This window comes from Falco cherrug, chromosome 13 (genome assembly GCF_023634085.1).
Source record: "Falco cherrug isolate bFalChe1 chromosome 13, bFalChe1.pri, whole genome shotgun sequence".
Classification (NCBI taxonomy): Eukaryota; Metazoa; Chordata; class Aves; order Falconiformes; family Falconidae; genus Falco; species Falco cherrug.
The window spans coordinates 27,154,723-27,298,901 of NC_073709.1; the positions used below are offsets into that span (position 1 = coordinate 27,154,723).

General features: G+C 40.0%; 1 protein-coding gene and 1 long non-coding RNA gene across 2 annotated transcripts; both read left to right on the plus strand.

The window, feature by feature from the left end:
• Nucleotides 1-24,714: 24,714 nt before the first annotated feature.
• On the plus strand, nucleotides 24,715-53,781 carry LYPLAL1 (lysophospholipase like 1). Its single transcript, XM_055725474.1, has 5 exons — nucleotides 24,715-24,871; nucleotides 29,532-29,631; nucleotides 40,599-40,768; nucleotides 52,791-52,906; nucleotides 53,521-53,781. Exons 1-5 carry the CDS (start codon nucleotides 24,787-24,789, stop codon nucleotides 53,758-53,760), a joined length of 711 nt encoding a protein of 236 aa, XP_055581449.1. The 5' UTR covers nucleotides 24,715-24,786; the 3' UTR covers nucleotides 53,761-53,781.
• A 38,950-nt stretch (nucleotides 53,782-92,731) lies between these two features.
• On the plus strand, nucleotides 92,732-97,459 carry LOC114014385 (uncharacterized). Its single transcript, XR_003557838.1, has 2 exons — nucleotides 92,732-93,630; nucleotides 96,970-97,459. It is a non-coding gene; the product is annotated as an uncharacterized LOC114014385 (long non-coding RNA).
• The last annotated feature ends 46,720 nt before the right edge of the window (nucleotides 97,460-144,179 follow it).

Here is a 144,179-nt window from a genome sequence, read left to right on the forward strand (position 1 = left end):
GTCAAGCATCAGCTCTCTGAAAGCCTTCTTCCCAGGACAGCCTTCTGAGAATTAAAATACAGGACAGGGAAAAGAAAAGAGATTCAGGATGGACACTGTGAACCTTGAAAGAAACATTTCTGTCAGGATGGCAGGCAATGGAAAAGCTGAATTCCCAAACCTGTGGCAAAGCCATCACATGCAGGTGGTACAACTTGCACTGAGCCCACACACCAGAGGAGCCCAGGGGTTAACTGTGATGGGCAAGTGCCGATGGCAAACTGGACCCAGGGCTCGTGCCAACCAGCCCAGATGATTGTTAAGGGCCGAGGAGTCATAATACCACCTGTTAAAATGTAGCAGGCGATATTCTCTATGTATTTACAGGTAACTCCATGTAAAGGGGGAAGGGGTACTTTGGCATTTTACATACTAACAGGTAACAACAGATCAGAATCCTTCATCCTCAATGTTCCAGAGCCTCAGGTCACCTTCCAGGGTGATTATTAGACTTATACCAATTTAATACTTACAGAGCAACCAGTTGCTGTATACGTTACCAGTTTTCTCTAAATCTAAACTGTATGTGAACTATGGGAGTGAAAAGTGTCAGACATTGAAAGGGATGAACCCAGTTCATACGCAAACAGCTATCCATCACATCTTGCAATAACATGTACAAAAAGTATCAAGTACCCTGCCTGGGCTGAGATTTTTTCTTTTTAGATGTGCCTTAGTGTTTGCTTTATTTCTGAAGCAGCATTAGCCAAGAAAATCCTGACAATGGCCAACTACCATTGCTGTGTAGCCAAACTGAGGATTAATAACATATTTAGCCAAAAGCAGAAGCTTTAAGGATATCTCCCAGCTGAAATATTTTTCAGGTATAAAATACTGCTACAGATCTTCTCACACAGAAGGATTCTGCATCATTTACCAGGAAAAATCCCATCACCAAGAAGATTCCTTGGAGAAGACTGAAAACTAAATAGCCTGGCCAATTACTCAGCTCTACCTACTAGTAAAAAGCTGCTTAAGATGCAGAGGTGGTTTGTGGAGCTTTGCACTGGACAATGCATCCCCGGTTCAGGTTTTTGAGCTCAAGACTACTGGAATCACTGGTTATCTGAAAAATCGTAGATACTGACCACGACTCCAGATGTGAGCCCTTTGGGAGACTGTGGGAGAAATGAATGCTCCACATGTGAGCGCTCCACCACAGGGTACACCATGACCTCCTGGAATGAGTGGATTTTTTCACCAGGTAAGGCTATCCATTTCTCACGACAGAAGCCAGCTCAGAACCCAAAGCCATTGCTAGCTAGCACTGAGGTAGCCCACTATTTACTTACAGGCACGCATTAAAAAACATGCTAAGAGACTTATCTTGAGTTCACAGGTTTGTAAAGCATTGTAAAATAAAGACTTGCCTTTAAAATGCAGCCTAATGTCGACCACAGAAAACTAAGGTGGCCTTGTTTTGCTGTACATAGGCAGCAAACATCTTCCGACTCTGGGTCTAGTTTAATACACACCCTTGCAAAAAAATAATTAGGTTGTTAATTGTGAGGCAAATGTCACTTACATTACGAATAGTGCATGTCTGTGTGATGTGGAAATGCTGACTACGTATGAGTTCAGCCTCTTAACTAAATTTTCAGCCCAAACTGCTAGAAGTTACTTAATATGTGTGAGCAACATAAACTGTAAACAAAACTAAAGAGGAAAATTTGGTCCCTGAAATACACCCTTTTAGGTCCCAGAGATTATTAAATCAACAAGTTAGCTCTGTCATTAATCTCTCTTGAAGGAAAGTGGTCTATTTGTGTCCAAGTATATGTGACAAATAATGTGGAATAATGTTGTCATAAGGTTGTAGGGTTGCAGGCAACACTGTAAAGGTGTGGATGAAGGCGCATTGCACATTGCTGTTCTTTAGCTCTTCTCAAGAAACATCAAGCATCTTTAAAAAAGATTTATTTGGGAAATGTTGTGTGAGATATTTACTAAAATGGAAAGCTAATTGAGGTGAAATCAAAAAGATGGTACGAGACAAGATGAAACATCTTCATTTATCCGATTCCTTATAAATTCCCATAAATCATGTTAATTTGCCTTCAGAAATTCAGAAATGTGCCACCGTACTTAGAAACTATGACAGTGCACAGACCAGGAAAGAAGTGACTGTCCTGTAAGCACCCTTCTGAAAGCACACCCATGCTTCTCTTCCAAATTCTCATCTGGGATGACATCTCACTGCAAGGTAGGTGTCATGATCTTCCTGCTCCCCCTCAATTTTCAAAAGAGAAGGTAAAGATAATTCTACCTAAGCTGACAAGTCTACTTTATGATAACTGCTGACAAACTACTAGTAAGTAACTTTTGCAAGCACTTAATCTTGATTGCCAAAATCATTATTCTGATCATCTGGAAACACGGCTCACCATTAGAAAGACTAAAATGAACCTGATTGCAATTAATATGTTGTCATTATTTTGGTCATGTGAATATTCTGTTGCAATGTGTGTTCTCTTCTAAGCACATCAACCTATCAACTTAATTGGGTTGCTTCTACTGTAACTCCAAGCATCTCACTGAAATTCATACAACCCACATTACATCTCTATAATAGATAAAATCTGCTATTGTAATGGCATATACAAAACAAAACTCAAAATCCCATTTATGCTTAAAGTGATAACAAAAAACATGACTATTGATGCCTCCAGGATAATTAGAAGTGGAAGAACTTTTCGCTTGTTAAAATTACCTTATCAGGAGCCTTATACTTCCTTGTACATTTAAAAATATGAGCTTACTGTCTTTCCTTCCTATTCTTACAGCTTATAGCCAAAATTCTAGGATGGCAGCATCATGAGTTGTACTGTAAAGCATATTTAAGAACAGAAATCCCGTGTATAATATATATATATATGATATATATATATATTTTTATATATATCCAACAATAATGTAAAAAACAGACCCCTTTCAGGCAATAAAAAGCTATTTGTGATCCCTATTTAACTCTCCAAAATAAAGTGAAAAATCCAACTTACTCTCCCTAGAAAAATGCAGTGACAAGCCCTATATAGGGAGATCACTTCAGCATAAACTCTGAGATCCTGCATGACATAAGGAATAACTATAAATAAGCATGTATTCAGTACTTAGTGCTACCTTTTGATGCTGCTTTGAAATGTCAGATACGTCCAATACAAACAAAATGGAAAACCAAAGTTGCATCTAGTGGGTTAGAGGCAATAATTTTCTTAAACACCACAATCCACATGCTGAAACACTCAGCATTTCTAACTTGCCTTCTCTGTTGAAACACTGAAATACCTCACAAATATATAATGTAATGTATTAGCAACACCAAGGTATATGCACAACAGCATTTGCATTGACATGGTATCTGGAAGTGCCCATCAAAGTCAGACCCCATACGAGACACTATTCAGGGAAGAGAGAAAAAAATGTTATCAAACTAAGACAAGATGCCATAAGAGCATGAAGAGAATGGTGCAGCCAAGACGAGAGAAGCAGTATGAGAATCTGCTTTTATGGAATCACTGAATGTCTGCAGGTAAAGAGGGGCAATCTATACCATCCTCTGCTGCTACCTCTTTGTACAGGAGCCTTCTATCTAGAAAGGGGGATAGAAAGGTTTTTTTAAGGAAGTGACTTTTTTAGGGGAAAAGCAGTTACTTCTGTATACCCTTATGTTAATTTTCTGTTTTTGACAAAATAAGGTATATCAACGACGCAAAAATTCTGTGGGCTTTTATATCACGCATCGGAATGGTAGAGAATATTTTCAGGCAGTCTAAGGAACACAGTAGTGCCCTACAGCCCTTTAAGAAACAGTCTTGAACTTAAATCACTGATTATCTCTTGCGTAACTTATCTATCCCATAGAACTGGAATTACTCCATAGAATTATGCCCTGCAGTCTCAACGAGAAGCCATATGCAGACTTTATCCAAACATGTACAAAGGGCCCATTTTTCCTTTAGTTTCTGTTGTACTCTCCAGCCTTCTTTAATGTAAGAGTATCACGATCCATCCTATTACTAAGACAAGGCAACCGTCTTTGTGCTACCTTAATACGACTAGTGGCTACTCCATCCCTAAAATGGTTATTTTACGTAATTAAGAACTGACCAAGACCATACTGTTCAGAGCTCATGGAAACTTCTTCCCTGAGGTCACACCCCAGTTCATATCTAGTCCATGCAGATCCTGGCTGACATTTGAAAGCATAATACCAACAGAAGGTCTGATATATGGTCTTCAAAGAACTGATAATGGCACTACTGATCACAAATGTAACATTGGCTTCTTCAGCAGATCTGTTCCCACGTATCAGATTCAGCTTGCTCAAACACAGGACACAGTGTTTATCAGCAATGCTAAAATTTGCGTCTCTGCTATGTTCCCCTGCATCAAGTGGGGACGTCAGAGTTGTTTGGCCACGTCAGGCAAATATCCCATGCCAGGCAACATGGAATGATTTTGTAAGTTTTGTAATGTAAAGTGAATACAGTTTTGCTAATCATTCCTCTCTATCTGGCTTTCTTGAGGGTGCATTTGGAGCATTATGTCTAATTTTGTCCCTTCCTCCGTTCAAGAAAGACATTGGCAAACTGGAATGAGTGCAATGGAGAGCCAACAAGACGGTCAGACTGGAGCATGTGAAGTAGAAGGAGAAACAGAGCGGGTCAGGTTTGTTCAGAGTGAAGAAAAAGAAGGTAAGGGTGGGATTTACCTCCTGCCTGCCAGCCCCTTATGAAAGGGTGATCACATAAGAGATAGGCAGATGTCTCAAGGCACACAGCAAAAGGAAAAGAGGCAACAGTCACAGGTCATAGGAGACAAAATTCTGTCTGGACATAAGAAAAAAAAAAATCCCAGTGAAGGTAGTGCAGCACTGGAAGAGTCCACAGGTGTAAAATTAGACACCCTCACTGCTGTGAGAAGAGCCCAGCCATGGTTCACCAGCAGAGATTCTGGTCTGCATGGTCTGATTTTCTCAGGAGGAGTAAAGATCAGCTGTTTCCACTGACATTTGCAATATATGCCAACCTTTATTACTTTAAGGAAATTAAAGGTAGGTCACTGAAGATTCAAGGACCGGATTTTTAAAACTCCTTTATAGAAGGTACTGAGCTTTGAGGACAATTGCAGACACATCTATTTGCTTAGGTACCCTAAAATTGTTGCTAAAACACCATAGAAAATTAGGCCCTCATTTTACATGTCTCTTTTGTTAGTTACACAGGTCAGATCTCTTTTGCTATCCCACAGTGCTATATGCGGTGCCGTGTTTATTTTCCAGGTCAAGTAGTTTCATGCACTGGAAATTTAACTTTGAAGAAATAATACGAGGGAAAAAAAGATAATCTTAAATCTACCAAGTTTAAAGGGAAGAGAAAAAAAGTTCAGTTCACATGATTAACTGTCATAAGCACAGTACATACCATCAGAGGTGCCAAAGCCCAACTTGAAAGGTTTTAAATGTTTCAAGCTGTGCAAGCATGCGTTTCTTCAAACAGGCAGAACTGATTATGATGATCACAGGCAAAACCTTAGTTAAACAGAGGATGTGCAATTTTTGTAAATCGTTATACAGCAATTACCAACTATTGAAATAAATGGCTTGCATGTTTATTAGCATTAGAGTCTTTTTTTCTCCCCTCTTATCCTTGGGAAGAATAAGGAATGTCTCAGGTGATGAAGACAATTTTCACCATCAACAGAGGACAGGCAATGAGCCTGGAGAAAATCAAACTTGATCAAGTGTTCTTTAGATATCAAAAAGTTTGGTAAACTTTGGGATAGTTTTCATTTCTGAATAACTCTTTTCTAACAGTTCAGGTCAAAAGGCCACAGAAATGCTATTTTTTTAGGTGGTTGGTTTTGGTTTGGGTTTTTTGTTGGGTTGTTGTTTTTTTTTTACCCCTTTATCACCTAAAATATATACATTCTGGTTATACCAAGAAGCTGGATGAACATCTGTTCCTCACTGTGTCAGGAGCTGTACACACTCCTGTACACTTAACATTTTAGATGAATGAATGGAAAGAAGCACAGGAAATGTTGAAAATAGGGGTAAAGTCATGAAATCCATACTATATTTTACTGTTCATGTTCCTAACTCTAAATAAAAACTTAGCTGAGCTATATACATTAAAAAAAAACCAAACCAAAAAACCAAACCAAACAAAACAAAAAAAAAAAGCCAAACCAAAAAAAACCCAAGAAAACAAACAACAGAAAAAAAACAACCAAAAAGACCCCAACCAAACAACTTATTTAAACTGGCACAGGTCATTGTTTGGACACTCCTAAATCTTACTTAACTTGCACAAGAGGCTGAACTGTCAAAAAGGTATGAAGCAAGCAAAGAGTTTAAATACGGTGTTGTAAAGGGTCAATTCTGTCAATTCAAAACTGAAGTTAAACTGGCATCGCTTTACGACTGTAAAGGCGCGTATTATTCTAGCCATGGTGTAACTCCAAACCAGTTAAATGCTGACATCCCTCCTCCAAAACACCATCTTCACCATTCACCAGCCGATCAGAGAGATGAAAACATCTGGAGGCAAACAAGGAAAACATCTGAAGATGGAAAACCTCTCTACCTAGAAGAGGTACACCTTCAGTTAAGGTGAGGGCTAGTTCTCCTTGCTGGCCGCCTCCTCCCACCATACGGCCAAATGAATCATTAGTTCCCAGGAACAGGGTCTGCCTCAGTGGATCAGGTTGCAGTCTGAGGCTTAAACATATGCTTGCTGTGTTGTCTATGTCAGAGACAGAAAATTTAGGAACACCATGAACTTCAACCTATCAAAACAACAAATGATTAATAGAACTTGCTTTCCATAGAAAGACAAGATTTTTTCCCAAAGGGTCTTGTTTTATTGTCTTACCACCATTCACTCTCCCAGTTGGAGACACCTGAAAGAGGTCTGATTTTCAAAAAATGGTGAGTACCTGCCCATCTTTTTAAAATGCTGCAGCCAAATTGCAACACAGTGCTCAGGTTGTGAGTCACAGAACTGTCCCTTGTTAGGATGGGCCATGCTTAAGTCCACTGAAATAAAGAGTTGTTCAAACATTATCCTTATTATGATATGTTTAATGTTTTCCTGGCAGGGATTCCTGACCAGTTAGATTCAGAACACCTTGAATAAGCTGGAATTATTTGCTTTATTTTTTGGAACATGAACAAATTTGGTTTGTTCAGGGTGACAAAACATCCTGGCTCCTATGCTTGGCTCTTAGTCAGGGTTTCTCCTTTCTTCCATTTCATGATCTATTATGTGAAACAGGATCTGTAACCAGTAGTAAACCAGGTTTTTTTCTGTAAACTGAGCATCTCATAATGAACTGATGCACCAGTTTGCCAGCATCTCCCCTCCTGTCTAAAAACAGAGACATACACTTCCATCTATATATACTTAGCTCTTTCTCATACAGGTAGTCTTTACAAATGTGTGCCAATTCCTGCATGTGCTGTTCAGAAGAATAATATACAATCTATAGTACATTGAAGTTGTCATTCCACAGTACCCTTAAATTTGTAATGGAAAAAGCCAGATCCAAAGGGAAATCTAAGGAGTTGATTAATACCAGAAAAGGAATAAATAAGATTGGAAACAGAGGGGGTGCCTGAAAATCTTACTTGTTTCTACCTAGGGTCACTAATTTAATTTTCTCCTACCGTCCATGTGGTTTTTGTTTTTTAATTTCCAGGAATTCCTGACTGTTTATTCTATAGCAAACCAATGGGATTCTGAGGCTGTGGTATGTTGTGGGAAACGTCTCAGCAGTATGTGTTCTTTGTTAAAAGTTGCTGAGGAGCTGCGTAGGTGTAACTGAATAAACACTAACTATCCCGCTTTTAAAAGTGAGTGTAATCTGCACTACAATTAAAGGCAAATGTGTGCTTAATGGTTAAGACACTGCTATGTGTCATCCTCCCAACATTCAGCAAAGAAACGCTCCACAAATGCCTTTAAAGCAAATTGCCAGTGTTAAAAAAAAAAATCTTCAAATAGATGTGTGAAGGCAGATGGCTTGTTGATACACCATTTTAATAAGAACAGTGTTTTTCTAATAAAATCTTGTGTGATTCATCCAACATGTAAAGCACAACAAAGGAAAACAAGGAGTGGGCTATACGCACACACATACCAGGTTCTGCGAGTGCTCCAGCGCCTGCCCCGAGCCCGGCCAGCAATGCTCTCCCTCCCTGCCTCCCACCCCAGCACCCGGGCTGCGCGGGTGAGGGTGGGCAGCTGGGGCTTCAGCCTCGCACCTGGTAAGACCACGGCCATCCAACTCAGTTCTCCCCTTGCCGTATCCCTCCCTGCTTCTAACAAAATCTTAACGTTAAATATAGATGTAACCATGATGTAACCAGCAGAGGTGCTGCCACTGGTAGTGGGTAGGTGTCTGTCCCTGATCTAGGTCCAACCTCACTTGCCCTTCCTTGCCTTCTCCCATTGTCAATATTCCTCCAGTACTTCACAGATGTTTTCTTATCGTGCTACTGAGTGGTTATTTTTCAAGTGGCTCCTCAGAGCAGATGTTCTAGAGGCACGTGCTCTTTAGCCTTCTGTTGACATTATTTGTCTTATAAAAGAAGACTGCCGTGCTACTTTTAAACAAAAGGAAAAATAAACCCCAGAACTTCAAATAAACAAACAAATTATTGTGGTTTTAAATACCTGCTGATAATATTCTAAGACAACCCTCATGAGCCTGGGTGCGGTAGTTATTACTGTATATTTCATAAAGTAGTTCTTTCAAACAGCTCTTGCTCAGAAAGCTCTAGTCCCTATCTAGTTGCAGGACACCTTATTTAAGACAGCAATAAAGGCTACATAAGAAATAAAAGGTGGCACACATACATTTACTCTTTAGACATACACTATTTCACCAGCATATTTTATTTGCTTTAACGGAAAAGTCCCAAAATAAAATATGCACCATTTGGGTTTATGCCAGCAGGTGAATTAATTCACACTTCGTGAATCCTGCCTCAGCTTCTTCCACCAAACTCGGACACTGTGGCATGTTCTTTTATTTACTTGGTCCTAGCATCTTTCTATTCCACTTCTAAAACACTGTTGCATTCCAGTCACTAATGCAGATATATCCACTTGCTGCAGTTGTGCTGAGGTTTTCACAGGGTGTTTGGAAGAGCTGCACTTACACCCCGCTAGATCTCAGGTCAACACTTCAAAATGAGCAAGGAACCCATTTCAGAGAAGTATCGTTGGAGGCTGGACTTCAAAGAAAAATGTGCAGCAAAGCAGTCATGTGGAAATAAAACTGGGTTGGAGGCACTCTCTGGGTGGCGAAAATAAACAAATATTACATGAGTTTGGGAGCTACAACCAGTGGCCAGGTTTCCCTCAGCGAGTATAAAACTGGAATTGCTCCATGAATTAAAATCTGGTTTCACAGGAGCTGTGCCAGTTAAAACCGGCTGAAGAGCAAGCCCACAGTCCACAGCTTTTGGCTTTGACCAAGCTGCACATCCCACTACATCTCCTTGATGTGGAAGCACAGCCTTGAAGAATGAGCACAAGAGCAGAAAATCTTGACTCGAGCCACCTCATGCCTTTGCTTCAGTTGGCCTTTCTATACAACCAGTTCATTAAACAATACTTCAAGTGCCTGATTCATCCTTTTTCGTGCCAGTGAAATTGTTGGATTCCAACCAACATAAAACTGGAGCCACACAGGGCTCAATTAAGCCCAAGGATTTTGAAAGGGTTGATTAGCTAATGTTTTTTCAGTTCTTGTTAGTATAAAGCATCAAATGCGTTTCCCTTGCAGAGGCTTTCTCCTGTCCTACATAACACCAAAACATCTGGGGTGGTGGCCTGTGCCAGAATTCACACCAAGTTGTCCAGCTGGTCAAGATGTCCCCAAGGATAGGACAAATGCCTTGTATCAGATGTCTCTCAATCCCACTAATAATTTTGCTACAAGAAGAAAATAATGCAATGGTTTAAAAAAAACCAAACCAAACCAAACCAAACCAAAACAAAACAAAACAAAAAAACACAACACACACAACCATGAGGTACAAGCAGTTTGGAAGCCAAGGCAAGAAGAGAGAGATAAAAAAGGCTAAATAGAGTTGTGTGCATGAGTGCATGCACGTATTTACACACACATACATGCACATGATATATATAACATTCTCTCAAAATATGTAAGATGGGTGAGAAATTTCAAGGGTGAGCACAGACTATTACCAGAAAGCATAAGAGAAATAAAGTAGCTGACTTTGAAAAGAGTGGAAAGTACTTTTGATTGGATTTCTACTAACTGTGGGAAAACTACTAGGCGAAAAGTGGGAAATGTTTAAGCAACTGTTGGAAAGAGTGCCGCTGAAATTCTTCCCACTTCAATCTAAACAGGGAAAAGTGCAACATAGGCCATTGTGGTTAGGTAAGGAATGAAATGCAAAGAGTTTTACAAGCAGCGAGCTGAAAGCTTTTAAAAAAGATAAACAAATCTGGTGCAGAGGATTTGGAGGCACTGTATGTAAAAATAAGCAGAAGTAAGTTAAAGGATCAAATTAAAGGAGCAAATGGAATTACTGAATGCTAAACTACATAAATATTTCAAGTGACAACAATGGGCTCTTTAGACATATTCACATTAAAGAAAAAGGAAAATATAATACCGGTCTAAAAATGCACAAAAAATGAGAAACAGGGACAAAGGAAATGGTCTAATAATAGTATAGAGAAGGAAGGGAAAAAACAAGGATTATATTACTATTCCTGATTTAGAGCCCAGTCCTACAGGAATTGAAATGCATCTCTCTACTCTTTTAGGGGCAGACCTTCATCTGCACCAGGTGGAGGCCAAGACGGAAAAGGCAGGACCAAGTGTGCCACTTTGTCCACCTTTTCTCTCAGCTGTGACTACAGGGCTGTTTCAGGCTGCCCTGCTTGTCAGAGGAGGCACGGAACTCCTGCGGATTTCACCTGGCTGCAGTGATCCTAAAGGCACCTTTCTGGTTATCGGTGAATCACTACGAGTCGGCTGCTTTCTGATCACTCACTAAATTCAGCCCAACTCGATGCCAGATAGCAGGGCACTATAAAGCCATTATAACAATCCTTTACTCCAGAGAAATCCCCAGGCAGCTCAGCAGCACTTAGGTGACTCCCTATCTATTTTGTTTACACCTTGTGTCCATGAAAAGAAAAATGGATGTTAAGGATTAAGACAATTTTAAATCTCCATATAACATAACAGGCTGTGAAGAGCTATGAATGATAATCAGATAGTGAGCGACCTACAGTTCTGGGACCTGGAAGATTTACTTGCTTTACACGGCTCTATTCTGTCACATGGACCTTCAAAGCAAAGCACTTATGCAGAGGAGTATTTACAGCGGGAGTGGGCTAGGAAGGCAATACCCTTGTTTGCATCAATATATGCTCATGCTGTTTGATGGAGAGAGGCACTGCACTCTGGTGAATAAACCAGTATTTTTCTTTCAAGCTCCCTCTCCCCATCTGGCTCCACACCTGTTATGAGTTAAGCTTATTTTCAGTGACAGTGAAAAACATTTAGGATGACCTAATAGATGTGTACAAAATAATGAAGGAAGTGATAATGATGCACATGTTAAAACATCCTCCCAGCCAAGAGGCCCAACAGCCATGAAATGTGGCAGAAGCTTTCTAAACATAAACATGAATAAAATCCAGTATGAACTTTTTTCATGAAGATAAATAAACACCTGGAATAAGTGGTCGCAGTGGGCAATAAAAACAAATTGCAACAGTGATTCAAGTATTTTCGTACTGCAAATAAGAATATAAAACACTGGAAAGCAGGAATGAGATAAATGTAACAAGAAAATAAAAAGAAGACACTTGGACATGTCCATGTGCAGGCTGCATATGAAGTAAAAGCAACTGTAAAAGAGCAACTGTTTATTATTATTAGAGTTATTGTTACTTTATTCATTCTTCCAACACGAAATGTATATGAAGCCAAAGCCAGATACTTACAGCGGAATTATAAGTACATACATGCTCACAAGGTTTGCAAGATCAAATCCTGATTTCTTATTTTGATCTATCACTGTCGAAGATGTTGGCACCAACATATTATCCCTGACCATTCATGAAGGTTGTTAACCTTTCAGAAGTAAGACCACTGTTACCAAGAATATTTCCTGCTTTGAAAAACACACCTGGCCACTCAAACTGATTTGCTCTATTTAAAGTCATCCCAGAACCTCCACCCCAGATCTAAAACCTTAAGGGTATGGTTCTGTCCCTAAATTTGAAACTTAGAGCCTTCTCTGGGCCTGGTTCTCAATTGCTTTATTGATGCCACATTGATTTACACTTTCTGAGTGTGTGGTTCTATATGTTTATTCCCTAAAGACGAGCTGAACAATTACATACACCCTGTGCCTAAAATATGTATTTGACACAGCCCTTGACAGTAGTGTTAAATACTTAATATCATTAAAAATATGGAGGTCCATTCAATGACTTCTTCAATAGCTCAACTCTCTCTGTTCTGCTAGTTTTAGCCCTGAGGCACAATGCTCACATGTTCAGATGCTGCCCAAATACGCTGGACAACAACCCTCTGTTTACACACAGGACAACTCTCGGGCCATGTTTCTCCTCTCAGCCTTCAGAAGATGTTTTGATGTTGTTCTCAACAGACTGTGTCCTGGGGCAAGAAGCAATATGGTTTCATTATTGCTTTGCTTGGATGACTGCTGATTACCGCCCACTATGGATGTGGGGGTTTGTGCCATGTGTTGGCCCAAGTGTGCTGCAGCTCTCTCCCCACGTCCCACAGCCAAACCAGCAGAAGATGGTGACGGCTGTCACTCCCCATTGCCCTCTGCCAGCCTGGAAACCAGCCACTGGGAACCTGCATCTCATTACTGCTGCCGGACAGTGCTGAGCTGTGTTTGCGTACAGTGATTAATTCAATGAATTTGGCATGTAAAAAGAAACATCTCGAAATTGCATTATTCCAGTGAAAACACCTGGATACCCTTAGGAGACAAGTATAACAACACTAGTACTGAGAAAAAAGAATCAGTAGGAATTTTAAAAGGGGGAAATATTTTGAAATCACAGCTTTTATGTATTAGAACCAGCTTGGTAAAACGGATCCTTTTGTAGTGTTATCAAATGCTCTGGTACATGGATGACATGCAAACTGCACGTTTCCTGTTCTGCTATAATATTAGGGCAGGACTTTATCCACTGTGGGTTTTGCCTTAATATTAAAAGCTTTGATAGGTGTTTCCTGTGCCACTACAAAACAAAACCATATCAAATGGGAGTTATACTTGTATGCCCCATAAATTAGATCAAAATCTAGAATTTCGACTCACAGTCAGTAATGTCCCTCTTCTCCTTCCTCCTCCAGCTTTTTGACAAGAGAAGGCACTGGAGAATTTGAGCATCACTCAGATTTCTTGCTTCTCCCTTAATAAAATATAGTAAAACTGGAAGCTTTAGTAAATATACACACCCTAACCTCATGTATCAAAAGGCTGAAAGGTACTGGTAAACCTCAGTAGACAGGGTGTCTAAACCAGTAACTCCTCTACATCATTATCAGAAAAGCTTTAATATTAAACCACTTCAGCTGATTCAAAGGGGTCATAGTGGTCCAGATTTTTGAAGCCCTTCTAAAACTGAAGTTCAGAATTACAAATGGTCATACAATGCAAGAATCAGTTAAAAAGCTTTGCCTAACAGTCCCATTGACTATTTCCAATAGTTACCATACAGAACAGCAGTGTCCAGGACGGAGAGGAGTAGAAAAGAATTTCACCCCAAAACCTACTCAATAGGATTTTATTTGTTGTTTTAATGAAAAAGAATAAAACTGTATTCCTAAGCATTGGCATCAGATACATAACAGTCACACGTACTCTGGGATCCCTAGTGCATATCTTGCAGTTCCCCATTTGAGGACAATGCAATTTAATTTCAGTACTCTGAGCTAATCAAAGCGGGGTGGGAGGTGTGAGTGTTTCCAGTACCTTTCTACGGAAATCTCTTGTGGCCCATTCTATTAAAAAAAGTGAGATTCCTTTTAAGTCTGCAATTTCTCTATTCAGTCAGTAGAACTAAGTTCACATAAGACCTCACGGAACAAAAGAAAGGGAATGTGATGGTGTGACAAATGTGTTTATGTTGCAAGTTCCATTGCTATGAAGTCCTATCTTCTCAAGCTCACTGCCTATAACATCAATTTAAACGAGATACAACAGGACAATACATTCTCATTTTGCAGCTGTTACCTGACTTGCAAAATCCTTTCAGTACTTAAAATTCCTTATTTATTTTTCTGAACTATTTTTTAAATTCACTGATGTGATGAGAAGGGCATCTTCCTCACACCAGTGGTCTCTAGATCATTTCTCTACACTCATAAATTAATTAGAGCAAACCATCTTTGATAAAAAATACAAGGGTTCAAACGCCAGTGTTCCTTTAACTGAAGTACAAGAACAATTTGCGCTTACAGTCACTGTGACAGCACACCCGAAGGTGTTATGTGTACATATAAAATACACTAGAATCTGAGTTGCACCTGTCTTGCCTACACAATTGTACCTATGTGTGTAGGTAGTAAATGCTTGCACCATGTTTCGGACCTCAGGACTTTTTCATTCTCTGTATTTGAACAGCAAAACATGATACAAAAGCCATATCATGACTAGGAACTAAAGCTAAGCTCAAATGCTTACAAACAGTCAAACTGCTGTTTTAGCACTTGTAAATTAGTATTTGCTTGTTCAAGAGCTTACTGCAGTATTTTGGATGAGACTGTTCAGTAAAAAATACTGATTTTATTCATTATAAAGCAAGACCACGACAGAAATCTCTTATCTGATCCTGTACTGAACTTCTGCTTAACTTAAACAAAACTTAGAGACCAGCCACTTTTGCTTCCGCAGTATCCCTAATAAATAAATACATCCGTTTGAAAAAATTCCACCCCAAGTTTGTCTTGGTCCTGTTCTTAAAAACAAAGGTGTATTTTTTCTTCCTGATCTCTTTCCTAGCAAAGACAGATAGATTGTGTGTAGAGTTTATTACGAGATCGATCAAGATAATTGAGGTATAATTTTCTCAGCTATTTCTGTCATCATTTCTAAAGGCAGCAATGATTATGTTTCTCTTTCACCCATCTGGGAAAGCACACTGTGTTCTCATGTAATTTGAATGTTTCAGCAAGGATGTGAGACCATCTTTCTGGATGTAGCTAATAGCTTTGCCATTAGGCCATCCTCTCTTGAGACTTCATTTTTCTTATTAAAAATTGTCAACACTATCTCTTTTTCAGTAACAAGCAACCACATCTTGGTCTCCTCTTCCTCTCTGGCACACCACCATCCTTTATTAAGTCCAAAATGTGGCTATGGTTCTGAAGATCCTTACAGATTCCCTTCTTAGGAAAATCTTCTTAGGCAATCCCCTGTCTATAGCACACTTTTTCTTTGTAAAAATTATTATGGAACACTTATGTAAAAACAAGCAACCCCACCCCACCCCCCCACCCCCTGCCCAAGGCCACCTCAAAATTAAACTCCAAGTCCAATATTTTTTCTGGAGTGACCATACACAAAATTCTCATCTATGCCAATCTTCTAGTGCCACAATTTAAGTGAATTACTCTTAATTGCATCTAACCTTTTAGAGAACAAGATCCTGACTGTCTGCTCTGTTATTTTTCACTGGATCCCTTTTTTTCCCCTCTGTGCTATTCTGTTTCTGGTAACAGTGATATCAGTTAGTACAAGAAGGATTCCTGTTCTGAAACACATTTTTTTTTGATCCAATATTAGATAATTTTCTAGACCTGTGATGACAACGCTCTGTTTCACTGTGAACACTTACATTTCAATCTGTTTCAACAACCTGTTTTCTGCCCAGGAATTCTGTATCAGTCACCTCTAGTCCTTAATGCTTGAAAAGGCTAAGATTTAAGTCAATGTTTTTGCCTGCTTACCGTTAAGGTAAAACCAAGACATCAAATAGGTTAACAACACATGCATGAGTATATATTCTTGTGAACGTTGATTGTATCAGAGGTTTGAACCCTGACTTATTTTTCTAGAATTGATGGTGATAAAACATTCCTACTGGATTTAAAATCAGCGATTTCCAAGTTTGTGACATAAGCGTATCTAAGCTTCAATGTCCACACCATATCTAAGCAGCTCTGTCCACATTAAACATTCTCGTTTATATATACACAGAATCTTCGATGTACCTTGTCCACCAAATCCAGTCATTTTATAAACATAAGCAAATATAGCTGCTTGCTCTGCATTTGACTTAGAGCAATATAAAAATAATATATAATAATAAATTTATCCTTTTCCAGCTTACTCTTTAACAAGTTTTTTTTCTCTGCTACCAAAAATAAGGCATTTAAACTAAATTTTTGTGAAATAATTACTAATAAAAAAATAAAATCAACTTAAATATTAAGCTTTTAAAATCTGGATGACAATGGTGGCTTTTTAGTTAAACAGGACTTTTTTCAGGACTGTCAAAATCTTCTTTAAAATGAACCACAAATTATTCACTATCTATCTGGAAAGTTCAAAGCACTTCAACATTCTACCCAAGAGTTTGCCTGTTCCGACTGGCAGCAAAATAAATATGATGGGTGGTCTGTTTAAGGCACTTGTCCAAGCCCAATCACATTACATTTTTATAGTGTCAACATTTGAAAACACTATAGCTGTTGCATCAACAAAAGTGCATGGGAGTATCTCCAAAGCAGATGGCAACTAGCACATCACAAAAACATGCAGATTCCTGAGCCAATTTATATAGCAAACCAGCATCTACCACAGAGCAAAGGGAAGGATAATTAGCATATTCAAATGTTCAGAACTTCCCAACATCACATGGTTTATGCTAAGGACTATGAAAAATAATTGCTCTCACATTAAGACTGGCTTTCATTTGGACAGGACCAACTTAAAGCAGTTCATTCAGCTGAGTAACTCCCTCTGAATCTGAAAAAAAGCACACAATTTATTTGAAAATATTGGGTTAACTTTGCATAATGGAAAAAGTAAAAATCCGAATAAGGATCTTCTTAATTAAAACACTTAAGTATTTTGTTCTCGGTTCTTTTAAAGCAATATGGTTCTAATGCCATTAATGTATCAAATTTTATTGTAATTCACAGATATCTAATAAAGGCCACATTTCAAGACAAAGGTGAGCAATCTGCACCTATATAATACCTAACACTTCATGCCAGATTTGTTTACGTACTGCATGCTTAGGTGTCTTTGCAATTGTTTCTGAAAACAGTGATTAAGTTACACAAATGTAACTTACATGTTTCACATTGCCTGAAAATCTAATTATTTAATTTTCTGCATAATTCTCTCTGTGTTAATTGACTTGGAATGGAGTCATCCAGTTATCCACAGGTGGCCAGTTTTGCAGTTTTCACGTGTCTGAGAATTCGTTCAGACACGTAATGGAAAAACTGCTCTACAGCTAGGCTTAAAGCAGCCCCAACACCCCGGTGGGTAACCTTTCTACAGTGACCTGTTCATATTTTTCATTCTCTAATTCCATAGTTCCTGTGCGGCAGGGAACAAAACAAATCCTTGTTATTGCTAGCTTGATGGTGCTGATTTTAAAAATGTAGGTACATTTCAGGTATGACAGAACTGGGTCATAGCTATTTTGCTGTCACTCAGCCACCACACTCCAACTGTAAGAGTTTACAGATCCAAACTGGGACCCAGTTAGATTTCTGAGAGATATTATGTTCAGTGGCCTGCTAGGAATGGTGTGGCCATGACCTGAAATCCAACAACACAAAACCAAAGTAGAGACTCAGGATGCACTTAATCTCACCTAACTTGACATGTCCACATTTCAGATGGCTATAGCTGAGCTCATAGCCATAGGCACCCTTTACAGACCATAGAGAAGACCCACTGTCTCTACTGACTACAGAAAAGGACCAGTGTTACCAGTGTTACAGACCCAGAAAAATATACCTGCACCCTTAGAGTCCAATCAAGCAAAATAGTAACAACCAACCATCAATTTCATCCCTAGCACATAGAAAAAACAGTCCACCCAGAACTTATTATCAGACATTCCGGAACTACCCTTTTGGAACATATTTCATTTTAGAAAAAGAAATAAAACATAACAAATGTATGTATGATAGTCACTCCGCATACTGGTTTCATATTTAATCATAAATTTATATGTAGGAAAAATGTTTTGATGTATATTTTGTGTCCTTATGCCATATCTGTGTGATGAAAAAGATACACCATTGTGTTTTATCTTAAGGCATCAAAAATGTTATCTTAAAGCTTTGAGTACAGTATCGCAACATTCAGCTTACCTTAATATTAATACTATATGTATATGTATGTATATACATGTTGGATGCTCTGTTTTGGAAGAATTTGGTGCACTGACACCAAAATAATTTAAAACGTAGCACATTTGATTTAAAGAAATGGGGTTTCCATTAATCCACCGTCTCAAAGTGAATCTATGTATCTTTAGGACATATTCTGATTTCCAGTCTTCCAAAGGTCTTGGTGGTTGATCTTGTCAAATAGTCACAACATTGTACTGGAAATGCGAACAAGATACTCATCTTTCCAAATTAAATGCTATAAATTTAGGCCAATATAAACCTGCCAGAATTATCCCTCTATAAGTTGCACCCCAGGGTGTGGTGCTGCACAGCTGAGGAGCTGAGCTAATAAGTGCTGAAAAATGAAAAATGCTGCTTTATGGCATCATCTAAGTTTGCACCCAAAAAAATGCTTACACCTACGCCCCGGTTTTTGACAAATAAATGCCAAAATGTGGAAGCCATACAAACAAAGTCCCACTGGTAGGAAAGCAGGAGGAAAGCAACAAACAGGTCTGTCAGGGACTTCTGTATTATATGTTTCCAGTGCTGATACAAATTTCTACATTTTACCTGCTCAGGCTCAGACGGGGTAACTTAACCAAAACCAATGTGAACACAGACACTTGCAGATTAGTAAAGTGATTTCTGCCATTTCTGTGTTCTAATGTCATTACAGGGTTGTGAGTCCAAAAGACTTTTTTCTCGGGCTCAACTTATCTTTGGTTCAACCAGAGGGACTTACTCCAGACTGACAGTAATGTAACCAAAACCAGATTTTAGCATTAAGAAAGCAAATTTAGATTTTGTTGTGACTGTGTAAAGTCTTGCCAATATATTTATATGAGCAAAGCCCTCTTTCAGACTTCCAATTTATACTGGCAAAAGTACTCCACACTGACATGAGATACTCTGGTTGGACAGAATATATTTCTATGGAGAAAACGAGAGAGCTCGCTAGCACAGCTATGTTATTTGAGAGTGTGATATGTTTAACACGCCCAATTCACATGAACACAGAATAGGTCAGCACAGATCTGGGCACACTCATTTATGAACTCCAGTGCAGTAATCTCACTAGAGCGCTCCTGTTAATTTTGAGAATTCCTAATTCATAAATCAGAACCTAAATAAATGAGTCAAAATTATGAGCTTTAAAATAGGGATCTTGGGGTTTTTTTCTTGTATGTCTGGATTTTAAGGTTCATGTTTTCACAGCCTTTTCCTCAATTCAGAGTGCTTACGTCCTTTTGAAGCAACAAGAACCTGAGCTTCATACTCAGTAACATATATACAAGAACACTGGTCCTCAAGAGATATACCAAAACACAATGAAATCACAAGGCGTGACAAACTTGCCAGATACACAGTTTAAATCAATGATGGATCCTTCATTCTGAGTCCAGAAAATTTACTGAAGACTGTAATAATATTGTGGTCCCAGCACCAACATCTTCCCACAGGCAAAGCTCCAATGAAGGCAAACCCTCTAGTGGCACTTCAAGTTTCCCTCAAAAGTCCTGAAGTCATCTCCTACAGCCAAGGTGTGTTCACTACCCAGGGTGAGCATCTTGGAAATACCGTCTGGTATGTAGAGCAGCTCTGCCAGCAGCTGTCAACGTAAAACCAGTCATACCAGTTAGCAGCTGTAGCTCTAATCAGCAACGTATTGAACAAAAGGCAGACACCACCAGTCCACTTATTAACAGAAAGCGGCTTTGCTATTTGCTGAGAACACTGTTAATGTGGTTTTGGTAAGCCCCGAGCATGTCTGCAAGATTCCTTGGGGAATTCTGGTTGAGGAACATCCCTCCAGGCTCCAGCAGGCTATAAGCTGAACAAGATGGGCCAAGGAGCTTGCCTGGGAGATGCCTGCAGATGCAGCAGCTGAGTGGACATCCAAAATGACTCAGAAGCAGCAAATCTGCTGCAAAGAACGAGCAAAAGAAACACACAGGCACCAGTACTGTAGCCAAGCCTGGGTTTGTTTTGGCAGGGTCTTGGCTAGCTGCAGGCTCGGATTTCTGAATCTGCCTCCTGTTGTCCCTGGGACTGTGCCCTCATTTGTTTTTGAACAAATTGGATGGCATGCAGTAAATATCTGGCGCCTGCTAGCAAAATTATCTCACAAGACCCTAAACACCATTTATGTCTTGGGCCAAAAAGAACATGATTTGTTTATTTATTACTTGTTTACCTTGCTGTGGTAACTAGAAACATTGGGTCAAGATACCATTGTGCCAGGCAGTATTCAGATGCAGAAGGCAACTTGCTTTTCTCTTTGTGGACTGACTTGCCCCACACAACTCCACAGTGTATCATACATGTGATGCACAATATTAGGCATGGTTCCTAGCTAGGGAGCCTTTTTTTGTAGTACAGAACAGAACTCGGCACCGAAATATACTTCTGACTGGACAGGAAAACAACTTTTCAAAATCCACATATTTTGAATGTTGATCATTTGCTAAAACCTCAACATATTAATTAAAAATTATGAATGAAAATACAGTTTTCATTTGGTTTAGTGAGTGTATGAATAGTTCAGCATGATAAACAGACCACTAGGTTGTATGCCTGAATAGCAAACCCTATAGCACTTCCTACCTCTACTGTGGCAGCTGTGCAGAGAACTTTACAAGAACTTTTTAGAATAAACTATGCCAAGATGTACACTGAAAGGGAGACCTAAAAAAACCCCATGCCATATAAATTCTACATCAAAGTACTGCCAAGGAATGAAACCACCTGCAAATCTGAGGATAGTTTTTTTATTGGATCACAGTAACTGGCATGATGGTCTTAAAAATTGTGGACAGACCCTTCAGCCTGTAAAAAAGGGAGAAGGGTAGGACAGGGAAGGAACGCACACAAAAAAAGTCAAGAAATACAGCATTCAATTTAATGCCTTAATAATGAAGAAAGCAAGTATAGCATAGCTATCACTCAAGTATCTTCTGATACGGTGATGATAATGTCATTATAATGAGAAAGAAATACAGGGGTGTATGTGTGGAAAGATCCAAAACCCTGATATTTTTATTTCTATACCAAAATCCCTGCTTCTGTCAAAATCACCTGAATTTAAATATAATCAACTAGAAATCAGGTATACTTCTTTGTAATCATCGATGAGGCATCTGTGGATTAACTCACGTACTAAACCAAAACCAACAGTAACCATACAATACCTACAAACTGTTTTTCAATGTGGGATGCAAGAGCCTTAGTTCTGTTTCTGGACATAATATATGTACACATGCTGGACATAAAAATTACTCAGCAACATACTGTTTTCAGCTAAAGTTAATTTTAAAGTGCAAAGCCATTTTAAATGAGAAAAATATCAAAATGGTTGCAGGTAAATTAAACTCTTCTGGTTTCTTCTGAATAGTCAGCGTGAGAGAACAAAGTTGGAACAGAGAACACCGTGAGCAAGAGCCTATCCTAAGGAACAAAACACAGCTCACACTAAACTTTTAACTTTCTTTAGAAAACTTAAATATGGCCACATATTTCAATATTTATTTAGCATTTAAGTCAAATTTTAATCAATTTCTTTCATTAACCCTGGAAACAAAATAAAAAGAAAAGCAATTGCAACAGAATATGTTTTTAAGGGTGTGGGAGGACATTTGATTGATGCTGTGAAATATAATAAATTCCTTTTGGATATGTTACATGTCAGCAGCGAAAAGACTTATAAAACACTGTAAGCATCAGAACTCAAGCATATGTTTAACAAAATGTGCAAGGTATTTTCATACTGCCTATAATTATCTACAGTTATTAACAAACCATTAATTCAGGTTAGCTCTTTCGGTTACTAAGGCTAGCTTTTAGCAGCAGTCATGATCTTCATGTTTTTCATGGGTTACATCGCTCTGCTTCATGGGCTTCATAGGTTCAGCCCAGGGAAACAGAACCCTTTTCTAGTTCGTACTCCAAGGATGTTACCTTCTTCGCCTCCTCCTTCAGGTAGGAGGCAAAACTGGCAGGGAAGGGGACTCCACCATCCCTCTAATGACAGCAAACTCCCAGAAGAAACAGAATCATCTTCTGGCCATTTCTGAGCACTTGATTCAGACCTATCACAGTTAGAAGGGGTTTTTTGTTGTGGTTATTTTTTTAAAAATGTAATTAAAATACATTTTTAATATCATTAACTTTCAATATAAATAATATACTTTAAAACACCCCAAGAAAATATTTTTATTACCCAAGGTAATAAATAACAGGGTATTACAGTAAATTTGTAGTCATCAGAATTGTAACTCAGATCTTTTCCATTTAGGTTTGTTCAGAGCTCCTATTAGTGCTCCATTTTGCCTTTAATTTTTTAAAAAATACTAGTCTTTCCCTTGAAGCTCTGGAGTCCTCTCTGCTCAGGGGAAGATAGCCCCTTGCCTGTTTTTTAATGGAGAAGAAAAAATAAATCATATGCCTTGAGGTTTTCCCTTAAAAAAAAAGAAACAACAGACAAAACCCTCCAAACCTGGAGTACTAGTTCGCATGGTCTGATATTTTATCCTTTGTTTTGTTCCTGGCATCAAGATTTATTTGTTGGCATAAAAAAAATCTTGTACCTCCAAGCTTGTAACTCAGAGGCAGGGAATGACAAACAATAAGCTTTAAAAAGGTTTGATCATGGTTTGTTGCCGTAACTGTGCAGAAGAGTTTGTCCAAAGCCACACGTCACTGTTGTACCTTTGTTCAGTCACCCTTCACATATAATAGCCCTCAAAAATTACAATGCTTATGAAAGCTGGCAAGATAAATTAAAATACTACAAGTAAGTGTAGTTAACTGAGTGAATATACCCTATAATCATGATTAAACTTCCCTGCTAAGGTAATTTTTATTTATTTTTTTTTAAAAAAAGCCTTGATGTCTCAAATACCACAATTATTTTTGTGTACTGCAAGTCAAATGGAAACTAAGGTATGTCTCAGCTATTAGGCACCAGCAATACTGACTTGTTCATGGTGGCACTACTTTGCTGAGATTTTGTATGCTTGTATCGAGCAACTGACACTGTAGAAAATTTTACATACGTCTTTCATCCCTCCCGGCCATGCAATTTTCTCACTTCTGCATCTATCAGGGTGGGGTTTTTTTTCTCTTTATTTGCTTCTCAGACCCGCTGCAGAATGCTTCTAGATACATTAAAAAGACAGCTGCGTACATTCTGAAGGGGCATCATAACATGCTGTTTGACAGTCTACGTTTAACTGGTGCCCTAAGATTTCATGGACTAAATATAAAGGAAAATAGTAGTCAGGACAGTAATCTGAACAGAAATACAAGCACAGCATGCTCTTCATATTACATACATGCTGATGTTTCATCTACTTAACCCACAGGCCATTCTGAAGGTAATAACATGCTACCTCAAGAGGCTAAGGTTTCATTACATTTTTAAGGACTAACAGGTGTGCCCCTATGGCTTGCCAAAAAACTTCCATGATGAACTGCAAAACTAATCTGTAAACTGGCTGCTCACCCCCTGGGTCGTGCTGCACCTGGCTAGTGAAATGGCAACAGCGGCGTTTATGTCTGGTCATCCTTGTTCCACCGCCGCAGACCTCAAAGCACCAAGGCAGGTGGTTAATCTAGACTTCACTAGGATTAAAAAAAAAAAAGGTCTTATGGCCTTGAATGTGTGTAGGTCATCTAAAAGGGTGAAAGAAAGTTCCTATTCCTCGTTCCCCTACAGCAGTTCAGTAGAAACTACCGGGATCATCAGAGTAGCTGTGCTCAGACGTGGATTACGGTCAGACAAGCTCTTGCAAGTCTGTTGGACCTTTTTTGTGTTGGACTTTTTTTATATCCACCCTTACAGGCCCTGCACTTTCCTAAGAGCCTTGAAGGAGCCATCCGAGCCCCCACCACCTGCCTCCCCTCAGTTCTCTCACCAGCCAGGTCTTTATTCTCCAAGGCCTGCACCTGGCGAGGCTGCAGCCTCATCGGCTTTCCAAACACCTATGAGAAGATGAGAGGGTCGACCCCCCCCTTTTACGGTTTGATCCGCGGTTTGCCCACCATACGGCATTTCTACATATGGGGTCTGTAGAGAGACAGTGTTTTCTATAAATAGGCTTTGGAGACAGGGCACGGCACTGAGCGTGAGCAGCTTGCTGGGTTGGGGCTGGGAGCCGCTCCTGAGGGCAGCGGCGCCTGAGCAGAGCGGGCCCAGGGGACCGGGCCGCGGGGCGAGGCGCGGGAGGCGGCCCCGGGGTCCCTCCCGGCCCGGCGGCGGGGCGCTGCGGGCGGCGGGCCGCTCTGCGCCGGCGCGGCGGGCCGCGCTACCGGCAGGGCCGGGCCCGGAGGAGGAGGAGAGCGCTGGGTATGGCGGCGCCGGGCGCGCTGCAGAGGAGCGTAGTGTCCCCCGCGGGCAGGCACACCGCCTCCCTCATCTTCCTGCACGGCTCAGGTGGCTTCTCTCCCCTCCTACCACGCGGCGGGGCCGGGGCTCGGGGCTTGGCGCCGGGGAAGGGCGCAGGGCGCCGCCCGGGGCAGGCCGGCGGGGCCGGGGTGCCTGCCGCTGCCGCCGCCCCCGCCGGTGCGCAGAGGGGAGGCCGGGGCGACCCCTCGGTGCGCGGCGCTGCGTGAGGCGGTCAGCGGGACGGGCCGGCCGCCACGGCGGCTGTCGGGCTCGGCGCGGCTGCGAGGCGAGGGGAAGGGACGTGAGGGGTCCCTGTCCCTGCGGCTGCAGCCGGCCCGGGGGACGGCGCGGCGCTGGCCGTGAGAAGGAGCCCTCCTTGGGCAGGGGGTGTGCGGCGCTCGGGGCCCTGGGCCCCGGGAGGGTCTGTGGGGCGTGTTTGAGGGCGGTGCCGTTAGACACCAGCCTGGCTTGATCTGCCGGGAGCACGGCCCTGTTCCAGAAGACCCCTTTTAATTCCTCCCCTCTAAGGGCGGCCACAAGCGAAGAGTGATTTTCACGCTTAAAATTGCTCCTGGCGTGTTTAGGATCAGACTGAGAGCACTGTTGTCACCTTTTGAGAGCCGGTGTTGGGCTGGCTGCTCTCAGGAGTGGCCACCACCTGCAGAAGGGGACTGGTCTGAGGGCAGGAGGGGCCTGTGTGCTGTGTTTGTTTGTTTTTCTTAAAAGGTTATTTCTAACTTGCTACATAACAACAACAAAGCCCACACGACTTAAAGAACAACAGTAATACTTGGTCTTTATCAGATCAAGGCCTTGGGAATCAGTTTTGTTGAGCTGTTCACGTGTGTGCGGCAAATGCTCAGCTCTTCCAGTGCATTTCTCCTAAGCTGATGCTTCTGTTTAGTTTAACAAAGATGGATATGTTTATTAGTTTCATTTTTATAATTTGCTTTTCTCAAATTCTGTGACTTAAAGAATGAAAGTGAAAGAGTTCCTAAGATGTGTTCAGCCTTCTTGTTAATGCTAATGCTTTAATGCTTGAGGAAATGATTTTCTCTCATGTTGGAGGAGTAAGGGAAGATTATGGTTAGAGGTTGATTCCACATGTGGTTAAAGTAGTCTACAATTTTTCGTTTTTGATACAATTTCATTCATAATGTTTGCAGTGGGGAAGTACAAGGATGCTTTTATTTGGTTTTGTTTAGCAGTTCCGCAGAACAAAATTTAAAACAGAAATAGCCACAGTGCTGTTGCTGTGGGCTGGCCTGTAAACCTGAATTGTAAACCTTCTGTAGAGCGCTTATGATGGAAAGTGGCAGTCAAATGGCATGGATCCATTTTGTTCATAATGCTTGCTCCAGACAAATTATAACAAGTGGAGAATGTGAATGCAAAACGGTATAGAAAAATATTAGAAGATTTCTGGTACTGTACATCAAATTTAGTTAGAGGATCCACTTGGTAGCTCAGCAGGGAAGGCAGATGGACATAACAAATGTATAATAATTTTTTAGACTTAAGTTTACAACTTTTCATGTTGCATAGAAGTGTTTAGGTTGGAAAATACCTTCTAAGATCATCAAGTCCAACCATTACCCTAGCACTGCCAAGTCTACCACTAAACCATGTCCTGAAGCACCACATCTACATGTCTGTTAAATACCTCGAGGGATGGTGACTCAAGCACTTCCCTGGGCAGCCTGTTCCAGTGCTTGACAGCCTCTTCCACCTTTTGTTGAAGAAACTTTTCCTAATATCCAATCAACGTGTTACATGTTAAGTTTAAATTTTGTATAGAAATAAATTCAAGCTATATTTGAAAGGAAAATAATTCATATTTTACTTGAGGAAGGGGAAAAGATAATTCTGTCATCAGTCTGTTTCAGGTTTGTAAGCAGACTAAGCAGAACTGTCTGTGCATTGTTTGACATTCTTTAGTAGAGTCCAGGAAAGCATATGATGCCAGAATCTTAAGAACAAACTGAAAGACAAACCTTTCAGAAAGTTGTTTGGTCTTCTTTGGTGTCAAAGTTGCCTCTCATTTCTTCCTCGCTTCCAAATTCTATTCTTACCAAATCAAAATGCATTACCTCTGTATGCAAGTGCTCACAGCGGCTGCAGAACATTTGGACCGTGGGACCTTCTTGACACACAGAAGGTCATAGTTAAATTTTCTCTTTCTTAATGAGTTTTCTATGAACTTTTCATGGACTAAGTAGCTTCCTTAACTGTAAATGTTTCTGCTGATACTGGCAAAGCTTAGGAATTGTGAGTAATAAAAGATGTGATATCAGAATTAATTTAAAAAGAAAGAAAAACAAAAAAGTAAACATCTATAATGAAAAGAAAGAATTTGAAAAAAAAGAGGATAATATTTAAATCCTTACAAACAGTTAACAAAACATGGCCTTGGGAGAAGGAACAGACACCATAAATATGTCAAGCTGGGGCACAACAAGAAAAGCTCAAGGACAACCAAATGGTTAATGTGACTAAACAGAAAATTACTGGAACTATGTGTAAGCTGTTCTAATTGGCATACTAAAGATCCACCCTTGAGAGCCCACTACTAACAAAGCCCCCTCATTACAGAAGTGCAGGGTTAAAAAAAAACCCACTGTACTTTTAATGGAGATGAGACTTAGGAGAATCAATGAGAATTAAGTGTGTCTAAACATGATTGTAAACAATTTTTTGAAGTGTATGAAAAGTTATGCTGTGTGTTAAGAGGTGTGTTAACTTTGTGGATTACCACCTATAACCCATCTCTGCACAAACATGCAATAAACGAATATTTCTTCTCTGTGTGTGGATCGGCTCTTGCATACTGGGTGAAAAACCTAGATTTGGGATAACAGATGTATCCTGCACCATTAAGGAGTTTGTAAAGACCAAAGTCCCAGCATTCAGATAGTTGCTTAGGTTGACCTACCTGAGGGTTGGTCCTGTGCAAGTATTTGCAAAGTCTAGACTTCTGTATTCTAACTGTAAAAAGAGGTGTGTATACAAAAAAAAAATGTTTATTCAAGTCTCCTTAAGATGCATCATTCGTAAATTTGGTGAAGGAACCATGAAGAAACCCTTCCAGATGAAAAGTGTCTACTAAGAATCAGAAGTTTATTTGGACTTCAGACCATACTACTCACATAAACAAAGTGGTTATGGGAATGTGTTCTGAAGCATCCAGTTAAAGATGTAACTTTGGTTTTACTGCTTAACGTAGCACAGAATAAGATTTGTGTCAGTTTTGCAACCCTGTTGCTTATTTGTCACGGAGTATTTGTCAAGCAGAACTTAATTGTTATGCCATTTGGGCTCAAAAGGAAAAAAATGCTGCGTTTGTTGCCTTCTATTTTAATTCTGAAGATTCATTAAATGTATGTGTAAATAAAGATAGCTGAATTTTGTTTGAGTGCTAAAGCAAAGACTCATCTTCTCTGTTGGGGAATTACAATCATAACAGTAAATCATGTTTATGTGATATTGTTCAGATGAACCCATGTGATGTGGCAGTAAGCCTGGTGTAGGGCAGTGACATTTAATTCTTGTGGTTCAGTGATTTTGTTGAAAAAAATAGGGTGAGTTCTAAAGTCAAACTGATCAACTTGAGAACAAGTAACAGAGAATACTTTTAACTCGGATTAGCACATGAGTTGATAATATGTGGGAGCCCCAACTTCAAACAAGACTAAAGCCCTATGGTAAGAGTTGCAGGAGTGAAGCTCCTGTTTGCTGAATCCCTACCAAATGTTTAGGTTGAACATTACTACATGTTGTATTACTGCCAACTATAAACCATGTTCCTTGATGGTCCAGTTTCTTCAAGCTTAAAGCATTGTTTAACTCTTACTGGAGACTTGTGTGTGCATGCTGTTCAAGCAGGGTGGCAAGTTACGGTTGAGGATACAGTGATGCAGAGGTGAGTTCTGGTGTACATATGTGTGCGTGTGTTTGAAAGAAACATGTAGTGTCTGCATAAGAATTCATCCTGTATATCCACGCATAGCACTTCAGGCTGCAGGGATTTGGCTATAATCTGACTTGGTCTAGGCTATAATCTGACTAGGAAAAAATACACAGTCAGATCACAACAAGCTTTCAAACAGAACTGTGGGACTAAGGTTTTGGAGGAGCCTGCCAGATACTTTTAACCCAAACTCATCTCTTGATCACTTTCACAAAACATTGGGAGTGTTTGATGCTTCTCTTAAGCCTGTGTGTAATGTCAGCATAATTACAATAATGTGAAGATCCTTTGTCTTGCTCTTGACTAGGTTTTGAAGTGGGTTAAAATAAAATTCTGTGTTAAAAGTAACTTATCTTTTCTAATGGGAGCAGCAGGTTTTATCTTCCTTCTTAAGATGTTCATCAGTATTTTATATCACTGTTACCAGCAAATAAGGTGAGCTACAAGTAAGAGGTAAGGCCTTGTGCCTGATTAGGATGTGCTTAAGCCATTGGATGTAGTAAAGCATTTATTAAACTTAATGCTGTGGGACCTTTAAAGTAGTCTGTTTCTAGGAAGTTTTGAGTCCATCTTCATTGGGAAGGGTGTTAAGGTTTTCTAGAAAGTTCTCTTCTAGCATTTTGGAGGATTTACACTGTGATTTGGAAATCAGGTCAGTCTCATGTAAATATATTTGACATTGTCTAGTTTTCTTGCTAAATGCACAGAATAATTCTTGTTGTACTCTTTTCTGTGATACAGGTGATACTGGCCAAGGAGCAAGAGCATGGATAAAACAAATTTTGAATCAAGACATGGCTTTCCAACATATAAAAGTAATTTACCCAACGGCTCCTGCCAGGTATTGTTTAATATATTTTAACTGTAGGATTAAATTTCTCTATTCCAGTACTGTAAAATATGCTTGTGAGTATTGGTACAGACTGTTGTAACACTTCCTTCTTCTTTTTCATGTGTGTGCTTTTTGGCAAAACTGAAGCTCAGCAGTGCATTGCTGCCCAGGTGCTATGATTTTAGGTCGTTAAGATTCTAAATGGTTAAGATTTTGTAGAAGTCACAGTCTCTAACTCAATTTCAGGTATTGTCCTCATAGTGTCTTTCCATCTCCTTGATATAAATAGAAGAAGATACTCCAATGTGTGTTGTAATGGCATTACAGAGCCATGTTCTGGATCACAGTCTGACTTACATTAACATCCATAAATTATTAACCACTAAACTATTCTTTTGTATTTAATGCCAGGTTTCAGTTCTGAAGGTGGTAGGTCTTTTTGGCAAGTGGGATGTGAAAGATCTTCAGCTGCTGGAGAAAGGACCGGGAGTTTAAAATTACACATTTCTTCTACTTTTAATCCTGACCCAACTGTTTCAAAGAGAATTTAGTTCAACTTTTGCTGTAGGAACAGTTCTTATTAAATGGCACTTGTATGTCCAGTGGTAGACTGGAAATACAGATAAAAATGCTTACCCCTGGGAATCGGAAAGTTAATGAGGTCAAATGTAAAGGCTAAAAATTGGACACCTGCCTCCATATTAGCTGTTAAAGACATGGACTTATATTTCAGAGATGTTTGATTTTTCTTACTATAAATTCATTTTTAAGGTGTCTGTGGCTCTATGTTAGGAAAATGTTTCCTTGAAAGGTAATGGGGCTTAAGTTTCTCTCTGAATTTGTGCGTAAGTGTGGATGCATGCTGAAAGGAGAAGGAAATTGTGACATTCTACACAGACTTTCGAGGTACAGAGGTTTGAAAGTCAGAAGAAATTTCTTGGAGGGTATAAACGAGTATAATAGCAGATTTTGTCTGGCACTCACTACACTTTCCTTGACCATGTATTTTTATGATCTACTTAGGCAGGAAAAGCAATTGAGAGATTGCAGTGTGAATGTAGTCACTGTGTTCCAGAAAAATCAAGCCTGTGAGTGGAAGTCTTTGAAGCAGTGTGGTTTGTGTTAGGTAGGGAATGTGATTTTCTGTAAATAACGTGATCGTTACTTTATTGATGACAGGCTAAAGTAATGCTAGAGTTATCAGTGGCACATGACATATAGTGATGGGCCCCATTTCTTTCCTGTCAATACAGCAGGTACTGGAGAAATGCAGGAAGTTTTGTTTCCCTATGAAATGATTTTTCTTCATGTTACCAGAACACCTCAGACCACATCTGTTAGGCCAGTGCTTTGCTTTTCCATTTCACTGCATTTCTGGGGTCCAGTCCTTCTCTTATTTATTTTGGTTTCTTTGGATAACTACAGATGTAAACTATGTATAAATGATTAACCAGGAAGATCTCCTGACTCAAGTGAGTGGCTTTTGTGGGTAATTTGTTTATATCTTAAGACTTTGGATTTAAATACTTTGGTAAACAAATGGGAAGAAAGGTAGTGTTGTACTTAAAAGATGTGAATAAACAGTTCCATACTCTTTCTTTTTTAAGTTGGGGTTGCTCTTGTTCTTCACTAGAGCAGATAGAGGTCATGTATGAGGTGATTCTGAAGTGATTTTTAGCAAAACTGTGAAAAGCTGTATATTCGAGGAACAAAAAATACCCACACTGTTTGTCTTTGACTGGCAATATGAAGTACGTTGGGAGTATTAGTGTACAGCCCTCTGCTGATAAGCACCATTAGCTGACATAATGAAATAAAACAGATGCCCTTAACTACAGTAATGTGCCACTGTTTGCAGCGATGTTGGAGTGAAGTTTGTGAAGATATGTGTTATTGATTGAAACAGAAATAACAAGCCTTTACAGATCCATTTCATGTTGTTTTGGTATTCAAGTCCAAAACACGCTATGCTTTTTGACACATTTGTAATGGTTGCTCTCCTTTCTTCCACAGAAAGGAAAAACGGGGCCTAGAACATCCAGGCTTGAATGGCAGACATTAAAATAGCTGTATCTGCATTAGGAACTTGAATATATGGTCTGATTTTGTGTGTGTGTATGTTTTGATAAGAATTCCAAATGCTTCTGGCACCAGCAGGGAAATTCAGAGTCCTTGATAATGAGACCTATAGATACACAGTTATGAGTGTGCAGATATGATGAAGAAGTTTCTGATCCAGTCTTTAATTGCGCAGAGACAGAGCGATATGCTGGTGGAAAGCTACACTGATGTGAGTGAGAGACTCTGTGGGTGGCACAACCTGCCACTGCATTGTCAATTATAGGAGCAGAGTGCAAAAGCTTGCCAGCAGGTTTTTACACTGATGATGAAATCAAAGAAAAGCCTGAAGTTAGGCAAGACCATACTAGGATTGCTTGGCTAATGTGCTCTTCTGGCATAATACTGTTCATGTGGATGTAGTTCATACTTTATAAACTCCTGTCTTTTCCAGCATAACTTACCACATACACATTGAATGCTTTCTGTCAAAGTAGTTATGCCAGTAAAAGCAGGTTTGATGCTATAACTGCAACACTAGAGGCTCTGGCAGGATAAACTGCAGGTCAGGAATACCTCTTCACTTTTTTGATGGATATAATTCTGCTGATAGATCTATAGATTTGGTCTTGTACATTCTTCACCTGTCTTGGAGTTCTGTAAAGCAGTGGGATTCACATTTTTCAACAAATTAAACATTTTTTTTTTTTTTTTTTTTTTTTTTTGTGGAGGATGCTTGGGGTTTCTCTTTATGTTTTGTTTAGATTTTATCCCAGGCACTGAAGCATACATATTTTTCGTTTACTACAACATCAGGGGTTCAGACATGTTTTGATTGAAGAGTCAATATGTTTGAAAATTATTTTGGAAAATCAGCCTAGCATATAACCTAGAAGAATGTTCAAACATATTCACTGACTTCGTTAGCATTGATTTTGGCAAACACTTGAGAGGATACTTCCATTTTAAAGGTAAAAGCATTAGAACACTACTGGACTACTTTTATAAAACTATTTTTTACTGTTCTCTAGGTTTCTGTAAAAAGTTACACTTTTTTTTTTTAAAAAAAGACTTATTTTCTTTAATCATTTTTGTAATGTGCAGGGTCTGTGTAGAGAATGATCACCAGATGTCCCCTGGACAGGTAAAATATTTGCAACACTTTCTCACACTTGCCCCCATCACTTTGGAAGGTCCTGTGAGTCTCATGTTTGGTTTTCCTGAGCAAAAATAACAGAATGTAGATAGTACGATTTACTATTTAAAAAAAAGGAAAAACTTGCAAACTTTCTCATTAAAATGCTTATGGTAAAAAGCATGTTTAGATGAAAAAGGAAAAAATATGTGGATTTGAAGTCTCAGCGTGATGTAGTCAGAGTAGTGAACACTGAATTTGGAATATGTTTGGAAGTTCATGTAGCTGGGGCATGCACATTTTTTTACAAGTAAAACTTTTTGACATTTCTTAGGGAGGTTTTGTTTTTTCTCTGTAATGTAGGCAACTGGAATACTAAAAAATGAGTAGAGAACTTGTTTTAATAGGTTGTTCTTTTAACTTCACCTTTCTTTTAAGATCGGTGCTTCTGTACATCGATTAAACTTGTTAAACACAGCAGAATTCTATTTCCTCTCCCTTTTAATGCTGATGTATATCTTTAATTAAAAATAAGAAGCTCAAATTGTAGCCCTAGCAGCTGATGCAATCCCTAAAGCCACGTCTACAGTAATAGTTTTAAAGGAAAGGGTTTCCTTTTTCCTTTTTTATTTGGGTCAGGATGGCTGCAGCTTTAAATACTGTTTCAGCTGCTACAACTGTGACTTAAACATTAGGTTTCTATTGAGTGTCTAAATCAGAACTGAATACCACCCAATTTAACCTCCTTTTTTTTTTTTTTTTTTTAATAGAAAGTGATAGTTTAAATTGGCATTGCAGGAGCTAACGTGGTAAAGTTAAAACCATTTAGGCTCCACTTATTTTAATAAGTATACCTTACCTTCTATAATTCCCTCAAAAAATCTAGGTCAAAGATTCTTTGCGTTGTCTAGCATTCCATTCTGACAGTCTTCCTCTTCTGCAAGTCAGAAAGTAAACTATAAATACTTCTTGGGCTATTTTGTGGATCTTTTTGACATTCACTCAACACATCTTTCTGTGGCCAATAAGTCTCTATGCAGAGTTTGTTGTCTAGTTGGGGTTTTTTCCCAATTTACTCTAATTTCCCTTGTCTCTAAGTAAGTGGCTGGTAAGGACTGCTCAGCATTATATGGCCTGGTACTCCATCCTTTCACCTAAGTTCACATCTTTGCTCAGCATATGGGTGGAAATGAGTTTCATCTCATCGTAGTCCCCATTTGGCTATATTGCAAAACCACCAGACAGTTTGGCACCATGCAGCTACATTGGCAGTCTCTACTTGTGAGAGGCCCAGGACGGGAAAAGCAGCAGGGGTACTGCAGGTCAGACTGGAGATGGATTGGTGGAGCTGTGTAGGGGAGCGTGCATGGTGCCTATCATACTATTTTTGGCTCAAGCGAATGTTATTAATCCTTCACATTTGTAAGCCCTAACCTCATTCATAAATTTCACACAAAGAAGTCTTTTTAGAGGTGGACGTTTGAAGGACAAATCGAAAGGGTTTTGGTTGGTGTCATGGGGTGGTTCTTTCATCTCCTTTTGTAAGTAGAAATTTAACATATTTGCATAATAATGATGGAAGCATGCTTGAATGAACTTCATATTTTCCTTTTACTTTTCCTCTTGCATTAGGTGAGGAAAACATGAATATGCATACATGTAAGGGTTACATCATATTCTAAATAACATGTGGAATGCAATAAACAGTTGTCAGAGATCCTTCAGTCATGCTTGGGGAAAACAAAGTAGAACATAATAGCAATAATCTTGGATTTCTGATCCCATTAACTACATCATGCTCTTAGACATCTTTCCTCTTGTTTTTCTTCTCTCAACTGTTTTCCAGGACAGAATTGGAGACAGTGGTTTTTATATGGCTATTCCAGCAAGCAGTTGGGTGTTCTGAGTTGTGTCATTCTGTGCTCTCGCTTTGCTGTCTTTTTTTTTTTTTGGGGGGGGGGTGGTGTTTACCTACTGTCATTCATCCATCCTCAGTGTTGTTTGCCATCACTGTGTGAAAGATACCACTTTGAATCCCAGAGTGTCTTACAAACCCCATAATGGAGAACTGATTCACATTGGACCCTGGTTTGCCTCTTGCCACTTACCTTCAGTGAATTCATAAAGCAGCCGCTATTTGCTGGTTGCTGAGGAACTGGAAGTGTGCAGAAAAGGTCATTTATGGTCTTCTCAACCATAACAATAGTGCTATTTCAATGATTAGTACAAATCCCCACAATTTACATTCACGCACACCCCCAAAAAAACCCCAATACCAACCCAACAAAGAAACGGGAGCAAACGCAGAATTTGTCCTGCTGAGTCTTGTTTTGGCTTCTATTGCGCTTCCTTGTCCCAAGTAACAGAAACTATCAACTTAGTATTTCTTCAGGTAACCATTCTGCACCAGCTCAGTTAGCTGTCATTTCACACAATATACATCCAGAACAACTATCAAAAGCATTTTTATGTGGTTGTGTGAACAGGCACAGCCTTTTCTCCAGAACAGCCAAAATTGCTCCTCATGGAAATGACTCTTGCCTTCATTTTTTTTAATTTTAAGTGTACTTCCAATTTTAAGCTGTTTGAATTTGCATCTTATGTTCTGTTACCATATTGCAAAACTTCATTGTTAAGGTACGTTGAACATCAGTTTTAACATAAGATATAACTTGCACTAGAGCTTTGAATTACACTTCTGATTTGAGTAGATGGATTCTCTGCCTTCCCTCCTTTTTCTTTTAACATTTTCTGGTTCAAGCAGACAGTGAGAATTAAAAAGCAGAATTATGAACTAGATTTTCTGTTGCAGTGTACTAGTATCAGCAGTGAGAATATGCTAGGAGAGAATTTGTCACAGGGGAGTAACTTTGCTTTCATTGGAAAAACCTCCCATCAGCTGTAAGGGAGTCAAGCTTTGCTTCTAGAATCGTAGAACGGTTTGGGTTGGAAGGGACCCTTAAAAGCCATCTAGTCCACCCCCCCTGCAGTAAGCAGGGACGTCTTCAGCTAGGTCAGGTTGCTCAGAGCCTCCATCCAATGTGACCTTGAATGTTCCCAGGAATGGGGCATCTACTACTTCTCTGGGCAACCTTCCAACTGTTCCAGTGTTTCACTACCCTCATTGGAAAAAATGTCTGCCTTATATCTAGTCTAAGTCTACCCTCTTTTAGTTTAAAATCATTGCCTCTTGTCCTATCGCAACAGGGCGTGATAAAAAGTTTGTCCCCATGTTATAGTCCCCCTGTAAATAGTGAAAGGCTGTGATAACGTCTCCGCAGAGTCTTTTCTCCTCCAGTGTGAACAAGCCCAACTCTCTCAGCCTGTCTTCATAGGAGAGGTGTTCCATCCCTCTGATCGTTTTCGTGGCCCTCCTCTGGACTTGCTTGAACAGGTCCATGTCCTTCCAGCGCTGAGGGTTCCAGAGCTGAACGCAGCACTCCAGGTGGGGTCTGACCAGAGTGGAGTAAAGCAGAGCTTAAGCAGTCCAGCAGCGTGCTCTGTAGATTTCCTCAAAGGGATACGTAGTCTTCCAAAAGATGATGTTACACTGTCTCATGCGACTTTGTGCCTCCTGAGAGGAGATGGGTTTGGGAAGGAAGCAAAAGTGAGAATTTAAAAAAATGTGATCTTTCTTTCTTTGAATTTTGAAGCCTAACTTCACTATAAATTCTGAGTTCTGTCTGACATCTCAGGAAGTTCTGTCTGGAACTTAAAGAAAGCTGTAAGCCAGCTCCAGTGGTCTGGGGTTTATGCGACTGCGTTAGCAGGGTGATCACAGTGCTGAATGTGAAGGCAGTGATACCATTGTGCATCAGGAGAAATTGCTGGGGGAAGAATATTTACTATTTATCAATGTGCTGTCTGCTACTCTTATGTTTCTTATTTAAAGCAGCTAGCAATGCTCACTTGTCTTTTAACTTAAAACGTTGCACAAGGACAGTGATTTATTGGATAATGAACAAAAACACCTGTAGTTTTATGTGAATTGCTATGCTAATAGCATCATTCTGGAGGCAGAATTTGGTGCGGCTTTAGATCTGAATTTGAACCTTGTGTAGCATCATTTGTTTGCTCTCCACTTCTGTTACGAGAATGTCAAACTATTTAGCACAATTCTAAATGTGATTAAGGTCTAGAGTATTTAATATGTGCTCAAGGAAAGTGGACGAAGATAGTGTTGTTGCTTCCTGCTTTCATGATATTTTCATCATTAGTACATAACTCACATTGGCAGAAGCTACCCTATCTTGAGTTTGTGAAAACTTGTGTGATCCATATTACTTTGAGACTTTGCAGTGAAATCAAGAGTGAAAATTATTTCTACTTGAACATGTTTAAAAGACTGAAAGATTGATAAAAACTGACAAGAGATATTACAGGATATATTTTCCTTTTAAGACATTCAAATATTAAGTGTGTAGGATCTTCTTGAAACTGCTGTCTCATGCAAGAAGTGTATGTGTGAGAAAACAATTGTAGATCAATGCACACCCTTAAAAAATAAAACCTGTAATCAGAAAACATGATCTAGAGTGATTTGAGGATGTTGGGAAGCATTTTAAAGATTCTTTTCCTCAGGGTGCTTGCAGTTTCTTAAACGGTCTGTGATTTTAGCCATGTCTCCATTATGTTATCTTTTCTCTCTATTTTCGTATGTTAAGATTTAGTTGAATTGTTAGGAAATAGTGTTTCAAATGTCTATTAAAAATGTGTTCAAGTTTGAAAGTCAGGTGTACCCAGAAGAGAGGGTTCTTGGTTCTTGTTTTCTTACATAGATTTGAATCTTGTGTGCTCCAAAGCAAGCAAAACATACACGCTCCCACCATTAAACGAGCAACAAGAACAAAAAACAAAAAAAAACCCCCACGCAACTTGAGCGGCTATGTATTTTCATTCCAAGTTTCAACCACACGTGTTTTAGAGACACAGAGCTTTATTTTTTTATTTATTTTTTTTAATCACTTAAAAAAGAATATAAAGAAAGCAAGATACAGAGGAAGAAAACATCAGGACTAATGTTACAAATTTTGATTAAACATGGGAAAGCAAAAAATCCAAATTTAAAGCTGACCGTTTGGTCTGATGCTGTCCTTAACTGACCGTGCTGGTCTTACTGGATGGGGTTTTCACTCCACTTTGTACTTCTTGCTTTTGTGTATTTCAGTCCAGCCTCTCATGTCACTGTAATATAGGGATTTTTCTATTATTTTTTTTCTTTTGTGGTTTAATTGTATGAAAAAATTTTGTGCTGTATTCTTGGATCTGTACAGATGGTTCTATGCCAAACATATTTGTTTACCATGGTAATGTCTGAGTTGTAGTGTGCCAGCTAACAAAGGGATTTATTTAAGGAACAAGGTGAATGACTAAAACAGATGTGCCAGTTGGGTGAACCATTAAAAGAATCTTACTTCTCAGCTTTATGTAAAGGTTATTTTTAATGAATTTCTGAGAAATTAAGAGTGGTTGCAAAGATGTTTTTGAGACAGCTAAAAGCATCTTGTCTATTTGCTTGAGGATCTTTTCCTGTGGGCTATTGACACATTAGTCTTTCATCTGTCTTATTGAAGAATTTGCAAAGACAAAAGTTAAAAGTCCTGATTTTCATCATCTGATCAAGTATTACAATCTCATAATGGATTTCTTCCTTTTTATCAATTGTTTGATTCTGACTTTTGGTTGTGGGAAAATCTGTTTTTATATTTCTGTAATGTAAATGCAAATTTCTGTGATGTAATACAAATATGTATCTTCATTCCATGGAAATCCCGGGTGAACCTGTTGTAATAATACTAAGACCTTATGCATGTTTTCTCACACAAATGTAAGTTACTCTGGTTTTACTAGAAAATTAAGCACTCTGGCTGCTAAGCATTTTAACCAGGATTGATGTGAAAGTGTTTGAGAGAGAAGCTAAAACTGAATTAAATGCTGTTTGCCCCAGCGCTTAGTCTGTTGTACATCACATTGTCCAAGTGACTTCCAAAAACTCCACTGATTCTGCTGTTGTTGATATTTTTGACTGGAACATCTCCTCTTAAAAAATTACTTTTGTGAATTGGAGATCTGTAATTTTGTTTCTTAGGTATTGATCAATTCACTTGGGAAGAATCCTGGAGACAGTGGTAATACTAAAGAGAAGTTAAAAAAAAAGAAGGCATTTTAATGACATTTTTAAAATTTGGCTTCTTGCATGTACAACATATTTCTACTGAATTTCCTTTAATTTAGGAGTTACCTTTTTCTGTTTTAAAGACAAGGGCTAACTTGAAAGAAACCTGTTAATTCGGGTGCTTAAGTATATGGTTTGTTTGGAATTAAGCAAATCAGGGGCTACTTAAGGCACACACTGTATACACTGACATATTTGTATGTCATTTTGAGTAACAGTAGATTTTAGGTGCTCCTTCCATCAAAAAGATGAAGCAGTGTAGTCTGCCTATAACCATCTGTTGCTGTTTGCTGCCTCGTTCTTCAGATTTGGCTTGCCAGCTTTTCAGTCATGGACTTTATTTCATGTTCATGGCACCAGGCAGAAGAAATTCTGTGTTCTTTCATATGTGACTCGTGTCTGAGCAATGCAAATAGTATACTGCCTTTTGTATGTGTGTAGTGGTGGCGGTATTTCTGCTTTAGAAATAGCCATTTACATATGTGAAGCCTCTCTGGTATTAATAATGGCAGAATTTGTTCCTTCATTAAGAACAATTAAAATAGCGGCTTTCTCTTTTTAGGCTAGTTGTGGTTTTGTTTAATCCTAGTACTGAAAAAAATCCAGAGAGAGCACAGAAGTCAATGTTAGTGTTTTCAGTGGGTTCCCATCCAGACAAATTTATCAAGGGCTGTCTGTAGGCAGTGATTGTCATCTGATCTGAGCTCATCTGAGTTTAAGTAAAAATGAAAAATTTTCTCCCTGATTAAACATTGCAATTAAGGATTTTAGGGGGCTTGGTTCTGAGGTGAAGCATTGATCTCATAGCAGTATGTTTGGTATTAAATTTTAGAGCCATTGTAAGGCAATTAGATCACCTTTCTTGGGATTTCAGGGCTCTGTTCATCATATTTATTTAAAAACAAAGAAAAGGCTCCTTTGAATTGTAGCTTCCTTGATTATCTGAGGTTTGGGCAACATGTTATTAAAGCCCTTAAAATACTAATCTGACAACACAGTGTTATGGTGGAGTATCATGTTTCTGATCTGTGCACCAATCCAATAAGCACGTGGCATTTCTTCATGTTATTTTTATGAAGATACCTGCCCTATTAAGGTGAGGATGGCTGTATTTATTTAAGAAAAAGAAAAATCAAGAGAAGGAAGGAGTTTTTGTAAACACCTAGTGGTTCATAATACCTATCTCCTGTCAATTTTGACAACAAGACAACTGAATCGCATAAAGCTAGCTCCAACAAAGGTGTCTTGTTTAGCAGCTAATTCAGTTTGTCCTATTCCAAGGTGGATTACAACTTTACCTTTGTTTGGGATTAGGAACTTCTTCACAGGGTTAAGAATTAAAAAAAGTTTAGCTGAGCTGACCAACCTTGACACTGACTGAAACTTGCATTTTACATAGCTTAAAAATGCTGTCTTAGTTCTTGAAGGACCACATTTTGAATGCAAAGAAGTGCAATGTGACTGGATGTAAATTGAGTTAGATCTGAAGGAGGTTCCTTCTCTCCATTGCTGGAGAGACACTGAATTGTCTTTATGTATCACGTACACTGAAGGCTTGTGATGTTATGCTTGGTTAATCATTTGTTTTCTTTTCTTCCACCATTCCAGGCCGTATACACCTATGAAAGGAGCCTTTTCCACTGTGTGGTTTGACAGATATAAGATCTCAAATGACTGTCCAGAGCACATCGAAAGTATTGATTCTATGTGCCGGGGACTTACAGACTTGATCAACGATGAGATTAGAAATGGCATTGCAAAGAACAGGATACTAATAGGTAAGAGAGATTTGGTTTTAATGTGTTTCTTTTAATGGGTTTTAATTGTTAAGAGATCATCTACTTTGAATTTACTTCATCCTGAAAGCTCATGAGCATGTCTTGCAACTTCTGAACAGCCTCTTCAGCAGCCAATTCTCAAGAATATTGAATCATTATTTAAACCTGTAACAAGTGGGGAATGTGGCTAACTGTAAGCAGTGTCCTCAAAAATGTAACTTAAAACTGGTGTTATTGTAAATAGTCATTTGTACCTTACCCGTTATTTAAAATACGGAGTGGGCAGTGATTTATTTGAAATGGTAAAAATATGTACTACTTACTTTTAGCCCTCTCCAAGGATGGAAGCGTATACTTTCCCAAAATTACTTGTATTTTGGAGAGAGGAGGTAGAGCATCTAAACAACCATGTGCTTTTCCTTTCTGCTCTGGTCATTTTGGTTTAAGTTAATTTGTGGGGAAAAAATCTGCATGTTGCACATCACTACAGATTAACACCTGATAACAAATGAAGTATTAGCCATCATAGTTCATATGTGTCCATCTTTCTGTTCCTCTTAATTTCCACAAATTTCCAGTAATTTTCACAGTACTACTGTGGAATAGATAGTGGGGATATTGAGGCATGGGAGTCGAGGGCAATGGAGTAGCCTGGAGAGGCTACAGAGAATTTACAAGTCCTTGGCTCCCTGTCCCGTCCCTAGACCACAAACTGTTTCAGGTTGGGGAAAAAAACTCTTTAACGTGGGAACTTACAAATTTATGGCCAACTGAGTCATGCCATCAAAATCCTGCATGGTGGAGCCACTACCATTCAGCCCACATTTTTTCTTGGTCCAGCTCCATGTTGCTCTTTGAAGGCCTCTGTTTACTTTCTCTTTTTGGCTCATTGCCCTGGCTGCAGAATGCATTGTTTTGGATGGCTGTCAGCATAGTCTCTTTGATTTTTCTTTCCTGTGTTATACCTGCTGGCTTGGAACAGCTGAAGAAGCGCAGGTGCTTTTCTGTAGAGTGAGCTGGGAGATGTTCTGTGTACAAATCCACTTTACTACTAGGCTTTTTTCCTTTCTCTGGAGCCTTTAAAATTAAAAATAGTGAGACTGCAGAGTATGAAAGTTGTTTTACAAGTCATAAGCAGAGTAAGGAAGTTGGTATGCGCCGATTGTTTCAGCCTGTAGATTCTTTGGAAGTCCCCATCTGTGTGTTTGCATTCCTCATCTGTAAATCAGAAATAATTGCACTTATTTTCTCACTCTTGGGAGATTTGATTTCAGGCTTCTAGAGTGAGGCACTGTTTCCTTGCCTCTGTGACAGAGACTCGATGTATACATCTTCACAGTTCAATCTGATATTGGTGCAACAATCAAAATAAAGCAGGCCTGAATTGACTCCATCCAAAGTTCAGACGGGGACCCATGTGGATGCATAAGAAATTCACTAGTGGAAAAAGAATAGTGTCATTTATGGCTGCACGAGATTGTGTTCTTCCATGTGAACTCTGTACCTTCTCTGCAGTGGTTTTTATGATTAACCAGTGTTGATGCAGTGGAGAATGAAGCTTAGAGATCCTGTAAGGTTTGTGTGCATAAAGGGGAGATTTAGTATCATTCTGAGTCAGCCCAGTGTGACATTCTTAGTTGTTTTAGATGGGACTTTGTGCAAATAATTGCCTGTCTTCTGGCATTGTTTCTTAAGGAAATTAGGCATTTTGTAAAGGCACCTGACAGCTTTATAGCATTTTCGATCAAAAGAGAATACGAGGCCTAGGTTTGGTTATGAAGGTATAGTCAGTATGTCTGCACCAAACTGTAACGTCAAGTGGAAAAGGAGAAACGGATGGCCTGAAATTTTCCGCGTTTGGGCAAGATTGGTGTACAGGAGATAATGGAAGATATGGTCACTTGCTTAGAATGCCAAAGAACTAAGTCCTGTCAGATCTTTCTAGATTTCTCTTTGAAAAAGTCAGAAATATCCATTCGGTACAAGAAGAGGAGGCTCGAGGTAACAGGTGGGGAGCAGACAGTGGATTTGTGGCTGCTGGTACCGTACAGGTGGAGGCGGCAGCCTTCTTGAGGTGAAGAGAAAAATAAGACAATTATAGCAGAAGATATGAAGGTGAAATTTTGCTATGGATATTTTGTCAGTGCATTCAGTGATGTTGAGTCATATTGAAGATCCAGAATGGGAATGCTGGTATGTGTCTTATTATGGAAAGTAGAGACAAAATAGTTGAGAGAAGAGACTGGAGGGCTTGGGGTTCTGTGAAGAGCAGTGGGGGCCTTTTCGAGTAGGTCACAGAAGCCAAGAGAGCAAAGCAGTTGCACGAAGAGGTAGTTACAAGGAATGAAACGGTTGTTAAAGGGTTAAGGAGAACTGGGTTATGGGACTGTCTGTTTTGTAATGAGTGGGAGTTTTAATGAGTGGAAAGAAAACAAAATGAGTATGAGGAGGGTAACAAGGTTGAAGGTTATGGTTTTTTATGGAAGAGCGGACTAGAAATTACAGGCTGAGGATGAGTGTCAGATATTGTTAGATGAGGGTGAGCAAGGTGTTAGGCAAGCAGGAAGGTGGGCAGCTGCTGACAGCTCAGAGGTGTGGGGCAAGAAGGCAGGGTCTGAGGGAGCACTATGCAAAGGAGAGCGAGTGGGAAGAGAGGGGAAGCAGAAGCAGGCTCTCAGCAGTGGAAAATGAGGCCAGCACCTGGTGTTCTGGGGGATGATTCTCCCGGAGCCATTCAAAATTTCCACAAGGCTCAAGATTGTGGGTACAGTAAGATCATTTGTTCTGAAATAAATTATAGCCTGTGCTGTTTGTTTCGGTAGCACAGTTTGCTCTGAAATCCGCAAGTGGCTGCTTGTAGGGCAGAACTCTAAAGCTGAGGACGGAGTCCACATTGTGCAATGCCACTTCTCTTTTTCCATATCAAGGAAAATACTGGTGCAGCTTTGTTTTTAACAGCTGCTCAACGTATCTACTTCTAAAGAATTAAATTACTTAATTTACTCAAGGTAAATAGTGTCTTATTATTAAAACCTCCGTATCAATTTAGTGTAACAAGCAGTACACAGTAGTACATGGCTCACCTACCCATTCCTATTTCCTGACAATTTCATGAGTTGCTTTCCATTTAATACAGAAGTTGTTTGAAAGAAGTAAACTTCTGGTTCATTAAGGTTTATTTCCCCTGACCTTGGAAGAGGAAGGAAGGGAAAGTGACTGCAGTATATAATTATTCAAAAATAATTATATCATCCCCAGAATTTGATAATGGAAGTCACTTTTTAGCCAAACATTCTTTTTGAGTTACTCTTGCTGGTCTTCCTGGCAAAAGCACTTGCAAATAATCCTGTAAAGAGCTGTATATTGACTTTGGAGGTAAAAGAGGATGATAAAATTAGTCACATTCTGACACTTGGAGCCTTGATAGTATCCCTCCTTAAAAACTAGATGTATTCTTTCTTTTTAAATGCTTGAATTCATTGCTAAATTAGCTAAGCAAGCAAATAACCAGAGTTTGAAATGTGGGACAATCAGTTCTTTTTCTATTTAAAGCTGGAGTTGGTTTTTCAGGTGGTGGTGGTTTTGCTTTGTTTTGTTTTCTCGGGTTTGTTTGGGTTTGTTTGTTTTTTTTAAACTGCTTCCATAGCGATAGTGCATTATAAAATAACTTCCCTTCGGTGGAAAATGTCAAAGATTTCAACAGTCCTATTCAATAATATGTTAGAAGCTCTTGAAAGAAATGGCCACTCTCACATTTGGAGCATTCTGATAGTGCTTGCTTTATGTCCTGGTTTTGGCTGGGATAGAGTTAATTTTCTTCTTAGTAGCTGGTGCAGTGCTGTGTTTTGGATTTGATGTGACAGCAATGTTGATAACACACTGATGTTTTTAGTTGTTGACAGGTAATGTTTATTCTAAGTCAAGGACTTTTTAGTTTCTCAGGCCTTGGCAGCAAAAGGGTTGGAGGGGATGCAGCTAGGACAGCTGAGCTGAACTTCCCAAAGAGATGTTCCGTACCATGGGACATCACGCTGGGTATAGACACCGGGGGCATTGGCCAGGGCCTGCCGATCCTTGCTCAGGGACTGGCTGGGCATCGGGCAGCAGGTGTGAGCAATTGTATTGTGCATCATTTGTTTTTCTTTTCTCCCTTCCCTTTGGATTTCATTCCTCTCCCGTTCTCCCTCCTTTTCATGGTAACTGTTAAGGTTATTATTATTGTTGGTTTTGTTTTATTTTATTTCAGTAATTAAATTGTTGTTAACACCTGAGTTTTACATTCCTTTCAGATTCTTCTCGCCATCCTCTGGGTGAGGTGGGAGTGAGCGAGGGACTGCAGGTACTTAGTTATCAGCTGGGGTTAAACCACAACACTTTAGTTAACTACACTTTAGTGAAAGGCAATCTTTTTTTGTTCTCTTTTTTGTTCTTAATTTAGTGCTACTTTCTTACTTCTACAGGTCACTTTTTTGTGTAGTGCAGAAATGCTGATCCAAGCCTGTTGGCCTCGCCACCTGTAGTCACTTGTGTAGGCAGCCAGTGAAAATAAACTTTCCATAACAGTCTTGTAGATTTGACTACATGCCAAAAAACACATGCATGATTCCTGACCCCTTGTACTGTAACAATAACACAAGACACACAACCACTTTTTGTTTATTGCTAGACTTCTTACATTGCTACTGAACCATGGTGGAAATAACATGAAAGTTCTGTGCTTCTTGTAAATATTAGCATTTCCATCTCTCTCAGTGTGTGTGAGAATGGGATGGGGAGAGACTGTCTTGGCTTTGACATCGCAGAGAAAGAGGATTCTGTAAATATGGGAAGATAAATCAACAGTAAATAGTTAAAATGTTGGGCAAACTACATCACCTACAGTCTTGGTATTTTATGTCTTTGGCTTCGAAGCCTTTTGCTGTTACTCTTATTCTCTTATCTTGTTAATCTTGTATCTTCTGTCTTTATTAGGAAAATGTCTTTCACTTAAAGGCACTTGCTGCCTTGCTGTCACAGGGTAAAATCATGGGTTTATGTTGCCATTTGTCACTGCAATTCAAATGAGATTTCTCTTTCTGTACCACCCATTACGTGGCTTTGTGGTTTATCTAAATTATGCTTATGAGGTGCTGGGCTCAAACCAGTACTGTTAGTCCATCTTCCCGACAATACCAGCAAACATTTCATTAAATTCCAGTGCATCAGTGTAAATTTGCATTGCATTTGTACTTCAGGGCAAATGTTTGCTCCCCTTGTTTGTTTGCATCTGAACTGGCCATTTATCTCTTTTGTCTCGCTACTACTCCTTTTACCTCCTGATATGCAGGCAATAAACACTGACAAATGAATGTTTGTTTCCTTCCTAAATTGTTCAGTAGGAGGTAAAAATGCTAATAATTTTAATCAGTAGGATCCACCACTTGTCACTTTGTTTCCCAGCTCTTGACGGTGACTGTACTAATGTATCTAGAAATGAGAGTCTTGCAAAGATGGCACGTTCTCAGTTTCAGTCTGCATGGTGAATGACAGACTTAGCAAATGATAGTGAAGATTTGGAGTAATGAAGGCATACAGCAGTAAAACCAAAAGTAATTTAATGATGTTATTGTCATCACATATTATCATCAGATAATGGCTTTGGGAAAAAAAGAATTATGAAGTGAATTGGATTCTGATCTCTTCAGCCTTAGTAGAAACTCTGTTGAAAACATATGCTGACTCATCTTCAATAAATGCCTGAATTCAGTGGAGAAGTAAATGGATGTAGGGGCTTTTAAATGCTTGAGAGTCATGTGTAGACATGCCACAGAGTGCACGTTAATGTGTTCTTTCTTCGCAGTCGTGCCTACAGATTCATAGACGAGTGAGGACTAGCAACATTTGCTAATCCATCTTCATGTGTCAGTGCAGGTTCAGCTCTAATTAGGCAAACCCTTACCTTTGCTTTTCTGAATACTTCTAAAAGACCTCTATTAATGGCAGGTTCACAACTTTCCAAGGCAACCTGTTCCTGTGCTTCACTATTCTTTGCTTTAGAGAGTCTAGTTTCTAGTTTCTTCTCTGTGATGCAGTTTAAAATCATGAATACCGTGAGTATAAAGAGTAGATTATTCTTTTTTTCCATGTTGTGCAGTTATGCTGACTGTAAAAAATGACAGGTAAGTATTGCAGCAGGGCTGTGCTGTCATCCCCGAAACAACCAAGAAAGCACACTAGGTAAATAAAGCAAGCTATAGATGTAGAGTAACATCTCAGTAAAAACTGATTTCAGACTTCTCAGGGATTTTACTTTCCTTCTAGTGCTAAAAAAGATGATTCCTTAGGTATACATGTTGCGTTCCCCTCTACTACTCGTATCAGTTGGAAATAAAACCATACCTGGTTCTGGTTTTGCTACGAGTTGATACATTAAACTATTATACACTTGTTTTTACAAGAAAGTGGTAAAACTTGTACCACTTAAATATGCATTTCAAAATGGGTTTTGGCTGGCGAGAAAGTTGGATAGCAAATTGATTCATGTTCCTAACAAGAGGATGTGGCTGAGCCAGTGAAGGGAAGTTGCTTTTGTTCTTGTAAAGACTCTTAGTTACTGAGTAACAAACATAAGTCTACCAAAGGTGGAAACCATTCATGCACTTCTGCTAGTGTGGAACATTAGTGAAGTTTCATGAATAGATTAAAAGGAGAAACTTGCCGCTGTGAGGAAATCCACTTGAGACAAAGTACATGTTTGGGCACTTACACAGGAGCAGTGTTCAGGGAGTTCTGCAGAGAACAAATTTGCTGTTCCACTGGCATTTGTATTCTTTGCTGATATTCATATATGAACACTGTTAAATGTATATAATGCTTCCATTCATGGATGAAAAAGGAAGGTCAAACCAGAAAGTCAGCTTCTTTGTGGATGATGTGTAGAACAAGGTTTTGCTGTTGTCATTAATAGAAGGTAAATCACAGAACATCCCAAGGGAAAGCGGAAAGTAAACTAAAATGTAGCTTTAGGGAAAAATTCCTGATAACAAACCAAGAAAGAAATTTAAGCTGAAATATCTAAAGAAAGGAGAAATTGAGAATGAAAATTGCAGGGAGAATGGAAAGAAAATGAGGCAAGAGTGTGTAATGTGTTGTGATGATAACAGAACGAGCAAGGACAATTTCTAACTGTGCTGGGGTAGCGTTATACAACAGAGGGATATTTGTCTCTCCTTGCACTGTGCTGGCACAGGCACTGTATGCTGTAGCATTCATCTCTTGCCACTTTGTTACTAAAGCTGCACTGACAAATCTGAAGAAATCCAGGGAAGATGAAGAACAACTACAAGAGAGAAACTGCTAAAAATAAACACAGCAAAACCTACCCGTACTCCCAAGTCCAAATACTTATCGCATCAAAGTCAGGGGCTTAGCTTCTTCTCTTCCTCTTTTGGTTCTGTGCTGTAATAAAGCAGTTTCTACCTCTGCCACTAATATTAATGTGAGAAGTCCTCAAGGTCTGTTTCTGCAAGGTTCAGAAGATCTCTACTCAGTGCAGATGGCAGAATTCATGCACTAAATGTGATTAATAACTAAAATCTGTTTCATATGGCTGTGATTTCTAGTATGGAAACCAGCTTTGATCACATCTTAAAATTATATTGGAAAGATGGAAAAAATGATCCGGTTTGTTGTTTCCTAAGTCCATAATAATTATCTATAACAAATTGACTAAGGCACTTTACAGTCAGATCTATATGGCTCAGGAAACAATTGGCAGTGTCAAACCTGTGTGTGTTAGAGAGGTGTTTTTTCTGTAATGAAGGAAGAAAACCTGAAGAGCTTTCTGAACTCAGGAATAGGTCATTGCAGGCACTAAAGTGGAGCATGGGGGAGAAGGCAGAGTTTTTAGCATTCTTATGTATACAGGACACAAGAGAGAGACTAAATAAGGAAACCTTTGTGCTAGATAATAAAGTTAGTCATTTTCTGAGATACAAACCCAAATATTGTTAGACCAAATGCAAAGAAATGAATAAAGCTGAAGTTTGACAGTAGGTAAATATTTGGTTTCCTGAACTTGATATAATGTTGAAGTGTCATCATGGACCAGATTATCATTTAAGACAGATACAAATGAGGAGCAAATTAATATAAATCAAGATCTTTAGCAGAAATGAGCTCAAGACTTTATACAAACACTTTGAAGTTTAAAAGGCTCCTAAAACCATTTACAAGCTCTGGAAAGAAGGTTTTATCACTGAAAAATGGCAGCTGTGATGAGGGTTTCCATTTTATCCAAGCAGGAATAAATTGCATACGAGAAATTGAATCTCTCTTCACTCAGTGTTACATCACCGTATGGCTGGGGTTACCTTAACATAGTTACAGGTAATACTGCAGCAAAGAATGTTTTGTTTTTAGTAAAGTATTGCATGGAAGTTTCCTTCTGATTCAAATTCTTTAATTTGGAAGCGTGACGATCCTGTGATTTCAGCAGATCTTCCTCAACTAGGAAAGCAAGTTACAGGCAGCGTTCTTCTCACTGCATAAGGGTATTACCTAGAAACCAACACTACACAGAAGCAGATTTAAGGTCATAAACATGAACTTGAGTGAAGTTTCTTTGCAACTGGAAGAAAATTTCTATACTTAATTGGGTTTTTGTATGTGCTTATCTCTTAGCCTGTGCATAAACTTCTTTTGTAAAGCAGGGAAATAAATGCAGATTCTTAGCTGCCTTTTCTGAACTGGTATCCTGAATATTATAGAGCCAACAATTTCTAGTTGTTTTGAAGCATTATTCACAGATCTTTTTAAAAATAGAACTTTTGAAAAACAGATATAAGGGGGAAAATGGAAAATTAATATACTTTTTATGTGAAATCTATTGGCAAATTCTGAACTGTGCATACCCATTGTATGCTTGGGACTAGATTGGTCTCAAGCAAAGGACTTGTTCTGTTCTGCCCATCTAAGGTTGAAATGTTGTGTCATTTTCGATCTTCCTTAACACTCATGACGCAATCTGCTTAGCAGTGCTGTGAGGTTTACATATCCTTTATGCTGAGATCATTGGTGTGTATAAGCATACTTGTACTTCTCTGTTTTGCTTACATTCTGACTGTCACTTCGTAAGTTTTTTTTTTGTGTAATATCTGTACCTGCTTCTTACTTTTCCTTAATCCAAAATTTGAATTCTTGCAAAAAGTTCTTGACTGAGCGTGTTTTATGTCAAATTTATGCTTTTACTGAAATACTTCTTGTAATAGAAAAAAATTGTCTCCAACTAGAAATGCTCATTCAAATATAGCATGTGCTATACAGCATTTACTCAGAGACTGTTACGGTATCAAGTGATAAACTTCAGGTTTTCCCCTGGAAAACCAAATTCAAAGAACTTGTCTTTTGTATTACATTTTGTCATAGTAGCGTGAGCCACATAAAAGAACCATTACCTAATATTCTTCTAAACAGAAGGTGACTGCATTGTCAAAGACTGCTGGTGAGTAATTGCAGATAGTGTTGCCAGAGTGTGACTAACTGGGTACAAAATTTTAGATTAAATCATTTACAAACTAGTAATGAGTTTTCAATGCAGCTTTTTTCCTGTATTCTAAAATACTTAAAGTGGACTTCATTTTATATGTGGACAAAGTATATATGTAGTTATTTGTAAGCAAATGCAAAGTGGTCTCTTAGAGTATAAGTGATACTTTCTGGGTTTGGGGATGACAGCATTATCCAGAATGATCAAAAGGAAATGAAGTAAATGATCAGACTCCACAGAAGAGCATAAAGGAAACTTCAGCACAAAATGATGTTGTTTACATAGTAATTTTGTGTAGCTGTTATATCTTACATACTTTCTCAGAAGGCTAAATTTTTCTCTGTCTGTGATTGTGGGGTCAATGATGTTGAATTTTTGTGATCACTATGACACATGCAGCATTTATCAGGTTTTTTTTCATTGTAGAATTCTTTTATGTGTGATAGGAGAACATATCTGGTAGGAAATAGTGATGCAGATGAAAGGCTTGCAGTAGTGTTTCCAATATTTTTATTTTTGTGAAGACAAGCTATTCAAAATTTCAGGTGCTGTTGTTTCTAAGGTCTGCTCTAAACTTGTTCACCCACATTCATTCCTATTTTTCCTGTACTACCTTTGTTTCTGAACTGCCACTGGGCACTTAAACATACTACATTTATCATTGAGCTGGTTAAAGATTGATTCGTAGGGTAAACAGGTCCTGGCTTTATTACTGAAGGTAAATATCAGGGTATTGTCAGCCCCCTGGGTGCATAGGTAGGGGATCCCAGGCCGTATCTCCTAGTTTGAGGATACAGCTGTCCTAATTCAGTTAAGGACTGTTTGAAAAAGGGAAGCGAGATTCCAGTCTTCCATGTTGTGTGGTCTTGCTCTTTCTCTCTTAAGATCCAACTTCTGTAAGTCAGGAACCTGCAGTTACCACTTCTGGCCATAATTGTATCAAGACTACAAGGTGACAGTAAGTAAAAAGAAGAGTCAGAAACTCAGTAGAAATTCTGATCTGAAATCATCAGAAATCAAAAAATAATGTGTGGGAGAAAGAAAGAACACACTTTATGTCTGGATTAGTCTAGTGTTTTCAGGAAAATTTCCTACACAAATCCAGCCAAATCTTCCAGTCATAATGTGGGATTGACTGTGAGCTAGCAGGGCCTCAGACCTGCTGGAACTTGCAGATACAAACATGCGGGAAGAGGATTTCCCTTTAGGAACAGCCTCACTGTGACCCAGTTAATATTTACAAAACGCAGTGTTTTCTGCCTCTTGAGCTTGTGTGCACCAGAGATTCCTGGTGTGGTCCCAGGATCCAGTGAAGTACTAAAGTTGCAGGGCATCATTTGGCTCGGATTTGGTGCTGCAGGGGCACTGCTTCCTGGCCAGGTTTTGTTTAGCACCCATGCCAGACTTCAGCGTAGCACAGAAGTCAGGCCTAGAGGACTTATATAGCCCTTGCAAAAGAGCCACTCCCATTCTGGAGTCTCATTTTAATCACTTCAAAAGGTAACAAGCTGAAATGGTTTGGTATTTTGTCTACTGGTTTTGTATTTCTTCTTCAGTCCCTGATTTCATGTCTCTTGGTGAAAACGTCTGGGCTCAGTATTATGCAACTGATTACACCACTTAACTACCTGGCACAAACCAATTGTATCACCAGCACCATGGATGCTAGTGCTGGTCTAAGTAGAGCTGCGGTCATTACCTTTCTGCTGGTTGCCATCTCTGTGCTAGAAGATACTTCAGCAGCCAGTCATTGTTCACCCTAGTTCTTGTCTGGATGCAATCAATACGATAACCTACATACTGTGTCCTTGTGAAGTGGTATGCAGGATTTCTTCCTTAATGAATAAACATTCGTCATGTAAAAATTGTCCCTGAGGAGTTATCTGGTGTAAGGAGTTAGTACAGCTGAAGAGACATATGGAACACAGAAGGCCATTAATTCAGAAGTCCTATTAAATCTCAGGTGGGGTACATTGCATTTTTCCCTATCTATTATATATCCTAAGGTACAACAACAAAAAAAACCATCCAGCTCTGTGTACTGGTCTAATGTGGTGAATGTTCATTGGTTATGTACAATAGTGATACAGATCTTGCATGTGTGATTGCTGCTAGCCTAGGGGAAAAACAAGTTGAACTAAAAAGCAGTGAAAATTATCCGTAGAGTTTTGCTTTGTTAACATCAGAGAATATATGGCCACATGTTTCCAGCTGTCTGGTAGGGATCATACATGAATGGCTTCTAAAGTAATGGCATTTTAGCTGATTTTTTTTAATTGTTTTTCTCTCTCAGTAATGAATTTTCAGCAGTACTTTAGATATCCAACTTCTTAACTGAATTATGCTTTAAGATCAGTGTAATCATTATGTTAGTCAAGATGGTTTTTGATTGCATTGTGTATAAAAGAAACAAGTTTGAAGATAGAAATAAGTTGGACACTGGGTTACAAAGACATATAGTAAAATCCAATCTTTGTTTCTGTTGTTGCATCCTAGGAGGCTTTTCGATGGGAGGTGGAATGGCAATGCATTTAGCATATAGGTTTCATCAAGATCTGGCAGGTGTATTTGCTTTGTCTAGTTTTCTCAACAAAGAATCTGCTGTTTACCAGGTGAGTGTGTGGTGGACTTCACAGAAAAACTGCTGAGCTGAAAGAAAAACATGATCATTAAAATTGCATATAGCGTGTTTATTCATCTGAGACAATTGATTAATATTCTTAACTTATGACATTTCCTGGAAATAAATAAGCAGAATATTAGGGAAGTGAGGCTTTAAAGCTGTCCTTACATGGTGTTTTGTTGCTTTTTTGCACAGACGGTACAATTATTTTATTCAAAGTAAGTCAGTGTAGAAGGTAGATTAGCAAATGAAGTGCTGTGCAAGTTGTCCTTAGAGTCCATGCAAGTGTAACTATTCTTTGAAATTTTGTGAGAATTACAATACTCATGAGCTCCATCTACTGTCATGAATTTTTTCTATTTCTCTTATTTAGAGAGAGACACAGACCTTAAAGTACACCCTATTGTTTGTCAAGAGTTAGCACATTGGAATTTGAAGTACAGTTTTTTCCAATATTTATTTTTTATTTTTGTAGAGATAGTACGATATGACCGCTAGAACCAGGTTAATAAATGAAATGCTATGGAAGTTGTCACCATGTAATTGTAACTATTCTTTTAAAATTTTTAGTGATATGTGTGGCTGTGTTTCTTCTCCATTTAGGCTTTGAAAAGAAATGAAGGTGTTCTTCCAGAATTATTTCAGTGTCATGGAACTGCTGATGAACTAGTTCTCTACTCATGGGGTGAAGAGACCAACAAGATGTTGAAGTCACTGGGAGTATCAGCATCACTTCATAGTTTTCCAAATCTTAATCATGAGTTAAACAGAACCGAAATAGAAAAACTAAAAACCTGGATTGTAAAAAAATTACCTGTTGAGGCAGCAAAGACAAACGAATAAAAGAAGATAAGCTTTCATATACTTCCTGATTTTTGTGGTTTTAAGATCTTGTGTGGCTTATATATATATATATGAGTGTTCCATATATGTTATATAAGCAAAGCTTCAGGTAGATACTATTTTATTTCATGAAGTTCACTGAAGTGGTAAAATGATGGTGCTGACTATTCACACTCATTTTATCATACGGGTTTCTTTTTCTGTTTTCTTGTCCAGTTTTTAAGTACACATCCACATTAGTCTATGGAAAATAATGACTGCTAATAGTAAAACCATTCCTAAATAATCAAAACAGTATTCAGGAAGCATTGCTGTGGATTTCCCAGATTTTTTGTGTGTCTCTGTGTGTGTTCTAAGATGGAAAAGTATACAGTGGTATGGTTGGCTTTCTAATGGCATTAAAGCTGGACAATTATTAAAGTGATGGACTTTTACTTGAGGAGTCGTATTGCCTTCAGTTGGATTCTCAGCATGTGGGAATTAACCTACATCAAAGCAGAATTGTATGGTGCCTCAAAAAAACCAACAAAAAAACCCCAACAACTGAGGTTTGTGTTGTAGTTTCAAAAGTCGTAAGTAGCTGCGTCTAGCTATACCACAGGCCCTTGTTATTACCTGCTTTCATTGTTTTGTTACTCGGAGATGTAGCTTTATGTGAGTTGCTTGAGCCCTGTGTGGTTTATAGTGTAGGTTTAAATGAAAAACAAAACAGTGCCATCATGATTGTTAAAATCTATTCTGGTTTTGAAGATATCATTCTTTGGGCACTGTTCCTTTAGAAACTTATTTTTGCCAACAGTTTTACTTTGGCTTGCAAGATCGCATTTTAAATTGAAAGATGAGGATACTTGACTCCTCTGAATATTTAAGAGTTGTAAATAATGATTGTGATATAAAGAAAACTTGTATCCCATTACTTTTATGGTGGATGATTCATCTCTGTGTCAGTTTGATAAATTAACTCAGAGTATAAATATTCTTAAGTAATTTTAATGCTTTTTATTATCATTATTATTATTATTATTTTCCCCCCTCTGCCCCATTTTCTTCTCCCCAAATTCAGTAATTTTCTGAGCATGACAAGGTATTCAGCCTTTTGCCAAAGCCAATAGATCCAGGTCTCTTGCTTAATCTTCTCCTTTCCCCTTTTTTGAAGAGTGGATCTAGGACACTGTTGTTTGCTCTGTCACAGCAGATTGCTGCCAGTATTGGCTATGACTCCAGAAGAGTCCGCCAAGTCCGGGGGACGAAGAGTTTTGTTCAAATCCTCATGCACTGAGACCGAAGCCAGCTTTTACCTATCTTGAAGAATAAGCAAAGGGGAAAAAATGTCACTGTTCAAGTACAAGGCATGTAATTGGCAGTAGCAAGTAACAACTTCCTGCTGCTAAAAATATTTTGCTTTATTTCATTTTGCTAGCATTAGCAAGTCAGCAGTCTGTTCTGAAAAACAGGATTTTAAATGGCACATGAAAACTCAGCTATTTGAAACAGTAAGTGAACAGCATTTTTTCTTTCCTGGTGCCCTAAGCTACCTAATTACTGCAAATTAAATTGAAACAGGTGTGTTCAGAGGCAGCTGAGCTAACATTGCCTTGTCCCAACTCTAATTAGAACCCTTGACAACTGAAGTTGTAGCATTTTGGCGATTATACATCATTTTGAGTTTTGCACCATTTTCTGCTCTTCCTGCAGTTTCTATCAGGAGACTATTCAAGCCACTAATGCAAAGTGGTAATTCATTTTGGTGACAAGCGCATGCAGGTGGGAAAGTGGTGGGCTCCTAGCAAGGTGGCTTGTAACAAGGTCAGAGCATAGTGCAAAATGGTTGAAATGATATCATGGAAGGAATAGAAACTATTACCACGCCAAACCCAGTTTTTTAGATTGTTTTTGCGGTGTCAATAATTGCAGATGCAGTGGATACAGACTTTGGTTTCGTTCCCTTGATACAGGGTGAGAAGCATTTACAAAGGTCCACATTTCATGACGTTTGTAAGGTCTGCATTTCATGACACTCTTGGAAAACGGTGAAGTCCCACACTTGCATCCATCTTCTTCCATCTTCCTTGGCTTGTGAGTGAAATCCCAACTAACCCAGAGATGCATTGTGACGTAAGATTGGAGATCTGTTAGGTGTGTGCTGTAAAGGGGTCCCAAATCCCCGAGTTTTGAGGTCACTTTTGGGATGTTAGAGAACTTCTCTGTAGAGTTTTCCCTCAGTCTGCAGGTAGCTACAGCGAGGATGGTGTGACTGGCCTGGCCTGTTTGCTGAGGATGGTGTGGCTCTGTGTCCCAGATGGTGCCTAGCTCGGGTTGGACAAACAGATTGAGTTTTAGCCCAGAAAAAGTTGGACTGTTGGTTGGTATTGAGAAGCAGCCAGAGGCAATATTAGTCCTTGAAGACAGTGGGCCTGCTGTTAGATCTCTAGTCAAATGAAAACTTTAATAGTCAAAATTAGCCCAGCTGCTTGACAGCAAGAAGTAATCCAGATAGGTTTTTGACTGGCTGGCCTGTTTCAACTTGGCCCCTTTTCACTACGCTTAAAAAAAAAAATCATTTTTAAGTTGATACCAGAGCACAGGGCAGGGGTTCGTTTGCTGAAAGGGCATCTCGACAGCGCTTAGTGGCACTACAGCTCCGGGACCGGCCTGTTGATTGCCAGGCGGCATTTGAAGTACTTTGTAGAATCTATAAGGATCACAAAGAGTTCCCTTTTCACTGCTGGGTTACATGTTGTTGGGACAGTCACAGTAGCAGGTGCAGGGGCATCCAGAGCCCTGAACTGGTATGTCTTATCAGTTGTATCTACATTTAGATGAAGAGAGTGGAAAAGAATGCAACTGTTTTTTCATTCATCCCTAATCTTTCACTCTTGACACCTTTAGGGGTGTTTACGTATCGTAATAAGATGTTAACGAGATAGATGCCATGTAGTTTTAGGAGGAGCAAACTCAGGGCTCTGCTTCTTGGGGTTTTCCTTTTTTTTTTCCTTTTCTTTTTTTCTTTTTTTTTTTTTTTCTCCCAGGATTTTTTCCCAGGGTTTGTTCCCAGTTTTTTCCTGTTTGTTTTTTTTCTGGGTGTTTGTCCAGGTTTCACTATTTTTTTCTGGGTTTGACCCTTTTTCTGCCTTTCTTTTTTCTAGTTTTGACCAGTTTTGTTTGAGTTTGGAGGGTTTGGGGTGAAGTTTTTAGTGCAGCCAAGGTTTTGTGGGGGGCAGCCAAAATAATTATGAACCTTACACAGGAGTATGCCAAAAATGCAAAGGCAGTGATTTAATACTTCCAGAGTAATAAGAATGGTTGAATGCTCAACCATCGTTCCCTTCCATGGCTGTGATTTTTAACTGCTAATCTCTAGCCCAGTTAAGGTAGCTTATGTCTGAGGAAGGTCTCTCTTTTGGGTTTACTTGTTTATGAAATGTAAGTTTGGATAATTAGCAGGTTAATGTGATACATCATTCTGGCAGCAAACTTCTTTTATACTTAAAAAGAAAATGGAGCTTCCCTTCAGTCTCTTTGCACTGCATCCAATGGGTGATGGATGACTTTTTGGACAAGACCAATTGCATTGCCATCAACAGGAATTTTTTTCCAAATATGCAATAATTTAGATCAGGTTTATCCATAGACACATCTTGACTTAAGCCTTGATCCTGTACCGTACAGACAAATGAATGTTTTTCACTGTTTCCACTGAACAAGTTGCAGTCTCAATCTGACAAATAAATGCCTAATGAGGAGCTCAGGGTTTGGAAATGGGATGAACCCTTTCTTTGATATATGTCAGAGTATTTTCCAGTGAGGACTTGGAGGTGCCTGTCGGACTGCCACCTTGCCTTCCCGGCTTTTTTGGGAAGGGAGAGGAAGCTTGTTTTAGAAGCAGGTTCCCTCTCCTGTCTAGTAATCAGCCTGTTTGATCCCATGACACATCACATCAGATTTACACTTAGAACCATGCAGAGTTTTCATTACAGGAAGAGGTTTTTGTACTGTGGACACCTGCAGCATGTACAAAGGTGATGTGAAGTGCATGTGCTAATTTAAAATAATTTCCTGGGTAATGAACTGGATCAAAAATGAAGGATGGTACTGCCAGTATTTTTAATATGTTGACATATTTTTGGGGAAGAACGTGGCCCATGCTTCCGTTTGTATCTATAATTTAGCGTGACTCATAACCAGAAGTCTGAACTGTCCTGGTGAAAAGAAAGGAATGGATATTAAGATTGCAAGTGCCAAGGCAGATTTTGTATATCGAAAGCTGACAGAAAAGATGATTTGCAGAGGTTTCAGTAAGTGCATCATTAAATCATCCTTGGCTCCTTCTCAGATGTGTATTTTTTTAAAAAAAACCCCGATGCTTCTCTAAGCAAAAATATAAACATGTGAAACACTGGAGGTGACTTTCTTGGAAGAAGTGGTTTTTTCCCCACTAAGGAAATATATTTTTTTCTTAAGATGTCCAATTGATTAATGCCAGACCGCATGGAATTACTAAGTGAAATCCTCAAGATGTTCTATTGTTTTTATAGCACAACTCAGTCACCAGTGTTTTTCTGTATGTGAAAATATTTGGCAGCCTTGTTGACCAGATAGGCAATGGTATGTGAATTTCACATTTTATATAAAGGCCCTTGGTTTCATATTAAAAATTAGGGGTTTGACGTTCAGCTAAAACAGCGGGTAACTGATTGCCTTCATAATTTCTGTAGAGTGTCATGAGAAAGGAGAGCCTCGTGCCATGCTCCACTCCAACAGCCCTGGACATACATGCCCGGTTTTCCTGAAGGTATATTTGGACACACCAAGCTGCCAAGCCTGGAATTACCTGTAGCCCAGCCGGCCTCAGCAGCTCTCCCCATGGCCCATGCAGAGGCTTCAGTCTGCTCTCCCGGTGTTACAGGCAAGTTCCGTCTTCATAGCGGAACCTCCCTACTATGTTTGGCGCGAGCAGCGCTGAGAAACATACATATTGTATAAATTCCCTTCTTGAAGCACTACCAGTACTTTGGATAAGCCACTGTAAAACTACTGGTATGCATTTGTTCATAGTTTGGAAAATACTGTTTTCATTACAGTAAACCAATATAAACATCAGCAATATTCCTATCAAACAAATTAGTTCTCATGTGAAATGTATGGTAAGTAAATTTGTTGTGTAGCTGAATACAGTGTTATTTAATGGAACTTGATTTGGTGCCAACTAAACATATGGATCTTTAAATGCATTCCCCTTGTGGCTATGTTGAAATCATCCACCAATAACATGTGCTGAATTCCCTTCCAGATTTGCAGGCTGGCTGCCCTTATTGTATGAGGTTTTGAAATGCAACAAATAGTATTGGTGAGGGAGGGGAATACAGTGCAAGAATTTCTGTTTTGTTAGTTATTTTTCAAAAAAATTTTGCTTGACTAAAGCTTTTCTTCTCCACCCACCCCCCTAGCCCCCTCCTTCCTTTCAGCCTGGAAAAGAGTTTTGTTTTATCTTCAAATGCCATAAAGGTTCTTCGTTCCTTTGAGGATTTTTGTCTCCATTTCTCTTCTACTTCTTCCCTTTTTACCAGGGGAAATCAGTAAAAGGGGAGATAAATGGAAGACAGGGAAATACAGGTAAATCTTTTTGTCCTTACCTTTTTACAGTATTAAAATTATTACTATAGGAATATATATTTATGAAAAAAATATTTTTTCAGAAAACACTGCCTTTTTTTTTTTCCTTAGTTGTGACAGTCTGTGTTCTATGACAGGAGGCAGTATTCAGAAAGCTACTGCAGCTGTCTCGTTTTTAACCACAGAACTGTAATGTGCTAACATGATAGGATGCAGCAGAAGTAGTAGCGTGGATCCTGGTCTACCAAACACTTCTGTGCATGCTTACATTGATTGCTGTCTGTACTAGTATTGAAATCGGTGTCATTCCCTTCTTGCAGTGAAGCATACACAAGTGTCAGAAAGTCTGAAGTCAGTGTTCCTCCACAGCAGTCAGTGCATTAAGGTGGGCTTTAAAAATTATTGTACTGTAATTACCTCACGTCATTTAAATGTAACTCACTGGCAATTTCTTTAAAACCTTTCCTTTGTACTTAATCAAATGCTGAAGTGGTGCTAAGAAGGATGGGCCTCATTTTATTTTCTCAAATTCCCTCCAGGGCTATAACCACAAGTGAGTGCATAATGATTTACATGTATAACATCTGCGTGCGCTGATGTCTCTTGTAGTCAAAATTGTGTTTTGGCTTACTGAGACAATTAAATGGCGCAAATTGTGTTCCCAGATTTGTGCCCAAACGTCATATTCAGAGCTCTGCATGCGTTCAGCTGGTGGCTGGCTGGCCAGACCTGGTAAGGTTACCTGACGGTGGCACGCAGGACTTGCAGGCGTCCAGAAACAGCTTCACATGCAGCTCCAGGCGCTGGATGGAGACCACCTTGGAGGGACTTGGCTTTAGAGAGCAGCAGGAAAATAAAACATTCTTTCAATAAATAATTAGGAGGACCTGTTAATGCTATACGGAGTAGAGCGGAGTTGTCTGTGCCAGTTCCTTCTGTAAATTGGTGTAGCTCCTTTGGGACCCATCGAACCGTGCCAATATACATCAGCCAAGGCCCTGACACGAGTGGAGTTACTGGGGGTTTGACCCTGTGCCAGCTGAGGAGCTGCTTCTCCTGGAGAGTACATCAAGTAGAAGAGGATGTCGAAGGGGCAATTCAGTACTGCAATGATTTTTATTTTATTTTGGGTTTTTTTAAGCCTCAAGAAAACGTAGGTGAAACGGTGGCGTAATGCTGACAGCTAGAGGGGGGGCACTTGGGTTGCAATTAATGCAGCAACAAGTGGCAAGCTGAAAGATGTTTTTATTCCCTCAAAAACAAAGTTAGGGGCTAATTATAGATCCACTGATGTAATGGGAACATTCTGACCCACCGTTATTGTCATAATCATAGTTGTAAGTCTGGTAAATTTAAAGGTCTGTTTTCCTTGCGTCCTGCATACAAATTCCATTTCATAACATTTTGGGCTATTTCAGGGAGGTTACAGGGCTCTAAAGGTGATTAAACTCACTCAGTCATCAGCAGCTTGACTTGTAACCCACTCAAGGACTGCTTATAATAGTATTGCTTCATTTTGTTATTTCTCTTGAGGTTCCCTCGACCACATCTCACCTTCAGCTAAGACATTTTCAAGTGCCAGCCTGAAAAATCAAGAGTTCTGCGCAGCTAATAGGATCTGCTGTCGATGTCGTTAAAATCTTGGCGGGAGGTGGGTAGCGAGGAGAGGAAGCAGTCCAGGGGCATCGAGCCTTACATGTTGTCCTCCTGCCACACGGGATGGAGCAGCGTGTGCGGTGGCGGCGTGTGCTGCGGGGCACCACCCCGAGCAGGACCGAGAACGGGGGGATCCGCGCGGTTCTGTGACTTTGCTATGTAAATCCGAGCTCCGGCATCACACGTTTGCTGACACACAGACTTTGGGTGCTTTTATTACCAGGTGAGTGCACCAAGTCTGTCCGTGACCTGATACTTGGGCCTGCGTTTCTGCAAGAAAACTGTGGCGGTGCCTCAGGCCATCTCTAGTGGCATCTTCTGAACTGTTTGAAGGTGAAACCCAACTGTCCCTGTAGTCCCTACTGTCACAGATCACTGAAGCTGATTTGGTCACCTTTGCTGTGAAATATTTTTGAGGTGCTCACCCTGTGTTCTGTTTGGGCTAGGTGGGGAGCGATATCTAGTCTCTTCCAAAGGTGTTTTCATACCGGAGCCCGGTGCTCTCCGTGTCCGCCTGGTGGGAGCGAGCATGGTTTGGACTCAGAGCAGAACTGTAGCAGGGGCAGGAGCCAAGTGCTTGAGAATTTCTTCTGCCTGCAGGGGCATGTCGGGTGATGGACGGATGAGAAGGGCATGGTGTGTCCAGGCAGCAGCAGAGTACCATGAGCCTGCCAGCGTGCTGCTGGGGTGGCTGGCTGTGGGCAGCTGACAGTCTCGCCCGCTCAGTCAGCAGTAAGCTGGGCTTGCACAAGGCCGATGCAGAGACAAAACATCTGGGTCTCAAGTGCCTTTGGGTCTGGTGTTGCAGCCTGAGGTGTGTGGAGTGAGGTGCTGTCATGGCAGTATGTGTGGATGAGAAACGCGGTCCCAGAGGATTTGACCTTCTAGGAAGAAAAATGACATGCACTACTGTTTTGTTTGTGAGAGTTTTTATCGTTTCTCTTTTTTCTTTTTTTTTATGGATCAAAACCGATGTATAATATGGTGAGGCAGGATAACGTTTGAAGTTGACAGTCAATACCTGGGAAGCAGATAAGAGAGGTACAAGCATGATGCAATCCAATGAGACGTGGCTGAGAGAGGGTGAGGGAGGACAGCAGTAGTGGTGAATAACCTTCAGGGGAAAGACCCTGGGGGCCATAACCTCAGTTCAGAGAATATGTAAAACTTACAGGGGCCAAAGGGGGAGTAGAAAATGTCAGAAGCCTTCCAGAGCAGCAGAAGGTTATGATCTGTTCCCCAGCCACTGCTTGGAGATAAGCTTCTCTTTGGGACAGATTCAGCAATATTTACAATTTATGTGATGTGCATAAAATAAAATGCTTTGTCCGCTGATCCTTTAGCCAAATGCAGAACACAGTCAGAAGCTTTGCAAAGCTGAATATCTTAAATTATAAATCAACTTTTTTACACTGTATTGAAATTACTGTAAACTCCCAGCCTTTGTGATAAGCTACCACAGAAGGGATTAGAAGCCAGCAAATATTTCTGGCTAATAAACTCTGAAGATACTCCTAATTTTTTCCCAAAAGACTGAAAAAAATTGATTCCCAAATTCTGTTCAAACTGGTGTAGATAGCTCCGGTGCCTTGGTTTTATAGGGCAAACTCCTTAGGTAAATGATAGAAGATTGCAAGTTAAAAGACACTTGAAATTATATTAGTTTAGCAAAGTGAAACAAAAGTTATACTGTAAGCAAGAGAAACTACTCAGTTTAGTTTCTCTGTCCCAATTAAAATGTGGAAAGTAAACCAACTGCATAATAGCAAAAATGCAGAGCTAAAACCTCTTGTTGTTTTGTTGCAAATTCCATAATTTTACGTATTTCATCAGCCCTTAGCTCATATAGATTCATGATTATGTGAGAATTTTTGCTTATTAGCGTTTTGGTTTTAGTCTGAATTGCAGCGAAACTGGAAACATGCTCTAAAACCTCTGGAAATACAAAGCAAAGGAAAAAAAAAAAACCTACCGTCAAATGATCTTTAGTAAAAAAGATGATGTGGGGGTTTTTTAAGCTGGTCATACAACTTCAGGGTATATATCTGAATGCTATATTTCAATAAAGTGTATTTGAGTGCTATGTTTCACCACCAACTTCAAAATGATTATCCAGCCTCAAGAGAAATATTTGCTAAGTAATATGACCAGGTCAAGACGAGGGTGATTCCACTGCATGACTTCACTGCCATGTGAATTTACAGGCATGTAACTTAAAACTTCATTCTTGCAGATAAACTTTAGTTTTTTCTTACTCTTTATGAAGTGAACCTGGAAAGCATCTGATCACCATCCTCCTTACAATTTATTATTTTTTTTCTCATATTGGGAAACAGTTGCCACTTACCCATGATATTCTTCTAGATGAAATCTGAAGTTCTTCAATCTTTCCTTATGTCATGTTTTGTAGGTCTGTGTAAGTTTTATTGTTCTGCTGTGGTTTACTCCTTTCTAATGCGTGATGCTCGAATTGGCTAGAGTATTGTGGATGAGACCTTTCCATTGCAAAGTTGCACAGAATAACTACTGCCTGTCTCTTAGGAATAATGTTCACATTTTTAACACAAGCCAAAAAGACCAGTGCCCTCTTGCAGCATAATGGTATTGACATGTATTTGCTTTGTCATCTGCTATAACCCCAGATTCTCCTGTTCGTCCATATTTTGTAATAGTAAAAAAAGTGACATAAAATGATCTTTTCCTTTTTTTTTTTAATGATCTAGCTTAAGAATAAGCAAATTCAATTTAACATTTAACTCCCCTCTATTAAAAAAAAGGGGGGGGGGGTGAGAGTTAGTTTTTGGGTGGAGAGCTTTTATTTCTAGTTTCATCCCAAGCAAATTTTTATGGCTGAGTTATAAACCCCTGAAAATTGCAGTTCATAATGGAAACATTGGCAGACCCTGAACGGCGCCGCTGTAAAGTAGTATGAAGCTTTAAGTTTTTCCACTTTTAGACCTGGAATAAAACTAAATTACAACACTTTCCGTAGAGGCATTTGATTTTCCCCCCAGTAATTTCTGCTGGATCTGTCCAGTGTTTCCTGACTTCCTATGTTGTCATTGGACTTTTTCTTATTGACTAGGCAGTTCGTTTCATTCGATCGGTAGATTCACCAGTGGAGATACCCAAAAAGTGTTGTTTACTGGGGCAGAGTGTGCTAGGAAACGTAGTGCTGGCTTGGAGCAAGTTACAGTGCGGATTTATGGAAGAAATCTACAGCAAATAGGGCTGGAATGAGTGTTGTGGGACTCACAAAACACCTGAAATGATAAGGGTCCCCACAATGTTGTTCTGCAGGATAGAAATGTTCTTCCAGATTCCATCCAAACCCATTGCCGAAGTGGATGCAAAGGCGCTCTGAGAAGAGAATATCAAGGTTGTTTTCCTCTCCCAAGGCAGGAGAAATAGATTAGCAATATGATTTTTCATAGCGCTGCAGTATGCTAGGGTATTCCAGCAGGAGCAGTTTTATCTGAAAGTGGATGTGAAAACAAAAGGCAGAATGGAAGTCAGCAAGTGGACAGGGCTTTTTTCTGGAATTATTCCTGGAGTCATTTCTCATACTGGCGCAGGCTGCAGGAAGCCAAAGATCAACGTGTGGGTTATTTATAACCATTTTCTAAATTACTTCAGTGCAAATGATCTGTTTAGCTACTTCAGTCCTTAGGGCAAGAGTTGCAATGCCACTCGTTTGGTCCCTACGGGGCGGGGGGCAAATTATGGAACCAAGGCATAAGCAAATAACGTACCCTTGCTTTTCTCTTTTGGGTCTCTCCTTCAAGATGAAATTTTTTTGTTATTTGTTGTTATTGCATCCCAATGGATCTGTGGTGGTTCCTGGCACGAACAGCGGAGGGCTATGATATATTCCTAGCTGGGCTGTAGTTAGCTGCCTTGTCCGGGCAGTTTCGCCTCCAGCCCTGTGACAGCTACCCAGGCTGTCCAGGCAGCTGTAACTTTGGCGTGTGGATGTTCTCACTGTTTCTGGAGTTCTCCATGGGCAGCAGGTAAATTTCTTTCGGTCGTAATAGGAATGATTCTAACGCAAAATATAGGAGAGAGGTCCATGAAAATCAGCCTTGAGGTCATAGATAAAAGTGATGTCTCCATCCCCTGGGTGACTGAGAATCATTTCCAAATAGTGGATTAGCTTAGGTTGGATTAGCATTCCTCTTGAACACTTTATCTATGTCCATACTGTTCCTGCACTTGCTTTTTTCTGGATGTAGCAGCAAAGCCCAAAGTCTGTTGTAGTGAAAAACCCAATTGTTCTTTCCCAGTCAACTGGAAAATTTGTGCCTTTATGAGGGTTTATAGGAATGGCACTGAGCAACTAAGAAACTGGGCAACTCTGCTTTTCCTTATTTTCTTCCCTTCTCTACAGCAAAAAAAAGTGGATTTCAGCACAGAGCATCACCAAAACATAAACCGTTCTGTCTGGATCTGAAATCCTTTAGGAGAGAAACACCCTCACCCAGCTGTGGCTGAAGATTGCACCTGCCACTTACCAGCAGTTACAGTAGCTCTTGGATGGATGGAATAATCTGCTGCTGGAAAAGGTAGTTCTTTTGTTTTCGCTGAGGAGCTGAGCTATTCCAGGTGATTTTGTAGGTGAATTCCAGTAGCTCTTTCTCAAAAACTCTCTGTAGCATTGAGCCCCCAGTAAAGACAGTGATAAACTGGAGTGAGGCCAGAGGAGAGGCACCAGGGTGGTTAGGAAGCAAGAGCATGAGAGGTGCTTGGGGTTGCTGAGGCAGTGGGGTTTGCTGGGTCTGGAGAAGGCTATTGGGTGGGTGAGAGGATCCAGTTGTCATCTTCCACTCTCCAAAGGAAGCTTTTGGAGGCAGTGGGATCAGGCTTTCTGACAGACACAATGACAAAGGGACAAGAGGTCATGATCAGAAGTTCTAATGAGAGAAATTTTGTTCGGATGTGAGGAATGTATCCTTCATCATAAGAGTGGGTAAGCACCATGGAAAGTCCCTCCTTGGAGGTTTTTGAACTGCAGCTGGCCCTGATCTCACCTTGAACCTGGCACTGCTCTGAGGCGGCTGGAGCAGGTGACCTCCTGAGGTCCCTTCCAAACTAATTTTTTTCTATGAATCTGAATTCATTTTACAGAGGTAGCATCCTTAAGAAAGAAGGGAAAAAACCCAACTAAACAAGTACCAGAATTGAGGATTTGAGAAACAGGTATGTATCTATATGACCAACTGAGAGAAAATAGGTTTCCAGCTGTTTAGTTTTAGCAGTTTAGTTTTCTTTTGGAAAATAAAATCAGGAATAGTCTAGAGTCTGAAAGTGAGAAATCCAGTTACAATCAGAAGACCTTAAGATTTTTAGCTCCTGTTTTTCAAAAGTAAAGCACCATTAAAAAGAGTATATTTCCATTGCAAAGCAGAGAATGACTGTAATGTTTCTTAATATGCATTGAAAAGTACCAAAATCACATTCTTCGAGACTCTGTGTGTGTGTATTAGATTATATAAACTTTGATTTATACATTCCCAGTCACTTAATGTACATAGTTTAGCATTTTAAAAATCATGAGCACAGAGTTGTCATATAGGATGTTTTGGAAAACAAAAATTATATGTTGTTAAGAAAAGCTAAGATGATCACACTTACTACTGCCTTCTTTTGTTTCCTTCAGCTGAAGCGCAATTGTGAAGGCAAGAAATGTGAAGAACTGGCCTTTTGCTGATATATCACCTGTACGGTAATCAAAGTCTTGTCACTTTGCATTAGCTTTACTTCAGAGCTTACCAAAAAGATCGCCTGCCCTGTAAAACAGCCTAACTTGACCAGATCACCAGCTAACCAGAGGCAGCAGTAGCTGTTGCTCCATGATGCTCCTTGTGGAGCTTCTGCTGCAGGAAGCCGGGAGGCAGATTTGGGATCAGAAACCAGGTCTTCTGTACTCTGGGTTAGCCCAGCTCGCTTTTCTCCGTCTCACTTAGGGCATTTGTTGTAAATATAAGAACCAAAACCAAAAGCAGATAACCTGGGGTTGTAGGATCCTGATTGTTTTTAAACACTGATAAGGGCACTTTGTAAGATCAGCTTCTGATTTGTAGCTGTTTACATTTGGAAGAGACTGAGAGATGCTAATGTCCCTTCTGGCATTCATAGCTATTTTGCTTTCTGGAGATTTGTGGGTTTTACATGGCATAAGATCAAGCTATAACAAGGCTGTGACAGACAGGGTTGTTGTTGAGGTACAGAATGAGTCTTTCTGCTCCAAACACGTTGCTTGCTTTGCAAGTCAGTGTCTGCTCACTCCAGTGACTCCTTTTGCATAAGGGTCATCACTTCAGACGTAGGATTCTGGAAAAAAAAAAAAATAAATACACAGTTGGGTTGCATCTGTGAGTTGATGAAAGAAAGCTCTGAGTTGGGATTTCTTTTATGCTCAGGTAGGCTTTTTCCTGCACCATAGATGTCCTCAAAAGACAAGCAAACATAGTCTCTGTTATTAAGCCAAAAGGAGCAGATAAATCTGACAAATTTTGCTTTTCTGCTGTTTTTCTCTTCTTGGTTTATAAAAGGTCACAGTGTGAACCACTTCAATGCCTTCCACTGTTTTCTTTTACATTTTATAGTGCTTGCATGATCTCAGTGAGGGAGCGTATTTATTGTGCATGCCATTCAGTTTAGATTCAACTGCAGCACATGATTACAGCAACTTAGAGGAAAAAAACTGGAAAATAAGTCCCTGATGTAAAACTGGTAACTGAGCCAAAACAGTAGTGCCAGTTATTTCAATGCCTCACAGAGTGATTTACGAATTCACTGCAAACACATTTAACAATTTATTGGGACAACTGTGCATATTAACCAGCGCTCTCGAAACCTTGGATGCAAACCTCTTTTGATGATAATTTTTCCTTTTAATATTTTACAGAGAGGCATTAGAAGGTGACAGTAGGGAAAGCTCATGTTTGCATCATGCCTTTCAGTGAGTTTATCCCCACAGTCTCCACTGTATTATTTTATTTGGGAAAAGACATGCAATGTCTCCTGGAAGAATGAATACCCACAGGACTGATCTGAATCCTACAGATACTTAGTAAGCTGAGACATAACCCATTTTTCTCACACGTGTGTTGCACATGCCTGTGCCTACGTGGCTTTTAGGCTGCTGAAGAACATGAGAAGCAATTTGTAGCTGGCACTGCTGTCTTCCAGCCTTTGCCTGCTCTTTCCCAATTTGCACAGATTAAACCTGCGGGATTTACAAGGAAGGACACAGATGAATGGAAGGTGGCAAGTAAGGACAAAATTTTTAGGAAGTGTCTCCCAACTTCCTGACGTTACAGCACCTCACCTTTTATTTTAGGCAGGCGTTTACTTACCTTTATAATGGTTTCTATCACAAGCCTCTTGTCCAAGAAAGGTATTTCCAAGTCGTGCTTGTGTTGGTAAATGCAGAAGCTCTGTCAAACCTTTCAAACCATGTATGAGACACCAAAAATACCTTTTTGCTGGAGAAAATTATAGCTGCCGTCTTCCTACTAAACCTGCAGGGAGGCATGACTAGATGCCACCTAAAATGTTTTAGAGGTAAATGGAATTAATGAAAGCCCCAGTGTTTTGCTTTATGATCAGTTTAGAGGCTGAGAGATGCAGTAGCTCGGATTTTTTTTATCTAATAAGGTCCCATCCCACAGCCTTATCTATATGCTGGTAAGGTAATGCAGAGCAAAGTGCCAGCACAAAGTAGGTAGTAAGAACTATCCTAAGGGTTGTAGAAGGAGGTTGGAAGGAAGGACTTGTTTTTCACACAATGTGAAAGCTTGATCTTTGCCATCCCATCTGGCTGGTTACTTGCAAGTAAAGTAGATACCATTATAAACACTTTAGGGAGATGTTCTAAATTTTGTAAATGTTCAGTGGGGCTTGGGTGGTAACAGCAGTACAAAAGCTGCCTTTACTCTCACTGCATATATACTGCATGTGTCTAGGGCTCAAGTATCTCGATCCTGTTGCATATCTATTTTTAAAAGCTATATTTTTTTTATAGCTTACATACAGACTCTCCAATGCACATTTACATGCTACAATGAGGTCATTTTTCTGGATAATTGGGAAAGTTAAGTAATTGCTTTAAAAAGTAAACATTTCTTTTAACATCCATGAAGCAAGTCTTAGAGCTGTTTGATACCTATACTCCTGAAATTAAACAGTGGTTTACATCAACATGAAATCCATCTTGAGCTATCCTATGATGTCATATGGCACTGCCAGGACACATGCAGGCGACTTCAATACCCTTCATTCATGATGGGGAGCCTCATTGTGATTTCATTTTTCCCTCAGACAGCTAAAGGCAATATATAAAATCTGGTATCCATATGATTTGTGTGTATTTGTAGTGTACCTGTTGACAGCTTAAGACACCAGTGGGACAGACTGGCAGAGTTTTCTCTCCATCTTTTATTGCCTTTATGCTCTCCAAAGCATGACCTTGTGGCTTTAAAGTAATTTACCTGTTGGTGTACTCATGTGGCAGCAAGATACTTTGAAACACCTTCCCCTCACCCACCCCTTGGTTGGTTTGGGGGTTTTTTGTTGTTTGTTTTTGGTGTGTGTGTGGTTGTGTTTGTTTAGGACCAAACAGAACGATCTTGGTCTGTGTCTAGGTTTCTTTATTTTATGTGGTTTAGGGTCATAATTTCTCATTTCAACCCTGGTGGTGATTGCAGCTTCTAAGCTAGTATGCCTAGCTTTCTTTGGAGCACTTTAGTACCTTCTTCCATAGAATTTCCCATAGACCTTTCCTAATTCATCAGTCTCTGGATAAGATTTAACTATAAGATCAAGATTTGTCTTTGCACATCAAAAATGTTGATTCTGGAATTACTGCTTCTAAATTAGCAACACAATCCAATCGCTTCTTTGCTTCCACCTACTCTCTAGTTTTTACTACCTTATGTCATTTGCCAAACTCAGACTCAAGGTCCATCGGACTCATCTTTTTGTCATCTCACAGTCTGATGACCCAAACTCTGACTGGGATGTCTGTTCATTATTTCTACTGTGGTTATTCACAGTAAACTGCAGCATTCAAGTCAGTGAGACAGGAATGAATTAGGGTAGCAAAAACCCAAACACCAGTTTGATAAGAGAGGGGTAAAGTTTGTGATCTAAAGATGAAAAGGAACAGATTTTAAATGTTCTTGCCGTAAAGATGGGTGCCCTGCATAAGAAAAAGGGAAATAACCTGGTCTCAGAGCGTGAGATTCTGCATAATAGACAGTGGAGCCATTAGTTACTGCATGAAGGCTGAGAACAAATAAGTATTCGGGGGTATTTGACAGCGTGGAAAAATAAGAAATCCAGAATGACTTACCACAAAGGCTTGCGAAGCTTGACATCAGGAGAAGAAACAGAAAGCGAGTGCCAGAGGGGGATCCTCAGCAGAAGTCACTGATAAACTCAGCCCTTTGGTGGGTGGTTAGATATCGTGTAATGCTTCAGAGGATGCTGACGTGTTCTTCAGCTCCTTAATATCTTTGATTACTTCTGAATAACTCTTAGGTTAAGTTTTGGAAGCTTTTACTTCATTTGAATTCTTCTTGAAAAGCCTAGACATAATAGCCAGTTGTTGATTTGTATGTTGGATGCCGCTTCGATTACTTTCTCCAAGGGAATCGGAAGCCCCCAGAATTTCAAGAAGTCTGGGTGGATCTCTCTGCTGGTAATAGAAATCAGTCACCTTCACGTTTTTCTGAAATATCTGAAATATCTGCTATAGACTAAATAACCTTGGTGTTGCCCTTGGAACTAGCTGATTGCCCACATCACTTTCCAACCCCTGCACAGGTTTATCTTTCAAACCCACATGTTCCCCAAAAAACATTAATTAGATTTGCCACTGTACCTTACCATAACTTCAGAAGTATTTGGTATGATGCAGGAAAAAAAAGTAGTTTCTAGGTCATTGCTTCAGGAAATGAGTGCATAATAAGCTCACAGCTGTTAAACTGTGGCCAGCTTCTTCTGACACTTAGTAGTACTGTCAGAATTATTATGGATTGGAACAGGGCAGTACAGAAATAATACACAGAAAATAAAATTATGTGATTGTTAAGGGCTTTGGTTTTGAAACAGATTTCACATGAGCGCAAGTTACCAAACAGCATCTTAAGGGTAAGTTGACCAAAAAATATTTCTAATAAGAGAGTAAGAAAACATACCGTATTAATTTATTTATTTTTTTTAGTTGTAGCAAAGCAGAAAGTGTAAATACCCCAATTTTCTGAAAGGGACCTAAATAGTCTTTGAGACCTCTGGGGTGAATAGACAAAGAACAATTAAGATTGATTATGCATTCAGTTAGAGGTTGAGCTGTGCAGCATCTGTGAGTACCGTGCCCCTCCGCTCCCAGATGGCAGCTAGATTTCTCAGTGAGCAAGGTGGGGGCGAGGGGGGAAGGAATATCACGTAGCGTGACTTTATCACTAGATAGGAATGAAACCTTCAAAGTGCTGCCAGCCCCCAAATGCTACCCGTTAGCCCAGCTGTGTGAAAGTGCTGTCTTTAGTGCCTGTCAGCAAACAGAGCAATGAGGTTATACGTAGCAATGGACTCAGTAGTTTGGGGGGGTTATTTATATACTAAAAGTGAAACTTTTACTATAAATGCGGTATGAATTTGTGTGCTCTCTCTAGCTGCATTGTTTGCTTACTGCTGAAATAACACTTTTACAGCTTTGGGTCAGCATGAAGCAATTGTTTGCTCTCTTTGTCATCAGTCGTACAAATATAAGTCAAAGGCATGGTTTAAGTGTGTTTTCTATAGCAAAGAAAAAAATTGCAGTAAATTAGAATTAATTCTAACAGCCACATTACCAACAAGACCTACAGGGGTGAAATCTTTTAGCAGTGGATAGCACTAGTGGGGTAACTCTGAGTTGGCTGTTTTCTTCATTGCTTGACCAAAACCAATTGTAAATTTTGACCTATTGAATAGTTTTACTGGGGAACAATATTCTAAAACAAAAACATGCACACTCACCCACTTATAATGAACCTTCACAGCAGTAAGATCTGTGGAACAGGATCTTTTTTCTTCTAGGTTAACTAGTCACACTCTCTTCTATTGTTAAGTTATGGCGCAACACCTATATTTGAACAAAAGTATTGACAGCCACAGAAGCATCACCTAGACCATATGTTGGGGGTAATGATGATCTTCATCAGTTCCCCCTCGTTCCAGGGGTGATTACAGCCTGCATTTTAAAAATGGCCAGAGAAGGCTTACTTTGCTTTGGTGTGTGTCCTTTTACCTCCCTATTTCTTCCAGGGGCAAGTTCATAGATGAGTTTAGCCATGTTTGATTTTTGACTTTCACTTCTGTTCCATTTCAGTCTGCGATGGTCTGTTTAATATTAACATTTATGATGGAAAGTCTGTACTTTCTGCTTTAGTCAAGCACAAATGGAAGTCACAAAGGAATCTTTAGCAAGTATTCCAATATCATGGTTGGATATGTGAGGTTTGGAAACTTATGAAAAGTTTCCTCTGTTGAAATGCCTCTGTCTAGGAAAACAATGGAGGTCTAAACAGCAGACTGGAAGCCCGTGGCTCTTGAGGCTTTGATGCAAAACTTTAGGGGAGAGGGGAACAAAGGGCAAGAGGTTTTAGGAAAAAAAAAAAAAGCTACAAATGATCAAGAAATATAAAATGATCTATTTTCAAACCTCCTCCGAGATGGATGGCTCCACAAGAACAAACATGAAGGTAAACCAAGACCAATAAATATGTTAAAAAACCTCTTTTGTATAGTAATAACTGCAATTACAAGTCATGCCTGTGTGTATTTTCTATTTCTACACAGGTAAAATTGTGTTCATGATCCATTTGTTCATTCAGACACCAGTCAAACCTGACTTACATACTGACCAATCGGTATTCATAAAACTTGTGTTCGTGAGCATCAGAGAGCCAAATAAAACATTTAGGTTTTGGGTTGCTTGGTTTCTGTTTAGAAGGTATGGGGTTTTTTGTCCTACAGCTATTAGAAGAGTACTAACAAAGCATTTATTACAGCACTTGAAGGGGTGCTTGTTATTTAACTTATTAAACTTAGGGACAATATGTAATTTTTTTTCCCAAAGAAATCACAGAACAAATTATCTTCCAGATGTTCTAGCTAGTTTTAATCAGACCCCTCCAAATATTTTTATAGTTCATTGAAGGACCCAGAATTAACCAGATCTTGAGAGCAACTGTGCTAGCTCTCAGCACAGATTAGGTTTTGCTCATTGACAATTGCAGTCTTTGAAGAACAGCTGTATCCCAACTCAGAGCAGCCAGTCCTGATCAAAATGGGAAGGTTTTTCCCCGTGCCCTCCGGTAGCACCCAGCTGTGCCAGCTGCCTGCAGAAACAGCCTCAGGTGCTTCATAACCACATTTGCAAACTTCTGCAACTGCAGAGATCTTGGTACAGGAGGTAAGTGCCTGAAGTCAGGTGCAGGATTCCATTGCCTTGAAGTTTGGTTACTTTTCCCTGCCCTCATTTTAGGTGAGCAAATGGAATTTTTACACATGCTTTTGATCCCAAAGAGGGCAGGAATTACTTAGAAAACATCCAAGTACTTCCCTATGAAATTTTTTAAATGCAGGATTTCCTTTCAGAAATGTCTTTTTCTTCCACTTTTTTAAGTACAAACTATTTTTACCAACTCATCATCAAGGTTCAGTTAGAAATTTACCTGAGCTCTTAGAGCAACATAATGTCCTAAGAATTTACCCAAAGAATGAAGCAATGCACCTTGCTTTTTGTGTGAAAAAAATATTCTGAGTTGAACTTAGATTATTTTTATGAATGGCACATTTTACTTAATTCTAAGATATTAATGTTTGCTTAGAATCTGTTTGCCTTTTACCTCTTTTTCCTAAGTTAAGCTGACGAGCGAAGAAGAGACCTGGTTGCAGAATGGATTTTTGACTGTTGTGCCACCACCTTAACTCCGATGAATCCCTGAACCCATTCCAAACAACGCTGCCGTTGGAGCACTGCAGAATCAGTCAGCAAAACTTGCCTTCCAACCTGGCCCTGGCTAGATGATGGGTAAAACCAAAAATAAGTATTAAATTGCTTAGGACAGAAGTAGTTAATTGGTAAATACAAATCTGGTTAGAACCATGCCCATTTCATTCTTATACAAATAATTTTCAATAGACATTCACATTTCTAAAATTCCCTAGAATGTAAGGAACCGGTTGATATCCTTGTTGATAAACTTTCTTGGGAAGCTTTTAACCTTACTTGCTTCACTGGATTTCAGTGAGAGGAGGAGGAGGATTGCCAGGGGGAAGGGTGCTGGTGAGATAGCATCAGAACTGCACTGCGCAGCTCTGGAAGGATTAACTAAATTAAAGAATGTGTCTCCTGTGAAGGGAGGGTGAACCCTTGGTTGTCCAGCACAGAAAAATGAGAAAAGATGACTGATCTGTGCGAGCCAGTCATGGGGATTAAGGGGAAAGGAAAGAATTACTTAAAGGATACTCTTGGCCCATGAACAAATGATCTTGAACAATTCATGAATAAATGAAGCTTTCAGAAGAAGCTTAAGTACAGGGTCTGGAACAGTCTTGTAGTCAGGCGAAATAGGTGAAACACTGACCTACTTTCAGCTGGAGCATGGTGAGTTATGAAAGGAGCTTGTATAATGCAGTTATTGAGTGGCCCAAGGAGCCCAGGAGGTCCCTGCCCAGCCTGTGATCCTGTATGACAGGGAGCACAGTGACAGCAGCAGCATCCTAATGCTACAGGGATGTGGACAGCTATAGCTTTCCTCAACCTTCTCACTGCTTTTCATATGGATCGCTCTTCTTTGTTTAAACAAAAATCAAATTAAGAAAATCCCTGTGCTTCAAAGATTTTAACTGTGAAATATTTTAATAAAGGAGCAAGAAAAAAAACCTATATGATAAAAGAAAAAATACAGTAGAGCCTTCTCTTTTTCCTCTTAAATTTTTCTGTTCCTTGTGCATGTTTGTTACCTCACCAAGAGCCTGTGCTTGTTGGCCAAGTGTTCTCAGTTTTTAGCAAGTTAAAATAAAATAAAAATAAGAAGTCAAAGACATTTGTGTGATCCATCTTTTTTAGAGATTCTAATGTTTTGAGAATGTGAAATTAAAAATTTGTACTCTGATTTTAACAACTAAAATTCAATTTGCATTGCAGATGACCGTCATTTCCATCTATTATTGCAGGTGCGTTCTGTCTAATGATCCGAATCCACTTTCTCGTTGGGTAACTGGCAGGATCACCAGTTCAGTTTTCTGCAGAATGCTAATTAACACCCTTCAAAGCAATTGCAGCTGAAGCTAGGCATTATTTGGGTGGGCACAGGCAAGGATTAATAGGCACAGCTTTTTGTTTATTGCAATAAGGGTCATTCAGGGGAGATCAGAAGTACAGTAGATTAGCGTCTCCATTATGTGCCTGCCTCCTTTCTGGAAAAACCTCCAGTCGAGGCAATAAAGCAGGCTTCAGTCCCCATCACCGTTCAGCTGAAGGGCACATCAGGGCGCATATATCAGCTTTCCAAAGCAGTAACAACACATTAGCTCATTAGTAACTTCATACAAAACAGACCTGGAGCCCCTCAGTGAATAGTATATAGCTGCCTTTGTGTGGCTGTGGTTTAGACAAAGCACTACAAAGTCTTTCTTAAGCTCCAAGGAGGAGTGAAACAATGACAAAGAGACAACAAAACGTGGTATATCCACAGTTAGGTTATTGCCATAAACCTTGTTCCCCAATTAAATCTCTAAAAAATCCATACATAATGTCTTAAGACAGGCACTCATATGTTTAATTCAATGATCTGAAGTAAAAAAAGAAGAAAAAAGCAGCACCACGTCTCACTTTCCTAATTCCCTTAGGCACCAGGGACTGAAGTCACATCAGATTTCTGTGAGACTGAGGTTTTTAAGTGCCACTGTCATTTTTGAAACTTAGGGGGTTTAAACACCATCAGTTTTAAATAAAGGTGAAAATCATTTTCAGCTCAAGATTTCACCCTGCTATCCATAGAAGGGAGGAAATTTTGGCTGAGGCAGAGACACAGGTTATTTTGCATATTACAAAATATTTCAAGATATTTTACATGGAGACGCAGTTAATCTAGATTTTATGGATTAAATTTGATGTTTACTCTCTGAAAGAGACAGATAGTGGGATCCTAATGAAACATTCTTTTGAAGAAGTAATTCATACATGGCTAGACACTTTTGAAAAATCTACTCAGACACTTCTGCATCTTCAGAAAATCATCAAAAAATCATTAAAATTTAACTCTAGTACATTCAAAATCTACTTCCCATCAGAAACTACATACTTCCAAGAAAATGTAGAATTAATTTTCCGTATGACCAAAAAGCCAGATGCTTGCTACCTTCCTCAGAAGACGTACCTCCCTTTGACACAAAACATACTTGTTGCAAGCACATCTTTAATGCTGCAAACAAATGTTGTGGCTGTTACAAAGTCTGATAAAAAAGCAACATCACTTTCATGCAAATCTGACAGCCTTGACAGAAGTTTAATTCTAAAGTTCCGCTGGTAAAGAAAAATCCATTTAGGTGATACTTATTGTAAAACACCCACTGTGTGTAGTAGTCTCAAAATGTAAAAGCTGAATCCAATCAGAGTAATAGAGCACAAGTGAATTCTCTTACAGTGAAAAAAAAGTTGAAAAAAACAGTTTGTTTACTTTGGTTTGCCCTGTCTTGTCTGCCCTTTTCTAGGATACTGACCGAAAGGAATTTGTTTGCACTATGAACAGATACAATGTTGACAAAGGATGGAATAACAAAAAACAAGTGCATTCTCTATACAGAACTTGGGATTTCATGTTCTTTCTGAAGACATTACAGAAACACAGGGTGACATTTGAAGATATTTAGCCCCCAACCACAAGAAAGAATTCCTACCATTGCAGGACTGGATTAAGGGTTGGAATTTATTGTAAAGGCTCTGAACCTACATTTTTATTTATTTATTTATTGCTTGCTACAGGGTATTTGGAAAGTTAAGCAGTGAGCGCAAAGGAAAACAACTTGAAGCAACCACAACCCGTCACCCAAAACCCAGAAGGGTTGCCCACCGACTTCTCTCCCTGTTGCCAGCTTCTGTGAGCATGAACGTCTGACTTTACTCATTGCCTGAGCATTTGCCTGGTCCGCAAGGCAAGCTGCATGTGTCGGTTCAGCCGCTCACTGCAGACCTTTCCGTTTGGTTGGAGGGTACCTCAGCTGTATTTAATAAGACTATCAGTTGCAACTCTTCACAGAGTCCTCAGTTGTGAGAGGGGACTACACACGTAGCTTTAAGACTGGTCATAAAGTAGCAGTGATAAAATGGGACCACCACCTTCCACCTCATATGTGGTAGCTTGCGCCTGAGCTTTGCTCAGAGTTGTTTTGCTCCTTTCTTTTTCATGCCATCATTAATCTGTTCAGTTTCATGACATGCACACAAGATAAATTATATTATTGATAATTTGTAGAGAAGGAAAACAGGATACAGATGCTGCATCTCTTCTTGGAAAATACAAGTAACTTGGCTACCAGTGCTGCAATCATCAAGAAATATTTTACAAAATTTCCCAAGAGAATACAAACACTAAGTGACTTGTCCAGAATTAGAAGTTTCAACCAGGAGCCTTGTTACAGCTCCACATGCTAACCCTCGGCAGTGCCTGCCACCATACTTAGCTGATGAATTGTTCAAATACAATGATGATTCTTTTCCAAAATAAATAGCCTATGGCTTGAGTGCTGCAGCAATCATTTTACTTTTTCCTACACAGAATTTTTTTTACAAAGGACACTACCAGTTCTTATCTGAAACAACATTTCATTCAAGAACTCATGTTTACTGTCTACTTTTTTCTCAGTCCGGATATTGACCTGCCTGTAGCACAACAGCTAAGATGAAGCTTTGAAATGCAGCGTGATACGAGCTGGGAAAGAGCAAGTGCTGGCGTTCTGCTGTTCTGCTTTCGGGTTGGGGTGGGGTTTTTTTGTTCATTTGTTTTTAACAGCACATTACAAATTCTGCCTTTCAGAAAAGACTGTTGAATTAAGTACATTTTTACATGTATATAGAAAATCTTAATTCGTTAAGATACTGTAGATCTCAGGATTAGTGATGAATAATCCTCAGGACTTTTTCCTAGGTAAACATACAAGATTTTTGTAATCTTAAAAAGTGCTCTCATTTTTAATCTCTTACCCCTAAACTGAAGTGTCCATCGCACAAGCCAGTCAGTCACTGTCTGTCATACCATTAAAGGCTCCTTTTACAACAGGTCTTCCAGAAGTGCCTTCTCAAAGGAGTCTGAGAACTTGACAACTTGTAGGAGCTGAGCCCATATGTATAATTGAGCTAGAAACAGTATATCTTTTTTTTTTTTTTTTGTAGTTTCACTTGCCTAAAATACCTTTAAATAAATTTTTAAATGCTGTAATGGCATTTTTGGTCCTGAACCTAGTCAGAAACCAATGGTGAAAGCCATCTGAGGTTTCAGAATTTGTTAAACCAGCACCTGCCTCCCCTTTAGCATCACCAGTATTCAGAATGAAACTGCAACACAATCATCACCACACCATTTCAATGCCAATGAACAATTCCCAGATGTGTTCAGGGGGTTTCCACAAAAATTTTCACGAGTCAATTCAGAGTGATGTTGGACAACATGGGACAGTATAACCACCACTACTTTATTAAGATGTAATTACAAAGGAAAAGCCCGATTCACCTGCTGCTGCAGCCAGTAACAGTTCAGGAATAGGGCAGGAGCAGGCAGAAATGAGGAATGAAAAGAATAAGCTGGTGCAAACTGATTAAGGACAGGGAGAACAAACTGTAGTGACTTCCCTTTGCCTTACTGCCTTCTGGCAAAAAAAAAAAAATATAATAAAAGAGAAAAAAGAATTCTCTCTTCCTTTCCCATTCCGCAACAAGGAAGTGTTTCCATTTTTAGGAACATACAAATCAAGGCCTAAAAGCTCCTGCCTGAAAGCAGATGTTGAAATACGTGGTGGGAGCTGTAACTTGCTCATCACAGCCCAGTTCTCTTCCATAAATCGGGACCTGCCACTGGATTATATCCCCCATAAAAAACACTTGGCCAGAGACTCCAGGGTGAACATCTCTCCCCTCATCCCGAGTGGAGACCCTGCTGAGAACACTTTGGTAGAAAATAAATAGGGAATAGAGGTTGTTCAGCAGACTCTCCAGCTTTCTGCTGGAAGACAGCTACAAACGTCCCTGTTGCTGCAGAGAGCAGGAGGCAGCATGGGAAGGGGGAGTTCAGAATTCACTGGTTTTGCACTAGTGGGGGCAGGGAATGAAAAAAAGGAGAATGTAAAAAGAAAAGTGTCCTGTCTTCTCTGAAACCATGGAAACAGACTTAAAATGGCCTTTTGATTTTTCACCGAGATCCTGCCTATACTGTTTGTTAGCCATACCAAACTTCTTAAGTTCACTATATCATCATTCTACGGCAGTGACAATCTGTTTCAAACAAGTCCCAAAACTGCATTTCATTTGCCTACCCAAGGAACCGCTTCGCCTCTGCCTGCTCCCACCAGGGCACAGTCAGACCTGCACAGGCACCAGGAGCTGTGAGGACTCAGGCTGAAGCCCAGGTCCCAAGCCCACAGTCGCAGGGTCTGCAAGGAACCTCCAAAGATCACTAGTTATGGTTGGACTCTTCATTTAACCACTTAGAATGGCAACTGGTACTAAACCCGGCTAGTTACCATATACTGGCAAATTCAAAGTGTCTTTCCTCAGTCCTGTTATGACAGGTTTTTGCTCCTATGATCAGAGTGATTCAATGACGCTGACTGCAGTTTAAACTGAGGGATATATAAAAAAAAAACCCAACACAAAACCAAAAACAGCCATCAAAGCAAAACAGAGACCAAGAGTAATGAGGAGAAGCACGGTGAGAAAGTACCCCCCGAGGAATAAAAGGCAAAGGACAAGGTGGCACAGTCATTCAAGAGAAAGCAGGCTGCCACGACACCAGTAGCACATCTCTCCTTCCCAGCAGTGAATGCAAAGACAAGCCATTCTCTTTCCAGCAGTTAGGGTGTCTTTACCGGGAGAGTCCCAAAGCAGGAAACTACTCACTAATCCATCCTTTGCAGAAAGAGTGTCTGGATGGTCTCAGCAGATCCCCCTAAGGCTGCCTCTGAGGTTACGGCTGTGTCTGAGCTCTGACAGGGGTAAGCAGGTAGATACCTTCTGCTCAAACTAATTCTGTTCCCAGCAGCTTTGGCTTACCTATTAAATTTAATGGCTGTGGATCTTCAGGGTTTACTTCTTCCCCATAGCTATATTATTTTCTTAAATAATCTTCATCACTGCAATTATCCTTATAAAGAGAATAAGTAATGATTGTTACAAAGACTGATGGTAGCTGTAGTTAGAGGGCTGGGAATGAAGAAATCGCTTTGTGAGGAAGCTGGGTGTTGGTTTTTTTCAAAGATAGTTATGGGTTATTTGATGTGATTAGCAGGAGTTAAATAATCTGTTTATTTGACAGCATTGAGAGCAGATCGCTGAAAGAATTGGATGGAGGCCACCCCTTGTCTCTAAGGCGGATGGATGGATGGATGGATGGGAGGAAATACATTTAAGACCAGTTTCCTGTGCCTCCATTGGGGAGGGAGGGAGATGGCCCCCAGCGGACAGAGCTTTCAACCCCAAAAGCATACTTTTGGCTAAGCAGAACAAATGCAAGCATGAGTCAGGGGGGTAGCATGAGATTAAGGTCTCAAACAAACATATCAATAGCTTCTCTTATTCATTGGCTTGTCCTTTTTTCCATTGTCTCAAATTCACTTTTTTTCATTTTAATAAAAGTAGGTGATATTTTAAACGAAAAGTAACTTTGCTTATCAAATACTAAAATGTTTTCATTCAAAAATGCAGAAAAGAAATATATCAGCTTGGGGAAGGCTTGAGGATCAGCAAGACTAATTACATAAAGCCATGGCAAATTAGTAGAACACTTGTGTTGAAACTCTGCTGCTTTTCTGAAAAGAGCTTTCCCCAAATTTGGCATCCAACACCAGACAAAAACTAAAGACTGCCTATTTCCCGGCAGCAGCAGCGTGTCCTAACTTTGAACCACCTAAATATACAACACTCAGTTAACAGGCCTGCCAGGTCCTTCCCGTCCTGTGGTCCTCTCTCTGCAGGGACAGCACTCCACTGCGGTCACCGTCCATGTGCTCATCCAGCATGAATCCTGAGTCCTACCTAACTCCTCTTCAGAGCTGGCTGGTCTTTGCAGATAAGTCCATCTACTTTCTGCATTGGAGTCCTCCACCGGGGATATCTGACATCACCCAACCATTTGCTCTGCTTCTCCCCGAACCAAATACTCTGCGACAGAGGGGCTTGCTCCTGCTGTTTCAAATTGTCAGCTGTCTGCCTTAACATCAGAGGCAACCCGCATCTTACCAGTCACTGGCCTGGGTGTCCAAAAGGCAGATATCCCTTTGAACAAGAGTCAGGTCATTGGAAAAGAGCCTGTTTTTAACGTCTGGGATTTCCTCTGCCACAGAAATCCCTCAGTCTGGTAAGTCCTCACCTGGTACTACACAACATGGTACTCCTCACATGCGTGACCTCTACAAGCAAGTGCTTTTTCTTGCTTTATTTAAGGGTAACCAATTTGGAGTTTTCATTAATCACCTCTGTGTAGCCTACTTGAAACTGTGTTTTGTTTGCTTAATAGAAGGAGGATTCCAGGAACCTACAGATGCAAATCTACAGAGTGACCTGCAAGCCAATAGTTGCTGAAAAACTAGGTTAGGAAAAATTAAGCTGCCTGAAGCTCACTCAAGTTTGTCTTGCTCACTACATCAAGGTATTTATTTGCATAGTTCATAACAGGGTTTGTGTCCACCCCCCAGTTCCCCTCTCCAAGTAGTTTCAACTGTGAGGGATCTGGTTATGTATTTCTTTTAAATCCTTCTCTTCAAAATGATCCTCAGAGTCAGTGCATTGTCACAGCGCGCTCTGGAAACACAGACTAATGACCTAGGAAACCAAGAGAGTCCTCAGAACAGTTAAGGAGGATTTGCAGGAATGCCTTCATGCAAAGCTGGGCACCCTAAAAGAAAAAATGCTTTCGAGTTCAAACTGTTGTTTATTTTGGAGCATGTTTCTCTCTCTGCTTTCAGTGGTGATCTAGGAATGAGCTCACCATTGGAATCAAATCTGTCTTCTGTTTCCACTCCTAAAGGATTACCTACTCTGAAGCGCATGGGGTTATTGATGGCCTTACACCAAAATTATGATTTGGAATTCTGTGGAAAAAATAAATACACACACATGTGTATGACACTGACAGATTTAAGTTAAAAAACTTGATGAAACATTACAATAGAGAGATTGAATTTGTAATAAATAGAAGGCTTCCTTTATTCACAAATGTTCTGCTTTGTGCTTGAACAGGAAATAGCTAATCTAGCATGACTATGCAGGAGAACAGCAAAAACATATTGTTTTGTAACATTCATATGGGCTGCATAGCATTCAGCAGCATCTTGGACTGAGATCCAGTTAACAAACAACCTTGCTGTGCCTGTGTGAGGGGTTGTTTGACATCGTTTTCTACAAGCAGATGACGTGAACTGGTGCTGCTGGCAGTTTAGTGCTTCAGCTACAAGGCTGATGACAAACCCAGCAGAGGCAGCTCTGCCCATCGCTCCACGCTGCCCTGCAGAAGATGATTAACATCAGGCACCAGGTCTCGCTAACACTACTTCTGACAAAATTTACTCCATGGGGCTTTCAAGGCAGGCACTGTCTGCCAGCAGGGCCAGCATATGAGAAAGGTGAAGGCACATGTCAGCTACCTAAGGTGTCATTGCCAAGGATGCCCTCATCTTGATTGCATACCCCCTCCTGCTCCTCTGACCTCACAGTGCACACTCCTCTGAACCCCTTTCCCATGTGGGGACAGGCAGATCCAGGCTGTGCTCTGTAAATGCATTAGGAGCTTTTCCATTCCAGCCTCTGCCTGGTGGCGCGGGGCGTTTGCGAGCCAGTGAGTGACAACTGGCCCACCAGCACTCAGAGACGGAAACTTTTTAAAGCTGAGTTAGAGAGATGGCTTTATTTTTCCTCTTGCAGCAGTTAACCTATTAAACTGAAATACTGACAGAAAGCCAGGTACAGTAGTGACAGACATGGTGTAACACCATAAGCTGAACAAAAAGAAAGAATAGGCTCTAGCATCTCTGTTTGGTGAGACATCACCCTGTTTTGAAGTCATTTATTCTGAAACTCCTGGGAAATCACACTGGCAGCCGATTTCTTTAATTTGTTTTGGTGTCTCCTCATACATACCTCTCCTTCTCCCTTTCCTTTCCTTTCGTCTCTGTCCTTCACACATTTCAGAAGGAAGGATTATAAGAAAAAAAACGCACCACCATAAACCCCAGATCTACAGATCCAGGAGACATCTCTTAAGTCATTCCTTCTCTTTTTTCACTGATGTATTCTCTCAAGAGTGATAATCATCTTTTTTGAAATGCAGGTCTAAGACGGAAGGAATTTTTATCTGGAAGAGCAATATAAATTAGCTTTGACTGCCAGTTTCCACTGATTATTACTTTCCAGGCGGAATTCCTACAAATTCTTGAGGCATGACCTCTGATGAAAAAATAAACCCCTTTAAAACTTGTTTGAGAAATTCCAGATAACTTTCACAAGAGATTTAATTTTAGAGCATTAACACAATCTTGGTTGGAAAGATAAAACTACAATGCAGTTATTTGGTAGGAGTCATTACTGAACAGTGAAGTCATTTGAGCTTATTTTACCGTGCTTATCTTTTGCTTTCCCCCCAAACTAATTTTATTATGCATTACTCAGTGCACTCTGGATTCACCCTCATAAAAGGATAAAGTATCTCAGCAGATATCCAGGCTTAGGCAGTCAGTTTGAGAGTAAACTCACAAGCCTCAGTTATCTACACCAAACAGCCAGTGCACAGGGTATCATCTACATATTGTCAGTTAGAGTTCATTAGCTTGTAAATCTTGGGTTTGTGAGGCTTAAGCAAAGGTAAAAGCTGCCACAGATAGAAAAGAGCTGTTTTAAATACCAGTGCCAAGCACTTACTAATGGCAAATGCATCTTCAAATCAGATTTCACCTCTCCTAAGCAAATAAATTAAAATTTTTTGCACCAGAAGGTCAAGAAAGCCACTCTCCTGCAAGTCCTTGATCTGCAGATGCATGAAATGTAAAAAAACAACATGTTAGAAGATATTAGATTATATTGCAATCATTTTCATACTTTTTTGAATGTTTAGGGACAGAGTCCCTGGTTCTTGACTTGCAAAGCATGCACACACTGCAGCAAGGTGTCCTGGCTCTGAATGCACACAAGGAGCTGTGCTAGTGTCAGTGTGGTCCTGCAAAAGCACCTGCCCACTCAGCACCAGGTGCTTAAGTAGGTGCCCATTGTAACTTGACATGTACCATGTGGAGCATCAACATCTCCCAAAGCATTCCCAGTCACAGCTGCTGCCAGGCCAGCACACCTGCCTCCAGGCTAAGGGATGAGAACTGCAGCGCTACAACAGCAACAAGATCTACATTGGTGGGGTACTTAGGGGAAATTATTTCTGTGTCCTCACATGTGACTTCAACCCTGTCAGCTGCATTAAAACTGGCTGAGACGTCCCAAAGCAGAACGGAGGGATCAGGCACCGGTTCCCACTCAGTCTGAGCAGGAATTAGCAGCTGGCTCCAGTTCTATGGAGAAGTCCAGTTGGACTCACCTGTACCCGAGGCAATGCATTATTTTATTTTTTACAGCTCAGCTTCTGCCTCCTAAAGTGCTTCTCTTCCCACACACAAGCATTAACAGCTAGTACTCCCCAAGGCCTGCCAAGAGATGACACTGGCTGCCTGCACATAGGTGCCTGCCCAGTATCATTGTACTGGTCTGTCTTATATCTCTGGGGGAGCAGGCACCAGCCGAGGATAGGAAGCTCCACAGGTCATTAGGAGCTTCTTTTATGTGTGAGGACCAACTTAAAGTAAAGCCTAATCTTTCCTTCCTGACAGCTGCTTACAACACTGCTTCAAAAATTCACTGCCCTGCACAAAAGGCACATGATCATTTTTTGGCTAGAAAAATAGCCTTTTGGGGAACATGTTTCCATTTGGAAAAAATCCCTATTTTCCTGCAGGAACATCAGATTTAGTCCTCCCTCATCCCATTTGTTTTGTCATTTTCTAATCCCTTTTTTTTCCATTAGCCCACACTGCTCATCTCACTGGTAAAATGGAAGAAGAGAGGAGGGAGGGAAGGAGGAAGGCAACTCAAGTTCATAACTGAAAGATCCTTTCTCTGGGTTTTTTTTGTGGGTTGTTGGTTGTTTTTTTTTTGTAATCATGGATGTTTCAGCTATACTTCTCTGTTTCTGGCTATGCCGGCTCATGCAAATTACACCTTGATCTCCTCCTGTTGGCAGTGCTTCCTTACCAGCAAGGGCTGCACCATTTCTTTCCAAAACCCAACCCATACGAAGCTCCTTTCTCCTTTTCAGCTCATCCCCAGCATTTCAGCTAGCTGAACTGGTAGCAACTTAATTCTGGCTGAAGACAACAGAAAAAGTAAATTTAAGCTCAACTGTTACATGGAGCGGTATCCACATCCAGCAATAACTCAACATACACATAGGTGTGTGGTCAGATGTTTATATATACACTTCCCCACGCCATCAAGGATCACCCAGCTGCCTTTGCCAAATTAGCTGGTTTCTCCACTAATTTAGCTTTATGGGCCAGCTTATTTACAATGTGTAGAGTACAAACACACAAGTGCTAGTGCAGCTAAACAGGGCTCATTCATTTACATGAAATAAATGCACGTGAAGAGCATAAACTTAGGGGGTAAGGTACTTGAAAGCAAAAACTTTCTCTGTTGCTTTGTGAGCATCTCTATATAGTACCCACTGGAGCAGGTCCATTCCTTTCTTGACCAAACTCATTAACCAGAGTTGAATAGAGCTCACCCCTGTGAGAAATGTAGGCTTTTGTTTTTAATAAAACATGTGGGCCAAATTAGTACGTAAATAAATGAATGACTTTCAAGAATCCCAGATAACACTTGCTGAGCAATGGGTCAGGCCAGATTTAATCTAAAAATCTTTGTGCTGTGTGTAAACGATTATGTCATAGCATTTGTCTTTAATTACTAAACTGTTTCCAAAGGCTTGACTCATGGCATGGTTCTCGGTTAACCACAAAAACTTGTACTACAAGATTTGCCATATAGATTCTTTTTTTTTCCTACAGCATTGTTAAGCCTTGGCTCCTGAAAAAGGAATGTAATGATCTCCCAGAGATAGACACTTGATCTTTACAGTAGTGAGAGTTTTTTTTTAAATAAAGTTTCCATATAAAGGAAAAAAGGCACTTTTGACTCATAAGGAACACTGCAATGTCCTCAATATTGACAGCAAAGCACAGAAGAGAAAGCATTTCAAATACATCTGTTTAAATATCTCTGTATCAAACCAAATACGAAGGAGTACTTTTGTAAATATGAGCAATGATTTCTGTAACAAGCTGTACCTTTTCCTATATGCCACAACAACCAGCCCTTGCCAGTGGCAGATATTTCATGAAAGGCTCAGTCTCTCCTTGTTTTTAGTTGCATAATAACGCTTGATATCCATGAACCCTTCCTATGTATAGCCTGAGGATGAGGTGAGGAGAATGAAGTGTACCAGCTACTCTGAATTAACAGTCTGGGAACATAAGAAGTGTTTGACGACAGAACAGCAGGAATTTTTCTGTTGTTTTTGTGAAGAAAACACTGACCTGACCACCCATCTTTAAGAAGGGCAGTATAGGATCAAGCTGGTGGCTTTCTAGCTCACAGTGAAATTCAGGAGAAAGATGTAGTAAGCAGAACCAGTTTGCATGGGTAATCTGGAAGTTTGAAGTATCCTTCACCTGCATTGCTGCAACTTGAGTTTGATATAGGGAAAATGTAGGTACCAAGCAATGCAAGCTGATGGTATTTGGAGTACGAACAGGCTCCTACTGTCTTTCAAAGGGAAATACAGTAGTTGGAGGCTGTTAGGGAAGAAGCACATTCCTTCAATAAATTCATACAGTGCTACAAGGTGCCACTTATAGGAACTATTCAGCCCCCTGTGCTTGAGATTTTGGCAAAGCTGCTGGTAGAAGCGTACCACCTGCTAAACACCCTTAAGAGCATCTCCATTTCTTCAGCTCCTCTGGCTACTAGTCTTATCCTCCCCAGCCATAGCACATGAGCACCCACACAGCACACCTCTGCAATGAGCTAACTCACCAGAACACACGAGAGGAAGCACACACCAAGCTTCTTTGGCTTGACTTGCTGAGCAGAAACACCAAGAGAAAAGATTCAACAGCCACCAAAGCAAGGAACATCTGAGGGAAAAAAAAAAAAAAAGCCACTCACCTATTGATACACCTCAAACAAAGCAAAAGCTCTGTACTCTCTGCAACACACACCACCCACTTTCTAAGCCAGAGGATTTATTAACAAACAATGCTGGGTAGGGGTGGTGTCATCTGACCTTTATAACCAGCAGTGATTGCCACTGATCAGGACAACCTCGTTCAGCTGTTGGGTGGGTTGGGCAATGTCAGGAAGGATGTCCTGGGTGTTTTTTTCAGGTTATAAAAAGGTAGAGAATGATGTGAGAAAGCTGTTTTGTTGTAAGTGAAGAGACTGGGTTTTTTTTAGAAGGTAGGGTCAGAAGAACCAGCAGTTCCTATCTGTAACAGCTTGCTAGCTCTAAAAGCTTGTTTCCAAACCTGTGTGCTAGGGAGGGAAAGGGTAGGTTATACACTCTAGACCAGCCTGTATTGCTAAAGTGACTAAATAACATTCTTTATGAGAAGCAGATGACACTTGGACAGGAGCAGGGAAATCAAAGCTAGGTAAGGGACGATTCAGGTATCAGTACAGATACAGGTATCTGTCTGCTGTTGGAATAACCCTGATGGGGCTAGCAGTTGTAGTAATTCTGTTCACATCTTAATTTTCCTGTTTCCAAGGTAGCTTGGACTCCTTTCTGTTTTCTCCACTCCAGTAGACAATTCATCATCTATAGCTTCTAGATCTTGCTGGGTGAAGTCCTTACCTGGCCAGGCATTTCTAATGAAACTTGTTTTCTTTCTCTAAATTGCTTATCCCACCTCCTCTGCGACCGATCGCTCATCTCTCTGTAGCTGTCCTCACTGTATCAGCAATTCACTTCTGCTTGCATGTTTGTGGTGTTTCCCTAACGCAAGTCTCTATACCTCTTACCAAACCTGTTGGTACTTTTCAAAAAAAGTTCTGGATTTTGATATGTTGCCATTTTTTCCCATGTGTTTATGCTTCCAGCACCTGCTCCTATGCTATGCATTTGCTAACTGTTGTTAATGAGGGCGTCTTTGTTTGCCAGCAGTGGCAGCTCATATTCTGCTTGAATCTCTGTCCCTGTTTCTTCTCAACTAACTTTTAATAATCCTGAAATGTAAACGGAGAGTTTGGTTTGGAAAAATAAAGGCACCTTCTTTTCATTTTGTACCTCGAGTTATAAAATATGATTTGTGTCGAATATAAGGTAGTAATATAGTTTTTGTGTTCAGATCCTTGAGATGAGTGTCAAATGCGAATTGTAAGATGCTGAGGGCCAGACTTTAAATTGTTGTGAATTGCCTGCAAATCATCCCAAGGGTACAGGCTACGGAACGCGCCCTGCCGCAGCAGAGGACTGACACGGTGCTGTCCCGAGCCCCGTCCCCGACCTGCCTTCCCACCTTGCAGACACTGGCTAAGGGAACTACTGTCCTGGTTTCAAAGTGCATGTTTCCAGCGGAATTCTTATAGATGGAGGAAACTTACTACTAGGAGCCTGTCTTAGATTGTCATGTTTTTCTACCTTCCTAGAGCTCAGGCGGCCTCTCACCCTCCAGCTAGAAAACAGAGTCAGTTCTTTCTTGTAGGTTACATCTTTCCCCCAAAGCATTCTCTGTCTTCAATTGCAATAGCTTTCTTTGTGACTGCATGTTTTAATCTTTTCCTTAAAATGATTCATGTAACAAAGCAAAGCAGACATTAATAGCTTCTACAAAGGGGGAGATTAACTAATTTATTTATTTTTTTAGGAAGTGTTACAGAAGCATATGTATGTTCTTTCCCTACCCTGAACAGACTAAATAATGAAAAGGGAAGTCCTGTGAGAAGAGTTTAAATATTTCACTCATTTTCATGCTTTCTGAACATTTTCTATTCAAACAACTGTTTTAATGAAACCAGCAAGCACACCATTTCATGATTCCATGACGAGTCTTGCACCAACGTAACCTACGGAGTAAGGATGACACTTCATAAACAATATTTATGCATTCATTACAGTAAAGCAGTGTCTACCTCTTGGCAGGGCTACAGCTAAGATAATCATGTAGTATCAGGGAAGACCCAGCGTCTGCTCTGGAGATGTCTCCCCAGGAAAGGTGGGTGCCTTGGGCTGCCCTTCTCCTGAAGCAGAATATTGCTGTAGTTCTGAATTTGAGTGGCTAATTACAGGAGAGGTTTGGCTGGTATCACACCTTGCCTTGGTCTTAGTTAAATGCTTCGACTAAATTGTGCTTCCATAGCCTCCACTCACTGCCAGGTGATTGCACAATATTCTGTCCTTAATTTGAGGTATAAATTAAATATCTTTAAGTTGCTGAGCATCTACTGTAATGTGCGGACTGCATTTTCTCATTCGTTCTACATGTGAACTGAACAAACCTGGCTTGGACTCAAGGGAAATTTGGCATGGGGCAGTGGCCTCCTGGCCTCTAGGACTTTCACAAGAATGTGATCCCACATTTTATGTGGCTATGTACTGGTGAATGGAATGTTTAAATAAATAGCAAATTGAGTTACTTAACCCTGAATCAACAAATATAGTGTCCCAAAAGGGATTCCCCAAAATTTATAGCCGTATCTTGCTGAAGATTCATATTCAACTGATTTCAGGAGGCTCAGAGTTGAAGACTGGTAAGATGGCAGGCAAATTCCTAGCAAATTCATAAAGCAGGGCATATTGCTCTCACTGCATGAAACCTTTAGGAAGCTTTGATCCAAGGCAGCTCCACCTGGACAGCTTTATATATGTGTGTATATATATATATATATGTGCTTATAATAAGAGCCTCTACTTGTGGCTGCAGCCTTCAGAGAATTCTCTCTCTCTTTTCTACAATAAGAAATGGGATTTTTAACAATCAAACATAACCTTTCCTCCATGCAGCAGGTTGGTTCGTTAGCAATGGATTAGTCACAGCTTTTAAAAAAAAACCCACAAAGGTTCTATTGAAACATTTGGTCTATTTGAAAAAAAAAAAAAAAAAAAAAAAAAAGTGGGGCAGGGGGAACCCAGAAAGCAAATTTGGGGAAGAACCACATCTCACAATAAATTTCTGCTATAATGTAACCATGTAAAATATTGCTCAGTCTTTGTTCTTCATATCACAGTGAATCAATCTGTATATCATGGACAAGGTCTCCTATCAGTTTCTTCAGCTGCCTACCTATTTTTGAAACAAAAGGCCAAGCTGTTTCTGACTGAGGAATATGAACCTTATCCCACTGGAAATTTTGCAAAGGTCATCTGGTTTTCTTTGAGTCTTAAAAAAAAGTATTCTAAAAGGTACTTTCCTTTCTGTGATTTAAGTCATGACCATTTATCATCATGCCAAGCCAGTTTGTCTTTTAAAAGAAGCTTTCCAGAAAAAAAGGATGACTTCTGAATTAGGACACAAAGAACTTTTCTTGCTGCCAAAATCAGCCACAAGGCAGTTCAAATGCCACCCGCTCCATGGTGTGCCCCTGCCCAGCTGTCACTCAGTATGCAGATCTAACTGGAACACATCATGAAAATAAAATTTCTGGAAAAACTGACAATTTTCATAGGAAGAAACAAATTTAAATATTTCAATTTGCTGGACCGGAGCTGAAACATTCCAGTTTCTATCATTAGGTTGAACCTCAGTTCCCGTGAAATGCTGTTTCTCACTCCCAATGAAAAAAGATGGGGGCAGGGTGTTGACTGCTGAGTTTTCCAATGAAAAATGAGAGTTTACATTGCAAAGCAAATATTTCTATTGACTTGAAACAAAAGTTCATTAAATGTTTATCAGATGGTAACCTAGCTGGATCTTGTAATGTGGCAGTAGCTGCTTCATGGCTGGAAGAGGAATTAAAAGGCTTTGGTCTATAGTGTTGTGATCCAAAGCAGCAATTACAGCGCACCACCTGCTTAAGCATCCGAGGCAAATCTCTTACGCTGTAGTCCAGGCACAAAGGAGAATGTATAAACAAACAAAAGCCACATTTTGGTCAACTTAAGATGACATTTTTGCTCCTGGGTATTGCAAACCTTTCACAGGTCCCCAGGAAAATGCATGCTATGTTTGTAACAAATCTTACCACCACCACAATACCACCTGCATGTTTAAGAAACATCTATCCCATGGCTGTTACCATTTCACAAGGTACCTTACCCTGCCACTGCTCTTTCCCTTTCTCTGTTAAAGACCTCTTATTCTTGTTTGTTATACTCTCGTATAGCCTTCTGCCTTGCCCTTCAATTTTTCTTTCTTAAAACTTGCGCAACAATCCCGCACAGTTTGAACTTGTTACCTCTTTCTGGTTGAAAGGACTTATTAAGAATTACTCCAGATTATGTCAACCAACTTTAACAAAAATGTCTTTTGATTTCGTATCGGTTCAGATGCTGACTGGTGCTCATGGGTTTTTTCCCCTTATTGCATTTGACATAAATATCCACACTGTGATCCTTGCCAGCGTTTGTTTTCCCTTTTGTACAAAATGAAGAATACAATAATTTTGCCAGTAGATTTTGTGATCAGCAAAGTATTTGCACAGCCTAGTTGTACTTTTCTAAACAAAAGAGGTGGGGCTTGAATGATTCAGGGAGCCCATTACACCCTCCTAGCTCTCCTGCAGTCTCAAATGCAGTCAGCTAGATGGCCTGGGTCCTACCTGGAGGGCCACCACCCAGAGGACAGGTTGCATGGTGCACAGACGTGCTTTTCCTTGAATATTTATTTCACACAGGACTCAGAGCTTCCCACCACGGCTCAATGAAAAAATCACCAGGCCTACGAGTTCCCTCCTAGTACACAGACATAAAATATGTCCTTTGGCAGAGACAACAATTTCTTTTCCCACAGAAAAGGGGGGAAAAGATTTTTTCATTGCCGTACTGGGGCACACGCTGCTCTCGAGGGAAGCGCTCTGGAGCAAGGCGGGTGTGATGCAATGTTTACCACCACGTTAATAAATGACAATCAGCAAATGCTGTGATGGAGTGAAATATCGCAATTAAGCCAGAGTGCAAGTGAAGGGTCATGATGTGCCTCTGGGCCCCATCAGAGCCAGGGTGAGCAGCTGCGGTGGCTGAGCAGGAGCAGCGTGAGCTTTGCACCTCCAGCGCAAGCCCATGTGTTTCGGAGGTGGGCGGCTACTGGAGACAGTGCGATCCCCAGCGCTTGCTACACCTGCTTTAAAGATGCATCTGGGTCCGCACCTGCTGCTGCTAAGTATGAGAAGCCGTGGTGCTGGGTGAGCTGCTGGCCATCTTTGACCTTCCCCTGCTCCGTGCTAGCTGTGCGGATGGCAGGAGCTGACCCGGCAGTTCTCCGGTCTGTGTTCCTAGGACTTTGAGTGTGCCGAGGCAGCGGTGGAGAGAAAGCAAACTGTATCTGCATGTCCTTATCTCTCCAGAAAAGCACTAAACCTTACATGAAAGCCAGGCCATCCTCCTCGCTATTTAGCTGTGTTGCATTTGGCTTTGAGGGCACCTGCAGCTTGCAGGGTACCCAGGAGAAAATCTTCTGGTAAGGGAAGGCAGAGGCTTCTGGTTCAAAACATCATGCAGCCAGCCAGGTTTGGGGCACGGGTGAGATACAGATTATTAAGTGTCTTGAGGAGGAAGGAAATCTTAAGAAACAAATTGGCCACTAGCCCTAAGATGGCCCGGTTTTGCTGCCCTTTTTCCAGGACATGTGGCAAAACCACAGTCTTGGCTCTGCTAGTCTTACCTAGAGCTGGGTCCAAAGGCAGCCTTCTATTTTGAGGACACTTGTTCAAGCTTTTGCAGTGGAATGTTTTGCAAAGCGCAGTGAGAAGATGGAGGTCTGTCTTGCAGAGCAGATTCCATGCAGTTAGCACAGTCATCCTCATCTAATTGACGAATAGCAGCAGCTTATAAAACAATAGCATATTGCAGCTAGAGGAGTTGCATTTGAAAATGCGGTACTTGCCAGATTCCTGCATTTGGTACAAGAAAGATTTTCTGTCCTTTGAACATAACGTCATGGTCCGTGGTAACCCAGCAGGAACTACGGTGACTTATCACCGGACTGTTGAACCTGAAAGGGACTCTTTTCCACCCACCCATGAAAACAGATTTAATTTATCTGGACCAAGCTGCACACTTTGCCTTCCATTGATAGAAAATAAAAACCGTAAATTAATCTTTCCTTTTTTTTGTGGAGAGCATAATATTTTTTGTAGGGATTAAACTCTCTGAAACTAAGACAGCCATGTTCCTATCTTATAGGTCTCTTTAGTACTTAGCATCATGATTCCCCAACTCTAGCACAATGCAATTAACAACCTGGTATGACGAACTGTCTTCCTGAGATATACACAACAGAACTTCAAATGAAAATAAACCCCGACTTCCCTAAACTTCAACCTCAGAAGTCTGGGGGAAAACAGATGATTTTTACAGATGATCTTAAAGAGGTCCTTTTCCCAGCCTGTGTAAAAAAAAAAAAATAAATTAAAAAAATGTAGTATAGTGTTACTGTTCATCATGTTTAAAAGACTTTTATTTACCATCTCAAGCCTTTTCCTTGGACTGAATTTTTTCCTGCAGGCCAGGTCTCTGGACTCTTCAGCCCACCTAGATCTTGCTGCTTTGGCAAAGCAGCCCCTCCTGCGGCTAACACAACTAGTCATCCACCCTGGTGAGCCAAAGTTCACTTGGGGATCTAGCAGCAGTTCCCCGGTTTTAGAAAAGTCACTGCAACCCTTTTTGTGTTTGATATCTTCATCCGTCATCTTGCAAACTTAGACTCAAGTCAGGCTATGACTGTGGTAGGCCATTGACGGCTGCTGGGGAGCAGTGCACGGGAAATAAGCAGTTACATGTGTTTTCCTTCTGGCTTTCTCAACAAATTTCAAACAGAGGCACTTAAAAGTATATCCAGTTGGATGAGCCAGCAGCCCTCCGTGAGCAGCGCTGTCAGCATGCACCGACAGCAGGATGGGGCTGGCCGCTGCCTGCAGGCAGCGCGGGCAGCAGCGTGTCAGAGAGGGGTTAGTCCTGAGCACAATGGCCACTGAAGTCACACGCTGAGAATTTTGTTTATAAAGTGAATTCCGTAGGTACAAGTCATCAGGAGAAGAAAAAACCCCACGGACAATATTATATAATCCAGATAAATCTACTAATAGGGGATTTTCCAGTGGAAGAAACCTTACATCATGCTTAAGCAAGTAAAAATAAACCTGGCGCTTGCATTTGTTCTAAACACAAGAAGAGTCTTGATGAACTACTAGTTAGATTTTTTGGCTAATTATTAGTCATGCTGAGCATTGTGATGTTGCTTGCAAATTTATTCCATAACTGCATCCTAACCTCAAGATTAAAGTAGCATAGGCTTTCAAAATCAGTTTCTTTGTAAAACTCACTGTTTCCAGAGAACTACACACTTTCCTAATTACTGCTGATGTTTTAGCCATTATTGAACCTCTTATGACCTTCTTCAGAGAAGAAAATAACACTGGCATTTGAAAACAAACAAGTTACTTGTGACATAAATCAAAAAGTAAGGTTTGTATAGCAACCCCCCCATATGCCAAATACATTTGAAAAGCTTTCTTACAGTTGGAAAAACAATCGCTTTTTCACTGTATTTTGCATCTGAATATCACTAGTGAAAGCAGATGTGGGTTTGTGTTTATGGCCTGCTTTATTTAAATAGTCCAGAAAACCCCAAAATTATGCATCCTGTTTATGACAGATTAAAAAAAAAATAAATGTAAATGTGGAAAAGGATCCACAGTTTGGCTGAAGAGGTATACCATGGCTTTAAGAACAAAGAGGCAAAACCAGGTCTGTTGCCTGGAAACAAAACCTTTCTTTTTGGAGGAAAAAATAAAAGATCTGTATCACAAGCCTCTGTTACATTTGATAAAAATGGCATATTCAAGCAGACCAGGTGATTCTGGTGACTCCCAGCGTGCCACTGTTTATCCACACGATGCATGACGAGGTGTTCACAACTTTCCTTTGCTGAACAGTAGGCTTATCCGGAGAGAGAAGTGTGTTTGGGTTTGGCAAAGCCTCACCGGCTCCTTTTTTACCAAACCTTACAGTTAGGTCCATCGGAGCAAACCCAAGTTAGCAGCAGAGAGGTGTTATTTGGATGCAAATGGAAGTCTTCAGAACTTCTGCTCCACGGACAGCCAAACCCAAGATGGTTGTATGTGCTGATCTTACACCCAAGATAAGTTACAACAGCTTCAGACCAACTCCGTACGAGTCCCAGAGGGCAAGATAAGAATGAGGGAAGTGCAGATGTTCCTTCTCCTTCACACATCTTTTGCTGGGGGTGGACAGTGGATCATATAGAAATTGGCCGGTACCCACTGCAGCTGTCTAAGTTTGGCCATTGCCTTTCCCTCCACCCCCACCTCCTCCTCTTTCCAAGTAGCAAATGGAGCATCTCAGGGAAACGGCTGACCTGCAAAGTCCACGTCAGGTACAGGGGTTTCCTACAGGGTCTGATCATTCCTATACCTCCTTCACCTTTGCCAAAGGCATTTGCCAAAGGCAATAATTCCTGTCACATGTGAATTCCTCTTCCTACGCTGAGTTTTGGCATCGCTAGCCTCTTAACCACTTCTTTCAGCTGTGAGAATCAGCACAGCTTCTGTAATCCTCAGACTTGCTCCAGGTTTCTTGAAAAAGCGGGCTGCTGTTGGAATTGCTACTTCCAAGCAAACAGAGGTAGCAAAGCCTACCCACTGAGTCCACCCTAGATGCTAGACTAGCTTAGAAATGGAAATAGCAAATTTGATCGCATCATGCTCCTGTCAGGTCCCAGCTGGCAGCAAGGTGGACAGAACGCAGCTGTAGGGTTCTTCACCAACACACCGTCTCAGCACCCCTAAGCAGAAACCTGGTGAAGCCACACCGGCTGGCAGACTTCCTTGGAGGAAGACACCTTCCACGCATTGAGACTGAGGCAACCAAAGAGCTTTGAGCAAACAGACCTTCTCTGAAGGAGCTGAATGCAGCTGCAACTGCCTCTGCAGTTTCCTAGGGTACCTAAATGAGTGTTGAAACTCTTTTCTTGGCTACACTTTGCCAGTGGACTCCGCTTCCAGGTGAACTGGTCCACTATAAGTAAAAAGCTGGCAGTCCCTATATAACTTACCTGGTTTAAGCTGCTGGCAAGAGAGGTCTCATCCCAGCTGGACTTCCTCTCAGTGTAAGGTCTGAGCATGATTTTTCCTTCCTCTTCTATCAAAGGTATAGGTAGAGATGCTGGTATAGGTAGAGGCAGTGTGGATGCACTGATGTAAAGAGTAAACACTGGTCTGTAGCCTCTGTTAGTTGATGTTAGGCATAAGAAGACAAGAAGCTTTCAATTATTTTTTGTTAAACCCAGCCTGTGTCCGTTGAGCTACCCCTTAGAAAAAACACATTAACATGTAAGCTCTTCAAGTATCAAATGGAAATACTGACACGATAAACACTGTGCCACTCACTGCATTTTTTTTTTTTCCAGAGCAGAACTGGCCTTTAATATCACCTTGCTTTGGCAGATTTTCAAGCAAGCAGAAGAGAGTGTTAAGGGCCTCCACTGAGACTCCTCTGACACCAAGCTGTGGAGAGGTCCATTCCAAGCTGAAGGGCATCCCACCATGGGTCATAATGCAAGAGTCAAATTAAAAAAAAACAGCCACTTAAAAGTAAGTGGTTCAATGGGGACATTTGGTTTTGGAACTGTGAACTGCATAATTTAAAAAATAACCTTGTACTTTGGAGCCTAGCACTGACAACCAATGTATAATATCCCACCAGCAGAATATGAAAGGAAAAATTCTGTCTTGGATGGAATGTGTGGGAAGTTTATGCCTCTGAATTTGCCTCTGAATCTTGAATATTCATTCCCTCTGACCTTTCTACATCGTGCATGTTCCAGAATCTGGAATCTGATTCCACATCAATCTAACTTTGAATAAAAAAATGGTTTTGATAGTTTTGTAAAGTAGGAATATTAACTTGCAGTTTGGATTTTCTTCATAAAAGTATTCACACGTTCTTTTTTCATGCTGACCTTTGGCTCTCAGCAATGATGCCAATAACCTTTCTGCCAACATACTGATGCAAAAGGGGAAAAAGTGTGTGTGTGGGTGCAATACTACTGTCCTAGCAATTGGATCCAGCTGGCCTCCTCAAATACATTCAACCGGGGCAGGGGGGGGTGGAAGACAAAACCCAACTTAAATATAAAAGACGTGATTTCCAAAGGTTTTGTGCACTGACAGCTTTTATGCATTTGAACTAAGTGTTCTGCATGTTTGGAAATCAGTCCCAGGAGTAGAATTATTCTGTGCCAATAATATTACAGGACAGCCATTCTTGATTCCCTGGTTCACCCCCTCACATTTTTCATGTTATCTTAAAGTTCTTTTAGGCTGGAATATAAAGGTTATTTTTTTGTACCTTTCTTTCATAAGCCTTTCTTCCCTACTACACCCCTTCTCTGTTCCCATCTGTTTTTTCCCCATGTGTGTTTCAGCCATTGTTCTGATACTTGTGGGGAAACTAAAATCCTGAAGTCATGGGGTCCTGGATTTCACAATACATAAATGAAATTACTCTGTGTCTTAGACTAATTTTTTTTTTTTTTTTTTTTTTTTTGATACCCAGTGTGGTGGTTCTTGTCGTGGCAAAGACCTGTATTATCTTAGTTGAGAGCACCAAGCTCATTTCATATGTCTTATGCATGAGGTCAGCCATCACTGGGTTCTCTTTTGAGGTTCTCTTTTGTTGAGCTGGTCTTCTAGATGTGAAAACTTTCCTTATCTGTCACCACTTACCAGAACTCCTCTCTGAAGCATCCAGCAGCATCGTTTCTGTCTTGGCATGGGGCAGCAAGCACCGCCTGAGAGCTAAATCTGGGCAGAGAAAATAAGATACAAAATGAAGCATGTTTCTGCTGACTCAGATAGTAGCAGCAGGCAACCTAGGAGTTTCTAGCCCTGCTGCACGCCCTATGGTTCTGTTTGAGGTGGGTTTGTATGTAAGAAGGAGCTAGGAACATGGCCAAAGTTGGGTGCAGTCGGAGGGACTCTGGGTTTACAGAAGGGAGAAGCAGGCAGAAATTGTCTTTCCCAGTACAGCTGCAAGACTGCCACCCTAAGGCCAGAGGGATGCACAAGAGCATCATCTTCCTTCCTCCAAAGGCTCGCATGGTTACCAAGCATGCCTTGGTTTCAGTAGGATCATGGGTCTGTCCAGCTTCTGCATTCATTCATGCAGCAACCTGCCTTACCTTTGCACTTTAGCAGAATGGTACTTCATTTCCCAGAAAGGTCAAAAGGCTGCGCACACACCTGGGCGGAACGGAGCGAGAGGGAGCCCGTGCTCAAAATCAGCATCACGAAGCGGTTGGAAAGGGCTCGTGGGCCGTGGGGCTGCACCTCCCACCCATGCCCCTCTGCTTCACCCTGCACAGGTCACCTGCACCCCAGGGAGGGCTGTGGTGGGGAAACACACCCGCAGGTGAGCGGTGGCGGGGGAGAAGGTGGCAGTGGCATTCAAAGAGGATCTAAGAGGTGCAGAAGGACAGCACTCTCCACCTGGCAATGTGCTCCAAGGCCTTACTGAGTGCCCAGAATTTGGGTTCAGCAATATTGCCAATCCTTAGCTTTGAAAAAATACTTGGGTAAGTATTGGAAAGGCAATGAGATTGAGTTAAAGACATCATATGGAAAGACAATAAATTATGTTTTAAATTTTATTTGCCTTTTGATGTTGCCTCAGGCACAGCTCATTTCACAGGCTTCGCTTTACAGCTCTAAGGGTTTTCTCATCAGTTTTCTAGGATCTTTAAGTAAAAAAAAAAGCATAAAACTATTGAGCAACAACAGAAAGAATCCCAAGCCACATCCTCAAAGGACGAGTCACGTGAGTTGACCCTGGTGACTTTAAAAAAGACAAAGGCCAGAAAGCTCAGCTCTTCCTGCTTGCATGTTCTCAGGTCTTGGCTGAAAACAAAGGATTTGCTGTGTAAAAAGCTGCAGTGATGCCACTGGGACCGATGCCACTGGGACCAGTTGGGTGAGGAGTGCCTTTGGAGCCTCCTGCCCAGCTCATCATGTCCATCCGCCATCGTTCATTGCCTCCATGCAGCTCAGGGATGAACGCGGTGCTGGTGGGACACACAGCTTGGGCAGGGCAGGGACCTGCCCCTCCGGGCGAGCCCTGGCGAAGGGGGAAGCACAGACATGTCACCTCGTACTTAGAGCTGGGCATGGAGGGTCTACCTGGTTGCATTGCTAGGGATGCTTTTTGTCAAATTTCTGTTGAAGGAGAAAAATTGCTTCCCAAGCTTTGATTTTAGGTCTCTTTTGACATTCGCTGAAGACAAATGGTATTCTTCCATGGACTTTGGCCATAAACTTTAGTTGCTTCATAGCACGCTAGTCACTGTTAACGGTTTGTTTCGTAGGCATGAAGGGGCCACGCTCTTTGCCAGACCCCAACTTAGTACTTTCTGTACGTGCCATTCTGTTCTGCGCAGGCTTCACCAAAACTGAAATCTGACTTTTTAGTGTTATATAAAGCTTTTCTTAACTGAACTCCTGTTCAGAGCCCTGCTTCCTAAAAGGGTGCGGAAAGAATGAAGGTAAAATTATTTCAGCAGTGAGATGACAGGAGGGATCTTCTCTTCAATTTTCATTTAGTATAAATTACTTTCACTGCAGGGGTCTCATCAAACCATTATTTTGGATGACTGCAGTCTGTATTTTACTTCTCACACCAGAGATATTATTTTCTTTCTCATTTTGCTTTCTCTTGTGTCAGCCCTTTAACTGAAACACTGAGCAGTTGGAATCTAACTGCAATTTAAAGTAACACTTATCTGTGCTGCTGTTCACACTGTACGAGGTAATTTCGAACGGTCAGAGCAGCTGGGTTCCATTACAGAAATGCAGGGAACTCAAAATAGACTTTGTAAATATGTTTTTTGAGGAATTCAGGCAGCTGCCTTCAACACCCCTGGGCCTTATTGTTTCAGAGAGCTTCAGTATCAGCTGAGGTCAGAAATTACTAAATGGCTCTCCCTTCTCCCCCAGAAAAGAGACTTCCTTTGGATGGACATTAAGAAATAGTCAGAACAGACATATTTCTGCTTTTGCATTTTAATAAGTTTTATTGCAATAAGTACTAAATCAAGAAAGCTCTCTTCCATATGTGTTCAAGAACCATTTCCACCCTTTTTTTCCTACACATATGACATTTGTTTTACAATGCTGCAGTTTACAAATCAAATAGTTTCTCACAGAGATAGTATGTTTTTATTCCATTTGTCCTGTTTCAAATAGTCCAAACCTCTGTGGCTTTGTCATTAAAAGTCCAATTGGCAGATATATATGGAAACTTTATGTTTTCCAGCTGGGCGACTACCAGTTACACATACTCATTATTCGTATTATCATTATTGTAACTGTGGAGGATAATTTTGTGTGGCTTACAGAGTCAATATTCAGTGACCTACAGCAGATATTGTCCTGAAATCGTTGGAACTGAACTCTTCTTAAGGTCTGAGGACATTTAGATATAGATCTGAGCCTCATGACTTGACCTTTCCTTTAGGATAAAACTAATGACAACCCTGACCCCGATTTCTGGAACTTGCTAGTAATTTTGGACACTTTGCCTTAGGAAGAAATTTCCTCAGTTTGGAATATCTTGTTGTTGAGAAGGGATGGCTGGGGTTTGTTTCTCCCATAGCAGTTTTGCCCACCTGTAATTTTATTGGCTGCGTTGGAATTATTTTTAACGTACTCCATCGGCACAGCAGGGGTAGGATCTCAGCCCTAGTGTGAATGGTTTAAATCAGAGTGTTATTTCGGTGGGGTTTTCAATTGCTTGAAAAATTCTAAATCCCCAAAGCTTTCTTTTCCCCTCTTGCTGTAATTGTAAATGACCACACAAAGAGTACGCACTTCTGGACAGAAATTTTGTATGCCGTACTATAAATCACTGAATGAACAAGTATGTCAGAGAGGATGAGCAGACTCTAAACTGTAACCATCCTGGTGGGTGGTACCATTATACTAGGCTAATTTATTGTAAAGCTTCTGCTGACATGAGCATATTTCTGTTGTCTGACATGGAGTAGTTTATGAAGGATGCCAGAACTCTTCCATTAAGTCACTTCCGTAGTATTCATATCACGACCCCATGTTATATGAAAAACATGATTGTGCAATTTGTAAGGCATAAAAGCCTTAAGACTCCTGGATATGTAGCTATTTTTTACTTTTTTTTTATTTATTATTGTAGAAAGAAAGGAGATTGATGAATGGACACTTAGAGACATTTTTATTACTGGGATAGTAAAAGCAACACCAAGCACCACGAGACAAAGCAAAAGTAAGCTCTTCCCTCCCATGTGTATATAGGCCCTATTTCCATAGGCTTTTGTGGAGTGAAAATGCTTGGCTGGAATGAGATCCCATGCAGAAGCAAATTGGGTGGATACAGATGGATTTTTCCCTTGATTTGCAATCAGGGAGGCAAGCAGATACATCCAGCTGTTCTCATTTCCCCCAGGAAATATGGTCATCCAAGCTGAGAATATTGCCTTTCTAGATATCTCAGGGCAAAAATAAACCCTGCAGAAACAGCGAGGAGCGGACAGAGCCCATCCTCAGCCAGCTGCCACGGCCAGGGGTGGTTCAAGGGGCTTTGCTTGGTCACATTTGCATCCAGTCTGCACACACCTTGACTCTAAAGGACATTTTGAAGAATTCTTGAGGTTAACAATGAGGCTTGCATCACTTTAAACATTTTGCTTCCAGTTCAATGTGTTACCCTCTGTTAGGTCAATCTACTGTGAAGGGTGTTCTCAACCAAGAAAAATGTAAAAGGCACGTTTTTTGATGGAGTTCTTGGCAAATCGTTTGATTACATTCCCTGATACTCAACAGATGTCTGCAACCCACATGGCAAACAGATCCATAGAGGCAGTAGCTTACCATAGCACTTGATACGAAGATGTGATATATAGCATTTAATAGAAATAATCTATTATGTATGCAATGCTCCCACTTTTTCAGGATAGCCAATGACTGGCCAACTTAATTTACATTTTATTTAAAATCTTATAAATGCTTGAAACGCCAATATCAGAGACCTTCGGACTGTGAGGAACCATAATGTGAATAAGACCACTTCTGTTTAAAGATAAATTTGAAAATTAAACCATTGTTCATTGCAAACATACCTTCCAGGCCATAAATGCAACTGTGGAAGTGGAAAGGAAAAATAATCAGAAATAGTTAAGTGTTTTCTGACATTTGAATTCAAAACTGTTTTGGTTTGTAATGGGCATTGCCTTAAGTCAAATTTCTGTATGGTACTCATGAAAATTTCCAGCTGTGAATGGGATTATCAGAGCTCTCCTAGATGTGTGTTCTATTTGCTTTTGTACCTCATGTGCAAGCAGAAGATAGCTGGCTGCTGGCAACTGCTGGCTTTCTTACTAGTGCCCCATTAAAGTTCAAACCGTAATTCTGTCACACAACTGAGTTCTAAAATTTGGCTCACCCTCCTAATGGAAAGCAATATCTTCAGTTCTTATGTGAGTTGCATTTACTAAGATAGGATTAACCATACTTTGTAACCTAATTTTTACAGTCTTTATATAAATATATATATATATTTATATTGACATCTGATACTGAACAACAGCCTCAAGTATAAGGTTTTCCGCATCTATTATCAGAAATAAACCTTAGTATTATTCATTAAAGGCTCTGAGGCTTTATACTAATAACGATCTCTTCACCATGATGTGTCACATCTGCTGCAACCAATGAGCAAAACTGTAGTAAAGGAAACACAGGATCATGTAACCTTCCTGTTTACTCAGGTGTTACTCTGTTCTGTTAAATAAGATCAAGGATGGAAACTGCATTTGAAGATATTCTTATTCTTTTCATTCTGAGGATGTAAAACCTGGTGTGCCTAACTAGAAAAACATTCTTAGGACAGAGATAGAGCCAGACAGAGTGAGTATGAATTATGATAATTGTATCTTCAACATTTTACCTATCCAGTATCGTGACACTTCATTACTGTTATGTCTCCTATGAAGACAGGCTGAAGGAGTTGGGGTTGTTCAGCCTGGAGAAGAGAAGGCTCTGAGGAGATGTTACAGCAGCCTGCCAGTACCTAAAGGAGGTACGAGAAAGCTGGAGAGGGGCTTTTTACAAGGGCATGTCGTGATAGGACAAGAGGGAATGGCTTGAAGCTGAAAGAGGGTAGGTTTAGATTAGATCTAAGGAAGAAATTCTTTGTGATGAGGGTGGTGAGGCACTGGCACAGGTTACCCAGAGAAGCCGTGGGTGCCCCATCCCTGGCAGTGCTCAAGGCCAGGCTGGATGGGGCTTGGACAACCTGGTCTAGTGGAGGATGTCCCTGCCCGTGGCAGCAGGGTTGGAACTAGATGGTCTTTATTGTCACTTCCAACCCAAACCATTCTGTGATTCTATGGTCATTACTATTATTTAGCAGATATAATAAGATGTTCCTTTCTGTGTGAGAGTGGATACCCTTAGCTATGCAATTCCTCTTGAATTTTCATTACTGTTCACATAAGAACTACCCAAACATTGTAGAAAGAGTTCAAAAATATTCAATTGACTTTGGATATCATCCAAAATTTGGGGATGCTTGATTTTTCATGTATTAAGTTTAGAAGTGAAATGTGAATTACCTAAGCATACCTTTTTGTTTATTCCAGTTGAAATGTATTTATACAAAAGAACCAGTGTATTTACATTCATCTACATCTAAACATTTCATGGCCATATGTTTTCAGAAGTCCTTGATATGTTGGTTCATCACACTAAGTAAAACTTGTAGGTTCTGGGTGTGGCATTTAGAGGTTTAGCTGGGTGGAAGGATGTTACCCAGTCCCATTAATTATGTTTATAGTCGTATATGAAGAACTGAGTAACAAAAAAACCCCCTGCTATCTCTCTTTCGGATCTCATAGATGGTATTGCAAGTCCATTTGTTCTGCTGGTGAGACATGCAGTGACATCCCTCCTTGAGCAAAAGAAGACAGCCAACTTCTCACAAGAGTTGCTTGTTTTCTGGGCAACATCTTACTGCTGACTACATTTATTAAAAAGGGTACTTTGTGAAACAAATTCATCACTCTGCCTGTCACAGCCTCATGGAAAAAAAATCTCTGCTTTACACACATTTTGCTTCTTGATTACTTTTTTTTCTTGGGGCTCCAGAATATTGTGAAAGGACAAGACCAGATGTTTGAGGAGTTTGGTCACTACCAGCTGTTGTTCTTGATGCACATTTGAAAAGCACGTACGCATACTAATCAAATATCTTTGCTGGAAGTCCGCAAGGAATTCTTCGTTACTAACACTGTTTCCTTCAAAATATAACAGTCCCTCACGGCATACTATTTAGACTTTTTGTTTTGTAGAGTTTGTAGTATTTGTTTTCATTCCCAGTCTTAGAAAAACTCCAGCTTGACCTTTTTATTGTAGAGTTACTTGTTATACAATATTCTACATCAGTTAAAAATACAGTGGTATAAATTAGGTTCAGAAGGGCAAATAGTTCCTACGTGTTATTTGGATACGTAGCATATGTTTACACCCTATTCATTATCAACAGAGGACTGTAATCACACGCTTGACAGCACTGGCAAAGCTTCATATAAGCATGTAAGTCGTATGTGAGAGACCACCATGTCCTTTTTATGTTCTGCATTAAACAGTGATAATGAAAACTTTCCAGAAGGTACTACTCCATCTCCTGACAGCAGAGCTCTGCCCTGGTGGTATGGGAGTAGCTGTCTTGATCCTGCAATGCTGAAGTCGATGACCAGTTTGATTTCAGAGGAGGCAGCGATGGATCCCATGTTTTCCCATGTTCCTTTGGTTTTAGTAAGGACCAGAGGAGATGGAGCCTTAGGAACAAATCCACAGTTCTCTGTGCAGGATTAATCCCTGACTGACTTGTCAAAGACAAGCCTGCCCCAGAGCTAGAGGGCAAGTCTGAGGTGGCAGCTCTTACTTTATGCAGCATAACGAGAGGAAACAACAAACAGGGAAGCAGCCAGGCTCACTAGGCTCTCTTACATGTGAATTTCTTCCAGGGAAGCAAATATATCAAGCGAGTCACTACCAAGAACTTCCATTTCTACCTGCACTGCACTGCAGACTTTTAGCACGAGATGCCACTTTTCTGGATATATTAATTGTGTTAATGTGTGCCATGGGTGTTTTTTTTCAAAAGGGGATGGTAGGTGATGTGAATGCTGGTGGAGATGATTGATAAAATTTGTAAAGAGCACTGGGACTGCACAAGACAGACCTGTTACAGATCTGTGATGTTACCAACACCATTTTGTTTTTTCTTTTTCCTGACCTCTCTTTCTATCTTCCTTACCTGGAGCAAGGTTACAGGTAGATTATTGCTTTCTAAATGTGAAAAGTTCTGACTTTTCTCCTGGGGTCTACTAGCATCTAATACTTTAGTAAATGCCTCAGAGAGCTCACTCCTTTGATTTCTGTCATCTGGAAGGTTTTCTAAGGGTTTCTGTAAGCATGTGACACTGTGAGAGTCCTTACAATCAAGTCATTTGTCCATTTTGGAGAGGTACTGCATTCATCCATCTTCTTTCAGAGGAAAAAAACCCCATATTTTTTCTGATAGAGAGAGAGAGAGATGAGGAGGCAGATTTGAGCCTGTGTGACCCTGCTGTCACTTTGCTCTATCCCTGCGGGTTACACTGCATTTTGAAGTGGGATCAAAACAGGTATGAAAACACCTGTAAGCTGTTTTTTTGCCCAATTAAATTCAGAATCTAATTCAAAGGTCCTGGCAAAGACCCAACAGCCTCAGCAACTGTCTCTTATCTCAGGTCCAACATAACAGCTGTGGCCTGCAGGGCTGTTCGGTGAGTGTTTCCAGGGCTGTACTAACAAGGGATCCCGGGGATCCCTGACCATGGAGTTTATACATGCTGGGAATCGGATTGACACTTCTTTAAGGTTCCAATATGAGAAACAGTGCTGTGGAACTTCCTACTGCAGATGAGCTCTCCAGGCAATGCTCTCCTTGAGGCAGACCAGCTGGGTCAGCATCTGTTAGCCCTCCCCTGGCTATGATCCTCTCTAGGGCGAAAAGGTGAAGCCTAGTGATGAATGAGGTGGATTGGGAACTGGGTCTCCTGAGGACTCTTCCAACATCAGGATGCATGTGGCATGTAAGCTGTTAACAGGTGCTCTCTGAACTGGAGATACAGATGGCTCCATCTGCGTTTATGAAGTCTCTTAGCTCCGCTTGACTCTGTCACATGTATTTAATTTCCTGTACAGTGCTGACTTTAAGCCATAAAGGTTGTATCTGCATTGTTTTGGAAAAACATACTTGACAGCACCTGGGAGACCATATTCCCTCGCTAAGTGCACTCTTGTGTCATGGGAGCTCCCCACCCAGATGCTGCAGCCATACCTTTTCAAAATGCTAGAGACAGACCACCTCTCCAGCCTCCTCGTGTGCTAGGCGGTCTCCGCTGGCATGGGAGTGTCAAGAAGAAGGACTCCCGTGCACCTCTAAGCACGCAAGCTTGTTCCCATGAGCAACTGCTTCTCCAAGAGCACAGCTTGAGCGTGGAAGTTAAGGCAGGCGAAGAGCAGAAATATGTCCAATAACCAATCATGTGGGAATCTTGGATGATGATGGTCAATCTCAGTGCACTTTCCCACAATGCAATTTTTGCCTGTCACTGTTTATTTGGATATGATACACTGACTTTCAGCTCTGGCTGAAGAAGAGGGATGAAGGAGCGAGGATAGGGATATTACACAAGAGCTGTTCCTTTTGTACATCATCTCATATCCACCCACTTAGCTTGCCTCTGTCTTTTTGTTTCTGAACCAAAACAAAAAGTGAGATGAAGGTAACTGCAGGAGGAAAAACCTGTTCTGGACCACTCACATGCTAGTATATTCCAGAAATATATTTCAAAACCACCTGAAGCTTCATGAGTTCACATGGCTGTTCCTCGGGAGACCCAAATTCATGCTGGCTACTCTGCTACAGTGACTGCCATCAGCGTGTAGGGACAAACGTGCAGACACACTGCCATGCCCATCGCTGCTCAATCTCTGGATGCCACTTCTGGCTGGCCCAGAATCTGCCATTAACACCAGCCCTTCCCAGGACTAGACATGCTCAGCTTTGCCCTGCACGGTTCAGCCCTGCAGAGGCTTTGCACCCCTGCTTTCTTTATTCACAGTTATACAGAAAATAGAGGCTGTACTTCTGTTTGCCAGGGGCCAAAAGGGACACCGAGATGCCTAGTCAGAGTGATGAATTAGCAACCTGAGCTGAAGAGTCTAGAGGACTTCAGCGACCAACAGACATCCTGCTCCTCAGTATCTATGAATTTATCAATCACTTTCTCAAGTTCTTCCTTACTTCAGTCTCATGGCTACTGGAGTTAGAAATCACAATTAAGAGGTTTCTGTAACTCTGTGGTAGCCCAAAATGGTCCAGTGAAATAAGTGGAAACCAAGATCATTCTCTCCAGCAAAGAATGAAAGCTCAACTCAGGGACCAAGCTGGCCACCAGCCTCACAGCTGTTATTACAGGTTATTACAGAGGCAGAGTGGCTACATCCCTAAACACAGGGAGCGTGCCTCCACCAGTGCATGCGCATCTCCAATAGATACAACTGTTAAGATTTGTTAGTTCCCCACCCTGGGGCACATTTTGATTCTGAGCACAGTAATGTGCAAAAGTACTGATAAAATATTTTTCTATAATGTTTTATTATTCTGAACTTTGCAATTCAGAATTGGCCAGTTTATCAAACAAACTGAGTTCAGTGACATGATTCACTACACAGAGACTATCATGTCTTCCATCCAAGTATTTTCTGAATCACTTCAACCTTTATCTCCATTATTTGTGGAAAGACTGGAAAATAGGTTAATTTCTTTGAAATGAAAATGAAAAAAAAATGGGTTTTTTTTATGTATTGGAGCTTACCCTTTTTCTGTTATATACAACACTTTTAGGAAAATCTGAAATGCCTATCTTTAAAATAATGGTATCACTGCCATAAAAATCATTTAAACAGTTTTCAATTTATTTGGTTAACTTACCTATGCTTCAATTCAGGTATTCAAATCTGAAGCCTAGGAAAAAGAACACCAGATAACAAACCGCAGGCCTTATAAATTATAATTGGCTTAAAATGACAATTTTTCTATGTATCCCTCTGTATGGTGTAATAACACAACACTGCTGAGATCTCCAAATCTAATATCTTTTCCAAACTTTAGTATGAAGTTACTGGGGGTGCTATGTGTTATTTGTATGATGAAAGTATTATATTTTAATGGGAACTAGAAAGAATATGACGAAGACGACACTAGAGGGGATGGAAAAGGAAAATGTATTTCCATATTGTTCAGTGTTTCTCAAAAAAAACCCCCAAACTGGTAGCTCACCAACCTGGGATTATTTCAACCAGAGAAAGACCAAGTTCCAGAATTAGAGGGTCCTTAAAACAAAATGCTACTGGAGGTTCCTTTTTTCTTTTTTCTTTTTTCTTTTTTTTTTTTTTGAGACTCTATATAGTATGCTTTTTTGACCCCAGGAGTGGTAATATCACAGAAGGAAAAAGGAGAACTCTTGCAAAAAATACCTGGTCTATACTCCTTAGGAAGCTAACCCCTCTCTAGCTGAATGAATGCTACTATGGCAACAAATTAACTAATAAAAATACATTTTTCATTCTAGAATTTCAAAGAAACAAGCTATAGAGTGTCAAATGTATTCATAGATGTTAAGGGCAGAAGTAGCGATTAGGTCATCCAGTCTGGCTTGCATATCACATATCCTATAAGTTCACTGAGCCAGGAGTTTGCATCCAACTGCAGCATACCTTTCAGAGAGCATTCAGTGTTAGTACGAAGACATCAAAAGAGGGAGAAAACAGCCTGTCCTGTCTTCTTTGTTCAACTTTTTAATCAGCTTTGCTATTAAAAAAGTGTATCTGGTTTCTAATTTTAATTTATCTAGCTTTAAATTTCCACCACAGGTTCCTGCTAAACCTTCCTCTACAGAGCTTTTAATGCTTTCTTCCCCTGTCTTTCTCTGTGAGAGTACTTACATGCTGTAATCAAATATTTTTTTTTTAGCAAAAGTGTATTTCTATGGCTGTTTTTGTCACCAAATTCAATCCCATTGCCTGTGAAAGGATTTTAATATTCTTTCCACTAAAACATCCAATTACTAAAATATGCTCAGCTACAGGCCATCAAAGAGCTGTCTAATTAAAGAGTATGAATTACATACCAGTTACGATACGATATGCTCTGAGCAAATCTGCAGGGGGATCTAAATCTTCATCTTTGGGTTTTTGAAGGCAATTGCTTTGCCATTTGAGCTAATGGAACATTTTTCTGGGCCAGCCCAGAAGAGGGGCTTTATATCTTTAGCTCCATCTCCTTAAACAGTGTTGCCTTTCACTCCTGTAAAAGGGGAATTCTCAGTGGGACCTTCCTTGAAACACTAACATTCTCCAAGACCTTCTCGGGAACTTGATATGACCATAACTTGACACCAAGCTAGAAGTTGCCCAATAAATGTTTGCAAGTCTCCAGTAAACTCTGTTTCTATTAGTGTGCTTCACACTGTGCTAGCAAAGTGCAGAGGAAACGGCAGAGGAGAAAGCTGTAGAATGACCCCAACAACACTCCATGTACCTGCAGCACCTCGGTGCAGATGCAGGCAGCCCTCATCTCCCTTTGTTCTGCTGGCCCAGCTTTGAAGTCCTCGCAGAGCTAGGAGGAATGCCGAAACATTCTTTGGGTGAAATGTGGCTGTAGATATTTTTTTATTGTTCATGATGAACTTTAAGGGAACAGAATTAGTTTCAAAGGTAAGAGTAAATGTTAAGGATCCTAATAGCTCATAGGAATCCTTCCAGGCTGCTTCCAGGGGTTCTTTTGGGAATACAGCATGTCTGTAATGAAATCATCCCAAACACGCTACTGGGCTGTGTGATTTCACCTTCCACCTATATGCTGATGCTGCCCAAACTCAGCTGATGTCAGCAGCTTGGTATAGGGGTCTTTCTCCAGAGAAGACCCTTTGAACCTGGTAAGGTTCTTCATGGGAATTAGGCCACATTTCCCCTTTCAGAATCAGCCTTTTTGTGATAACTGAAGCTCTTGTAAACATGAGTCAACATTTACTATTTTGTTATTTGTGATATACTGGTTCCAGAGTAAAAAGCATCTATGCAAAAGTTCAGGAAACTTTTAAATATGAAAAAAAAAAAACCCAAACCAAAAACCAATAAAAACCACAAACCTAAAGCCAATAGAAAAGTAGAAGCCCAGATTCTTCTCATCCCTTATTTTCTTACTAGACCTTTGTGGCCACCACAGCTTGACTTTCTTTCCATACAAAAATCCCATCCTCAGCTGACTTGGCTGAACTCTGGCTTCCTCTTACATAGTGATATATAAAGCAGTTTTATGGCACAGCCATAAATAAAGCTGATTCATTTACAGTACTTAAAATCTTGAGCATTTCAAAGAAGAAGCCAGTTAAAAAATCCTCTTGGGGTCCATTAAAGTATGGAAATATTATGTCTATTTTGTAAATGGGGAACTGAGGCACTATGAGATTAAATGACGACACGAGATGTTCATAGAGAAGTGAATAATTTAGTGTGGATTTCATTAATCATAGTCTAGCACCTTAGGCAAGAGAGCATCACTCTTGCCTTGCTGCCTGGTGCTGGGATCCAAGTTTTTCTCTTTCATAAGCATGTCTACATCCTTAAAAAAAAAAGAGGTAGCAATAAAAAGTAGCTACACAATATATATCCTGTATGCTGAAGCCAGCACATTTGAACTGATTTTAATTTGTTAAAAAATTAAAAAATACAGTCTACCTCCTATTCAGAAAATTGAAGTTTTGAAACTGAGACAGAAATTTGATCTTTGAGCATGGCTATAATGCTTAGAAAAACATACCATACATGACTCAGTACAGTTTATCTCTGTATTCAAAGGTATGCACCAGTCAAAGTCAAATGACTGTGCTTCACATTCATGCATGATAAGTTTCTGCTTCAGTAGCTGTGTTAAATAAGTTTAAGAAATGAGACTGCTGAGCCTATTTTCTAGTTTACAAAAGTACCCCAGAAGCACACTGAGTGTGCCTTTTCAATTTTTTTTAAAAACTAGTTAAAAACAGAGTTCACCCAGAAATGTCACTAACATTTATCACACAGAATTAATAGAAAATAATTTCTGTGTTAAGTTCTAATGATTTTACTTTAGTCAGCTAAGTCTGGTCATCTTTAGAATGATTGATACTGGTGATTTAAGTAGAATTATGTCTATTCTTAACTTCAGTTAAAATGAATGAAAACCAAGGACTGATCTGCCTATTCTTTTGTAAAAGTTCTCCTAGGCACCTAGTAAGACCTTTAGGACCCTAAACCTTTCAGAAGCTGCACGTCAATATTAGTAAGTGAAAAGATTTCCAGAGTTATGAAGGCCAAAGCTCAGTATATATTCTCTTTAGAACTAGTAAAATTCATGGAAAGCTGTTTTCCAAGCAAATGTGTTTTGTTCTGAGTCTTAGGCAAATTTCTCTTTCTAACCATGATGGTGCATACTAATGGCTGTAACCGTTTCACATGTATCCTGAGAACTAAATTCACAAAGTGGATGTAGGCACTTAAATTTCTGGCATGTCCCCCAAAATTTAGATCTGGCAATTTCAATGGATATATTTTTCTCAATAAATCTCCCAAATGTCTAATATGCTCCAACTACACGTAGTTTCGTGTAAATCACCACCAGAAAGACCAGTGACCTGGTCTTTTGCCTTTTTCCAGTTACTTGCTTATTAAGTCCAGTCTCACCTTTAAGATCTTTAAGATCATCAAGTCCAACCACTAACCCAGGACTGCCAAATCGATCACTAAACCATGTTCCTAAGCACCACATCTACACATTTTTTATACACCTGCAGGGATGGTGACTCCACCACCTCCCTGGGCAGCCTGTTCCAATGCCTGACCACCCTTTGGATGAAGAAATTTTTCCTAATATCCAACCTACGCCTCCCCTGGTGCAACTTGAGGCCGTTCCCTCTTGTCCTGTAGGCTGTTATCTGGGAGAAGAGACTGACCCCCGCCTCGCTACAGCCTCTCGTGTCAGGTAGCTGTGGAGAGCCATCAGCCCCCCCGAGCCCCCTCCTCTCCAGGCTGAGCACCCCCAGCTCCCCCCGCCGCTCCCCACAGGATTGTGCCCCAGCCCCTTCCCCAGCCCCTGCCCGGCTCTGGCCGCGCTCCAGCCCCTCAGCGTCCCTCTGGCCGTGAGGGGCCCAGCACCGAGCCCAGCATTCGAGGGGCGGCCGCACCGGTGCCGGGCATGGGGGCACGACCGCTGCCCCGGGCCTGCTGGCCACGCTGGCTCTGACACTAGCCACCCACGCGCTGCTGGCCTTCGCAGCCCCCCGGGCACGCCGGGGGCTCCCACCCAGCCGGCCGCCAGCCAGCCCCTCCGGCCCTTTCCCACCGGGCAGCTCCCAGCCGCTCCTGCCCAGGGCTGCAGCTGTGGGGGCTGCTGTGACCCCTGAGGTCCCCTCACACCCTTGGCCTCATCCCACGGGTCCAGCCCGCTGAGGGCTGCAGGCCAGCTGAGGGAGCGCTCGGTCCCTCGCCCAGATCGTACAGAGGTTTCCTGGCTTTGTACACCAGCTTTTGCAGAGCCTGTGCTTGGCTATCTTAAGGTATGGCTGCGTAAGTGAGTACAGACAACCTTATGCTCACCCTGACCAAGCTTCACATAAACTAGCTGCAGCTTGGAAGCCATGGAGTCATTTAATGTAGTCTTAAGGCTAGAGCGACTGACTGCATCTCAAAAGGCTGGTTTTGGTGAGGGACAGGGTCTGGTTTTATCTGGCAGTAAGGGATGAGGTGCATGGAGAATGCAATAGCTGGTTTAAAACATAGCGGTGGTGCAGAAATCTACTGCTCGTGTACCATAACCACATAGCTAACGCACAGGGGGATTGCACCCTCATTTACCTTGTTGTGGGTTTCGTGTGCATTCATATCCTGAGCCTTGGGGATGGAAATGTACCTAGAACGCTTGTAATCCCTTCACATCTTCCTCATAATGTCCGTGGTTAAAAGCCTCTTCTGTGCAGGAAGCCAGCACAGGTCTATGCACAACTTAAATCCCAGTTAAATTGCTATGGCTTAAGTCCCAATAAAATAGCTCCTGGGCCTCCCCCGCTCTATATGGGGACAAATTCCATGCTTATGGAATTCCTCAGCATTTTTTCCTTTTAATACTTTTCTGCTTGTTGGCAGGGTAATTTAGCCTCTTCTGTGTGCAATAAGAACATTTAGCTAGTGCTGGTACCCAAGCTTGTTTCATACTTTAACACTAAAAGTAATTGTCATTAAATATTGGTATGATTGAGTGCAAAAAAACCTGCCATACTTTAGGGAGGATCAACCAAAATGTCATTATCAGTACTGTGATTCACTTCACTTACTGTAAGATGAATCACACATAACCATGACTATGGGAGAAGAATTTACCAGAAATTAAAGTACTGTCTGTCACACTTTGGAAATAATTATTGTTGGAGATGATTTGAGCTTGGCTGGACTCACTGGAGAGGTTAAAGAATATTATTGCAAGAGTTCACAGAGTTTCAGTCTTGGCCCATGGCTAACCTTACACTGCATCCTGTAGTGTATAGGAAAAATGTAGAAAAAAAGCCCGCATAGACATGAATATTAGTGTGAATGAGGCGACTGAATATCATTTACTCATTATTTCTATGATATCCAGAGGGTGAATGGTCATCTTCTGGTGTCCTTTCCTCATGAGATGATCTCTGCAATCAGTAGATCCATCAAACTAAAAAACAACAGTGAACAAATTGATTACTTTTTCCATGTGTAAATGATCCAGTGCTGCATCAGTTTACTTTTTAAGATGTGTGATTTCCTTAACAATGCTTCTTTTTTCCATTTGCATGGTAGTGCACAAAGGTAGCTTGATTTTCTTATGCAGAGCCACTCCTGAAGCATCTGCATACACGGGTATTTTCATATACATCAGAACATGCACATTAGAACCATCTTTAGAAAATAATCTTTTTATAGAAGTATTAGTAGCTCAATCATATAGTGGTGCTGTGTGACTCAGCTGACCAGTCTCGGACTACAGTTAATAAAAGAAAAACAGTTGGAAATAGTCACTTCAACAGGTTAAAAAAGTGTCAGACAAAATAGTGGAGATGGTGCCATGGAACTTTACATGATATAGAGAACACAGGAAGGAAAAGAAACTTCAGCATGGAAGAGGGTGCATGAAAACCATTTAGCTTTGTTAGTCCTGTTGGAGCTTCGGCAGCTCACCCCTGCACAACATCCCATCACTGGGAGCATCTGCAGCTCCAAAACACCGTCGAGCACGGCACAAATGTGATAAAACAGAGGAATCCCAGCCCTCGCTGTGAAGCGATCACAGCACACCAGGCCTTTTACTCACTTGACCTTCCCTAGTGTTATTTTTTATGTCTTTTTTTTTTTCCCTTGGCCATTGAATATGTATTAACTGTTATACAATGCTTACCAAGTTTGTTATGTAAAATTCTAGAGATAAAACCTCAATCCAGGGCCCCCCTCTAAAGATTTTTGAACTTCCTGAGGGCTCTGGGAGCACATCCAAGGATTTTTATTGTTCCCAGAAGATATATGGAGATTATTTGTCATTTGGAGAATGTGTGTGTGAGAGTGTATTGGGGGGCTCTGCTGAGAACACTATTCTGTTGCTTTCCTGGGGAGAAGGTAGGATTCAAGGGTGACCTAAAACAGATGTTGAGAGAGAAGGGAAAGTAGGGGAAAAAAAGAAAAAGAAAAAAAAAAAAACAGACAAAGAAAGGGAGAAACCCCCTGAGATCTGCTAAGGATTACCAACTGCATTATGCATTTTATGAGGGTGCCTTCAATATTACTCATCTGCAATATGCTCCCATAGACCTTATAGGATTTCTTTTATTTTCATGTATTAACAACACGGCAGCAAGGAGCTGACACTTGTTTTCCATATCAAGCAACCTTTTATAAGTCATTTTTTCTGGCTATCACCTCAGCTTACATTTTACTCTGAACAGTAATTCCAATTTTATGGACACTGTCAAATACTTTATTTTTATAGAGTTCCTCTTTAAAAAAAAAAAAAAAGTCTCATTTTTAAAGGTCTCTTAGTGACTGGTCTCATTTTGAATATTGAACCTACAGAGTCACAAGTGCAGATAACTGCTGGAGCAATTAATGGCTCTGAAGAGTGAAATCCTGTCCATGCTGAAATCAGTGGGAGCTTTGTTAGTGTGACCAGCATTTCACCCTGTGCATTTAATATCTACCTCATCCTCAGCTGGACCCGCAAATTGTCTGTGTTGACCCGAAAGGACCACTGGCTTTCATAATCGCCAGTGTTTGATATGCCCAGAAGAGCTGGTAACCAAATAACATTTTCCTTTCTGGTGATTCTGCCTTTTTTCATCTGACAGACATTAATCTTTATCTCATTGGTTGGCCTGGATTGTGAGCAACTATGATCTGGATCCGAGGGGTATAATTCTGTAATATCAGCATATTATCACAACAGCCCAGAGAACTCAAGCTTGCTAATTACCTCTTAGGGTAACGGAATGACTATTTTGGGGACAGCACGCTGAAATGATGCTGGAGTCAGTATAATAAAAGACATTCCAAGGCTTTAATAACCACATTGGTGGCACAGTGGTAATGTGTGTTTGCTGGGATATATTTAGAATCTGGAAGAGCATTACAAAATAGATTCCCATTTCAAGATTTTTGGACAGAGCAGCCTGTTAACATCCTTTTAAATCTTAAGTGTGCAATGCCACTGTTTCCTGAACTTACTGTGATTTGTTGCTGTGTTTTTAAACAAAAGGCATTCACTTTTACTGAAAGTGGAATCAGATCCTGGATGCTGGTTGCTGGACTGAAGTCAGCCATCCCAGGGTGACTTTTGAGATGTTAGATAAGCAGCTTTTTGGAAGGCAAGAGAAAAAGTGAAAATACTGGAGGTCAGCAAGCTATAAATGCTCATATGAGGATATTTACATTAGCAACGTTCCCTTTGTGTATCTGCAGAAGGGCTGCTGTGTCACATCAGGACAAATATGACAAAACCTCTATCAGTTCAGGTCATAGCAGCATTTTGGGAGTTTGGACGGACCTGTTTAAACTGAGGAATGGTCTGAATTCTTGGCAACTGGGCACGTATGCAGTGATACTGCTCTTAGGACATGAACACATCCATAATTGCTGGTTCAGATTGCCTGTGGCCCTATTATGAAAAGTAAAGTAGGACTGCAGCGGGTATCACTGCAGCAGCCTTCCCTTCAGATGTTGAGGAAAGGATATGGTCTATACCACACTTATAGAATACTGTTGTGTCAGAGACAGCCTGTCAAGTTTCACTGTGCATTCTATAAGGAGTAGCATTGTAACTTCACTCTTTAAAATAGCAAAAGGCAATCAGCAATTATGGCCATCATCTGAAGTTCCACCTTTGTCTCCTACCAATTTCTGATACAGATAATGACAGTATTTTGCTTTTTTACCTGGGAGTTTTTGGTTTAGTTCACTAGCAGACAGTAATGTGTGCTTTCTTTTCTTGGACCAGAGGAGCATTTTTCCAGTAGGAACCAGGAGATCCTGTTGCAGATGCTATCAATCGAAATGATGGCTCCTGCTATATAGAGCCCACAGAATATGTACCACACAAGACTATCAATAAGGCATGAAAAGAAATACGACAATACTATCTGTTGTCTTTAAACATATCTGTACAGGAGATAACAAAGTGTAACATCATCAGAACAACATAGAGTTTTGAAGGAGGAATGTAAGGAGGTTTGATGAGGTTTCTCTAGAAAATTACTTTCATGTTTGGAAACATGGAAAAGAAGATGAAGATGCTTGTTTGAATTATCTGCAATTATTTAATAAAGAGTAGCACAGTGGCATGCCACACCTATCATATAATATCTTTGAGAGTATCCAGAGAAATAAAAAGTATTTGAGAAGGGATGAGAAAAAAAAACAAAACTGAATTTTACATCCTGTCCGAGAAAGCCAGCAAGGTGATCCACAGAGTTCACAAATACAATTTCTGATGGTAGCTTGAAATAGTTAGGAGTACTATATCTAGTTTACTTTTCTGATAGTGCATTGTAGCTAAATACTCCTACAGCAAGTCTGCTGTCCCTTGCAGTAGGTGAAACTCTACAGATGAAATCGAAATAGTTTATATTAGAGAGAAAGAAGGAGATACCAGAATTCCACTCATGCCCAAGCTCACTATAGCTGTGGATGATCTGTTAGTGACATTTGCACAAAAAGCGATCTGTGGACCATGCAACAGTGGAAGGTGAATACCAGCAAGGTCCAAGCTCATCTGAACTGAAGAAAATGGTCTCCCTGGGCCCAGACCTGGCCATTGAACCCATTTGCCCGTTCCAGTGCGAATACTCTACTTTTAGATTTTAAAGATTTCCCATGTCACATTCTATGAAATGTCTCAGAGGCTCCTAACTTTTCCTGTATTTAACAGCACTTTCTTATCAGAAAGCTGCATTTTTATCTTCATCAGTTTTTAACCCATTGCCCGCTTTCTCATGTCTTTGGTGGACAAGGTTCTATTGTACATCCTTCAGTTGAAGTTACATGTGCTACAGTCCTATCACAAGGAAACTTTTTGTGCAATATGCTGGGGTAGCAAAACCACTTGCTGCTGGAGCTGATGTTTCACACGCCAGCTCTTGCAGTGCTCAAGGGGGAAGGTTAGTCATTTCTCCTGAACTGGATGCATTACACTTCTTCAGTTGTTTTTCGTCTACCTCAGCATGATTCTCTTCTATCCCCTTGTTTCTGTTAGCCATCTGGCAGTGTTCTACACCGCCTTCAGACTTCTTCTCTGCAAGCTTCCATTTCCTGAGGTCGCAAGCTCCAGAAAGTTTTGAGTGCTAGTGTGCTGCACTTCTCCATGCTGATATTTGGGAATACTGAAGTCCAGTTGACTTGACATGCTGGGTTTATTCAGGTCCTGAAGTTTCTTCCTGAAATAAAGACATCTTGGTTATGAGTTCATTTGTTTCACTTTCTGTGTAATTTAAACTGACTCAACTTGTGATCAGTTTGATCCAGGGTTATTTTCTACAACCAGTACTTTCATAATGTCATCGCTGCTTACAAAAACAAAGTGGCTTTTGTGACTCTATCTTTTGACTTATGTTGTATTTCCATTAATGCCCTTGGCTCAAGAATTGGGGATGAAATCCATGAGTCTATCCTCTGCTGTGGTCCTTTGTAATCTAAAGCTCTGTTTCATGCAATGCACACTGCACTCTAGAATATGGGAGGTTTAGCGAGCACAGCGGGCATCTGTCTGCTGCCTGGCAGGCACAGCCATAGAAAGAATACTACTTCAGTTCTTCTCTGAAAGAGATAGCTTTTAAGTGGCAGCTAGATGCTTGTCTTGGCTACCTGATATCTAGGCTTTCACCCAACGGCTGACATCAGCTAGAGCGTGGAAACTGCAGATTCAAATATCAATGTGTTCGTCCGAAAAGCTTCTTAGATCTGTCACTCACTTTTTCTCACTGGCCTGACAGAGCCTATTTGTTGACTCTGCAAGTCATAAAGAAAGGCCCACTTATTTTCTCAAACCATTATACACTGAATGCTTAATGTTGTTCAGTCACATTCATGCAATTAAAAAAAAAATCACATTTGAGTGGTCCTTCATCATGCCCAATAGAGCACATTAGCACAGCAGGAGTCATCAACTGGTTCAGTAACATAAATGTCTTGGAAATTGACATTTTTTAGTAAGTAGGAAAGTTTCCCAATTTTGAAGAAAAGCTGCATATAGTTTTGCTGTCCTCTGAAAAAATCATCATATATAAAATGTCTATTTTGCTATCATTTGGCAAAAAACAAGTTCCTTTCTCTGATTTGACCTTTGTGATTACAACTACTGCTAGCCATTTAAGCAACACCAGGAAAGGTTTCTGCATGCTGCATTTGATTAGATGAGTTTACTGTACTGCACAACAGAGTCATCCCTGACATGTTTTTGGCCAAAGTCAATGAGCTGAGATTTCGGGGGGGGGGGGGGGTGGGGGGGGGTGGTGATTTTCTCCCTCCTCTTTGTCCATCTGGACTGAAATATATTTTGGCATTTGGAATACACCAACTTTGTCCCATTTTGGTGACCACAATTTCTTTCAGCAAGCAGTTGACAAGGATATACAGTTAAGATGCTGGGAGCAGTGCTAGAACAGAAGCAGGAGTGTGATCCTGAAAGACATGACATAAGTATTCATTAAATCCTGCAAATGTTATTGAAAATGTATAGTTTGTAATGATTAATGTGCTTAATATCATGCATTTAAGCAATTCCAGCACTTGAATTGTTCATATTATGAACTTAGATGGACATGAAGAAAGGGTAGACCTAGACATGTTTTGTATGTCAAAGGTATCTTTTTAATTTTTTTTTAATGAGTTTTCAGTATATGTGATCTATTTAATTTTCAGAGCATCATAAACTGCTTTATAACTTTTGGCTCTTATAAAATGATTTGGGAACACTGGGTAACAATGGTGATTTCTGATTGGCTGGCAGTGATGTCATACGTGTGTCAATACGTCTCATTAAAAACACAGGTATGACCTTTTTACCTTGGAGTTTCCATACCATAATAGCTATAAGGCACTCACGGTTAATAGATTTCTGAGGGATTATTGCACTCTTTGAGTAGCTGAAGTCACTTGCCTTTTGGCTGGTGCCTCATACTGCACCTGAGGTGTGTGATAATCCTTCAGAAATGCGCTGCTTGTTGAATCTCATGGCTTAATTATAAACATTAACTGAAGTCAGCTACACATTAACTAGCTTGTCCAGATGTTTCTGTACCTGATGGATGGATGTGATGACTGATGAAAAGAAATGGTGCAAAAAGGTTCGCTTCTGGTGAGTTCGTTTGCCATGGAAAAAGAGGAGAGCGAAGCAGTTATCCTACCCACTGACAAGAGAATTGAGACCCCTCAACTGCAGGAGGATGTACAACAAATATACTTCTAATTTCTCCATCTGGAGTAGGAGCAGCTCAGTTTAAAAACCTGAGGGTCACCACCACTCCCACTCGCACATCGCCCTTCACTTGGAGTTCCCCTTAATGAGGCCCATGGCCATGTAGCTCCCTTCTGTGCAGTCTTAGATCCAGGATACTTCAGAGGAGAATACTCCTTGCCCAAGGATTTTCTGTGATCCAGGAGAGAGAATTTTGCCCCCCATCAAGCAAATCATCTCTTCTTTACAGACTTGTTTTTTCTTCCCCGCTTCTTGTTTTTTACTAGCACTTCACTTCTTTAAGGTCTGTGATATATTTTTGATATGTTGGCATTTGTTGATTCACATTTTCTTCATCGATTTCTTTAATGCTAACAGTAATAAGAAACAATGTAAATAACCATCCTTTTAGGTGGTTTTACAATATTTTCCTTTACAATATTTAGGCACTATACAAGAGTGTGGCTAATTTTAATTTTTGTAAAAGACCGAACTCTTAGAAACACTACTCACAAGTGGGAATGTCTTGGACAAGGAAAAAATATATGACAACCCTTCTGGTCCAGGACAAACATTCAGCTTCAATTATTTGTAAAGCCACTTTAAAACCCACACTAAATGATAGCTGTACATGTAATGTACATGTAATGTAATGGTACGTACAGTGGTGCGATAGGATTCATACCCACAAAGCACATGCAAGCATTAGCCTAACATCTGTGTCTCTTACTAATAAATTGCAGAAATTAGGACTAAAGCAGATTGCCAGGGATCCCTTGACATTCAAGGAAATCCTCAATGGCCCTGCTAGGGCAGTTTTGCAGATGTTTTGCCTGGGCAGCACAACATCTGTAAGAGGAACTGAAGTGTAGTAATTTGGTTTCAATCAGTATCTGTCTTCATGCCTAACTGAAATTGATTATAGGGTTGTTATCAGTGCTTTCATAATATTAATAAACTCATGGTTAAATGGGCTGCATTTAAACATTTGTAAAGAGTAAATCTTTTTGCTTCCAAGTATAAGCCAGATACATTTTCTGAAGTTGAAAACAAATATTTCCCTATCAGCTTTTCAATATATAATTGCCCTTAGAATTTTCGCAAACCCTCATAAAAGTTTTGGAAGAAGGCTTTGAATTCAATGAGCCATTAGCTGATTTTTGTTGCATTTAATTTCTATGGGTAAACCTTAAAGGTGACTGATAAATGACAATCTTGGTGTGGCTTCCTGTGTGTTCTGCCATTTCACCAAAAGCAGCACACAAGGACAATGCAAAGCTGCGTGTTGTAGTGGAGTTGTCCTGCTAATGCACTGTGCTCCTTTCCTTCTCAGTAAGAGAGGTCCTGTATGATATTAAGAGCTACCATGGTGTGGATAGAACGAGCTGTAGAGCTAGTGTCGTCTCACATGTGGAGAAAGGACTGCATGTAAAAATAGTCATGCTGGTTTCCTTCATCTTTGGCATTAGCTGCAGTGGAGGAAATTAATGAATGATAATACTAATAAATTAAAAACAAGCATCTTCATGTTTCTCTCTCATTCTGCAAGCAAACATGGGATTTCTAATATCACCAAATGGAGAGATATTACATGAGCTATGTCATTAGCACAGCCACAAGACAGCACTATTTATTGCGTGTTCTTAGGTCCTTTTAGACTACGCGTGGGTATTGACCCCATGGGCATGCAAATCAGAGTCTGCTCCTTCGGGTGTTTGTCTTTGAACTTGAGCAGTGACACATACGGGGAGAAACTGTTGTGCAGGAAGTTGTGCTCCCTGAAGCTGCTCATCTCCCATCAAAACATGTTCAGTGGGGTGACCACAATTCTGTTTCTTCTGAGTTTCTGTGGTTTGGGGTTTTCTGTCTGCTGTGGTGTTCCACCGGGGATTTGTCAAAAGTAACAAAAGGAAGAATCAGGTCTGCAACTCGGAATGTCGTTCTGATCCCAAACTCTACAGGTCCCAGGCAGGGCAAGAGATGGGGTTCATTCCCAAGGATGTGCTGGGTCTCAACTTCGTTACTGAAGCCCTGGTTCTTGATTTTGTGCAGCATCTCCCTGTGTGGGCTGCATTAGTAAGCATCCTACAATGTAACTTTTTATCAGGAAATCCCACTGAAGTACTCAAGTCCTTTCTAATTGTTATAGAGCATATTAATCATAACGCTAAAGAAAAAGTCACACACTGTTATGTTGTCCACTCTGTCCCCTCTTTCCTCCTGCCCATTACATTGCCAACATTCTACACAGTCAGCAGAATAAGATAAGTTTTAGTTATCTCAGGGTCTGAATGAAGAGCACTTGACTGTAGCTGACTCCTGCCAGGGCTTATGTGCTGCAGGTGAAAAAAAGGACACACTTTAAGATATTTCCTAAGCATCAGTTTCGTCTTCCTGAGAGTGCTCAGCCTTCTCCAGGCTGTTTTAAACCTCTTGGTCTTCTGGTAAACCAAGGTACCAACAGTAGTGAAAATACCTTCTTTCTTCTGTATGCAGTAGGACACCTCCCTTTTCACTCCCAGACAAGCACACTGACTAAGGCAAACTACCCTCCCACTTCATATATTTTTTTTAAAAATATGTCAAGAACATAAGAAATTATGTGCCAGGCCAGCCCACAGGTCCAGCCGGCTCACTGTACTGTCTCCAAGAGTGATAGATAATGGGATGTACAAGAAAAAGTCAGAGAACAGGCAGGAGTACCATCATTCATAGTGCCTCAGGATACTTTTCCAGAAATTTGTGGCTCAGGGACTTCCTGAGCCTTTTCCAACTTTACTGCATCTTTTTCATGATGGGGAGACAAGAACCACACATAGTACTTACGAGGCAGATGAAGCATGGATTTATACAGTGGCATAATGATGACTAATGTTTTCTATTCCTTATCTTCCTAATAATTCCTGGCTTTCTATTTGGTTTTCATTTTGTTCTGTTTTCTTTTAAACATCATATGTTGAGGTGGAGATTTCTAGAATTGTTTTATAGAATTATTTGTTCCAAGATTACTTTTCCTATGTGCACTGCCTTACATTTCTCTAACCTGAATGTCATCTGCCACTGTATCTGCTGGTCACTTTTATGAAAGCACTTTTGAAAGTTTATCTTCCATGCATTTTATAAACATTATTGACTTCATCCTTGTAATGTCAGTGTTGATTAACTGTATAATAAGAAATGTGTGAAGAGCTAGACTGCTTTACTAAAATTCTCCTTTAAGCCATGCTTTACAAGGACAAGGTTTCAGGAAGACTTTTGGCAGGCATCTTTGAGCAAGCTGGAATATTTTTAGAATTCAGATGGTTATCTCACTTTTATAATTGGGGAATCAGAGACAGAGTACTAGGCAGAATTTAGGCAATTGAATATTGTCCTAGGAATTCATTTGATTACTTTGATCTTTGGAAAAGCTCTTTTATGAGCCCATTAGCAAAGTGTGATATTCTTGCAGCAAGGTGTAGAAGCAATTATTATAAGGCTTTTCAATACCAGCAAACGCTTCAGCACACCACCTCTTTATAGCCTTCAGCACCTGCTCATTATTTTGAAAGAACAAGTAAATAAATGAGTAAATGAATAAACCAACCAACACATCCACAAAATTCTAGCAATATAACTTTTTCAGATGAAGTCCTCTATTTTATAACTCAGGTTTTGGCCTTCATTCATTTCCCAACCAGCTGCAGCATTTCATCTTCTGAAGAGCACAGCTGATATCTGAGAGCTGAGTGCCATTGTGCTAACGACTCCATAAACAACCCCACCAAATCCTGGATGATAAATTTCCCCCGATTAGTTAAACAGATACTGTATCATGCCAGCGGAAGGAGGTTTTGTGGACACAGCATCTCTGGAGACAGTGGTATGTTTTCTTTCAGTATTTGAATACTCAGCAACTAAAGTAATGAGTATGACAGAAAATCAGTCAATATTATTCAGTCCTGATGATCTTTCTTACCTTTTTTTTTCTCCTTTCTTTTTTTTTTAATTTTTATTTTTAAAGAGGCCTTTTATTACACTGCCAGATTCTGTCTTGTAAAAATGAAATTGAGTTGAGTCTTTGAAGGGCAGAATGTGAAAATATTGTTAGCTCCAATCACAATATGCTTTTTTTAGTCTATGATCCATTAGAGCTACTTCTGTGTTTCAAAAAGGAAAGAAAAATTGTACTCATTTTATGTTTTGAGGTTATTTTATTTTTAGCCCTTGGGTTTTACAGTAAATGCATCAGTGGGTCACTTTTGTGCATTATTTTTATATCTTTTGTAGTGCAATTTCCATGAACATGTTGGTTTTATAGTGGAGTTTCCACTTAAGGCTTTTAGTAAATCTTTCCACAGAAGCCAGGCCTTTATAAATGACTATTGTTACAGAAATGTTACTGGCTACGATGGGTGTGACAATAAATGTAAGAAAGACCTGGCTTTTGGTTATTGCTCTTGTATCAGCTTTCCCATCATGAGTGGAGGAAAGGGATAATTGTGTTTTCCCTTCCTTGCAACCCCTACGCTTTCGTTTGGGCAGAGCTTAGATGCATGGTTTTCAGAGAGAAACAAATGACGCATGGAGGAGTGTAATCGCCATGGCCTGCTCAGACATAAACTATGGACCCTTGGATAGACTTTCAGAACAGTATGACGTGTTCCAGATAAACAGCAATTTACTGTAACGGGAATGTGAATTCAGTATGCGACATCTTGGGTTCCTAAATAGTAATGCTTTTTCCATGACATGTAAGGAACATTTCTGGTGTTAGCTAAACACTGTAAGGAAAGCCCATGTACGTGAGCATCTGATCGACTGGATTTTCCAGTTCTGTGTCATATAGGGCTCTAATTACTGTGCTTCAAATGTTAGAGAACTCAACACGCTTTTAATCAATCCCATGGGCTCTGCTATTTCCATTACTTGGTCTCAATCCCTGTTTAAAAACTGGTACTGAGAATTTGTTTCACATGCTTAGGGAATCCCTAAGTGCACTGCTCCTGAAAGCAGACACACTAAATCTGGACAGCCTATATTCATTCTAAATGAAAACAGCAGAACAGTGGGATGGATGACTGTGAGAAATTATGACATAAAGCTAATTCAAGACCTACTCAGACCTTTGACTTCAGCTGAGGGATAAAGTGCTTTTATCTGTGTATGTTATTTATGAAGAAGCAGACAGAGTCCATACATAGCCCTCAACATGGAGGAGTCAAGGCTCTTTGAGCATCTTCCAGTCCAGCTCCCTTTCTGATCAATTACCATATTGAGCCATTCTGCTCAAATACATACAAGCAGATCTTAAATAATAGTAAGCATTGTCCACTAAGCAAAAGAAAAGCTTTAGTAACTGATACAGTGAAATACGGTGGGTTTTGTTGCCCTGTGATGATGATCCTCAGCTGTACCCAGGGATTTAGCCCTTCTGGGAAACTGCGAGGTAACTACAACAAGGGTCAGCATGTTAGATGGATTCAGCAAGGGTCAACTGAGACAAGTAACCTTGTAGTATGGTCTTCCTTAATGTGAAATACGATTTGAATCTTGGAATAATCAACTTTTGGGGCTGTGCTGGTTACATACCATTTTGGTGTGGCCTTTTTCCTTACTCCTGCAGGAACAGGGAAGTTTGGTTGCATATTTTTATTCTGAACCAATTCTTGGAGTAGTTATTATTTAGAAACTGGGGGTGATTTTGACCTACTAACTTTTGACCATGCGCTGACACATAGAGAGTTCTAAGAGCTTCAACTAGTAATCAGAACCACTTTCAAAATTCAAGATATATTGGGAGAAAATATATACAGGCACATTCACTGCCTGTATGTCTGAACTCAGATCTCAGATACATAGAGAAGGGCTGTAAGATACTTACATGTGAGACAAGATCTCAAGGAATCATCACTGAAAGAAAAAAGAAAGGGACATTGCATTCAATTCCACTGCCTCACCATTAAGGACAACAGTATTTATTAATAGCTTTTTTTATATGGAAACCTATCCATTAGTACCCAGGCAATGGTCACCAAATCTGTTCAGAGCCATCACCTGAAAGCAATCAGATGGGCATCAGTTAAACCTTTCTTAGATTTGAATTAAGGCACCTCAAAAAGTGTGAGTGTATGGGAAGATTTTGGCAGGATACAAGCAGTTGCTGCTGCCTTCTAAATCCTTGAATATCAGTGGGAGCCGAGTTGATTTCTAGCATGCCAGATTTGGTGCTCTCCATCTTACAGGACCAGATTTGAGGCAAGGCCAAAACAATTCCTTTGGGTGATACTATTCTGATGCTTGTTTCCCAGAAATTATTTATGTCTGTTTGCAAACTGAGGCTGCAGTGAACAAGGGTAGACATGTATCAGCCGAAAGTAATGGCTTAAATTTGCCCCATTGAATTTAATGTTAAATCTCCATTTAACTTCTGCAAAGACTGAAACTCAAATTAAGGTGTATGTGTGTCTAATTGTTGAAACCTTAGAAAATGTTGACCTGTTTACAAAAAAGGAAGGAAACAGCACCCCTACTTTCAGAAACCCCACATGTTTTGTTTTTATTCAGGAGCTTTTGTGTAGGAGATCCAGTTGATGGACACTTTTATTAATGCTGAAGTGTCTTCTCTTCAGAATACTTTCACATATGACTTGCAGAAATGGCAAAGTATCTTGAAATGCTGTCTTCTGTTACAGAGCTTGATATCTCATTTCTCACTTCCTGAGTAAAATCTTGGGCTAGAAACCCAAACTGATGGAAAGTAATTAATTTTGAGGAGGATCTTATCTGAAATGAGTGTTTTCTTGATGATCATTAAAATAGACAATTTATAGGAAGTATATTATTTTGGATAACTGGGCTTGTTTTCTTCTGAAGGATGAATCCAGTACTGGTGTATCTTCATTTCTGTCATTCCTGGCTCTGAAACGCTATCCTTACTCATTTTCATTAAGATGAGTATACTGCATTGTAGACCAGCCTTTAGCTAGCTAATATTTGTGAATCTATAGCCACTGGTGGGCCTTTTTGCTAAAATGATGCATAACAAAGAGTAAAAAGAATAAACATACCGGTAATTTGCAGAATCACTGGTCCAGAAATTTCTCATTAAAAACGTCTTTGTTCATCTCTGTCTTCAATTTAAGGTCTAATCCTTAGCTCATTAAAAGCAACCGAAAGGATTTCACCAAGTTTTTTGCTTGGTATTTATTGATCTTTAAGTGGGAAACAGATATTCAGGAAGCAAATAGTGATTCCAGAGAAAACATCTCCATTTATTTATACTCATCAGCTGACCATTTTCACTTTTGCATTGCAATGCAGCTGATGTTCTTCCTACAAATATCAAGAAGTTTGCTTTTGAAAAAGCAAAGGTTGGAATATATTCTATAAACATCATGTAAATTCTCATATAAAGTTACATTTTATAGGAAATTTTACTGGTCTTATATCCATTAGCCAAAAATCTCAGGTGCTTAAGTCTGTGGAAAAATAAGCTACTGTCTGTTGAAGTTTCAATAAAACAGTCAAAAAAGTTGATGTTAAAGAAAAACTGACATGCAAAACTAATATTATTTTAAAGACTCAAAGGATTTTTTTCTTTTTTAGTTTATATTAGGCACATTAGAATTCTTCAGAGTTTATTTCTTTCAAAGATCCTAGATATTTTAGATATTAATTCTCACTTCTAAGTTGAAGTGGAACAACAGCTTTGGTCCAGAAAGGTATCCTTTTCATATTTGTTTTCAATATAGGATTTTTTCTTTGTTTCTTTTTTCTAATATTGTCTCTGTTAACATTTCAGATGTAGAGGGTGGCAACCAAAAAAAATCTATTGATACATTAATAGTGGTAAAAAAGCCTTAATGATAACAAGTAACGTGAGTATAAGTCACTCTAATGTGACATAGATAAGACAAAGATAAAATCATGTACTTTCAGGTATTAAATAGGGAATATATTGCAAATTGGTGTTTCTAGAATAGGTAACAGCTGAATGTTGACATCTGGTCACTGTGAACACCTAAAGCATCTTTAAATCTGTTTCTTTTCTTTATTTGCAATTCAACTTACTTAAACTTAAGAATAGTTTGCACATAGATCATATAAGTATTTCCACTTCAAAAAATCAAGTAAGCCTCTAAACTCTCTCTCACTCTTTTTTAACTTATGAAAAACTGTAAATCTTTTACTTTTTTTTTTTCTGTAACCACATATAGACCCAGTTAGTTTTATTCCTTACCTTAACAAAAGAAACAAAACAACCAAAAAGTTGTATTCTTTACAAGGCTAGTTTACCCCACATGTCAATTTTGAGCCCTATCCAAACTCTGTTACGTCAACAGGAAGACTGTGGATCACTGAGGTACAAAATGATACACCCATTTGGAGAATAAAGGCCAACATTTTTAAATTAACCAGAATTAAATTTCCCTGTAACTGTTGCTTTGATAACTACAAAGGCTGAATGAAATGATTAATTTAAAACTGTTCCCCAAAGATTCATGTATATGCTTAATCCCTATTTGTGTGCAGCTTGTATGAATCACTCCCAGTTATCGTTGTCTGAGGGGCTGAAATTCTGATTTTGCCAAAAAAGCTTCACCATGGACATTAAATAGACTATCAAGGGGGGGGGGGGGGGGGGCGGGGAAGTTGTTTTCTGTCTTCTGGTTTTGGATTGTTCAATTGTAGTCAGTTTCTCTTTTTGATTTTCATTTAATGGCAGTCCTGTTACTATCATGCATTTCTGATACTAAACTATTTTGAAATTATTTTTTTTAATTGATCCCCCTAACATTGTGACTAACAGTTTTCTGGCATGCAAATTCAAAGGATTTGCCAAGATTTTTTCTTTCTATGAAGCAAATTTTATAACAATACTAGCAATTTTTGTATTATTCATGAGCTTTGAATTGGTTTTCAGGACTTTATAAATAACCGTTGTTTGCAAAAGGCAGTCTATCAAAACAATCATAAAATGGCAGGTACATAAACATTCTGTACTATCATACAGTTCTCTTACACTGAAATTAGTAGAAAAAATAAGAAGTTTGGCAAACTCCTCTCTCTTATAGCAGGAAAGCCTCCATTTCTGCCAGTGCCTTTGGCAGAAAACAGAAATCAAACAATAATGCAGGTTCCCTTCCTGAGCAACACATTCCTACTGTGGTAGCTCTGAGGGACAGGGAGGAACAAAACATAGCAAAAAAAAATCCACTTTTACATAATTTCCTTTCCATGACTTTACTTTAGGTTGTCAGCACTCAGGTTGCAACAGCCCCTGTTGCCATTTTACAGTCAAGATCTCCATCCTTGCCACGTATGAAGGCCACATATGGGCCTTTACATATTGTGCTACTAGTTGTCTTAAGCTGTTAGACTATGGCAGAAAACCCATTTTCCTGTTTTCCACAAAAATACTGCCCATGAGGCTGAGGACCTTTCCTCTCGCATGATGGCACACATCTTTTGCACAAGGGTTTTGGACATATTTAGCAATGCCATGAGTTAAGGCTGGGATGTTGGGAGGTTTTTGGTTTATTCATGTAAAACCACTTTGGATACCTTTAACCTGCTTTCCCCAGTGGATCTTGCTGAACCACTTTTTTACTAAATCATATTTATAAAATGTACCTAAAAGGTGATGATCACATTTGTGCTGTTGAAAAGAGTGTAAGAGCTAAAATATGCCTTTATCTTTTGCTATTGCAAATAATGCAGGCTTTCTTAAACATCTAATAGAACAATATTTATTAGTACCAGCAAATGTCTTTGTCCTGGTTCCTGTATCACTAGAACTTCCCTATCTTTATGTAACTTATAATAAAATATTTTCATAGGGAATTATAAAATATAAAATAATTTCAATTACACATGTAAAATAAAGGAAATATATTTTAATGAGCTCCATCTATGGGACTCATAAATGTGTTTCTTCATGTAAGGCCTGATCAAAAGACTACTCAAATTAATAGAAAGTGTCCCAGAGATTTCTATAGATTTCAGATTGGTCCCTTGTTGAGATTTAATTCCACACAGTTTAACTCAAATAAGTCACATGTGGAGCTGGTTGGGAGAGGGTTTTATTCCTTGTGAAAAATTTCAAGGAAAAATAATACATTAAAGAAATGTTTTTCCATTTGCAGTGAAAGAACCTACTAACCCCAAACTTAATGTTTTGGCTGTATCTTTGGCAACGAGGAAAATAGTTCTGGCAGTTCTAGATATGCTATCTAGCATATAATGTTAGATAATAAAGCCATTTAAGAAATTTCTTTATATGCTCATGATCAATTTGTTAGCATTGTCAAATATAGTATCTGCTCTTAAAATTATGATCTCAAATTTAGTGCTCCTAGACATTTACTTAAATTCTGAATAGTTTTTTTTTTCTATGCTTTTCCTTCTTGCTTGCACGATTTCCATACTGAGTAATTCTGTCCTAATTCCCCTGGTTTTTCAGTGCAGGTGTGGTCTCTTATGCCTTCACATAGCCCACAATGATGATAAGTACTTTCAAATCTCACTTGTGTACCTCATGTTTTGTTACAAAATGAGAATAAACCCATGAATCTCTACCTTCAAAACTTCTTGTCTTTCTGCAGACATCAAATATGTATGACTTTGTTCAGAAGATCAAACACTAAGTATAAATACAGTATTGTTGTAGGTAGGCAATGCAGGCAAGCTAGGAGGTTCTTTGGGGCTTTCTGATTTTAGAGCTAAATAGTGAGAAGTCCTATAAGCAACAGGACAGAGTTCAAGATCAGTTCACCTTTATTAGGCATTTATGTAAAATTGTTAGGTTACTTCTCCACACAGTGTCCCTCCTTTACAGACACGTAGCTGTTTCTTGCTATTGCCAATCCATTCGTCTCAGCCAGGTCTGGGTATTAAGCTGAGTTATCTTTCAAAACATGGAAAGTCTGTGGACCAAAGTTATCCTTCAGCTATGCCTGTGCTAACCCATACTGTCAAATGATGCCATTACTGACAGATAGCTATTCAGTGGCCACGATGTAGATACATCTCATATGTACGGTGTTATAATAGACAGGGTAAAAGGACGTGGAATGTAAAAAGCAGTAATATTGCTCTACACAACGTAATATAATCTAACTCACTTCTTCAGCTCTGAAAATAAAAATAAGGAACATGTAGAAAATATTTCTTTATCAGTGCTTAGTCTCAGGAACTGATAAGATTATTACTAATGATAATGGAAGCAAAGGAACCATTTTCTGGTAATTAAAGGGCAAGTGCTGGGAGCCATTAACAGAGGAGAAATATCTGAGCTCCTGTCATGTACTGATATCTCAGACCAGAAAAATAAGACTTAAAATTAAATCCTGACTTTTAACGTATCCACCAGTAGTGCTTACAGGTGTTTTTTCTAGAGAAATGCCTGTGCAGTAACAAGTGATACTTGGTATTTTGGTACTTCACATCTTGCTTATGTGCCCACTATTTCACTCAAACAGAAAGGGCTTCTGGTGGCTGCAGGAAAGGACTCCATAATCTTAATGACAACGTTTCAAATGCTCAGAGACATTTATGACTAAGTCTCTGCTTAGCTTCTAGTCTACTTTTATTTTACCACAAAACTGGCTGCTCTGAAGTCACCGGGGAGGGAAGGCTCAGAGAGAACAATGTGAATGTCTGAGCAGCCTAGAGGGTTGAAAGGCTCATCCAATTAGTTGAAACATTTGAAGCCTGACCAATTTGTACCAAAACTAGGCCGTCCAAAGTTTTTGCTTGCGTTTGCAAAGGGATGTGTATGTTTCCACTGACTCATGAAGAAGTCTGACTTTGGAAAGCTATTTTAAATTAAGAAGGAGCATTCCAAACTACCAAGAACATTCAAAATCAAACTCGACTGCCTTCTGCAATAGCCATATTTTCCACCCCTAGGGAAGACTTGCTCCAGTTTCAAAGAAGGAGAAATAATGACATCCAGTGGCCTCTTACCTCCTCAAACAGTGCCCATGTTTATTACATTCTTCAACTTACCGGTCCAGTCACCAAAGCAGAAAATAGTCAGAGAACAGACCATACACCACCACTCAGCGTGGTCCAATTACAAATGTCTGAGTTCGCATGTAAACCACCTTTATTTATATAATCCACTCACTAAGCTTGCTAACAGAGGGTTAGAGGTTTCAGTTTTCTATTGAGAAGCTCACAGATGTTATTTGGGAGTTGGGACAAAGTATTGATAAGAGCATTTAATCAGAATATCAGTAAGAAACCACCCTTATTTTCCAAACAGTAGAAGTAAATACTACATATTTATACAGCATAGTTGTTTTGTTTAGTTTATTTTAAAATGGGGTCAGAAACTCTTCAAGTCCTATACAATGTCTATAAATGCATACATATGTGGTGTAAATAGGTGTGTATACCTGTATTGTGACTTACTGATCAAATCCTCACATTTGTCTTATTCACCTTATTTAGAAATATTTGTTTTTGACAGAATAGACTGTATCACAAATAGGCTTTGATGCATATGTTAACAGCGTGTGTTTTCAGATCAGACCTCAAAATCTAAATCTCCTTAGCTTGGATCCTTGTTAATTTAAGTAACTCCATATTTCAAAATTAAGGTTTGCCTCATTCATTCTTTGTCTGATATTTTTTGACCCAGAAATGTCAGTATTTCCATTCTCCTGTTCATACTATTAGTGGTATTGCTATTTTAGCAACACATGTGAACCTGACTCAGGGACTGACTCCCATTGTGCCAGGTGCTGTCCGCACACAGAACAAAAGCTGGTTCCCACTCCAGGTCTTTAAGCTTGTTAAGTGCTTTGGGCTGAAAAGCTTTGAGTGGATATAAAATATTACAGCTCATTTACAAAATTTGTTTAAAAAGATAATCAGGTTCTAAAGGGAGCTGATTCAACAAATGTGTGTAGTAATATATCAGATTTCACTGTGGTCCCCTGTGATTTCATAACGATATGTGCAACACTTAATTCTCACTTATACTAAAGCCAGTTTGCACTCCTTTTACAATAAAAAGCTTGAAGTAAATGCAAAAATGGGCCCAGGGGATGCATTTTTTTCCTGCTACTATGGCCAGCGTCAGGGTTGAAAAGGGATGGATACTTGGAGCAATTAATTCTCCCTGAGCATGGGAAAGGGCCCAGACACCAAAGAATACATGTCCGGATGATGATTCCTGCAAGCATTGCCACCCTCTTTTTTTCTCTTCACCATCTTTTCCTGTCTGTTGTGATGCTCTCTAGCTGTCCTTCTGTGCCTGTTCTAAGTTTCCACTCAGAAATCAGACATATTCATCTGTCTGGGCTGAACAGTACTGAATTATCCAATTTTAAGAACATCTGGAGAGTTCTTAATTCTTTTCTTTAACAATGCTTTAATAGTTGTGCATGAAGTCATAGCCATCCAAGGACTTTCAGACTGGATTGTGCTCAGCTCAGTTGTTAATACCTAGAAGACGATAATGTAATAATAGATGAGCCCAGGAGTCCATCTACTCTGCTCTCCCATCTCCCGCAGAAGCTTGTGGTTACATTGAGAAGATACCATAGTGCTTCTCCAGTATATCCTGCTAGCTTCCATCAGCCTGAGGTTTATGAATTTTTGAGCCTGAGACTATATGCTGGTGTTTTTCATCATCTTCAATGATTTAATCAACTTCAGTGGTGATTCCCTCATACACCCCTTCCCCATCAATCACCCACTGCTGCAGCTGAACATTCTGGCTGACAGTGAAGTCACAGAGACCAAAGCCACTCATGGAGACACGTCAACTCATGTTAGGACTGCTTCACTCAGACAGCAACAAGATACATAAATGAGACAACTTTTGGTAATTAAGTTTTCATGTATTTTAGATTGAAATAAAACTTTGTGTACCAAAGCCGTCATTTAAATAGGTAACTGGCACTAAAAAGAAACCCAACTACCCAACCATTAGATTATCAACATTTTAAAGAGCAATTACAGCATCAGCAAGGATTTGAGAAGATTGGTCCTTAGGCTGAACCTCTGTAGCTATTCCAAAGCAGCAAAGCAGCCATGGGCGATGCCGTGGCTCTCAGAAGGAGGATCACAAGGCACAGGAGGAACCTGGCTGTACAGCCATCCAAAATATTATCTGTTTGGGACTCCCCACTCCACCCCTAAGTGTAGAATAGCTTGAGCATTAGGTATTTTTAATTTGTTATAACATGCGAGCAACTGGCTACGTTGGCAACTGCAAAGAGGCTGGGACTGTATCACAGTCTAATAAAAGCCCCAATAAAAGTTTTAAACTAGTTCACACATCTGCAGTCTGATGGGGGGTATTACCTCATGTGTACTGTTTCTGCTGTGCTCCCCACTATCCCCTCGGTTGTCACAAGGGAGAAGAGTGTTACTATGATGTCCCCCAGGCATTTTATGGCCTTCTCTGAACCACCACCATCTTCAGACAAACCTCATGAGAATTTATTAGAGGGATATAGGTAATTCTCTGAAGTGCCCATAATTCTCACTTCTTAAGATTCTTTGAAAGTATTTTAACCTACCCCCAGTCCATAGATTCCTTCAAAGGGAGATAAAAATACATGTCTGGTATTTTTATACCTTGGATAAAAATAATCAAGCTGGTCCTTTGGGTCCAGTCAGTGTTTTAAAACATTTGTTCCTTTAAGTGCTATGATTTCACCACACGGTTGACAAAAATGAAGTCCATTATTAATATCCAGTATCTGAAAACTAATGAAGACATTTAAACCTGTCCACATCCAGGATAGTGGGGAGCTCTTAGAAGTTCTGAATATCATTAGAAGATGAATTTAGCTTCAGCTCAGTGCTGGTCGTCCTTGCTTCTTGTATGTATAGGTGTGCTAGGTCTAGTGGGATTGCACAGCATTTTATTAGTTGGTAAGGTGGGTCTTCTGCCTCAGTTGGGCAAAGTCTGATTTCCAACAAAGACTGTAACAGACAATAGTTGCTTTAAATATAGAGATATAGCTCCTTTACGCAGCCCTCAGGCTCACACCTTGCCATGTTGCATGTGCTTGCCAGGCACCGTGCTTCCAGCATGGCAAAAGAGCCTGAAAAGCCACACTATAAACCCATTCGAACACTCTTCATTTACAGCGCTTGCAATATTTCAAGACACATTTTAAAGATGTGCAAGCTGCCTTCCTTTCTATATTCTTTCCATTCAAAGGAAGTCATTACAGTAAAATGCTGAGGGGCCGGGGGGAAGCAACGTCTGGCAGGGGCTGGTAGAAATTTACTTTGAACTCTGATGAAGAACATTTCCACTCTGTTTATTACTAAATCCACCGGCCATAGATGATCCAAGGCTCATAAACTCAGGTATGATGGAATTCCCTAGGGAACTATCAGAGAGAAAGAGAGAGAGGCTCTGCACACGTGCACGCGCGTGTGTGTGTGTGTGTTATTTATCTTTCATTCTGGCTGTGAGAAAAATAGTGATCAAATGACAAAAAATTGTTCTGTGCTCTCAGAAAAGTAATGGTACATGGCAGCTATTCTCAGAACTAAGAGAAAAATGCTCATTAAAATATCAGCATCACCTCTTCACCTCTTTTTTGCCCAGTTTTTCTGAGCTCTCTGGAAGTACCTCCTTTATACTTTAGAACTGTTTTGCAGATTATGATAGACTTTTCAGCAAATTTATTTCAAAAAGAGGAATCTGTCTTACATTCACAAAGCCCAACCTGCCAAAATCAGGATGAGGGAGAATCCCTGATGCTTTTCTTTTTAGTTTTTCTTTTTTTTTCCTCCTCCCTTCAGCTACTTTATTTCATTACCTCACATTATGAATTCTGTTTGTTATCTTCTCCTGACATTCCTGGCCCATATAAGTTTCAATCCTATATGAGAACAATATCTTCACTTTATCTTTATGTTAGTGGGAGCTGAAAGATGCAATTGAGCAGGACCAAAAGAGAAGCAGCTAAAGCTGCTTCTGTTAGATGGTAATCCAAAACTCTGATCCTGAAAACCCCTGCTCAGTTGCCACTCATCTGTAGAGATATTTAAGCTTCATTAGCACATTATTTTTTTTTAAATTCCTCAGATATCAGTCCAAAGAGGCAAACATTGAGTTACCGGTAATGCTGCTCCCTGAGGCAGGAGAGAAACCACGGTCCCAAGGGATTTTTGAGGCTATTTTATCCACTGGCTGCTAAATGTAGGACAAGCTATGAAGCAGGAATTGGCATCCAGGTCTCTCTTCCCTGCTGAGTACCAGAGCAAGGTGGCTGTGGGAGTGACCCTCTCTCCCCGACCTAGCAGAAGCAGCCCAGTGGTCCCAAGGCGGTGATAGATGCTGACTGCAGCAACTTCACACAAAAGTGGGAGCTGAGCCCAGGTCTCCTGCATTCTCAGGAATACTGTCACCCCTGGCAGTTACTTTAAGAGCAAAGCATGACTCCGCTTTGGCTCGGAAAGGACAGACAACTGGGCTCCTTTCAGGCAAGGACATAGTGAAATTCCCCTTTGGCACCAAAGCTTCAGAGAAAATCTGTGTTAAGACAAAAGTCCTGTCCTCAGAGGTTCTTATGTGTACAAATAGGCTTGGAAGTTCCCTGGTCAACACGCAGGATATTTTGGAGTGCTGCTCTGGAGCAGCATGGAATGGTCACCAAAGAGCAAGGTACAGGCACAGCCTCCTAGAAGCTACTCACTGATATGAATTTTAAGCTGATAGCTCCAGGAAAGGTTAGCTAGATTCGCTTGGTAAAAACATTTAAGAAAATAGGTTAATTTTAAAGGCTTTTAAACACATGCCCTTGCTCAAAATTCAGCAACGAGCTGCTGAATCAAAACCCAAACTCCCTTGTCATCTAAAGTTCATACTTGGAGTAACTGAAAAATAAAAACGCCTGTCAAATTGCTTCATTTGTAAGTCTCAACAAACACACAGGGCGAAAAGCAGTAAACATTAACAAAATTTTACAAGCTTTTTTGTGAGCTTTGTTTTAGGTTTATAAAAGCAGAGCTAATACCTGAAAAATAAAGGATGAACTCTTATCTTTCTTGTCAAGTTTTTATAATCCCCGGGTTGTGCTTGCATGGTCTCATGAAAACAGAAGAACCATTCAGAAAAGTGATTTACTCAAACAGCTCTTTCCAAGGGTAAAGAAATAATGAATTAACACAGAACAAATAATTTTAGCACTTACAGTTATTCTCAATAGCAAAACAGGTTACAATAAAATAGGGAGGGTATATCCACACCAGTGCTTTTGCTTAGATCTATGTTTCCCCATTGTGAGTATGTCAGATCCTTGTCTTTGTTGATTGTGGAATAACACGGTGTATAACACGGCTGAACACAGTATTTTATTATTACTGTAATTATGTCGTCTATTACCATCATCTTAGCATTCAGTTAGGATTGGGACGTGCTTGGCATGGCTCAAACATAAACTAATGAACAAATCTCTCATTTAAACAACATATGCCGTCCACATAGTGGTAAGATACAGGAGATGGGGCTGGAACTCAGCTGAGATGACAGAGAGGGAAAGAGTGACGGCTGAAGGGATAGCCAAATATAATAAATACCTATTAAAATCAATAACAGCTTTTCCATCGGCTTAAGTAACTTTTGGACCAAATCCTAAATGTACCATTTGGAGGATTTATAGGTTTCTTTTAATAGACACGAACAAAAGTCTTTTTTATTAAATTATGCATTTGCTGCTGTGGCTTATGGAAACAGCATGCATATCTACTACTAGTGTGACGGACCTCAGTTCTGACAACACTTACACATTTGTTCAGCTTTACGTGGTGAATAGGCTTAGTGTATAAAATTAAGCATGTGTACAGGACTGAGGCTTTTCTTAATTGTATAATAATTTTATCTGGAGATGTACCAAATCCAAACCTACTTTTCTCTGACATTTGTTTTTGTTTTTCATCTTAACTCTCTCTTTCTGGTTCCTGGAACCTGCATTTCTGTGCAGAGAGCACTGTGGGGAGCTGTACCTGTGCAGAACAGCCTGACGGACCCTCACAGAGAGGCTGCACAGAGTGTGGGCCTCTTGCTCTCACACCTCACAACTGTGCAGATGACCTGGTACCACCAAAAAAAGAAAGCTGAGCCTACTGAGTGCTTTGAAAGAATGGCTATACTCAGGAGATTGTTGTCTCAGCCTTGATCTCCAGTAAACAGACACATCCCTTGAGAGGCTTAAACTTGGGAGAAAGATCATGTTTCAAAATCAGTATGCTTAGGTTCTCCTGTTGGACCAGTTTGGGTCACTGTGCATCACGTAGGTTCTCCAACTTCCCTTTTCAGGCATCAGGCATATACAAAGGACTGAAGAGACAGCCTATGTGCAGGGTCGTGCATAAATGTAAGCATTAAAGCACCTCAGAGTACAGTTTCATGGTACAGTCAAGTTCATCTGTTGCTGCTGTCTCAAAGGGATGGTGGTCTCCCAGCACCACCTCCTGCTCCAGCCCATGGGCTCCCACCATCTTGTTGGGTCAACTCCTGAGCTGATTCAACTCACTAAGTGACACGAGCTAAATTGATTCAGGGAAGAGGACAGGCAGCTCATGAGCCTCAACACAGGCTGGCAGCAGGAGCAGGAGGATGAGTGACAGAGAACAGGGCATCCAAGAGCCTATATCTTAACCTATGCTGAAGAGGTGACAGTGCTAAGGGCTCAGCTGCCGGCAATGAGAAGAAAGCTGCTTCCTACTAAAATGACCTTCTGACAATGGTGGTTTCAACCATGAAGGCGGTTGGGAAATGATGTGTTCACTCTTTATCATGAGCCCCTATAGATAAGTGTGAACTCACCAACAACAATAGAATAACATTTTTCTGAGGTAAAAAGGAGGCAGACATCTAACAGCTTTACAGAATTATGTCATGTATCACATGGTCTCATTTAAGCAGCTCTGCGAAGGACTTAGCCCCATGCTTAATCACATGCTGATACCATTAGATGTTAAGGAGGTGCTTACGCTGCTGGCAGTATGAAGACGGATAGATATGTGCTCAAAAATAAAGAATAGATTCAACTACTTTTAAGAATTCTAACCGTAAAATGGAGCTGATGATACATAGAGACCTTTGAATGATAGTTGTTGAAGTCTACACTTCTATAGACAAAAAAAACTGGTTACTTTGGAGATTTTGTCATTCATATTCCATTCTTAAAAGAATTTGCTTTAAAGGAGAATCTATTATATTCTATAAAAAATAGCTGCAGAAAAATAATGCTTTTATATTACAATGTTTGTTCCTCAAACTCTCAGCACTTTGCTCTTAAAAACCAAAAACAGTGATTTAGCTGAAAAGGTTCCTGAAACTGCTGAGGGAAAGACCCATTCCCTCTATCTTCACTACAATGCTTAAATCACCAGATCCTGCTGGTGCTTTATTTCAGTTTGTCACTTTAGTCCCGGGAATATCTGCAAGCTTCATGAAGAAATGTTTCTTCCACGTTAAGCTGAAAGAAATACCCAGCAGATATTTTAAACTCACTCAGAATTATAATATTCAAAGATTTTAATTCACCCATGCTATGCTGTCCTTTGTTTTCACATGGCTTCTTCATTTAAATTATCCAAATCTTTAAATTTTAGGGCTGCCTGTGAAAAGAAGACATTGTTCCAGATGAAGTTAAATTAATAGAAGCAAGTAGGATAATAGAATAGAGAAAAACAATCTGCTTTGTGGGGAAAACAAACAAACAAAAAACACCATGGAAAAAAGAAAACCAAGGGAACCGGTATGGAGTGTCCTTGTTAACCTTTTCGAGGATTTTCGAATAGTGAAGACACTACTATTTAGGAGACTAGAAAGAAAATCAGTAGTGAAAGTCTTTCGAGGTCTAGAAGCATGTAGTTCTGTCCTTATTTTTTCAAATTCCAATATTGTACATTTCTAAAGTCCAGCCAGGGATAAAAGTAGATGTGCCAAAATACTGTGAGAAAGATTCATTTCAAATGTTGCTGGACCTGACAGAAGCTGGACATGGAAAGGAAATCATGAGAAATCCATATTGCTTAAGATTTATTGACGATTTTGTAGATCCCAGATGTTTTAATGATTTATGTAAGCTGCAAATATTTGACGGCTTATTCAGAATCAATTCCAAGATTTTCAAAATTTGTCTATCACTTCTCTTAATGGCCCACTGAACCTGAAATGATGAAAAAAGTCTGTTTCCCCTTAAAATGCAGAACAGCTGATGAGGCCAATGGGAGAACCAAGTGGGGATGGGATGCTCGCTTGGATCTGCTCTTCAACCAGAGACCCAGGCAAAACATTGCTTGTCTATAGGGCATAACCCATGCACAACAGAAATACAAATCTGGGCACAGTTGGGACACTTATGTTCCCAGCTTCCAGTGATTTTATTCTCAAGGTGCAAACCTGCTGTAAAGTTGAGATTCAAAGTAGCCGTTGGATCTGTAACCTTCCTGCTCTCTTATTCTTTGTATATAATCAGCAGTCATGGCATTCATTCTGAAAATACAGTAGCTCCCTGGGTGATTTTGTCAAAATGGTAGTACAGCAGGGGAAAAAATCAAATGTGCTGTAAAAGTTATTATCAAAGTTACTTTGCCTCTTTAAAATGTGGAAAGCCTTATTCTTCTGGCATTACTATGGAACAATTTAAAGAACAAAATGTATTCAGTATTTAGCATGGAGTGACTTCCATCAGACTTTGAGGGAAGTTAATAAATCAACAGAAACCACTTAACTGCAGCATTTTCATGGGTCCAGTGGAATTCTAAGCAAATAACAGGTTTGTAAGAATGAAAAGTCACTTACATTATACACACAATCTAATGTTCAAAGGAGTGTAAAAGATGCTTAAGTGTTAATATTTTATGTAGCCTTTGCTCTCAGTAGTAATTGCAAGCCATTAAAAAGAATGTTAAACCATAGCTGTTAGCACTGGCACAGCCCCAAGTAAACACTGAACCCTCACGGAAGGGGGTTAATTGGTACAAGAAGAGGTAATTTATTAAGGAACACTGAAACCCTGTATATACCCAAAAGATCAGACTGAACTGCAGAAATCTTGCGTGAATATTACATCTGATAATCAGATTTTTTTCCTACACTGCACTTTAGAGTCTCACCCTACTCAGAAAACTGGAAAACCAACAAGGTTTTTCTACGTGGCTCCAATAAACCTTTACCTGGTGCCCTTCAGTCTGCCACTCCCCCCTCCCCTCCCTGTCACTCCCTCGGACACAAGCTTACTGGCAAGAAAAGACAACACAACGATCAGACCAAGCGCATGGGGCTCCCATCGCTTTCTTTCGCCAAGTCGGGCACAATGTGGTACAGCCTTACAAGTCTCACATAGGTCCAGTGACCTTTGTCTGGGTTGATAAACTTGTGTTTTCATGAATCTTCTCGAAAGGCCATCTCGCTCAAGGCTTCTGATCTCCTAAGGCACGATCAGGCAAATGGAAGGTGGGCAGCAGTCGGTTCTCACCCCACTGTCCCGTGAACACACTTTTTATCAATTGACCTCTCAGAAAAACACGTGTAGTTGTTTAGACGTCAGGAGCAGAGTTCTGCCTTCAAATTGCCACCGCAAGGCTGGGATGCACCCGCCTTCCAACAAGCCATACGAGTATCGTGCATGTCAGCAGCACTCCGTTAAGGAAAGCTACCTGGAAAAGCTGCAGACCCGAGAGCCAGATCCAGCCTCCAAGCTGAAAGAAAGGGTATCAGCTTTTTATGTTTCTCTCTCCCTGGCATAATCTTTCTTGTGGTCTGCCATGCAGATGTCTCCCGCATATCTGGGGTTTAAGTTTCATGTGAAAGGTGCACAGAGTACATGGCAGACGTGCAGTTTGGAAAGGCCAAATTTTATGATTTGGTTTTTAGAAATTTTGTACATAAAGTCAATTTCAAAGCCCATTGAGGTCACTGAGAATTCTCCCACTGTGCTCGGCAGGATTTGGATCAGGACCATGAACTAGAATATCTTGAAATCAGTGTTTAAATGTCTAGGCAAACTAAAAACAGACTTGGGAAACCCCAACCCCCCTTCTCTGCTTTGCCTCCCATGGAAAGGTAGCACAAAAGCAGGAATAAGGGACCTGACAGCTGTAAGGTTTTCTAGCTGTGATCCCCAGATTTCTTTCTCAATCTCTAGAGGAAGCAAGAAGAGTTACATCTGTTCAAATTATTTTATTAACCTAAACTAAAAAGGAAGCCTAATTCACTAGAGTAATTTGCGATTCCATCTGTTTTGACATAATTTACTTTGCATTACTAAATGCCATTATTTGGGGAGAGGCCATTATTTCTCATACAGGAGATTATTTACCTCTAAAATTAAATGCACTGATAACTATATCTTACATTTTCATAGGTTTGGTTTAAAGAAGTATTTCATTTTTCTTAGTGTAGATCCTACTCTTGTAGCTTATTTTACTGTTAACCTGTATTTTTAATAACAAATGACGCTAGTATAGAATTGGTGTCAATGAAAAAAAAAATAATTTTGCATTAGTGATAATAAGGACTTCAGAGTTTCTGGTTTTGGATTGTCATATAGTAAATCCAAACCAACCCTTAACCTTGAGAAAATGGGCCAGAAAAATAGTCATGAATTTATACATAGTACTTTTTTCACTTCTAATTGTTGTTTTATAGGACTTAACAAGAATTTTGTGTGTAAACCTGAAGCATCTTAAAATTACGTTCAGATTAAAACACAATTTTGAATAACAGACCTAATCACTTTTAGATTTCTTTTGCTGGTACAGGTAATCTCTTAAAATTATTTTCTAAGCTTTCTTGTTTGTTCATCATTTTTAATGTTCAACTATAAGCCTTTGAGGATTTCAAAGCAGTGGCCCAGTATTTGTCACCCAACTGTACTAAAAATAATATTCTAATTCCATTAAAATACCATCAAAGAATATATTTCATAATTCCACCCTTTACTTTTTGCAGTACTTGTATGAGATGATCCGATTAATTCTGAATGAATTGCAAGTAAAAGCAAGGAGTTTATCTGAAAAAAGCTGCTAGACTGCAAGGTAATATCTAAAGTATCCCTACACACACTGACTTGGTAAGTCACAAAAGTACTAAGAATGGTTGTAATAATACCATATATATTAAAAATGTCATTCTTATAAAGAAAAATCTGTTCTATATGAATTCAAGGGCATTCATAGAAGTCGTAGAACTATCAAAGTTTATCATCTTTTTTCCAAAATACTTTAAAAAAAGTCTTGAGTTTGGTTGTTTGGAGTTTTTTTGTATGTTTGCTTGTTGGTGTTTTTTTCTGAGGGGGTACGGGGGGTGCAACACAGTAATTGCACAGTAATCCAAGGCAGCTCTAATGGGGATGAATTTGTCCTGTCCTGTCCCTGCTAGGTAGGTCTTCTGCTTGGACATCTCTCCTAACATGTTATTGTGGGTAGTTCCCAGGATGCACTGTATAGTTTGCTAGGACCGGAGGTTCTGGAAGGTGTAATCCATTCAAAGATGAGATGGAACTGAAA

Excerpts from the sequence above, each read along its gene's own strand:
- LYPLAL1 (XM_055725474.1), top strand. The coding sequence starts at position 24,787 with ATGGCGGCGCCGGGCGCGCTGCAGAGGAGCGTAGTGTCCCCCGCGGGC. Across the intron at positions 29,632-40,598 it reads TACCCAACGGCTCCTGCCAG|GCCGTATACACCTATGAAAG; the intron begins GTATTGTTTAAT and ends CCACCATTCCAG. Across the intron at positions 52,907-53,520 it reads AAGAATCTGCTGTTTACCAG|GCTTTGAAAAGAAATGAAGG; the intron begins GTGAGTGTGTGG and ends TTCTCCATTTAG.